Consider the following 130640-nt stretch of genomic DNA (forward strand, 5'->3'; position numbering starts at 1 on the left):
AAAGTTCTGTGTAGACCATGATAAGTTTAAATCCTCACAAATTCTTTCTCCTGAAAACTTTTTGCTGCCTAGCCAGTATACATTAGACTTCGTAGTATTTATTTTCAGACCTGATGTGGTAGAGAAAAGTTTTAATGTTTCAACTGTGGCATATAAAGATTGACTAGATCCATCTAACAGCATATAGGCATCATCTGCATATTGACCTAAAAGGAAGGTTTTTCCTAAGATTTTAAGTGGTTTTACATCTGGATTGGCTTTTAGAGCTAATGATAGAATTTCCACACCTATGATAAAAATGTAGGGAGATAATGGGTCACCTTGACGACAACCACGGTGAAGACTGAAAAAATCTGACATATGTCCATTATTAATAATACAACTTTTTGAATTTTTATATAAAGTTTGAAACCATCTTCTTATTGATTCTCCAAAATTAAAACTTTCCAACGATTTATCTATGAAATCCCACTCTATGGAGTCAAAAGCTTTCTCAAAATCAATCATGTATAATAATCCTGGTATGTTTTGTTCTTCTAAAAGTTGCATAATATCATAAAGTTGTCGTGTGTTTTCCCCTATAAACCTACCCTTGATAAACCCTGTTTGTGTATTACTAATTATGTGAGGTAATAATGGCTTTATTCTATTAGCAATGGCTGCTGCTGCTATTTTGTAATCTACATTTAATAGGGATATTGGTCTCCAATTTTTTATATATCTTCTATCCCTTCCCTCTTTTGGCAAACATGTAATAATACCTTGACATTGAAAATCTGAAAGTTTACCATATTCATATGCATAATTAACTGATCTACAAAGAAGAGTTCCTAAATCTTTCCAAAAGAATTTATAGAATTCTGCCCCAAAACCATCAGACCCTGGACTTTTCCCATTTTTCATATTTTTTAAAGCTAAGAATAGTTCACCTACTTTCAAAAAACCCTCACAACTCGCTTTTTGTTCTGCACTTAGCTTTACCATATGATTAAAAAACTCTGAGCTCTCCGTGTCCTGCAGCTCCCTATCACTAGACTTATACAATTTGTTAAAAAAATTTGCTTCTTCCTTTAAAATTTCATCCATATCCTCAAGCACATTACCGGAATCTGTTACTAATTCACAAATTGTTTTATTTACATAGTTTCTTTTTTCTAAGTTACAGAAATAATTTGAATTTCTTTCACCATCCTCATACCAAGTGGCTTTGGATCTAAACATAACTCCGTTTATTTTTTCTTTTCGTATGTTTTCTAGAAGTATTTTCTTATTTTCTATTTCAGCTAAATTTTGTCTAGAAGGGTTTTCATTAACTAATAATTCTAACTTTGCAATATCTGTTTCTAAAATGTTCTCCTGTTTAATTATATTTCGTGCTTTATTTCCAGAGTAAGAAATAGTCAGAGTACGTATTTTCATTTTCAAAATTTCAAAAAGTAGTTGATAATTTACACGAAAAGTTGCATTCTCCAGATCCTGCAAGTCACCACTAGTAATGTATTCTCCTAAAGTTTCACTAATACAATTTTTAACTAACCTAACATACTCTATATCACCCAACAATTTAGTGTTATGTTTCCAATAGCCCCTTCCTCTCTGTGTATTGTCCAAGTTTATTTCTAAGGAAATACAAGAATGGTCTGTTCTATATCCTGGAAGAATAAGTGCAGCTTTAGTCTTAGTGAATAAGTCATTTGTTATCAAGAAATAATCTAACCTGCTTTGCTTGAAAGGTGTTTTTTGTCGCCAAGTAAAAGTTTTTTGCTCTGGGTTGAAATTTCGCCATGGGTCTACAAGATCAAAATTTTCAATAATATGTTTTATAACTTCTTGACACTTCGGATTATTATTTCTGATTATATTATAAGTGTCAATATTCTTATCTTGAACTGTATTCCAGTCTCCACATATAATCATAGGTAAACCTTCCCAACCCCCTAAAGTTGTGTTTATATTTTCAAAGAATTCAGGTGTATCAAGATTTGGCCCATATATGCAAGTCAGTATTAGTCTACTCTTGTTAATGGTCATATCTAGAATAATGAACCGGCCAGCTGTATCTAATCTACTTCCGTGAATAGTGTACTCAAAAGTGTTTTTAAATAAAATGGCAACTCCTGCAGACCGTGAATTTAAATTATTAAATACACAACGATATCCCCATTCTCTTTCCCAATATTTTTCTACGTTACTGGTACAATGTGTTTCTTGAAGACAAACAATATCTGCCTGTTTCTGTTTAAACCACTGAAACACATCCCGTCTCTTGTGCTTGTCAGAGTACAGTCCCCTTACATTCATGGAGAGAATTTTGATATTACCCATACTCGAAGTTAATACTATCAGTGTAGTCGTGCCAGAGAGAACCATCCAAACCACTCACAATCCAGTCACATCCTATATTTTCATGTTTCACAACAGCAAACATAGTTAAAATCGATATTCAGGTAACAGGCCTACCCTGCTTACAGTCTTAAGTGATACCGGAAACAGGAAGTAGATTAAAAATCCAGAAGCCTATATGAACATTAGTTCCGGATTGTGAAAAAAAAAAAAAAAATATGTATATATATTTTTTAGAAAAAAAAAAGAAGAAAAAAGTAGAATCTAGCACATAGTGTACATATCGATCTAGACCTATAACAACAACACAAAATTATTAGTTTTGAGAGTAACCCCAATTACTATATACAATATAAAAGAAGCATCCGTAGCAGACTACATATATAAATATATATAGATCCATATATAGGTAGTTTAGATCTAGACAATGTTATTGCCTTCGTTTTATTATCTATAGTCAAACAAAAGCTATCTGTATTATCCTTTCATCAAAATTGAGTATGAATCACACCTAGCTTATCGTAACATCCGGTACCGTTGTTGGAAGTGGTATAAAAACATTACGGATTGTTTACCCAAAAAAAGTATTTTCTACATGTACATGTACAGCTTTGTAAAATAACAAAAGATGTAAATTAACTTTTTAAGTGCATATTGATATATAATCGATAATTCTAAAGATCCTTCAATGCGTCCAGCATCTATAGTATATATACATGTACTACCAATTAAAGTATTTAACAGACTGCTACAGACTAGTTATTGCATTCACATCAAACATTGGGGAAATTGATCAGAAAAAAACCCAAAAAAACCTTACCTTCTATTTTCCATAGATAATGAATAATAAATCCATAGCACTAATAATCCTTAATTGAGAATTTCACTCTTTGACATATATACACACAAAACCACCTCACTGATCGCATACCACAATAAACAATTCATTTTCGGAAAATTTCGGACACATCTTCAAACAGATCAACCTGCTTTCTTTGTCCACCAATCTCTGCAAACACTTTTCCATTAAAGTACCAAGCATTTTCCGTTTTAGAGTTCTCCTTCAAGCTTTTGATAAGGAGTACATTGTCTCTGGTCACATCGTCCACTACTCTGACGGTGTCAGTAAGGGTTTTCTTCTTCCTCATAACCGAGTTTCTCACTTCCTTCTTCCAAAACTTGGCGACAATCGGCTTTGGTTTGTGTGGGTCTCTCCCTGGTACTCTGTGAATAGCCGCAATGTCCCCAGGGGTAATTAACTGTGTTTTGAGTTTCTGGTTCACCAAGTTACAAAAGTCTTCAGCCAAATTCCTTTTATTTTCTTCTTCTGGAGAGTTCAGTTCTTTCATTTCCATGATTTTGATGTTGTTCCTCCGGCTGTACTGTTCATTGTAATTACCCTTCCTAACTCCTTCCATCGCTAATGTCTTAACATGTCCGAGCTCTTTCCTCAGCTCATTGATAGTATCCAAATTCTGTTCTTGGTTCTTTCGAAGTTGTTTGATTTCATTGTCTTTCTCTCTGATATTTTCTTGTAGTCTATAGTTATGATTGTTGGTCTTGTCCAAATCATCCCTCAACTTTTCTGTTTTTTTTCTGTATTTGTAATTCAACAGTCTTTCTTAAATCATCCTTCATTTCCTCAAGAAAACTTTTCACAATATCTGTAACAAGCTCTTTGAAGTCTGATTTCTTTACAATGTTACTGGATAGTACTTTCAAGTCCTCTTTCTTTACAACATTTTTAAGAGTACTCTTGATGTTACTCAGTTCCTCTTTTAACCCTTCCTCCGTTCTCCAAACATTCCCTGTTGAAGCCCTAGTAGCCATACTGCTGTATTCACACTACTTAACACAGGTAAATCCAGGTACATGTACTATATCCACAGGTAAAAGTTCGGTGAACACTGTTCACTTTCAAATGTTTTAGGAAACTTTCCTCAAAATATATGTTTTGGTTTTTCGATATCACCAAATAATTCCACTCATCACTAGGTAGAAATCTAATGTCAGTGCCTGCCAAACATTTCAGGTAACATATGTCTAGAAATGGCACTTTCAATGACAAAAAAGCAGGAGCAGCACAACACAGGTGTTCACTACTCGGCAGCCATGTTAATCCTCAGCTTGTTCATCGTTTGTTCAGATTCTTAAGTGGCAATAGTTCTTCACTATCAACGCTTTGCTATGCTCAGATTATTGAGATTTTTTTCATTTTTAGAATTAAAAGACCCGCCGTGCTTGACTTCTTCGTTAGTTTTACGGAACATTGATCTAACTGTCAGCAAGGTAAGATTTTTACGACTGGAGATGTAACACAGATGATTTCAGTTCAATTATTTTAATTTGTAGACTTTGTTATTCCAATTTTTACACATTCAACAGCATCAGCGGTGATTAATTGTCAACTGATTGGGTAGCTGATATGCTATAATTGATCACGTGACTTCTCGATATTGTTAACGTAGAATAAGGCTCTAACTGTGCAAACGTTCCTCTTTAGTTCGACGCTTGGTAGAAGGCAGTGTTTTATGGCATATTAGATTAATAATTTGTCTTTTCAGAAAAACGTTCCAAAACCTTCAGTATATCAATCATTGATGTTAAACATTATAATTATGCAAACTGATGTTTTGTTTTTGTTTTTTGTTTTGTTTAAATAACATGTATATATATTATACACTAACTAATTAAGCACGTAGGCAAAATATGTTTCAAAATATCTTAACAGTGACTTTATATGTTTTTAACATAGTAAATCAGGGTACTTATGTTTTATGACAATTTTTTGTGCAATACAGATATATCATCATAGGTCAGTAATAATACAGCAACTACGTTAAATCAGTCAAGCACTTTTGTGTGTCCTTGTTAAGATTATATATAATTATACAAGAACGTTAGGAAGAAATCAAAGAATATCGCCCTATTATAGTGTAGATATAGGTGATATATCATGTTCTACTCTAAAAGATCGCCAATTTATCTAATGCTTATTTTTAAAATATGAAATTACGGCAACTACATGCTTTGGTAGCAGTGTACAGTAGAAATGCCCAATTCTGAAAAACATGGCACATGTTTTAGAAATGTAAACATTGCCAGTTAACCCTACATATTACCTCTAATAAAGAATGTATATTTAATACAGCTCTGAAGGATAAGTAAACTTATATTTTCTGTGATTTTTAGAGCTGTGAATACCACGGTAACAGCTTAAACATGCTCAAACATTGCAAAATATTATGATATTTGACCCAAAATGACACAATTCTCTGCACAATTTTTTTTCTGAAACCTATTTGAAATTAAATATCTCTATCCCAAAGACAGAATTAATCTTGTTTTGACATTTGTTGTAAATTAACTTTTTCTGCTATCTTACCTTTTCTGTGGGCTTTCATTTTTCGCTGTAAACACACTTTCGGAAAATCCGGAAATTTATAAAATCCGGAACCAAATTATTAATTTTTGTTTTAACAAATGTGAAGCCTGTATGTACTACTTCATACTGAATATACCAATTATAGTGTACATTTATTTTTTTCCATTTTGTATGCATATCATGATATAGTGTGCTACCTTTGAAATCGGGCATGTGATGACGAAATATCACCCCGAAAGGTTGTTTACATAATCGATTAGAAGTTAACAAGTAGTCATTGTGTGTCAACTGTTGCTTTTTTTCTTGCTTGAGGAAGTCGATGATCAGTTTAACCTACGTCTAGAATACGTTTACACCGTGTCCAGCATAAAATCACAATATGACAACCAGGTTGTTTTTAACTAGCAAGAAAGATAAACGTTATGATTAAAATTTCACAGTTAAACAGCAGCGTTGTATACAATGATTAATTAATTAGCATATGAAAATAATGTCTTGAGTTTACAGGCAGCCGGTAAAGCGGAATCTCTATATGGATAAAAAAAAAATGTATCGGAAAGACATTAGATTAAAGATACGGAAACTTTCATTTTATTTCCGCTTTATTTTACCATAACTGCACTAAATTGCATGCGACGGCTCACTCGTATTTTGTGCAATTAGGTTGCCACCAACTATGTCAAGGAGAACACGCCTTAAAATTACCATGACTGTTCAAGGGGCGATAAAACCTGCAAACCAATAGACTTTTGTGTAAACTTTAAAATATTTTACCATACGAATGAGGATCATCTTGTTACTTAGAAAGCTGTTTTAAATGGTGCTTAAACTACTAAATAGTTTGTATATGTTATTGACATCGCACTTGGAGGCATAAATGTACACCTATTGAATACTTCTTGCAGCTAGCAAATGCTATTTTATACACAAATAAAAAAAACTGAAAGTCCACTATTTTTTAATTCTATCATCTCTACCTAATAGTAATTTTTCTTTTCGACAGGGTAAACATATTGGTATATGTGGTGCTGTCGGTTGTGGAAAATCATCATTGTTACAAGCACTGATTGGAAGGGTATGTTACAACTACTTTTGTACACGGTAAAGTTTAGTAAAACAGCATGTGACTGCTACATATAACATATACGAACACGTACAAGATTTTAAAAACATCGGACTAATTTTGTTGCAAATAGTTTAAGTGAGGACCAACTTTTTATTCGCATGCATATCACATATTAATACATTTTAAAAAAAAACTTACGATTTTAAATATTTCGATTACCGATAATGTAAAGTTTGTTATGTTGAGAGAAAAAAAATTGAAATTATGGTAGTTTTATAATATCCAAGAAAATATGCTTAAATTTTCCGTAAAATCTTTAGGTGACACCATTTGAATTCCCTTTGTTATCAAATTTAGATGCCGCTGCTTTCTGGCCATCTTGCTGTTGCTGGTTCTGTGGCATATGCAGCACAACAGGCGTGGATTTTTAATGGGACGTTGAGGGAAAATATTCTATTCGGATGTCCGTACCAATCAGATTGGTAGGAAATATCATACCTCCGTTATTCATTATGTTTAGAAAAAAAATACAACTTTTTGATGACATTATGACTTTAGAGAGTTCAACCAAACGTGAATGTTTTGAGAATCGAGTTTACTTATTTTATGTGTTAGATTCAGACATTTCGTTTTGTGATTGATACTTTTCTGGAAAGTTACGAGGTTAATGATAATGTCCATTTCATCGCATTTTTTTAAAACACATATAGAGTTTACATAGATGAAGTGTTAAATTCAAACATTTTAGAATTTAGGTGAATACTCTTCTGGGAAGTGGCGATGTTAATTACAATGTCCATTTTATTGTTATTTTCTAAGAACACATATACAGCAACGATGATAAGAGATAAAAAGACGGAAAAATAATTCCTCATATTATATATGGGGTCCTGAGATGGTGTTCCTGTTGGGGGGGTAATGATGATCCATCATCTAATCTCATCCATTGTGATTGATTACTCTTGAATATTAACCGAATCGCTAATGGCCTTAGGAGAGCAGGTGACAAAACACTCTGAAATATACCAATTAACTATCCATCTTTACACAGGTACACCAGGGTACTTCATGCCTGTAGTCTGGACCCAGATCTCCGAATATTGGCCAATGGGGATATGACTGAGGTAACAGCTCATTCAACCCAATTTATACTACATATTGTATATATGTCATTGAAACTTCATATTTGTCTCTTTGAAATGCACTTTTCATACCTCTTTATATTGCGACATGGCAGAATTCAGTGGGGTAAAGAATGAAAATGAAAGGTTTTGATGTATTTGAAGATTGTAACATAGACGCATATATAATCTATTTTTGTTTTTTGTTTTTGTTTTGTTGTTGTTTGATCGGCTATTAAAAATTAATATATTACTCTATAATTAGTTTGAAAATTACAAATGCCAGAACATATTATTACGAAAAAAACGATATAATCAAAAAGTATGCATTCGGCAAACAACATGTCTAAAATATTAGTATCGGTATGGTTCTGTATTAGTCGGACATTTTTTTATTGATATTTTAAATATTTTTTTTTTTTTGCAAAAGAAAAATAACGGTGTTTTTCAGATTGGCGATAGAGGAACAAACTTAAGTGGTGGTCAAAAACAACGCGTGAGCCTCGCGCGTGCTGTCTACAGTAAAAGAGACATTTATCTCCTTGATGACCCACTGTCCGCTGTCGACGTCCAAGTCGGGAAACATTTGTTTAACAAATGTATTGATACACTTTTGAAGGATAAAACTGTTGTTTTGGTGACTCATCAACTGCAGGTTAGTCAAACGTCTATATTTGCATATCTGAAAGAAGGACCAGGATTATATCAAACAATAATATAAGACTAAAATGGAAAAAAATATGTGAAATTTAAAGTAAGAAACACAAGAATATGATAAAAAAAACCACAAAACGATTACTATTTAATGCTCTTTCAGTAAATACATTTTATCTATTCAGAATCGAATTCGGACTGATGACTATACATCTATGTGGAAACATAAACCTATAATAAATACATATAATTGTGTACTCAAGGTTTTGGCCGGCAAATATTTTTATACTTGTGCAATATTAAGTACAACGTGTAGGGCTGCGGTGGCCGTTTGGTTTGTTTTTGTTTAACGTCCTATTAACAGCCAGGGTCATTTAAGGAAGCGCCAGGTTTTGGAGGTGGAGGAAAGCCGGAGTACCCGGAGAAAAACCACCGGCCCCACGTAGGTTTCGAACTCGCAACCCAGAGGTGGAGGGCTAGTGATAAAGTGTCGGTACACCTTAACCACTCGGCAATCGCGGCCCTTCTGCGGTGGCCGAGTGGTTAAGGTGTACCAACACTTTATCGCTAGCCCTCAACCTCTGGGTTGTTAAACCCACATGGGGCAGTTGCCTGGTACTGACCGTAGGTCGGTGGTTTTTCTCCGGGTATTCTGGCCTTCTCTATTCGACACGTCCTAAAATAACCCTGGCTCTTAATAGGACGCTAAAAATATAAACCAAACAAATAAACCATGAGTACAGCGTCTTTCTACCGGTTGATATGCCTTGTGGCCCCGCTGTCCCTGGTTCTCACGTAGAAACATAATAAATTATAGTATTTGACCAAGATTTTTTTTGTCATTGTCACCAATGAAGCAGAAAAGGATTACCGCTCTGCAACACGTGGTCCATTCACTAATTGTTAAGGATCACAATATAAATCGCTTTTCATACCCCCGCAACGAAGTTAGGGGGTTATACTGGAATCAGGTTGTCTGTCCGTCCGTCCGTCCGTCTGTAGACGCATTTTGTCCGGACAACTCCTCATAAACCGATGGGCCGATTTCAATGAAACTTCACACACATATTAATGATCATGTGTAGATGTGCATGCTACTTTCTTTTTCTCAAAATTATGGTTGCTATGACAACTGGTCACTATAAAAAAAAATTCTGATAAGAACCATAACTTTAAGTTTGTCCGGACAACTCCTCATAAACCGAAGGGCCGATTTCAATGAAACTTCACACAAATATAGAGGACCATGTGTAGATGTGCATGCCACTTTCTTTTTCTCAAAATTATGATTGCTATGGCAACTGGTCACTATAAACAGGTTTTCTGATAAGAACCATAACTTTAAGTTTGTCCAGACAACTCCTCCTAAACCGAAGGGCCGATTTCAATGAAACTTCACACAAATATAGAGGACCATGTGCAGATGTGCATCTCACTTCTTTTTCTCAAAATTATAGTTGCTATGGCAACTGGTCACTATATTACTGGGTTATCTTAGTTAGCCTCTAATTAACAGTTCCAATTCACCATTGACTCGTGTAGATTGCGGGGGTATTAGTCAGCCATCCTGGCGACAGTTCTAGTTAAATGATAGGATGTCTTCGATTTTAGTAAGAATAGAATAAATATTTCATAACATGTATGTATGCCCTGTTTGTGATTTTATTTGTGCAGTATTTAGAACGTTGCGATGAAATATATGTCTTGGATGAGGGTGAAATAGCCGAACATGGAAGCCATGAATCGCTGATGGCCAAGAATGGCCATTACACAAAATTGATGGAACAGTTCAATTCTAACATGGACCGTATTAATAGTTCAGGTAATGATATCCATAGGCTCTGTGTGCATCAGTACCAGTGTCATTAGAACAGAGGTTTTACAAATAGTAGCAACATCTTGATTAGTAATATATTTGATACTTGTAACATTTGTTAGTGGTATATTTTAGATTTATTGCATTAATTGGTGGTATATTTTATAGTAGTAACATGTATTGGTGGTATATTTTATATTGATAACTTTTATTTGTGGTATATTTTATATTGATAACCTTTATTTGTGGTATATTGTATAACAAGTACGCTTATTTTGGTATATTTTATAGTAGTAACATTTATTGGTGGTATATTTTATATTTATTACATTTATTGGGGGTATATTTTATATTTAAAGCATGTATTAGTGGTATATTTTATATTTATTACATTTATTGGGGGTATATTTTATATTTATAGCATGTATTAGTGGTATATTTTATATTTATTACATTTATTGGGGGTATATTTTATATTTATAGCATGTATTAGTGGTATATTTTATATTTATTACATTTATTGGGGGTATATTTTATATTTATAGCCTGTATTAGTGGTATATTTTATATTTATTACATTTATTGGTTGTATGTTTTATAGTAGTAATATTTATTGGTGGTATATTTGATAATTAGTAGTGTCATTAAAACAGCGGTCGAAGAAGCCGCAGATTCTTTATTAGTGGAATATTTGATAGTTGTAGCATACAAAAGTAGTGAAAGCTATACAACCGAATAATTTCGTGGAACTACCTTGGTTCTGCATTTTGAGAGTGTCATATTACAGTTTTCCATATAACGAGAACTATCCTTGGTAGAAAGAAGAAATTGTGCTTTTATCGTCTTTAAATGCCTTTTAGTCGTGTTCAATGGTCCTAAATATAACATTTATAATACATTTCCCTTGATTTATCGATATTTAGTTAAACTCATTCTTTTCGATCATACTTTGGTGACCTGTTGATGATTTTCATATACATTAAGTAAAAGTGCATGATAAATTGGTAATTGATATACATACATTACTACATAAAGTATGCCAAATATAAAACATATACAATCAATAATCTGTTATCTAGTAATATAAATATATATAGCATTAAATCGCATTACAGATGAGGAAAAATCAGAAGATGACGATGCAGATTTTCACAAAAGCAACGATGTCCCGACAAAACAGCAGTTTAACGGTTCTACTGTAACGGTTAACAACTATGAGAAAGGTTAGTGGAGAGAAACCCTGGTTAACTAGCCTCTGATTTCGATAATGGATTTTTATTGTGTCAATATTTTTTTAATACAGTTATATTCATGACCTTTTGACAGGTTGTTTTCTCCTATATTAAATGTAACATTGCTGTTTCCGCTCACATTCACCTTGATACTAAACATTTGTTTTATCTGTGGGGTTTCTTTTCAATTTTTTCAATGTCATTGTTTATAACGTTGTTCATTTCACACTGTACTAAATTGGAATTGTTTTCGATTTCGATAACTTTGCAATCAAATTCCATTTGCTGCAATGAATGGTTACGATTTCCATATTTTAACAAAAAGGCGTATGAAAGGAACATACTTTTTTAAAATAACAATTCAAAGAAACATGTATAATTTTCACCTTTTTCCACAAAATGTTTTTTGATGTCTCTAAATAGGCAAAATCGTTACAATATGAATTTGTATAACTTCGACGTTTCTTATTAAGTACAGACGCCAAGTATATTTCATATGTACTATAATTAATAGCACAATGTTTACTTTACAGGAATTCTGACGGAGAGGGAGAAATCACAAACCGGCTCGATCAGCACTGACTCATACGGCAGCTACATTAGACGGGCAGGGGGCAAAATAGTAACAGTTTTTGTATTATTGCTGTACGTCTTGGCGATTTCGTCGACCGCGTTCAGTGAATGGTGGCTTGGGATTTGGATTCAACAGAGAGTATGTGGCATACGAATAAGATTATTTGATAATGCAGCTATTAAACTACTTAAAGTATTACAAACAGCATTAAACACACGTTTATCAACCATGATATAGATTTAAATCTTGAAAATAGACAATGCCGCGAAACCTAATATCGAAAATTAAGTAACGGTAATTTAAAGGGAAAAGACATTATATTGTATATTTTTGAGAGCCTTAACTCTTGTTTGAAAATATGAAATACACATGTATATCAAGCTCTGATAAGATGTTCGTCACGTGGAATGTATACTATGAAATGACGGTTGATAAATAATTATACTTACGAACTTACATCCATCGTTACGTACTTACATAGCAACTTAATTCATTTTTATGTGACTTAGGGTAGTTGTTTATTGAAATAAATGTCTCGAAAAAAATGAAATCCTTATAAAAGCCTTTTATAGGAAATAAATTCGCGGGTTGAATTTTCTTTGCCTCCTGCTATTGCTATTAGTGTTGTTGTTTTCATATTTGTTTTATCAATATTCGCAGACTGTCGAGGAGCCGGAATCAATTTCTATCGACTTCAATTTATCTAGCTCAAATTTCGCAATTAGCGCAGATGTGACAACATCCGCCGTAAATACACTGAACACGACCTCTTTTCGGAGCATGGATGAGACAGAGGAGCAAACAGACTGGTATTTAATGGTTTATATCTATACCACAATAGGCATAACTGGACTAGGTGTACTGAAAGGAATAGTCGCAGGGGTGGTAAGTATGATTGTATATATTTCAAACGGTATAAAATCCACCAGAGTCCATACCGAATATATTCACCGCCTTTTAACATCATAAACGAATGCTGCTGAGAAATAGAATACATATTTGTCGAAAAAGACAACAATGATGTACAATATATTGTATACTGGAAAAGAAGTGAGAAAGGCTACCACTTTCCTCGTTGTCAGTAAAATGTGACCGGGTGGGGTGTGCAATTATTTATTCAAAAGGTAAAAAGCAACTAGCTTCTGCCAATTTCAGGACGTTTGCTCTGCCTTGAAATACTTCAATCGAAATTCGTTAGTATTGTTGGAGAAAAAGTTTGACGGATTACCTTCTATATTTTGTCCGTAAACAAGTCATAAAATATATTATATTATTGAACATGTATAATTCAATAGTGCATTAACACTGAGGTAAAGGTCCTCTGTTTAAGAAATACTTTTTGTTTGCGGTAGGTGATGACCACTGCATCAGTTAACTTACATAACAGGGCAGTCGAGAGGGTATTGGGAGCTCCTATGCAGTACTTTGACGCCAATCCGCCTGGTAGAATCCTTAATCGGTTCTCGAGAGACGTAGAAGAGGGTCAGTGACATTTGATTTTTTTTTTTTTTTGCATTGAAGAAGCAGAAGACGCTCTCACTGATGGAGCATCTGGTGCTCATCTGTTCATATTTGTGTGTTGACATAATTTCCATTGATATCTTACATTTAATGTATAGTTATAACGTCAATGAGGTATAAAACACTAACCCTTTCTGAGCAGATGAAAAGAATTTTTTTCAATACATGATATTAACCAATCTAACTAAAATCTAGATGGTCATTCTCACTACGTTACATGAACATCTAACAACATCTCATAAGGGGTCACGTAGGGATGACCTTTTGGATTAGCCAATCAAATGACTACTTCCAGAATCTTGGAAGTGAATTTGATATGTCCGAATTAGCATGACTAGAGTGCATAGCTTGCATAATCTGTCAATTTGTTTCAAGTCATTTCGTCACATAAAGCATATATATATATAAACATGCTGTGCCGAAATGGTTTGCTTCGAGGACATCGACAAATTTACAATTCGCCCTGAAAGTAAAATTCACACATCTCAAAGGTTATGAGAAAGTGACCCCGTATGGGATGTTGTTAGATGTTCATGTAATGTAGTGAGAGTGACCATCTAGATTTTAATTGGATTGGGATATTAACCTGCCTATACAAGAGACATCTGAAAAAGCATGTATTCTTTTCTTTTCTGTTTCAGTCGATGTATTCATCCCAAATATGACGGATAATCTGCTCCAAGCGATGATCATGATAACTGCATCCATTATCAGTACGGCAATAAATTTCCCTGTCTACCTCGTCGCGGTCGTCGCAGTTATAGTTTACGTTTATATAATCAAAACCATAGCAACAGTGCCATTACGAAACTTCAAACGTTTGGAAAATGTCGTGCGGTCGCCGCTTATCAGTCATGTGACCACATCCTGCAGTGGACTAAATACGATTGTTTCTTATTCCCAGGAAAACAACTTTATGACTGGGTGAGTTTGTTAAACGTTAGCCTTGTACAGTAGATATTATATTCCAAGTTGATGCCATTTTTATTCAATTTTTGACATTTTGTAAAACTTCTCAGTCTTCAGACACTTTTACAACTGATAGTTACTTTTTTATCGGTTGACAAATCTGGAATGACTTTCCTAAATGTACGCTGACAGATGATGGATAAAATGATATCAGGGGTCATAGCTAGAGAGTACAATAACAAATACCAATGTTAAACCGTGTTCAAAAGGAATGTGTAGTATTGAGTACACTACAGACAAACGATTGATTATTTCCTTTTAATGTGATTTATAAATATCATTTTTTCAATCTGATAAATGCAATTTGTGTTATTTCTAGAGCACTTTTCGTATCGGTAAATAGCCATAGGAGAAAGGGCAGTACTTAATAAACTACCGCGCAGTGTGGATTGATGCACGGCCCCACTTTCCTTTTGATGGAAAGGAAACTCAATGCAAAGCGTCTAATGATAATCAAGCAAAATCTACCTCAAAGGGTCGATGTTAATAAAGAAAATATGCTGTAACACTTTTAAAAAAACCTCAGACAAGAGACTTTGACTGAATTTCTGGGGCTCAAAGATCCATTCATCATAGTATCGTTCTGTTGTTGAGCGCCTTGTCAAAGTCTAGATATCGTTCAATCAAATCTGTGATGGACGGTGAATCGGACTGACAAAGAACTACTCTTTTTGTTTTCAATTTCCCCCATAGTGAAAAAAATCGTTTCTAATGATTTGAATGAAGTTCAATTTAATACCAATAATCAAAACAACATTGATAAGAAAAATGTCGTAGATTTTTTTTATAAACGAAATGGTTAAGTAGCCAAGACAACTTTCTAACCGCCTGTTTCAGATATAAACGAGAGAATGAAGAAACCATCGTAAATATGACATAACTCTCTATTTCAGATATAAACGAGATGGTGGAGTAATCATGACAACTTTGATATTCTTACCCTCTTTCTTCAGATATAAACCAGATGGTGAATTGACAATGACAAATTTGACATTCTAACCCTCTATTTCCGATATAAACGATAGAGTGGAGTTACTATGACAAATATGACATTCTAACTGTCTATTTCAGATATAAACCAGATGGTGAATTGACCATGACATTGAAATTCTAACCGTCTATTCAAGACATAAATTAAAGGAGATGTTGAATTGACCATGGCAATTTTGACATCCTAACCCTCTATTTCAGATATAAACGGACAAATAAAGTAACTATGACAATTATGGCATGCTAACCTTTTTTTTTTCAGATATAAACTAGATAGTGAAATAACAAGCCATATCTGACAAGTAAGACGTTCTGACTATCTTTTACAGATGCAAACATTATTCGAACACTACTTCGATGGCGCTGTTACTGTATGAAGCCTGTATCCGGTGGATGGGCCTGAGAGTGGACTTCGGGGGCTCTGTCCTAACGATTGTAACCAGTATAGTCGTGTTGGCCACGAAAGGTTCTCTTCCTCCAACGTTGGCGGCTCTGTCCTTGACCATGTCCGTCAATGTAGGTGTACATACATTTTAATAACATCGCATAATGATGTCTTATAACTTATTAACTAATTTATCATCAAGCTATCGAGTTAAGATTTTTGAGCAGTTTGGTTTATTCTCTGAGTGATGCTACGTCATAGTTATAAAATTGTTAGAAGGGGTGATTTTGTTAAAACTGGAAAAACGACCCAGTTTTCATCAACTTTAACTCCAGATTTTGACCATTTTTATCGGCACTTTACGTCCTTAATCATTACTGGCTGGCGAGTCCTTGAAGGTCGGGATCAGCTCTATGTTTCAATTTATTCCATAGTATCAACTCTTAAGGCAATAAATATCGCTCCCGAGTCCAAGAAGTGTGGAAAATCTGTATGGTGCAGTTGAAATAATCTATTTCTGCCTTTCCTCTATCAAATTCTCAATATTTATTGAAAGGTAAAATTATGTTCTTTTTATAATAATTTCAGGTGACGTCACTTGCCCAGTTCTGCACCCGTATGTTAAACGAAGTAGAGGCCAGGTTTACTTCCGTTGAGCGGATACACGAGTATGAGGTTTGCAGGAATATTGTTCATTCTGACCTCATTGATTTAATTCGATCATATTATCATAATCAATAAATTTGAATGATAGACATATGACATGCGTATATGAAACAATCACGAACCAGAATTTTCATTTTTTGCCAAGCCACAAATTTTTTTGGGTATTAATTGTAAATGTGTTAACAATGTTTTCTACCAGTGGAGCTTTAGTCTACGATATGATTTTAATGACGTGCATATAGATACGCATTTAAACTTTATATGTTATTACAAATTTACATTTTTTTCGTTTTCAATACTGTCATTATAATTTGTGTTAAAGGTTTTGTCTATACGCATTACTCACAGTAAAAATCAATTATTGCTTTAGAATCTCGAAGTAGAGAAGGAAACAGGAAATCTTCACGTGGACAAAAAATGGCCAAGTCAAGGGAGGATAGTATTTTCAAATGTAGTGATGAGATATCGATTCGACATGGATCCAGTACTCCAGAACATCAATTTCGATATATTACCGAAACAAAAAGTCGGCATTGTGGGTCGTACTGGAGCAGGTTAGGATATTTCAAATTCTACTTCCCTTGGTCTTTTCAGGATAAGAATGGTTTGTCTTGTACAATCCTTAGAAATTGCAGCTGTAGACATGAAACTAGGCACAGACTTTTGGTTGTTTTCCTTTCTGCCTTTTTGTATCAACACCCTTGCTGAGTCCTAGAAGAACTAGGCAGCTATGTGTTTTCGGCTTAACTGCATCTAATTTACAATTTGTATTAAAAGTTGATAATGTCTGATATGTCTTTTGTACATTTAACAATCATTCAGATACATTTTTCTCTTCCAATATTCAACATATTGATTTATTATGAGAAAATATTGAGAGTCTTTATTTATTTTTATTTCTTTATTGATCATTACTATTTAAAAGCGTGTATACATATATATTTTTTGTCAATAGGGAAATCATCATTGGCTGCCGCGTTATTCAGATTAACTGATATATCGGAAGGTCACGTGTCCATTGATGACGTAGACATTGGAAGCATATCTCGGAAACTCCTACGTTCGAGATTGTCGTCTATTCCACAAGACCCTGTATTATTTGCTGGTACACTTAGGTAATTGTATAGAACAAAAATGTTTCATTTCCGATATAATTGACATCAACATCAGTCTGAAATAAATTATACCTTATAAAAGAATGAGTTTTACATAAAGATAAAGCCTATGTGGAATGTAACCTCGATACTGGGGCAAGACGGAGATATATAGTAAATTCGCAATATATTGATGAATCTGGGGCAATAAGTATATATTTCAGCAAATATATAAGTATACAGTATATTGTTGTTTTCGAAAATTTCATGAAAATGACAAAAATAATACCGTTAAGTTTTTTGTTTTTTTTACAAATTTTACATTATTTCAAATCATTATCCTACAACACCAACATTACAAGACCTTTACCTTTTTTCTTAACAATAATAATTTTGTAGTAGTAATCTACAGTATTTTATATTAATAGGTATAATCTGGACCCCTTTGATGAGTATACGGATGCACAGATATGGGATGCACTTCAACAAGTCCATATGAAAGAAAAAGTATGTTCCAGTTAAAATAAGTAATATCGACAACATGAAAACTGTCTAATTGTCTTAACGTAGTTACTTTCACCAAATTTAATAAGATTATAGCCATTTTAATAGCGCTACCAAAATGCCTGCCATAGAAACAACAAAAACGTTAAGAGGTTGCTGGAAGCAGGAAATCGCCTAAATAAGTATACCATTTAAAAAAGATTTCTAACAGTATGTAATTTATACGTAAATATTCCTTGAAAGAGTCCTTCGTTGATTACAGCAACGAATCTATCTAAATATTCCAAACGATTCAGTAATATTTTTACTGATAAAAATAATCTCTATTTTAAATTCGCTGTTAACACAAGATATGTATTTGCATTGCTTCATTACTACTTTTTATATTTCAATATTTTATTTAGATGAAAATTCTTGACCAGACGCTTGACCTAATTATTCAAGAAAATGGAGAAAATTTCTCCGTTGGGGAAAGGCAATTGATATGTTTGGCCCGTGCTATCCTTCGTCAAAACAAGGTAGGAAGACATCCGAAGAATCAAAAGCTGAATAATTAATATGGATATTGACTTCACTTAATCATATGAATTATGTTATAAGAAGTTTTCATTAATCATAATCACTAAGAGCAAGTGATTTAACAGTTATTGATGAAAAGGCACTAAATTGGATTTAAAATGGGCAAAACGTACCACATGGTCAACGCTCTAAGACTGATACGGCAGTAGAAAATGTGACATGTGAGAATTATATTAATATATTAATAATTAATGATATGATTATATAATGATAATTAATAATAATACATATAATAAAGTATCATTATAAGCCGTTGAGACGTAAATAAAGGCTTCATGATTAAAATGAATTATCATGCCGTTATCGATATTCCCTGTTGAATCGGCATGTTCATTCATTCTTAGCCTCATATAAAATAACGTCAACTTCTCCCTGATATCAAACAAGAGATTATCGACATACACACAATTAAGTTATTTCCAACGCAAAGCCAAAGTAACGAAGAAACATACCGACACAAATATTTCACAATACAAAACAAAATCAACTTGATATAAGTTACTTCCCTTGCATCATATGGCTTGGTTAGCCTGTTGTCGGTGCTTTTCTAATACCAATAAGATAATTTTAAATGTACAAATATATGCACTTAAACCTCTGATATGGATATGGATGCTCCGTCAAGGATCCACTAAGATGATAAATGCAAATATTATTATAGCTAAGCACTCTTCTGATTTCTGGATAAAAAGGAAATGGTACATTCTGACATGACAACCTGCAAGTACATGTAATAACATTTTGCTACCGGCATAATCCTGTCGCTATTATTAAGTTTTATCAAGTTTGTTTGTTTAAGATATCAAATTATCTCGTTTTTCAGGTCATTTCGGAGGGCACTATGCATCGAGCCTTCTGATCAGACCCTCTTTATGCTTTAATTCAAGATTTATACTAAGATTACAGCAATGAAATCCGAAAGAAGCAACTGAAACATTTAGTTTATCTTTCAATACAAACTATTTTTTGTAAATAGGTGTGATAGACTATTTTCTATTAGGCGTTCCAATTCGCATACTTCGGCTGTATATGTTATTATGATACACTTCAGATTCTAGTCCTGGACGAAGCCACGGCGTCCATAGATACTTCCACAGACGCAATGATACAGGAGACGATTCGGGACAGCTTCTCCGACTGCACCGTCCTGACGATCGCCCATAGACTCAACACCGTCTTACACTGTGACGTCATACTCGTTATGGAGGCTGGGAAGGTGATAGAAATGGGCAATCCTCAGGCGCTGCTACAAAATCCATCTTCTCATTTTAACAGTATGATCCGCGCTCAAACCTTGGCAACAGACGAATGAAAAATTAAGGTTTCTTCAACTATAAATATGTTTCAATGTATTATCTGTTATGCAGTTTTGATTGAATATATTTCGTCTGAATTATTCGTCTGTCACGTTGGCGCTAGTAAAGTCCATACTGGATTTTCGACACCGTTTCTTGGTTTACATCACACATTGTATACGTATTCTTACTATGATTTTGCATCAAACCACGAGATGGACGTTTATGTGAACAATACGGATTGCCTTATATTGAAACGAAATATACATCAAATTCAGTTTCAATGTATATATCAAGGGAACTCCTTTCACATGTCCGAAATTTCAGTAAACTTAATGAAAAATATCGTTGTGAGTTTGTTTTGTTGGTGTGCTGATTATTCAATCCGACTCTCTTGTTACCTCTGAGAAAAGTTTAATAGATGACGATGACGTATTTTCGGTTCCAGTATATTTCTGCTCCTATCATTACGTACAGTAATATCTACTCGCACGGGCAGGTAGCCCCCATAGAACCAAGCTGCCAGCAACATAAATTGATTCAATGTATCAATAATCTAAAAACCTGTTTAAGAGAAATCCCATTACGGCAACAAACTTTTCCAAAAAAAATTATTAACGGCTCTTTCGACATTTAATTGCCATATATTTGATAATTGATCAGATGCCTTGATCGATAATATTTTTTATGTAGTGAAAGCCACGTTAATAAACACTGTATATATGTTCCCGATATCAAATTATCATTTAACGTAGTAAATGATCCTTATCGTTTTTATTTATGTATTATATACATATATTATCATTTGTTGTGGTTAATAGGGTTTGACAAATGTGAACAACGGCACGTGGAGGTAATTTTACATATCAGTTGATAATTAAGACATTATAGATTCTGGTATATCACAACCAGTATAGTATTTTAGAAGCATCACGTTTTTGATGGCTACACTTTGTCGACCTCATCAGGCAAGTGACCATTGAAGCGTAAACACATGGGTCGTCAAGTGCACGAGATTGTAATCAAATAGACAGGTAGTTGCGTCTAAGCTATGATATCAAGTACTCAGATGGTCGATCCGGCTATTCTGTTGATGTCGATTCGACTGCACTTTTTTTTTTTTTTTTTATAAATGATCACTGATGTCCTAACATCCCATACTGGTTACAATATATTTAGGTCTTTTCACATTGATACACGCCAACTAGAAGAAAGCGCCTCGTGATGATAATCTAGAGGATGATGTGTTCATAAAATGTTTACTCGAACCCAAAGTCTATTAAGCTAGGACGAAATACATGTATGAACCAGGAAATATCGTCACGGGAAATCTGTAATATTTTAGAGGTTCTAACCTTTCACGTGGTTTTTTGCTTGACTGCTATCTTGAATGTGGTATGTCACGTGTCATAGTTCTATACCAATGCTTATATAAATGAACAGAGTAAAATCAATAAAATCATTAATTTATACATCATGTTGTGATTAAGGACTACAGTCCCCATAGATCTTGCTAATGTGAGTATCTAATGAAGGATGTCTGAAAAACACGATAACATAACATGAAGGCAAGTTATTTGCTTCAACCGCCAATTGACCCCTAACCCTGTCATTGACCCTGCGCACCTTAGCTTAGATTTCCCATTTGGCGCATTAGCGATCTGCTTAACAGGAATATGCACGACTAGAAGGCGACCACACCTATTCGCAATTTTAAATATGCTCCCATCAGAATACTATCTCAACAAGAAATTGATAGCGTGCTAAAGCCAGGAATCGAACTAACATCCTTGTCTTCTGAGCCCGCTAATCGTTTCGATGGATCTAAAATGAGAAACCCATGTACCTGTACTTCCGAAGCACAGATTGCTGGTATAACTACCCTCTTTTTCACCCGTATCAATCCCAACCTCTTAATAATTATAAAACAAGTAAAATGAATAATGTTACTTACTCTATTTACAACTTTGATTATGATACTTCTTTGTATGATCAATTTTTTCTTATATTATAATTGATTACCGTATGCTATGTGGGGCGATATCCATAGCGCGGTCATCTCATCCCTTCCAAAAATTCCAAAACGTGTACATCAATATGAAATAGGCACAAAGTGTTTTTTATGCATGTCACTCGATATATGATTGTAGGTTTTTTATTGACATTTTTGATGATACTGTTTCACTATTTCAGTGTAGGAAACATAATAAGTTAATCAGAACTATAACTGAACATTTTACTACAACTTATTCTTTGAAGATACAAAACAATATACAACATGCCTTATTTCTGTTTTATTTTACATAATACTGTTTGGTAACAATTACCTCATCATAAACACAACTAAACAGCAAAACGAAAAAACAACAAAAACAAAAATATACAAAAATCAGTATACTTATAAATTACATAAACAGCCAATGATCAACTGTTGAACCGAGAAAAAAGTATACATTTAAAGGAAGGAAGACATTGTATGAAAAGAAATATCTTTCGCTGATTTCAAATGACTAAATGCCCGTGCATTTTACCAATATGGGACCGTTATGATATTACTTAAATATTCTCTTGGAAAGAAATCAGATTTCCTATTTGATATTACTAAGGACAATTTTGCTTTCTGAATAAGTAAAAACATCTTTATTGATAAGTATATTTTTCTATAAAAACTATAACATAAATAAGCATAGTTGTTCATGTTAATGAACACCAGAACACGCAAATGATGACATTTTACTTAGCTGTTTCATACTTTCGAAATATATCGCCAAATTAAAGCACCGCAAAAATTACATAATTCAAGTTATTACAAAAAGCAAGTCAATCAGAATATCTAACCTGTAACATAAACAACACATACAAACAGTTTTAATCTTAACACAATATATATCGAAAACAAGATCCAACAGTTATTTTTATTTGTGTCCTTTTCGTAAGTTATGTGAGGTATTCGATTATTAGTTAATAGCGATTGTCGTTCTAACCGACTGATGTTGGATAGGTCAAATGAGGCTGAAATATTATCGTGACTGATACTGAAATTCGGTTGGAAATCATATCTGGAATCTTCGACATTTACTAAACACATTATTTCGCGCTGTAATCGCGGTTTCATTTGAATTCTCTGGTGTTCTCAATAATAAACAATATTAAATTATTTCAGTGAAATTTATGTGATAGCATAAAAGTGACGTCATTTCCGTGATATACATATACATTGTATTACCGTGGGGTGCTAGAGATGTCGAATCCGTATTACACTTACTAAACAATACTGCAACCGTACCTACTTTAGCACATACAAATCATCGCGGATTACTGAATTCAAGACCATCTTCACAATGATGAATAAGCACAATCAAAGTGTTTACCCTAAAAATCAATATAAAGAAAGTGTATTAAGTGCAATCGAAATTTAGCGGAATGCTTTCCGCGCGAAAACCGCTAAAATAAGACTACCGCTAAAATATGTATGTTTGCAGTATACAGTTTTAGGATAGCAAAACGTACTGAACATACTCGCTTAATCCTGACATGTTACATAGTTCAACGTTGTTTGATCCAACAATACAAAGTAGCATATCAAATATTTAAAAACTATTACATTTCCTGTAGGAGGCTGAAAATAGAAATTTAAAATGTTCACCATAGTCTAGAGGGAATCAAAGCCTTTGCGATTTTTTGCGAAATCAATAAAACTAATTAACTAAGCAAACATTTGGATTAACTGTCTGAAGTGTTCAATCCATAGTTTTTGTGTAGCACGATCAATTATTGAATCTACCGACCAACAAAGTGCGTGTATATTTAGACGACTTGATGTCAGCACTACAAGCACATTGAACAGTTAAATATACATTGTATGGAATATGTGGGTATTTTCCAAAGATGTATACATGCCAGCAATACACAGCAAAGAGAAACATGTCACAAACATTTACAAAACCATTAGGTACGATCGATATGTCAACTTAATCCGCAGGATTGCAAGCATATTGCCTGGTGTTCCACAAAGCTCTGAACAATTAAACTCTTTAACATCACACATAATATCGATCCTTCATTGATCAAAATTTTGCCTTAATCTTAAATATCAATTGTTCAACAACTACGTTTCACCCCGATTTAGCAGTCAAATTGAATACCTCGGTTTTCAGTGATTTCTATAATTTTAATTGGAACTTCATGGGTAAAGTCACAACTTGTGGCTACGTCATAATTCTGTCTTTCAATTTTGCTTAAATGCGGATCATATTCTATTTCATATCTTGGGTGGCTTTGTTGATAATGCAATCGTCTTTCGTCTAGACGACCGGGGTTCGATTCCCCAACCGGACGTTATAAAGTATCGGGCCATCTTTTCAACCACATCACTTTTATCCCCTACATTCCGGTTACTCAACATACTCAGATTTCGCAGAGATATCATAATGTTTTTGAAGTTGCTGTTAAAGAAAAAAAAGTAATAAAATAAATCACTTTCAGAAACTTAAAATAGAGTTTACAGAGGGAACCTTTTACCATGTATTGATCATGCAACGAGGATTCAATTTTAATAGAATATTTGAATAAAATAATATTTGTTCTTGTATGTTTACTTCCGGTTTCCTTGCGAAAAATCTTGCTGGACACAAAACAGCAATATTTAAACCGAAGCCAATACTCAACCAATGAAATCGCTTCTGGCTTTTATACCACGTATACGGTATTTATAGTGTCATACCACACACATCTGTAAATATCTTGCTGTTAAAAGAAATACATCTTGCAAACATAGTCAGCACAATTATCACCTTTCTTTGATCTTCTTTCTCCCCAAACGGGAAGAAAACTATCACACACACACAGTAATATATAACTCGCATCATGTATCCTGTCCTAATTAGAGGTAATCCGGGCAAGAGCACGTGCCACTGATGTGACCGGCTTTTTTCAGGAAGAACATGCCATGGAAATCCAGAGAAATTATCCTAATTCCTTTCAATGCAAAACATAGTGTATAGTTATTTTTCACATTACTTTTTACCGGTTTTACAAGCAAAAAGAAACACAAAGGATCCACTTTTCGCAAAAATGATGAAATGAACCATAATCTGTTCAATTGGTTCCCTTGTGGTGTCAGTAGCTAAATACAGCGTTGTGATTCATGTATCCTCGATAAAAAGCGAAAAATATCACCCATTTCAAACATCAACCCGTACGATACGTAATAATCACTCTGAATGACACCAGGTACAGTGCAATGATATTCCGTTTCAAAGTTTTCACTCTCCTGCTTCGCATTATCTTTTTTCTGATCTGGATATTTTGAAGTTGATAAATTCCTTGACGGTATCCTTTTTGAATTCATCCCAACGCATTGTGATATCAAGTCTATCAATGAGTTCCTGCTGTGTAGGAAAGGGTTTTGCCTGTAAGGAAATTAGAGGTAAATTAATTGAAAATGACAATTATGATATATATGTATATAAGAATGACAATTTATGAAATGTAATATTACCGTCGGGTGTCATTTCATAGTTATAAAACTAAATATTAAAGCTTGGTAGGAATGTTAAGCAGGACAGCTCTTCGACAATAATTACATAAATTGATACTGTAAAACCTATATCCGGTCGGGCATAAATTTCTTGTTTTCCATGTATCAATAATACCGGAACATCCAGTTCAAAAGAAAATATGATGCCAAATTTCAGCTATTTGACATGTTGTTATACTATGTTGTTTGTACAAAGTGCCAAAAGGAAAATGAAATCACAACGAAAATTTAGGGTTTAACGGTAATTCCAATATATCCATCTGTGAACTCACCTTTAAGCGGATGAGACTGAACATAGCGTCATCACAATGCTTGAGGAAGAACTTCTTGTTGATAGCAAGGACTTCGCAGTCACCACTCACCTACGGAAGGAAAATACATGTTAAAAACAAATTCTTTCATGAAATAAGAGACCATCCTCTTCTATGTAATAACATACATTTAGGTCTGAGTTGAGCCTCTCTGTCTTCTCTTTGCGTTTAACAACTCTTTGCCCCAAAAATGTAATAAAGAAAACATAACTTCTATATTTTTTTCCTTTATATATCCGACATTCCCCGTGTTTTTGCTTGCATGACGGTTGTCTTCAATAATACAGAGGACGCCTAACCCCCTGAAACCCCTGGTCTCGTTACCCTTTTTCTTTGAAGGGTATACTTCCCGTTGGTATTTTGCCCTTAGGTTTTTTATTTCCATTTAGGGTTTTATATTGGTAAGTTGGTGTATTTAGTCTTTTATATAACCGGCATTCCCCGTGTATTTGTTTGCATGACGGGTATCTTCAATTATGAAGAAGACGCCTAATCCCCTGAAACCCCTGGTCACGGTATCCTTTTACTTAAAGGGATACTTTCCGTTGGTATTTCGCCTTTTTTTTCGATTTAGGGTTTTATATTGGTATGTTGTTTATATGTATTTACATAAGATTGTTTCTGTATGTTGTAGATAAATTATCCCATTAATATGGCATCGTTACTGTAGGAACTTAAAACAATAAAACAACAGGAATTATTTGTTATTTTACATATGAATGACACTTCCTAAATCATTTATTTGAAATTTCTTATTTCGGAATAAATATCAATGCGTGTGTTTTACCATATTTTTTCTTATCTATATCTGTTGAAATAATTCTTGATTTTCAATATTGTATTTTTTATTACTTACCAGGCTCACCGACGGCCCCCTGTCATGCATGTCTAAACACGATCTCAGGCCCTGGGGATTATATAAATAATAATGTTTAAAGTTATTTCTTCCAAGAAAAAAAATAATTTGCAAAATATTTTAAATATGTAATATCATTTTATCATTGATGATTGTACAAGCTAAAACTGTAATAATGACAAATAGTTCAATTCAGAGTTATTTTACTTATTGGATAAACTTTGGCAATATGAATAACTGGGGCACTTAAAATAAGTATCTCAAAATCTCGAGTAACATTTTACCGGAATCAATTCCATGAACCGTCAATTTACTATGATGGGGAAAAATCAAAAGTTTTTCACTATGGCACTATCGCTATAATATGGTATGTAAATATATGTTTATAGCAAATTATGGTTAATACATACAAATGTCTGTCCCTGATGAAGAGTTTCCACTTGAACAAACGGGGGGAGTTCTGTAGTCCTCTCGTGGGCAGAATCTACCCGGGTCCGTCGAGGTTTTATGAAGGGTGCGTTTCCGAACTGCTTCCTTGCTAACCTATACCTATTTTCCTTGTTGCTGCCCTCGGACTTCGGTCGAATCACAAGTCCGTCTTTTCCCGTTTTCTGATAAAAGTTGGACTTTCCACTAATGTCTTTGATCTCCTCTAACACAACAGGAGTTTCACTATTGTCCATTCTAGAAGAACTTTCCCCATCATCTTTTATACTTCCTTCCTCTTCCTCTAGTACTTCGTCTATTTCTTTCCGGTTACTCTCAATGGGACCTTCGGAGTTTCCGGGTGTTTTGAGCGTTATCCGCGGCAGTTTCGTCGATGCATTGTCTGCAAGTTTTGTCTGCATGGCGTCATGTGATTTGGCGTTTAGAAAAGCGGCCATAGTCGGAAAGTTGTTTGCACGAGGTGTGGCGGGAAAGTTTTTGTAGGCAAGCTCCTTCATGCAATCTCTATGGCCATAGATAGGTGGGGCAGACATCAGGGTTCTCCGAGGACCAGGCGTGTACAAGGCTGGGTCATAGGAGGATTTCACTGTGAAAAAGTAAAATCAGTTACTTGATTAGTTTGTTTGTTTACTAAATTTGTTTACACGTCACAGGGGAGAAGTTCAAAGTTCAAAACTTCAAACTTAGCGGATTGACAATTGGGCACTTGAGAAAATGTAAATAAAAATCATATACATGTATGCATAAAATAGATCGAAAAAAAACTGAAAGTTGAAAAAATCTTTGAAAAACCACTAGTTTGCTGATATTCCTAGTAAATTCACAGAAAAAAAAAGTTTCAAAAATTGAACTATTGTCTATAAATCAATAGATAGATAGGATAGATTGTTCAATGATTTAAAAACATCACCTTTATTAATGTTGAAATAACCTGTGACTATTTTTAGATGTATATTGATATTTCGTATATGAACAATTACAGCTGATGTTTGTTCAATTACAATGATTTAGTACACTCACGATGGTCCTTCTGGGCGATAAAATTCAAAATCTTTGTTTTGCGGTGGTAAGGTGATTCCTCTTCCATTGCTGCCTGGATCTCCTTGCGTCGTTTCCGGACATTTATCACGCCAGGTTTGAGATGACTGAGAACCCGAGCCTCGCCCTGAAAATCAATTATGGATAAAGAGAATTTGATCATTTACGAGTAACTAAGTAGAAATTATTTCTCAATCATCACCTGGTTATTTACAAGTAACTTAGTAGGGTTATTTTTTCAATCATCATTTGGTTCTGTATGAACGTCAAAAATACCGTATCTAGCAATATTTACAACTTAATTAGCATAACGAAATCGGTTACGTTTTCAAAAGAATATATTCACGTGTCCTATATGTTGTTAATATCCCTGTATATGTATATTTGATAATGGAGTTAGTATAAATACGAGAACATATTTTCCACAATTTTCTACTCAACTAAGCAAAGTGAATGTAAACTTGTGACGGGCTAATTTTACTATATAAAGGATCCGGACACATCAGGGCCTCTTGTGTTTAAGATACATATATTTTAAAGTACATAAGCAAGTAGTCGAAACATTAAGTTGAATTTGTATGATCACATCTCAAAATTCTTCATAAACATTTACAATTGGAAGGAGATAATTCTGAATAACTATTCATACATATACACTGATAGAAACTCGGGGTTTTGTGGCGTTTAATAATCAAAACCCCTGCATGCTGCATCGTTTAAACAGCTAATCACACAAATGAAGATAAGAAAAAATTATATTATATTATATTAATTTTATCAATATTTTTTCTTATATATATTAACATATGAATAATTTGCGCATTAATGTTTCATTTTTTGTCGGATGATATTTCGTCTACTTGTTATATCATTTAAAATCTAAAATTAATTGTATACTAAAGAGGATCAAAGTACTAGCCCAAGTTTTACACTTTCTCGTTATCTTGTTTTCATTATTAATCTATCACATATTCATAAATCAAACAATATTTTATTGAAAAAAAAAATGTTTTTCTTACAATTTACATAAACATATATTAAAGTGCATTAGATGAATAAATAGTTATCATTGTAAGGCCAGATATATGCATGTTCGCTGTTGTTATTCAAACACCCGACAGTGTACATTTAACACTCTCCGTGCGACATCAACGTGACTGTATTTGTATTGTAAGATTTACATAGATATGCCTTTTAATGCGGCTCAAAGCAAACATATACTTACCGCTTTGATAACGAAAATCCACTCGATCTCGTTGCTATCTTTGACCATGAGGCGACCATACCTAGCAATGCAGATATGTTGATTTCATTTCTATGTTTGACAAGCTACATCAGATTTATTAGCCTCGTACAATAAAACCCCAATATATCTCATAATAGTATCTTCCTGTCATAAATGCATGTGTTCCCTGACAAATATAAAAGGATGGTCGCGTGGTGACCTTCACCTAGACGACCAGGGTTCGACTCACCAATCATATATGGAAAGGTATTTGGTCACCTGTCCGACCACATGGGCAATAATAACTTGATACAACTGGTTAAGCAAAAGTAATATAAATGTTATTTATTTTTCAGAGTGTGAAACATGTTCAATATGAATTTCATATCCACAAACAACTATATGTATCTCATATCATTAATATATTTTTTTATTAATTAATGTAAAACGTCTTAATTAACTCGTCACTAGGAAAGAGAACATTCGTATTGCGATCTTTCTACAAAGATAGGGGAGAAGACATAACTACCCCCGTATGATGTGTACCAAATACATTTCACTTGTCCTAAAAATCCTAATAAAATTCTAAATCTACTTATCACTAGGAAAGAGAACATTCGTGTTCAAATCATTACGATCCTTCTACAAAGTTAGGGGAGTAGGCATAACTGTCCCCGTATGATGTTAGGGGGATTTGGTTTGGTTTGGTTTATTTTGTCTAAATTCCTATTAACAGCTAGGGTCATTTAAGGTCGGCCTCCCGTACGTGCTGCCCCCGTTTGATGTCTACATAATATATTCAACTTGTTCAGCATGTAAATAGCTGTGTGTTTTGCATGTATAATGAAATTTAACGAAATAAAGGCCTCCAAAATCATAACGAGTTGAGATTAATATTTAAACAAGAAATATGTTTAAGTAGCCTTAAAGTAAATCTTTCATATCGCTAAAGTATGTATGATACATATAAATTCAATATATACTTCTTCGCCGAATACCAGTTTGGTTTTTTTGTTTCATTTGGGTTTCTAACAGAACAGAACGTATATGTATTGATACAATCAGTTATATTCATGTAAATAGTCAAACCGTAACTCAAAGCAAATCATGCAAATGGTTCAGATCGTGAAAATCCTATAAATGATTGAATCAGTTGCTGCTCTTAAAAAATCAGTTATGTCAGCAATCCTGATCATTCAACATTTGGCAATATACTACAGGAAGAACACTTTATTTCCACAAAGAATCGTGCCAGGTTCCCACAAGTCTCCAACTGACATTCATTTTATTGCGCCTTACATACAAACGTATAACAAAATTTAAGGCTGACATTTAATACTTTATCTAAATTCAGTTTTTAACAAAACTTGTTCTATTATCTTAAAATGTTCTTAATCCGTTCAGCACAAAAGGAACCATCACTGGCAGCAGAAGCTTAAATATTGCCTACAAACGTACAATGGTTTCCTATCAAGTGCAGTCAACCATGCACATAAAATAGCTACTCCATCTCTATCGTTACGGTCACTGAATCTCATGTTGAAAGTATAAAACATGTGTCTTTTTTTCTCTTTTCTTTAAGATATTAATCATCTGGGTCCAGTTGTTCAAAGGGTGATTAGCTTTATCACTTGATTAGTGAAAATCTCATTTTCTCTTTACTTCAAATCATATGTGTGTATATTCTTCAAAATCGGCCGGTATGAAGAGACTGGTAGGTGTTATAGTTTCAGAAAATATTGTCAAATAAGTTTTACCAGAAATCACTTTATCCGGATTTTAATATTGTTAAACTGTGTTTAGCCTAATCACCTTTTGAACAACTGGTCCCTGGTACAATAAGGATGAAAAACACACAAAAATCCATCATAATCAGGGAAAAACTGTAATTGTCTACACTTACTTGTATCGCCTAACACTCCACGTCCCGGGATTTTCCTCTAATTTCTGCATAGGGAAATGGCTCAGCACTACACTTTTCCTGAAATCGAAACAAAACAGACAATTTTTTTTTTTTTTTTTTTGTTAATAAATTTCTAGAACAATCAACATCTCATAGTCACTTATTTGCCTTTAAACAACCCCAATTCTTTACTCAGATTTATGGGATCAACCGAGCATGTGCTTTGGTCACCAAATATAATCTTGAAAACAGTCGACGTTCAAAAAACTTACTTGCATATTTCCAGGTTCTTTGGGTCATTGGAATCGGCAGACATGTTGAATATGTCCATGTAATCCTGTAATGTGAGAGGTTTCAACAAGTTTGAAAAGAAATCCATCATGGAATGTTTTTCGTCTACAACCGAGATCATTCACGGATGGTTGTAACAGAGCGTTACGGTGTTGTCATCTGTACATGGTGTGGGGATATATCCTTCGACATACACTCTCTCATCCTTAAACATTGAACCAACCTTCGCGGGCACACAGTACATCAATTATGAATCCCGATTTTGTCGATATTTCTGCCGAAGCAGTACACAATACAGTGTTAAGATTCTACTGTATGGGTTGTATTGGGAAAACCCCTTGCAGCTTCAATCAGAGAAATTACTCTGTTGCTTTACATAGCCGTTAATCCAGGTAAATCAATCGTCATAACTACAGCGTACGTCTTTGTTAAGATAATATTACTCTCACGGAACACTGCCCAGACTGATATGAAATATCGATAGGTTTGCCGTACAAAAATACAGGTCAGACTGGTATAAAATCTAGTGGGATGGAGTATTCAGGACATAATGCTCTTTGACTAACCTTTCTCAGTACAGAGTAAGTATTCGTGTGAATAGGTGAAACATGGAGTGTTGGGTTGAGAGTTATCGGCAGCTTAACACAGCTATAGCACGCTACATGAACACGTATATTATTTATATAAGCCTCGGTATATTGTTATTTTAAAACTATTTTGTTTATATTTAAATATTTCTGAATAGCATCAGTAGTACATTAACAATAGCACATTGTTTAAATAAACAGACCGGCGTATTTACCGTAAAATTGTATATTTATCAAAGTACAAGGTACACTATAAATATATAAATCTATCATCACGTAGATTTAATCAATAGCACTGAGTAGTTGAATGCTTCAATTTGCAGTATCAGTCAAATGAAATTTAATAGCTGGCCAAAGTATCTGTACAAGTACATATGTGAAACTTCATCTGGATAAGCGACATTTTGAAATTGATCCCTAGCATCATTGATTTCTCTTCTAAACCGTCCAAATCAGATTTCCTTTAAAACGATCTGCGTAGGAAGCGTTTAACATCAGGAACATGGTACGGCGTTCTATGATTACTCAATCAATTATATAATTATTTTAATTAGCATGTAGCGGAGAATTTCCTGATAGTTTATGCTTCCTGTCTGGTAAAAGATGATTGTTGTGTAGGGTATAAAATGTTAAACCTGATGTGATAGTATCTCGGTCAATAAATGATGAAAACAGTCATTTTCAAATCAATAAACCAATCAACTCAAGAATGTTGATTTAAAGGCTCTCGTCTATGTTCAAAACGTGTATGTATATGACATATACAGTAAAAATGGTTTCGGGCCAACAAATATTTATCTCAATTGTTTTTTGGGTTACAAAGCTTTTATACTACAGCTTCCAAATACATTTTTCACATATTTAGATAAATACGTCAATTATTGATAATCCTAAATAAATTTAAATAAAATGTTTACGTTTGTTCATATTAACATTATATGCTTATGCAAATAAAACAATTTATTATCTTTAAATAATGGATTTTGTTGTTATTGATGTTGTTGTCGTCGTCGTTGTTATCGTCGTCGTCGATGTTACAACGTGATCGCGTGACGTTTGCACTGCGTGATATACCAACTTTGTACTAGAATGCCTCATTCTCCTTTCAACTATGATTCCGGAATAAACTTATAAAACGTTACAAATCTTTTATTGTCCAGTTTTACTTTTTTGGTTTCACATTGTTTACCATCCTATTACCAGCTATGGTCATTTAGGGACGGCCTCCCCTGTGTGTGTGATGCGAGTGTGCGGTGGATGTGTGTATTTTAGGAGGCTGCGATATGTTTGTCTCCTTGGGATATCGTGGAACTGAGGCCGACTTGAAAGTGCTACCTCACTGAAGCCTACTGCAGAATACATACAGCAGGATACACCACCCAGTCACATTATATACTGACAACAGGCGAACCCCCGAACTCCCTAAGTAATGAGCAGGAGTAGTAATAGCCATAGAAACCCGAAGATACAACCCAAAACCTAACTACTAGGAGGAAATGCTTAACTTGAGGACAATTGCAACCATGTTCAGTTACAAGTAATATTATCTAATTTACAAATATTGACAAAAACCAGCCCATACGGTTTAAAAAGTTTTCACTTGAATTTTCCAAGATACGGCCACCTTGTTGCTACTAAGGCTTTTCACTATGTTTTATCTTAGATCCCTAGCCGTGTCGGTTTGTGTTTATCAGAAAGCGGAGAAACTTGCCGGTCTGTGCTGTCGTGATTTTGTCACTGTGCAAGAATCTTTACCCTAATTGCTCTGGATTGCATGCGACGGGCCTCCCGTATGTTGTTCATTGAGGTAGTCACCAACTACTACAAGGAGACCCCGCCTCAAAATGACCCTGGCTGCTCACGGAGCGATAAACCCAGCGAGCAAAATGGAGACATGCTTCATTGCGTTTTGCTATCACACGATTTATATATACTGTCCCGAATATCTATCAACATATTAATTGACAATAAATATATAGTGAAATAGGTATTATGTATATTTAATACACAGTGTTGCTTTCCTTTAAACCCAAATGGATTTACAGTGTAATCCTGTCCTGAGATAACGCTAATCGCGTTTCTTTCATACATGCATTTCAAATATCTTCAATGCCCACACAATTAATCTTGAATCGCGATTTCAATTTAAAGACTGTCCGCTTAATGTAATTTATCTTTCGCTTTTGCACGAACACACATATTGAACATAAAAAAGAGAGATAAGTATTATTTAATAAACTGAAGAGAAATTCCTAAACCCGGCACTTGACACCCGGGTTTTACAATTTGACGACTCACAACCACCCCCTGCATTTAGTTTGGAGAAAGGACTTTAATAAAATCAATATAAATGTGTGTCATGATGCTAATTGGCGAGACAAATCTTACTTACTTATTGATAACATTTCATTTCTATGTACATTTCGTGTCTATGTACATTTCATGTCTGTGTACATTTCATGTCTGTGTACATTTCATATCTATGTACATTTCATGTCTGTGTACATTTCATGTCTATGTACATTTCATGTCTGTGTACATTTCATATCTATGTACATTTCATGTCTGTGTACATTTCATGTCTATGTACATTTCATGTCTGTGTACATTTCATATCTATGTACATTTCATGTCTATGTACATTTCATATCTATGTACATTTCATGTCTGTGTACATTTCATGTCTATGTACATTTCATTTCTATGTACATTTCATGTCTATGTACATTTCATATCTATTTTCATTTCATGTCTATGTACATTTCATGTCTGTGTACATTTCATGTCTGTGTACATGTCATTTCTATGTACATTTCATATCTATGTTAATTTCATTTCTTTGTACATTTCATGTCCATGTACATTTCATTCTATTTTGTAATTAGGAATTAATAAGGAATTCGTGAGAGGCAAAATAATCGTATACTTGTTGGTAAATACACCCGTCAATTGACGACTTTTATAATCTGTAGTTTACGTTTCTGATGCAATGCTTCCAGACTTTAACAAGCGACCAATGAATATCAGCACTAGACCATCTCAAATAAAAATAGGGAAATTAAAATTGATTGATTGATTTAATGACATCAGAACATAATTATCACTGTATATACACCTTGAAGTGACAAGATACGGCCAAAGCACGGATATTAAATTAATCAGAGAAAAAAATATGTCTGTGAATGTAAATAATCATGGTTAGATGCAAGCCTCCCTGTAAAATAAGGATTTGACGTCATGATGTTCCTGTCGGAAATCTGTTTCAGCTCTAATATGTCAACATAGAATTAGTAACGATGTTTGGGCATGCATGCATGCATGGATCAATGAATGCTATGTGTTTTTACAATATTCAATTGCTTTCAACAAGAAGCAATTACATGCCATTGATGTACATGTATAATACCAAACAGGAAACTAGGGATTAAAGTAATCATGCTGTAAAATATACTTACAAAGCGATGTAGAAATATGATTTCAGCCTCGTGACGAGTAATCACTGTGCCCCGCCGGGCGCAGCCACAAACTAGATCCTCCTCCTACAAAATTCAATAATGGAAATATTGAATCTCCTCATTTCGTATCGTGCCCGTGAGTTGACGCTCACTACACGGTGTATATACATCAATACCCGACATATTCTTTACCAGACCGAATATATACGTACAACGTCGACAAACCAGCTTTTTAGGATTAAGCAATGTTGCACAACGCGTTAGGACTTTTATTGGTTTTTACCTGCCCCGTCTGTTTTATTGGACTACCTGTGTATTGTACTCAACACGCACGGAATTCAATTTAGATCTGATTGATCAACAGGTGTGAACAATAGCCTGTATTCATGCGCACTGAGCTGGTTTCGTATGTTAAATTTTGTTTTTATTTTACAAAAAAAAAAAAAAAAAAATAAAAATAAAAAATAATAAAATGAAATAGGTTATATTAAGTATGTCATTCAACCCAACTTATTGCTTATTTTGCATATTAAAAATCATTTTTAAGACAAAATTTGTACTGTATTGGAAATAATGTTCGCGAGGCTTAATTTTGCAAAGTTGCCAAATGTATGCATTATACATTTGCGAATTATGCGCATGTTTAACAATCTTGAACCTCATGAATATGTTTGGAATATGCTTTATTTCTCAATATCGTAAAAAAACACATACACACAATGATTTAAAGCCGACCTGGAATTCGTTGTTTACTTAACTCCAACAGAAGAAAAAAATATATTCGTATATTTCTCTTTAACGAAAACTATTAAAGGTATACTATATATATAAGACTGACATAATAGTGTAAACAATGACTGGACTCTAAATATATATTTATATATCACTAAATCTTAGATCGTGTTAATTGCACCAATCGTGTGACCCTACAAACTGACCCTCGAGTCCATTATTTAATTTTCGAAATATCTAACATTTAAAAGCAATCCCAAAGAAGGTTTTCATTTACGTTATGCTAGTTTGATATGGCTTGCGTATTTTAATCAGCCTGATCAAATAATTCGTTGTAACTTCCTCAAAATCGTAACTCACAGGGACCTGGAACATATTGGTATTACCGCAGGCGTCTACAACTTGTTAGTATTTATGGAAACAAATATTTAGGGCCTTATATATTTTCTATAAATGCTGACCAGATGCAGACGACTGTAAAATTATTTTTTGGCGATGGGACAATCTACCTTAAATGATTTTTTCCTGTTTCGTTTTATCAATTGATTATTTATGTGTGTTTTTGTAACGATACACTGACATTTCTATATTAATCTCAATGACATTGCATTCATAGTTATATGAACACATATCCTTCATTTGAAAAAAAAAAATTATGAAATAAAACTTACCCCAAACTTCTCTCCGGTACGTATTTCGCTTGGAGCCTTTCGTCCTTCGGGTTTTTCAATTACTACGAATAAAAATACCCTGATCAGTGATTTAAAGTCCAGCCTAGAACATCAACATATCTGGTTTGAGAGAAATGACCAATTGGGTACAAAACGACACATAACTGTATATTTCCAATACGCATTTAGTTAACCACAGTGGACCGGCATTGATTTTGACTGCGTTTACCTCCCAACCAACCAATTCGACATGACTCTCTATTTGTCGTGCTTTTCACACGATAGTCTTACATTGCGTAAACTGGGTCACGGTTTCCCGTGTCTAATTAAACATGCTACATTATTGTGTCTAGAACCAGCCATCACATGTCATTCGATGAGTGGTTTAACAATGAATGCCCCGGTAGAAACCATATGCTAAAACTGGTGGCGGCATGGGGCCGTTCAACGTATTCACAACACGGGCGATTTGAATGTAAAATTTTAGTAAATTATCCTTCGTATTGATGTAAAATGACAGGGATTGAATATGTTATCATCCACACGGCCAGACAAATTCTATATCAATTTAATGTTTGATAAAGGAAGCTTTTAAATAGTTATCAATTCGTGTTATTTTAGATAGTAATCCGCTTTTAGATAGAAGGGCATTGTTAGCTGTCTTTTGATCAAAACAATCTGGTTTCTTTAAAACCTTTTCGTACGTAGATACACGGCTTATATTTTCATCAAATGTGATATCAATATTTAATTTTAGAGGCCGATAATTTCTCCTTTGAGTTGGTATCTATGAGACATAAATCCTGTATTGTAATAGAGAAGAATTGTGACAGAGATTTTCAAATCAGCACGCAATTTCTCTGAATTTGGATTTGTGTATTATTTGGACATAGATAGAAACTACATATGGCTTGTTTAGGTAATAATTTTAAAGACAGCCATGGTTCTTGATTTTAGGCGACAATAAAATTCACTAATCCCTTCCATTCATATATTGCGTTTAAAGAAAACTTATAAATACATAAAAGTCCACACAGGGTGATCATGATCTTGTCAACATAATGAAGGGCCAGAGTGAGAATGAAATATATCGCGATCTCCAAAAACAAACAAAAAAGCAAACAAACAAACACCCCAGACAATGTTTTCATTAGCATAAGAATATTGTAAACATTGAAATATAAAGCTGTTTTGTTTGTTTTTGTGTTTTGTTTTTTAGTTTTTAGTTTTTTTTTAAATTTTTGTTGTTGTTGGTTTGTTTGTTTGGGTTTGTGTGTTTGTGTGTGTGTGATTTCTTTTTTTATCATTATTTCATTTATTCATTTATTTAAAAGATTCGTATCTCTATGATAGCACCAGTTTATCGTCTATTCAATATGCCTATATAAAAAGGTAAAAACAATAACAGACCTAGTCGTACAATAAAACCGGTATAAGAACTGTTTATTTGTATGTATAAGTTAAAAATGTATTTGCATGTTTTGATTTTTAAAATCTATAAAATTGAATGATCGGTATTGTTGTATGTCGTTGAACCTTGACTGGTATATCAGTTTTCGAGTTATTCAAGCTACCAGCAGGGACAATGGCGACAATTTATTGTAGAATGGAGGGAAAACGGAGCAAAACTAGAAAATGTCTACAAGACATAAATGCAGGCAGCCCCCCCCCCCCCCCCCCCCCCCCCCCCCCCAAGCCCTCATACAAACACACAGCCCCCCACCCCCACCCTCACCCCTAAAATCAAACGAATTGCATTCATTTAACACAGCAACATAAACTAAATTGTTTATAGTTAGGGAAAAGAAAGTCATTTGGAATTCGAACCTGTCACATCGTCACATGTACCTGTATCTCAGTGACGTAACTACTTAAATCTGTCTTGTACATCATTTCAAATTGTTGCATGAACACAAATTAAATTTACCTATTTTCTCGAGATCTATGTCATGCTAATCAAAGCTCAACACGACAGGTCGTTTTGGTCTGCATATACATAAATGATAAGTTTAACCCCGAAGACATGTGTAAATGTTCACGTGTAATCGGCAAAGTCCCACTTCTCGCCATTAAAGACCTGTACAATACTACAGGTAGATCTCGCGATACAAAGACGTTTACATACGCATAAAAACTAACAAAAGAGAAGCAGATTTAATTTACCAGCGATACAATAGGGGGTGGGACTGGGCGGGTCGGCCCCCGTACTTCATCAATACAGGGTTTTATATTGAAATATAATACCAGACGTTTTTATCCACCTTTGAAGCTTTCAACACTATGAATTGTGTATTAAGGTATACATGTATACCGTACGAATAGGTTATTGAGTGTATACCTACCTTTGTAGGGTATACCTATGTAGGGGATAAATCAAGCCTTACCTGTTGCATATACAGTTATTTACCTGTAAATTTGTCATTGTTTATTTTGTCTTGTATATATGTGTGTGTGTACACGTATATAATCAAGTTCAGTATACTTCAAAATGTACATGTTCAGCATATACACAAGGACATTGTCGAACTTCATTAACTCAAACTGTTATAACTCGAAGCCTCTTATTAACTCTAAGTATTTTGTATTTTATTTATTTAACTATTTAACGGGTTTTACGTCCGCTGTTATGGTCTTACGGCTTTACACCCTCCGCTTCCAATAGTAATTTGTAGCAAAATTCTTCTTTAAGTCTTAATAATATGCCAGGGGCAAACGCTATCGGACCCCGATCCTAGAAACACTGACAGATCTCCAAACGTTTTTTTTTTTTTTTTTTTTTTAATTTTCTGGGTTTTTTTTAAAGAAAGTTCCATGACACTGATTATTTATCAATAAAATGATCTGTTAAGTCAACGGGAACGTCCACTAACAACAGCATTTTAATGGAATGATAATCCCTGAAAACGAACCATTTATATTCAGTACAAAGAAAACAATTAAGTGGTATGAAATACCAAGGATATACGTTACTTGTAATATTAGATATGGTTTAATTATTCTTAATTATTTTTGGCTAAAACATGTTCACGTGGAGGTAGATAATTTGAAACATTAACCCGATGTTTCTATTGTTTAGACACACCCAGTAAATATTGCGATTATGACGTCATAATCAATGTGACGTCATAATGCAGAATCGGAATTCCATCCTTTTGCAAACAAGTTTGTTTTATATCCGATATGAAAAATTAAAACTAGGTAAATCAATAATAAATCGCTTTAAAATTCGTATTAATTACATTGTAATTGTCTCTTAATTACCGACGGTATGTGAAATTAGACTGACACTTCGAATGGGGTAAATATTTATCATGCTTGAAATGCGTTTTTTTGCTGCTTTTTAACGTACAATGTAGGACTTTTAAGGTACGAATGTACGGAAATATACACGTGTGGATTTGAATAATTTACTTAGGTTTTAAAGATCCCGGAATAAATTACATCCGACATAAATCAGATAAGAACATTGATACTTACATGTTCCCCTTAACACGAAGTAGATACCATCGGAGGGAAGGCCTTTCTTTAGGATCACTCTGTTGTGTTTGTAACTGTAAAATTAGTAGACAATTGTTTAATGATACCACATATCTTATAGCCGTGAATGAGTTCTGGGGCATTCTTAGCCCTAATTACCTTTAAAAGTGTTAGTGGATCATTAGGAATGTATAACTAATTAACCAACACAATAAAAATGTAACTTTGCATATCTACAATGGAGCTAATATTTTGTCCGACCTTCAAGCAAAACAATAAACCACGGGAGACAACTCTTTAGGTTGAAGAAACTTTGAAATAAACAAATATGTACACAAATTACTACATATCATATTTCAGGTTTATTTTTAAAACCAAGAGTATACATTTCATGCAAAAAAAAAAAAAAAAAAAATGCCAAAAGCGACCCAGAAAGTAAATTTGAAACATTTTTATTATGAATGATAAATCCAAGAAAAAATCCAGACATTGCTTGTTTTTTAACGATTTAAAACTGGGGCAATATATTAAAATCACGCATTTAAGTGTGTTTTTGTTTTTGTTTGTTTGGTTTTTTTTTTGTTTGTTTTTGTTTTTTTTTAATGTTAAAAGTTTTAAAGACAGTTTTCGTATATGTCTAAATTGAAGAAATTACTATATGCAAGTTGTTCCCCACACTCTTTAAGAGATCAATGCCTTAGCCATGATTTTGTGCGAGTTGTCTCCCCTTGCACATTTTCAGTTTATTTTTCATTTTTCACATTTGGTGACACTACACCGATATACTTTCTCTTATTTACTGATTTATTTATCCTTATATTTATTTTTTTTTTTTTTCATCTTTTTATTTATTGATTGATTGATTGATTTCTTTATCACCAGTATGTAAATTAGATTTCACTTACGTGTCAAGGAAAGATTTTTGAACTATTTCCTTCTGAATGGAGAGAGGATATTCCCGAAAAGACTTACATATGCCCTTCATACATCGTATCACCTGGGAAACAGAGTGTACATTTCAATCAAAACATATACATGTTTAATGTCATATTTAGAAAGAAACGAATTTAATGACAACTGTCATCGTAAGTGGCTGACGATGGACAGCCCTGCTTCATCGTATTTTTGTTCTAAATTTTCCGCTGATAAGATGACGCGATAGTTGTCACAGATTTTAGTGCACTCGTCATGCCTAACAAACATATTCTCAATATTTTCAAGATGTTTTATGCCCGTCCTTTCTAGACAGAAAAAAATAATAAGGAAAAAAAAAACATCTGCCCGACTGAATCTTTAATCATATACATACATGTGCTTTCATAAAACGGTAATGCTATTCAGAATAAGACATTCATGTAATTATCTTAAAACTGTCAACAATATATCAACATGCGTTACCAAATTACACAAGGAATGGCAAATCTGAATTACTGGCGGCATGTACAGATTAATATTAATTACTGTACAACGTTGAAGGCCAAACTGTATTCCAGTTTAACTAGACATAGACAAATGCTTAATTCGAATAAGACCCTGATTCTAAACAAGCTGTAAAACCACAGATGAGGCGACTAATGTGAAAGCAACTCTCACATTAGTCGCCTCAAAAGTCTGCAGCAGCGTATGCGTATATAATGTTGAACGTAAAATTACGGCTTCAGTTGCATAACATACATTGTAGCAATACCCACTTTTTCTACGTCATGTTGAGATCGAGTCCCTGGTTTTTGTTTCATCACCTCTTTGACGTCCTCGGTCAGCAGCTCCTAAGAGATCAAACAGCATATAAGTTATACAGAAGTCCTGAATACGCTACACTATTTTTAAGGAATATGTTTTAATGTGACTAAACATACGTTATGAAACGTACAATTAATACATAGTATATTTAAAAAAAAAATTTTTTTAGTGAATATCATTTTGATACATATGAGCTATCATTTTAAGAAATGTAACTTGCGATTTATGACCGAAATTTCGAATACTCGAACGCGCAATTGAAATTGCCAGCATAACAAACAGATGATACAAAATATGGTATTAGAGTATTCAAAAACGCGGTCTGCTCTAATTTCAGTCACATGGCTTTCTATTTATACTCTATTTTATATACAGTATTTCAGATCTGTTATCGTAATTAAGAAGTGAAGAAAATTTTAAATGGCGATAGTTTAAATGATAATATGCAATTTCTTTACTATTGACTTTAGTAAAGAATTGTTTTCGTTTGATCTCAGCATATACAATTAATACAAAAACGTGAAAAAAAAAATAGAAGAGGAAAAGATATAAACGATTTTTTTTTGTATATACTGTACATAGAAATATCTATATTACATATAATAATATTTATATTTCCACTTAATTTAGACTCAATGAACCTACCACAGTTAACTCAAGTCATTTTTCAATGAACTATATCAAAGCAGTTCATAATAAATTTGTCTCAAGACCTATTGAGGTTTATACCCCCATACACCTCAACATAACTTTATTCAATTCTTAATTGAACATGTCACCATTTAAGTCACATACATCTGATTGCACGTTGCTTTTGTAGTCGTTGGCATCAAAGGTCAAGGTCACGAGTTGTCTGTTCTCGTCTGGGACGAGAGTTACGAACGCTTTCCGTTTTTTCTGTGACTGCTGCATGGCGGCTGCGTTTAGATTATCCAATAGAGCGAACCAGTTTTCCTGGGATACGTTGTTTCTCAACAAGCTGCAACATAAATGACAGATCTTTTAACTGCGTCTGATCATTTTTATTTATATATGACAAAGGTCGGTCGGTTGTTTGTTTGCCCATTTTGGTTTATAAAAGTCCTCGAGAGAGTTAGATTGATAAAATGGCGGGTGGCCAGGATGAAACAAACACATGGAAACAAAGCACAGAAGAGAGAAAAATGGACAGACAGAACGCAACCACGGGTGAAGATCTGTGCACGTGACGGTTCGACGCTCCCTACCCGTGTCGGTTTGTGGTTCTTCGGAAGCTGAAAAACGGGATGGTCTGTGCTCTCCTTGTTGTGTCCATGTGCAAGACACTTTACCCTAACTGTTCTGGATGGCATTCCATTGCCCCCCCCCCCCCCCCCCCCCTTTGTATGTGCTCTATGAGGTAGTCACAAGCTACTACAAGAAGACCCCGCCTTAAAATGAGTATGACAGTTTACGGGACGATAAACACAACAAACAAACAAAGCAATGGACCAATGTTTGCCTCCTCAATGTCTCCAAACCAAAAAACATTGAAGAAAACCCGCGAATTTGCAATTAGGACGATTTTAAATCACTTCATGCAATCACCAGACTGTTTTGGTACAACTAGCTTTATGGTGTATTTTTCAAGCGTCTCCTGGACAAAAAACATCATGAAATCACTCTCGATCATGCAGTGCCCCAAAATAAGTCACCTCGATCGCTAGTATGCTTAAGAGAAACGCCATATTCATCTTTTAACCTTCACATCTTAACTTGCAATACACTGTCTTTTCCTAGCATAGTAAAACAAATGTCAAAGTAATCCGGTATTGTTCGTAATTGTTTTAAAGGTACAACTTTGAGTCTCACCTTTGGCATACTTGACATACACTGATCAACATCTTCACAGCACGTGCAAATCGTCTGAACTTGATATACGGCTGAAAGATATAAACAACAAAATTATGTATACAGTTATACAGTTTTAAATAATGGTCATGGTAACAAATACGGAAAATATTAACTGACCAATATGGTGTAAGGGTTGTCTTTCCAAATTTTCATTGTTTTTAACGCAATTGTTATGGCATGTTATTTTGAGATAAGTATAAAATACTTATAATTTCATGCAAACTTTATTCTGAAAAGTACTCATCATAAACACAGAACCTTAACACAGTTAATTAGTCTCAATTGCCAAAAACTTTCTTTCTTATACATATATACATAAAATTGGGCGTTTCCAAATTGATTTTTTTTTTTTTTTCTGTGAAATATATACTCTGTTTTAATGTGACGTCATACAGTTCACGAGATTATATTATAATCGGCTGGCGTCATCAATTTATTAAATTAGTAAGTAATTTTGAAATACTTTATGATAAATTTATAGATTGTTTTAATTAAATTATGTCTACGCATTTCTCACAGAGAAATCATTAACATTGCTTAAATGTAAGATTCAAATTCTTAAGTGGTAATTATAAACACTTATGCACAGAATAGCATTAACACAATGAACGCTTTACAGAAATTTATTCAAATTGCCTAACTGATGCCTGTGGAAGTTATCAAATAGTTACCATAAATTATATTGACTTTGTATTTTAATCTTGCGCGACGAAAGAGACTTCAAATTATGCTACTCTGTACACTTCAATAATAATTAGCCCTCCTTCAACTAGCACAGAACGAATCGCATGTTTAAAGTTTATTTATTTCTCTGTTTACATTAAAACTCATTGTGATTACATACTCAATACAGTGGGACATTCAGAAATATTTACAGGTAAACGAGTCTCATTTTTAATAAAAGCAAATCAAAATAACAGAAGTAGTTTACACCCATTCTGATTCTAAATTTCTATTAACCTAAGATCCGTTCGAAATTACTGTTCCAATATTTGTATTTACCAAGTTCTGTAGAGGAAATCATAAACGCGAACATATAGTAATTGTGTATCATAAGTTATTGCATTTTTGTAGCATTACCAAAATATTCTGAAAATTTAAACAGAACTGGTTTCGCTGTAGATCAGTAAAAATTCACGATGAATTTCTACATCAATTTTGCCTATACATTATTAAAAGGCAAGTAAAGTTAACATTGATTGAACAAGGGAGATAACTCATAATTTGAAAGAACGTTTTTGTATATATCGATCAATTTTGAAAGATTGTGAATTTTCTTCATTATTTAAGAAATATTACATTAACGATTCTATTTCAACGTAATACAATAAAAGTGTTTAATTTTACTGTTTGAATTACTTCTCGAACTTTGGATCAATAACGTTTCGACTTGAGGCATCGAAATACATGTTAATGTGGCTTGACATAGTCAATGAGCTTTTTACCGGACGCACCTGGTGCAGACGGCAGTTCAGTATTTATTTGTTTGTTTGTTTTTTACAGTGCCACGGCTTTCTGAATTTGATGAAGATTATCTAAAAAAAAAAACGACTGGAGTACACAAAGCAGTGGGGAGATTTGTTGCCGTTCGTTTAATACGATCAATCGATAAGATATTCAGAATGAAGGTGGGAATGCACTACAAAAACAAAACAAAAAGATAATAATAATAATAAAAACAAAAAACAAAAAACAAAAAAAAACAAAACAACAACAACAACAACAACAACAACAACAACAAAAAAAGTCCAAACCCTGTCCGTACAATTGTTTTGTGAAATTAAACAAAAAAATCTCTATCACAATAGCCTGTATATTTTATTTTGATCAGGCTGCATTAGGCTCAATTGCCATCCAAATGACAGGACATAGCTATACGATATGTGATCTAGAATATCTTCTAACAAAAAAATATATCTATTGTCAGTATCGGTATAATAGAAGTATGGGTTCGAGGGATATATAGCAAACTGGTTCCCCGGACCAATTATCCCTAGACCTGGTCGAGGGAAACCAGAAACGTCTATTTTATCCCCAACCCGACACTTTAATTGTATAATAATATCTTTGTACAAACATGCTTTGACGATGACAATCTGTTTTATTATTTGAATGACTAAACCATAAGATAGTGATATTGTATGTAGGGTTGGGGTTTATGTGATGGTTTCTAATAACATATCTTAAAGTTATTTGTAAAATGTTTAAACACATTGTTAGGAGTGACCGTCACAAACACAAACTCAATTTATCAGTATGATTTATAATGATCAATCTATCACAACATTAATTTGAGCCATTATATCGTAATAAGACTAGTGAATATTTAAATTAGACCTTACTGTCTCTCCAAGAGATCATACTGCCACTCGAGTAAAAATCACATTTAAATACGAATTATTGATGAACAGACCATTCACCGAATAATAGATAAAGAATGGCATCATATAGCTGTTTTCTCCTTCTACTACTCGTCAGTGATGCTAGGGACACCATACAGCTGTTTCGTCCTTCTAAGACTCGTCAGTGATGTTAGGGACATCATACAGCTGTTTCTTCCTTCTAGGATTCGTCAGTGATGTTAGGGACATCATACGTCTGTTCCGTCCATTTAGGACTCGTCAGTGATGTTAGGGACATCATACATCTGTTCTGTCCTTCCAGGACTCGTCAGTGATTTCAGGGACAGCAATCAGCTGTTTCGTCCTTCTAGGACTCGTCGGTGATGTGAGGGACATCATACAGCTGTTCCATGTTATTCTAGGTTTCATCAAGGATGTTTGAGAAATCATATAGTTATTCCGTCATTCTAGACCTCAGTGTTACTGGGGACATTACACAACTTTGTTGCCCTCTAGACCTCGTCAGTGATGCTAAGGACACCATGAAACTGCTCCGTTTACCTCGTCGGTTATGTCAGATATCAAGAGATATAGAGATCCAGAGAGGAAATCAGAACGGGCCTCCCTTATGGGATGTTGTTAGATGTTAATGTAACTTAGTGAGAATGACCAACTAAATTTCAATTAGATTGCATGATTTACCCTCTCTTATATTTATTTGAATATTGGTAAATTTTAAAGTACGGGGGATTCTGAACCGCGGTAACTATTCATAAAAACGTGACCCATTCACTTATTTTCAAACAGACTCGTCATTTTCAACTGTTTATGTTCCCCACGTTCTTCATATCAGAATATATTTTACTGCTCAGATCTTAATTACAAATTGAATTTAGCAACAGTCATCCATAGTTTATTCAAACCCTCTTGTTCAGTCCTAGATCCAAAGCGTTCTAAAACTGTGGGTGTGTTTTTTACTTGACCTAGTTGCGTGTTAGAAGGTACTTTGACATATAATGTCTGGTTTACGGGAAGATTGATTCTGATCAGGAATTTGCGATGAAGCAGCCGTACATCAGTGAAAGCTACATCGTCATCACATAAATTGCTGAAAGCAAGGATTCCCTTAGAACTGTAACTAGGGCGGACATTAAATCTCCGAATGTGTTGAAGTTGTAGTATTTTATGTGATTAGGCTACATAAATTGTTGTACTTGTTTTCAGGTGTTAAAGAAAGAAAAGTACATGTAAACGAAACCGCAATTCCTACTCAAAAAATATAAAATAAATAACAAGCTGGCAAAAACATGTCAACTTCTACATTAAAACTATAGGAAAACTAGGACCAGGCGTTCCAGATGTGCAAGAGTCTCTCGTTTTAATAGATAACATTCTCGTCGGTGTTCGAGTATTTGTTTTTAAGTATCACCTATTTACAGGGTATTTAACATAACAATCACCACTCTTACAAGGTTTGTTTATTTGTTTTTGTCTAACGTACAGTCAGGGTCATTTAAGGACGTGCAAGGTTTTGGAGGTGGAGGAAAGCCGAAGTACCCGGAGAAAAACAACCGACCTACGCAAATATGTCAAAGTACTTGTAATATGTACTGTAAGTTTTTTTCAGGGGGTTTATGAATTGGTATTTTGGTGGATAGATTGAAACCCCTGAAAAATAACCCCAAAACTTCATAAAATAAAGATATAGTATAACCTGAGTCATTTATTCTGTAAAAAATAATATATCCTAAATAAATTAACCATGTGACAAAATCGCGCAACTTTGAAGATATGTCAATCATTGTCAAATTAAAACATATCAGATCAAACAGGATAACTACGTATTCAGAGTCCCTACACGTATAATTAAAAATTGTATTTTAATTACTCGATAATTAAAACTGACAATACCATTTACTAATATTCGATTTCTCTTATCAATATTTGATTACAGTTTAAATATAACCTCCGCAGAGTAGGAAAAGATACAATATGACCGATCAAATATCCTTATTAATTATTCCTAAATTAACAAAGACTGACCTCGAGATATCTAATTACCCGGTACACAGGACACCCGGGATGTGTAATTAATTATAACCGTTTATTAATTAATTGATAATTACCTTTAATGTAATGATACGCAAACAGAATCAATAAAAATTACTACCCTGTAAAACAAATATTAGTACTTCTCAACATATGATCGTGGAACCACTACAGTTTTCGTTTGAAGACTTTAAATGATTCACAGTTAAGGTACTTCAAAGTTTTGTTTTTCTCGTTTAAAAACATTTTAGAAACGGTCGACATTTTTTTATCGCATCCGATGTCCTTTTACTTATCAAGGCAAATAACATGTTTTTAACCTTTTGCTATCATATAATACATTTTTTTTTATTCTGATAAATTATTTTACAATCCCTTAACAGGTCTCTCGGTCATAAAACATAGTTATTTAAGAATTAAAAGTTTGATTTCTCTTCAAGCGTTTCCACTATGACGTCATAAGTGTTACCATTTGACAGCTATAGTTCACTGTAAAATGGCTGTTCAATTTAAATTCTTACCCTTTTAGTAAGGAATAACATGTTGTAATTAAAATGACATAGAATCTCCAAAAGACAGAGAAAATTATAAGAAATGTATATTTAGATATATGTATTGACCTGTCCATATGATATACATACATGTAGTGATCGTTAATGGTATACTAATTAAGCTGGGCGGTTCATTGCTTAAATGATATGATTACTAAGCTTTGTCTTACAGATATTGTTTCTCAAGCTTCACGTGGGTACATTTACGATGCACGCGCACACGAAGAATACATACGTGAATATTTCATAGTAAATTGATTATACTATTATGACTATAATTCCAAAAATATCGTCATCAATGCCCTCAATCGGCTGTTTATCGTCATAACAAAACAGAAATATATTCAAAGGTATTGCTCTAAATACTTTCAAATACGTACATATTTTTACCGTGCGAGGTATGATAACATGCATAGGTGTCTAAAAGCAACATAAAAAAACAGTATCAACTACATTCTCAAAATCTGCATATTATATAAATAATAACAATGATATACATATATATATTATTGAAATAAGATATTGCTTTAGATCTCGTGTGGCCATTCAAAAATAGCCCATTATGTTCTAGATACACATAAACGTGAATCAAGATAGGCGACTTCTAGACTTTGTGTATGCTCAATGGCTTGCGTAATATTACGTCTCAGGATATATATTGAACGACTACACGCGTCATCAAACATCAATTGTGAATTCCTGTCATTGTGATCGGTCGATTAACTGCATGACGGAATCAATACTCTATACTTGTAATGGGGAGGAGTTATGAAAAATACCCTGCCCGCACGTGCTGGGGCTTAAATTAGCGACCTCTCGTTCTCCGAGCGGACAAGCCTGAATAAGAGAGGTCATCTTTCCAATTTTACATGCTGAACTCAGTATAATCTAGAAGTGGCACATCTTATCTTGTACAGTACATCACAGAAGTCTCAGATAACCGAAAGTTCATTTAAATTGAATATTCGGATAATCGAAATTCCGGATAATTGAAAGTTCGGATTATCGAAAGATCGGCTAATTGAGGGCGGCGTCTACTGTATAGTCATTGCAGTATGAAGTTTATGTAAAATTCACAGAAAAACTCAGATCCATCGACAGTATAAACTTGCCAAACAAAGCAAAAAACAAAACAAAACAACATCAACTAAATTAACGATGATGCATTGATAGGTAAACTTTTCAAACAGACGATAATAAGATGGCACATAAAAAGACTGGGTGGCCTATTGATGTAAAGTTAGTATTTTTTGCCAGATTTGTCGGGTATAACGTACAAGTTGATACAAAGATCAGTAATAATACGTAACAAAGATAGAGTGGTAACACACAGATAAATTACACCTGTATATATGAGTCTAGTGTATATTTATCTATATACATTTTACGACGAACGGTTAATATAGAATTAAAGCATATAACTGTTTTGTCCTTCTATACCTCGTCAGTGATTATCGTTTAATATGAATAATCAATAAAGAAATTATTGTCAGCTACCATGGATACCCACTAAATCAAGAATTGTCAGTTATCATAAATACAAAATAGATAAAATATTGTCAGTTACCATGAATACCAAGAACATATAGTATTGTCAGTTATTATGAATATCAGGTAAATTACCATGAATACCTAGTAAATAATGTATACTCAGTCACTATGAAGATCAAGCAAATAAAGGATAATCATTTATTATGAATATAAAACAAATATTGGAATGCTAATTACCATGCATACCAAGCAAATACAATTTATACTATTGTGATTTACCACAAATACCAATCAAATATAACATTGTCAGTTACCACGAATACCAAGCAAATATAACATTGTCAGTTACCACGAATACCAAGCAAATGTAATATTGTCAGTTACCATGAATACCAAGCAAATATTGGCAGTTATCACGAATACCAAGCAAATATAATATTGTGAGTTACCACAAAAACCAAGCAAATATGATATTGTCAGTTGCCACGAATACCAAGCAAATATAATATTGTCAGTAACCATGATTATCAAGCAAATACAATATTGTCAGTTACCACGAATGCCAAGAAAATATAATATTGTCAGTTACCACGAATACCAAGCAAATATAATATTGTCAGTTGCCACGAATACCAAGCAAATATAATATTGTCAGTTGCCACGAATACCAAGCAAATATAATATTGTCAGTTACCACGAATGCCAAGAAAATATAATATTGTCAGTTACCACGAATACCAAGCAAATATTATATTATTAGTTGTAATGAATACCAAGCAAATAAGATATTGTGAGTTTCCACGAATACCAAGCAAATATAATATTGTCAGTTGCCATGAATACCAAGAAAATATAATATTGTCAGTTACCACGAATACCAAGCAAATATTATATTGTCAGTTGTAATGAATACCAAGCAAATATGATATTGTGAGTTTCCACGAATACCAAGCAAATATAATATTGTCAGTTGCCATGAATACAAAGCAAATATTATATTGTCATTTGTAATGAATACCCAGTAAATATGTCATTTTCAGTTGCCATGAATACAAACCAAATATAGCATTGTCAGTTACCCCGAATACCAAGCAAATATAGTATTGTCAGTAACCAGAAACACCAAGCAAATATAGTTTTGTCGATTACCTTGAATACCCAGTAAATATGGCATTTTCAGTTGCCAAAAGAACCAACCAAATATAGTATTGTCAATTACAATGAATACCCAGTAAATTTAATACTGTCAGTTACCATGATTACGAAGTAAATATAATATATATAAACAAAAACCCTACATAAAAAAGAAAAAGAGGCATAGTCAGTTAATGTTGATAATGTTAGCTCCCCTAATATTCTTTAGATTTATATTTAAATTACAAACAAGTTAAAACTCCCCCAATATCCTATTAACTTGTTTGTAATTTATATAGAAACCTTATCATGCGTATTCTGGATTGCAATTAAACTCCAATACCAATACCTCTTCATTTTCATCGTCATTTCCTTCGTCATCTTCCTCCTCCTCGTCGTTTTCCTCTTCGTCTGTTCTTGGTAATGGCCATTTCCATTCCTCGTTCATAAAATCCATTTGAGTATCATCGAACATTATAGGACTGGCCACTGGTTCTGGTGTTTTCTTCACTGACGTCTTTGTGGACTCATCGTCGTGCATGAATTCATCGTCACTTTCATTCTCCTTCAAATTCTCATCATCTTCAGGTTTATCCACACTGTTTTCTGTTGTGTCTTCGTTTTCTGGAGCTGTATTGCTTTCTGTCGATTGTTTGTTGGACTTTTCATTTTCATTTGTAGAATCCTCGTTATCCATATCCGCAGTTTTGAAATAAATACCTTATTTCCGATCAATCAAAACCAATTACGTCGAACCCAACGGAAGTCCCTCTGAACGGCCTCCTTGGTGAATAATTGTTGACCGCTAAAAATTGTAGTCAATCCCAAATCGCTGCCGCTTCTATTCCGGAATTTCACTTCAATAGCCCGTGTAAAGTAGCATTAATCTAAATCATTATATCGACCCTGACTGATACGTGAAACTATTACATGTTCAAGAACTTAGAAATCTTCCGGTAATTTACCAAACAACATCTACAAAAAATATGTTCTCACAGTCCTACACTAGGGTCGATTAGTAATGACTGGTTAAGCCGAAGTTAACACAATACCAGAGCAGAGACAATAGGTAGAGGAGATATATCGCTATTGACGCCCAATACACACGTAAGATACCCAGGGTGGATATATGTGCAAATGAATCGACTCAGGTGGACATAACGCCTCACAGCGTTATAATAGATGCAACGCTATCGCCCTATCAAAATCTACAATAGGGCAGGCACGACGCTATTGTTTGCCAGCCGGCCTGATTTAATAAAGCCCCCGAACGCTTTATTTGTTTATATGAGTCGATTTAAAGTTCAAGCACTTCTTCATGTAACTATGTATAATGTTCTGTGTCGAAGACTTAACCTTATATGCACTTAAATGTAGACTATATTTTTGGTATCAATTGTGGTTTAAAGAAATAGTTTATAGTATGTTTGATCAGACAACAAATCTCGTAAATTGACTAAGGGTCTGAAATACGGTAACGTCTACTCAAGTATCATTTATTGGAGTTTTATGTAAACATATGGGTAAATATAGAGTACTAAAGATGAATGCTGATTATTAAGTATCAAACAATGTATCTGTTTCGTATATAACAAACAAAAACCTATGAAAATTCAAAGCAGAATCAACAGTATGCTTTACTAATACACGTTCATATAGTGGTATTTGCCATGCGCAAACAATACTTCCTTCCGTTTAAACTATTTTGAGTGAGATATATTCAGAATAGCAGGAGTAAATTAAAAAGAAAAATGTCGACTTTGGTAGAGCTATCTGGAAAAGAAAAAAAGATAACAAAAAAACAACAACAACAAAAACAAAACAAAACAAAAACAAAACAAAAAAACTAACAAAAAACAACAACAACAACAAAACAAAAACATCATTATAAATGTCTGTCCGTTCGCTTCCTTTGTTTTCATGTGAGATTCAGAATTTTCGTTTACGTCTGAATATCTCATTGATGTTATCGCCAGGAAGTCTCTAAGATAATGTTTAGTGATAAGATTTCAACGACTATGATACGACAGCATTGAAAACAGATAATGTCACATCGCTCCTATATTTACACAATAAATATTGGCTATTTAAGGACATTCGATAATATATGTGTACACTGGGGTCACTTGAGTGTCACTAAAGCACTTTGACATGTTGGAATCATATTTAGTTTAATGCTATCTGGTCGAAAAAGTGACGCGTTTAAGATTATCTTCAGCGGCGCCCAAGAAAACGCAAAGCTGTACCAGGGGTTATAAATATACAGTAACTTACAATAATAACTTGGGAATCGAGCTTGATTATGTTTGATAAAGACAAACTGTTTAAGTTGTTGGACTTGTCGTTACTAGTTCTTACTGGTGCATGTTTTTTTCTGGTTGCTGTTTGTATATTACCTCCAAAAATTAGCTTAAAGCATTTAACCTATTCAACACCGGATACATTTTGTTATCCGTTGTCAATAATAAAGAATAGAAATCGATGGAAGACATAAGCAGAAGGGAAAGCAGGGAAATCTCTCAATAATCTAGGTGCAATTCATCTGATTTGAACACCCACAAAGCGTACATAATAAATGATTCCAACGAATTATTTGAAAATCTTTCAAAAATGTAATTAAACTTAATATCTTAAAACTTTCGAAAACAATTTTTTTTTATTAAAAAGAATACCCCATATATTTCATATCACCGTAAGTAAAACACACATCGTAGATTTCTAAGTTATATTATGTACAATTTACGGTATTGACCTTTCACCTGAAAGATATATTATATCACACCTGGATTTGAATTACATAATGATAATCGGCTTTATCTAGTTGATTTTCATGTCATTTAAAATGTTTCATCTAAAATGAATCGAAGGTCGTGTTATAGTAAACAGCATTAACTGCTTAGTATTGTATTAAGCAATACTGATATATTTGTCAAATAAACATTTTGTTAATGATATGCTTCGTCAAATGAGACGTTGTATTATCTATGGAATGTTGGTCAGATTGTTGCTTGACATAGGGAAGTGATAGAAACTAAGATGACAATGCTTTAGATTGCAGTATGATTTTTATTACGTTGTAAAATCTAACATATTAACACACACGAGGTTTGTGGTTTGGGTAGGAGTGGGGGGTGTTCCTTAAATGCATAATATTAAGATATTGAAATCATTGTTTAATTGACACACGAAAGGTACAATTATTAATGTCCTTCCTAGATATTGATTTTCTTCATATTTTTTTTCATATGGACACGTTGATATTGAAAATTATAGAACAAACTGTCAATACTTGTTAATATAACTAAACCTGTTATACAGTCCAGGGTGACAATTAAAATGTATATATGAAATGACATCTTTGAACTGTAGGTATAATCATTTATGATGTTACATATGTGAAAAAATGTATGTAGGAAATAACATCTTAGAAATTTGAGCATGAGCATTCATGATATTACAATTGTAAAATGTTTGTATGAGATGCCATTTAGAACTTTGAGCAAGAGCATTCAGGATAATACATTTGTGAAATGTTTGTATGAGATGCCATTTAGAACTTTGAGCAAGAGCATTCAGGATAATACATTTGTGAAATGTTTGTATGAGATGCCATTTAGAACTTTGAGCAAGAGCATTCAGGATAATACATTTGTGAAATGTTTGTATGAGAGGAAATCTCAGAACTTTCAGCATGAGCATAGATGATGTGGTATAAAATGCCATCTCAGAACATTGAACATGAACATTTATAAAGCTACATTTATATTGTATTTTAAAAAGTTGGCGAGAGCTAATTGTATGTATGGTATATGTTCATGGCTTTAAATATCCAACTACTTCGGTTATGATAACTTCATATTGAATCAGTTATGATCGGTCACGAGCATTACATTGTATGTAAACTGTTATATATTCCAATGGGTGTGTGATGTAAATAAACATATTGTTATTATAGTATTATAACAGCTATATAAAGGTAATAATTATGTATTTGATGTGTTAAAATGACAATACAATTCCCATTTGTTTAGGAGTGAAATACGTATAAACGTCAACACCTCTCTTCGTAATTTAGTGTTCAAGAGTTATGCCCCTTTAATTTCCCGTATGATAACTAACATCAGACATTTAAATGAAGTCCATTATATGTTAAATCACACATGATTGCCGAAAGGTGAGTGTATGCTGTATCAGACAGGCTGTGTTGTGAAACGACGATGACGATGTCACGTGATATTATATATCTTCGATATTGACGTAAAAGATAATTATTTTGTGTCACTACACCTATACTTATTCATTCGTTTTAAACATTGAGACGGTTTTGATGAGAAAATTATGTTTTAACCTAAACGCTACTATAGAAAATATTTTTGGATCTGCACGAAAGAAATTTAACACATGTTTATCATTTATTATCACAATTTAGCTTTTTATATCCTTTGATGTGAAAACAGTAATTGATAAATTGTTATTTAAAAGGATGGCATTTTTATTTGTTTACTCAAATCTGTCTTATAAAGAATTTTAAGTGGGGGTATAACACCATGCACTTATATTTGTCAAAACAAATAATTTTATGAAATAGAACACATGTCATAATGCAAATGTCCCCTATATCTTAACACACACGTTTATCATATCTCTCTTGACCCATTTTCTATAAAACTTTGAAAATTCAAGTCTAAACCTATTGTTCTGTAATGTATAGACAGTAGAGATATCAAATTATAATGTGTTATGAATGGTATCAACAAACATTTTCCTGGTTGTATGCCAAAAACTACAAAGTCAAAGAGATTCAAATTCAATGACGTATTTAGGTCAAAACTTAGAAATCACCAGCATTTCGCAAAAATATTCGTTACAAACAAGTCATTAAACACAAAACCCTGAAAATTTAACGTAGTGAAAGTAAATTGGTTTACAGAAGCTCTATTCGTGATCAGAATTACTTCTGTAGAATGAGAGGAGCGGCTTGAACTGAAATAAAACACATGTTAAATTATTGGGTTGGAAGTTGATTGGTAACCGGGCATTAAAGTGGAGTGTGAATTGTTTTAACCTTGATCTTATTTAATCAGTCGCAATCGAGATTAAACTACCAACACTACCTAGAGGTCATCAGATACGAACGGTGTGAATCTTTCAGATGCTAACATAAGAAATATGGCTGTAGTTTACAATAAAAAGATACGAAGTCATTTTGATACATAATTAATTTGATTGGTCGAAGCTATTGACGGGATCACGTGCGGTATTACGCAGTCTTTGTATATACGTCTACCCCACGTGGACAGGTGATGCACTATCTAACACCTGAGAAATCCAGGTAAGTAATCTATCTTCATAGGAGCACGGCTACGTGTCTATATGAAGTTATGAAAATCCATATATAGATTAATATTCTTATGAAATATGAAACAAACGCTATCAATTCTTTCTTGAATAGATATCGGCTGTGATATGCGACAGTTAAGACTGATGTGTTTATGCCAGACGAGTCTGGAACATGCAATAAGATGCAGCGACTTCCTCAGATAAATACAAGCAATCTGAGAATCTTTCTCAAAAACTCATTACCAGAGGTAAATCAGGTAAGAGTATTATTTTTTTTAATATTAGATGTTTACCTGTCGCTTAATTATTTATACAAACATCTTTCTAATTAATCGTTATGTGTCATAGAACTTTGATATGAATCATTTTAGATCAGTAAGTTTAGATGGAATAACAGTATCACTATATCAGATATGATTATAATCTATTCTTTCATTACGTAAATTGCTATAGAAATATACTAGGTATTAATTTGATGATGCACTTTTGACATCACAACACAACATCAACATATGATTGCTGTATAATAAGTTATTTCGTCGGACTAAAATTTCGTGGTGATATATTTTATGAAATAACAGTCCCTACGGGCAGTGCTAAAATCCTCATATTGAAATGAAGATATTTGAAAGCAATTTTGATGGCTAATACAATTCTGAGTCTTTATAGAGGAATTCTTACATTCTTACAGCACTTTGTATGCAGGTTGAACAACCTCTGACGGTAACATATATTGTATACTTAATTAGACTTCCGGAATGATTGAAATTTATTCGAATGTTTGTATCACTTGTCATAACAACGTTTCCCTAACTAATCGACATGTACGAATCACTACTTAATAGACCTTTTCCAACATACAGTGTCGGAAGCAATATTCGGACGTCTACGCAATCATAAATACTTACTTTCATGGAAATTTCAACACTTTTGTTTTCCTTAATCATAGATTAAGAGTTAAACTTGAGAATCAAAATAAAACTTGAAAATCAAAATTCATGATTTGACAACATGTACCGAGAATATTATGATATATGGCCCAATAATAGGATTTCAAGATACAACATAATAGAAGCGTAAAAAACAACTTTATATATGATTGATATAAAAGAAACAAAGAATACCGACAACAAACAAGAAGTCAAACTCACAATTGATTAAACAAGGGTAACATACATGTATGAACAACAATGAAAATACGTTGTTCCCGAAGAGTAAGCATCTTCTGGTTCATTGACGACACCTGTCATACAGATCTATGTCAATTCGGGTTAAGTCAAAATCACAAATGGGAGTTAGTGTGATGACAACGGAACCACTAGGCATATCACAAACAGGTATCAAAAACTTTTGACTTCAAATCGCACATAAAAATAGATTATTTCCAAACGTGTACATGATTTCTACGATAAAAATTTCCCATGACCTTCATCAACCTGCATCTCTAGAAACCTTAATATTTTATTCTTTCATTAATCGACATCTGTCACGGAAAATTGAATATTAAATCAAATGGCACTTATAAATACCGTAAATAGCGGATGCTGGTATATAAAGAACACGACGAACGATCTACACCTCGTAAAAAGAGGAGGAATTACACTGATGTGATGTGATGTGATAATGAACGGATTCAGAGATGCAAGCATCTGCAAAGTTCTTGGTTTGTAACAAGTGCCAAAAGTGCAGTAGGCCCTGTGTCCATTTATGTGTACATTGAAGCGCGTGCGGCCGCGATACACACAGTATATTGTACGATGTATATTGTATACTGCGTGTTGTATACATTTGGAATTGTCAAAACATATCATTGCTTAGGATTTTTTTTTTTATTTGTGTTGAATATGAAACTTACTAGCTGTTTAAACGCTAAAAATGAAACACGCTAAAAATAAAACATGATGATTTGTATAGAAAACGCGAAATTTAGCATACGCTAAAAAAAACCGATGTACGGTATGTCATATAATAAAACAAAATAAATGTTCACGTATATCAACTTAGGTCTTTTTTGTTAAACATTCTAATCAATGAAAATTACATTTTACTCTTTTGTACCACTTTGTAATGTACACCCTGAAAGCTTAAAGTCTTTATTTGAAGAACTTGGAGGAAACCAAAATATCTGAAGTCTACGTGTTGAAGATGATTTTTTCACGAAATATTAAATATTACACTGAGCCGGTCCTGTATTGCATATCAGTGTTCACTTTCAATGCGCATATGATGCAAATACTTTGTTACCAAGGCATGAGAATCATGACTTTGTTTCAATGATACGAAATTTATATTTTAGAAGAAACACTATCAGGAAGTTTTATATGTATGTAAGCTTAAGTTAAGTTACGACCATGTGAAAGTTGGGTGCCCTTAGAAGAAAGTAAAAGTAAAATAAGTAGTATATAGAAGCTAGGGAAATAAGAACAATTTGGATTTCTACCATTTCGTCAAATCAGGATTGTACGACAGAACTGTGATGCTATGAATGGACATGTGTATTCAGTGTGTTACTGTATCATCACTGTTATACTCAACGCGGTGGCCGAGTGGTTAAGCTGTACCGACACTATATCACTAGCCCTCCACATCTGGGTTGCGAGTTCGAAACCTACGTGGGGCAGTTGCCAGATACTGACCGTAGGCTGGTGGTTTTTCTCCGGGTACTCCGGCTGTCCTTCACCTCACAAACCTGGCACGTCCTTAAATGACCCTAGCTGTTAATAGGACGTTAAACAAAAACAAACCAAATATACTCACCGGTACCGGAACACGCAGATATCTCATAAGATCAGGTTTCATAAGGATCTCTCTTTTTACTTTTGCCTTGATCACGGCGTTGTTTTTTCGCTTCTGCATCAGTCTATCCTTAATAACTGTCTGATTGGTATTAGCAAGATGCATTGCATCCTTCCACATTATCTGAAACGTACCACGTCGTGTATGTTGCATAGCGTTGCTCACCAATTGCTGGGTGTCCTTACCCACTGCGGTCGCCATGCTGCTGTGTGTTATGTTGAATACACTACTGTATATTAATCTAACCACGTAATTGACTGACTTTTAAGTTAAGTTCCAAAATCCTGATTTTCGTCTTGGTAGGAAATCCAGGGAATCTGAAAATGATCCCATGAAAACATCATTAAAATATATAGTAGCGGCATCATTGACCAATTGACTGTGTATTACTATCCAGTTACCTAAATAAAGTGGGCATTATGTAGTTTGACAGCATTAATAAGATTAATTAATAAAAGCACAATATAATCTTTGAATAAGAATGCAGTTGCATACTTCATAAAGCTGCTATAATTTAGTCATATCATAGTTAATTTAAAACGACAATTGACTGCTTTAAAAAAAGTGTAAAAGTTTTAAAATTATGATGAGAAATCATAATATTAGCATTGACAAGCTTATAACCCTTTGTGTTAATTCAACCGTCACATATGAGTAAATGCCTATTAAATAGGTATATGTAATATGTATATATGTAAAAGACTTGCTCGAGCACACACAATGAATAACGAGTGCTGGGTCATCAGGTCAATAAACATTTAACATGTTAATATCCTTTTATTTGTTTATATCCCATTCATATCCGAGGACAAAATCACCGATTAGTCATCAGTCTTTTGTAATAATGGATTAGAACATATAATTTGTATTATGCAGTATGTATAATGTCTCTGCTCTACAAACAAGAGGCAGTCGAGGCTTTCCTATACTCAATTTATGTTATTGAAAATAATGTATAGCCTTACCCTAACCTATACGCCCACTTGATAAATTGGTTGAATTTATGGTACCTATCTAGAGAAGTAGTATTGTTTCCCTCTGTCTGTGTTATTTCATGTCTGAGTAGGGTGAAAAGAACAACGCTCCTTGACATCTGTCTTAAACAATGACGTTTCTGTTTCAGTCGAAAAAGTACAAATATCAAGGAGAAATTATTTTCAAATTATATGTCAAAACATCGATTATTGGGCCAGAAAAGACGATCATTGTCAATTGGAAATTATTTTTAATACACAAACTATACCGAAAATTATTAGTCACTATACGTAGTCAAATTTTCTGGCATAATTGGTGTGTCAGAAAATTTGCTTTCTAAAGAAATTCCAGTTAGATGTTGTGCTTTAAATATTTGGGAGGATCAACTTGATATCTAATATTGTATGTAAATAATAAATCATATTGAATTGTGTGACTTGTGCATCTCCTCATCTAGATCTTTGCATTTGTTTCGCATTTATGTACGCTTCTCTTAGCTTCAATGACGAATCCTAGAAGGACTATCAGCTGTATGACGTATCTTATATCACTGATAAGTCCTAGATGGACGAAACAGCCGTATGATGACCCTAACATCACTGACGAGTACTAGAGGGACGAAACAGCTGTATGATGTCCATTACATCAGTGACGAGACCTAGAGGGACGAAACAGATTAATGATGTCCCTAGCATCTGTGACAAGACCAATAAGGACGAAACATATGTATGATGTCCCTAACATCACTGACGAGTCCTAGAAGGACGAAACAGCTGTATGATGCAGTTTTATTCATTTTAGCTCCTATATATCTTTCTCTCTAATTGTTTTGAAATATATTTATATTATGACTTTTAGACAATCCATTGATCAAGTCGCCCCTACAACCTTATGCGTTTATGAACTTCGAACACACACACACACACACACATATATAAGTTTAAAATCCAGATGCATATTTTATATAAAAAATATATACTAATTAATGAAGATTATTAGTTTAGAAAGTTCATTCATGTTTTAATTTATTTGCCAAGAATATGATTTTTGTGATTAATACCATCCTACACTTTTGTTCATAATACATATGTATATTGAACTTGTTATATAAATTCTGTGTTAATATACGTCCATGTAGATTGCCCAAAATCTATTGGTAATTAAATGTCTGTAGTAACATTCTCATAAATTAATCATTGAACCGTTACCATAAACAGTATGCTACACTTACTAGTGAAACACATACTTACTTTCTTTGTTAAATGTTTGGAACAGCTCGAATATTTTCATACAGTTACGTGTACAGCATTAAGTCCTGTCACAGAGCCCAAGAGACACACTGCTAACATGTTAGATATTCCTGTAACTTTGTCCAAAGCCTTACTGTCTTAAAGTCATTGATTTCATTTACATATGATCGTGTGTCAGTTCTCTAGTAGCTTATGTTATACGAGTTATCAGGATTTATTATTTTTTCAATTCGAAAGGAATTTAAATACCCCCACTGCCATATCATTTTTAATTGTATGATCCACACGGATCGCTAACACTTGTTAATGTACTCTGCGACTACATATACATTAAAAGGTTATTAAAATTATACAATTCACCGTTATTTGTATCCAACAGTATACAGATCGTATCACTTAGTCACAGCATAGTATTTGCTATTTTTATATTAACTTTAATTTATTTTAGCTTCTGTTCTTTATTGGTAGATATTGCCATACATTTAAACATGACCTAAATTAAATGTAAAACGTCGGCTGGTTATACTAGATAATACTAAATACATTCTCGTTTGTGATGCAGGAGTACTTTTAATTCAAATAATGTGGTAAAGTTTCTATTAATGATGAATTTCCACAATTGTGGCCCCTAGCAAAACTGGCGAGTCCACGAAGGATGGAATAGGTGTTTTTAAATATAACATATACAAACATTTATACGAGTATTCTTTCATACTTTTTTTTATATATATATGTATGCTTTTTTATTTATGCTTTTTATATGTTTTTTTTTTAAATATATTCGCTTTATATATGTTTTTTATATTTACTTGTTATATATGCCTTTTTCATCTTTATTGATTTTTTTATTGATGCTTTTTATATATACTTTTTATATATGCTTTTTAATATCTATGATTCAGTGTACACAGTATATATGTATGTTGCAAAATATATAAAGGTAATATGGACTTGTGTATTTGTTAGAAAACCTTTTGTCCGTGTAATACACTTAACGAGCCTTTTCTTATTTAATACTTTAACGAGTCATGTATTAAAATACGCATTGATATTTTATAGACTGTGGTGAATTTTTATGATAAAATTATAAATAGAGATATAATCGACACTTCTCATCACGAATAATGTAACTTCCCGTCATTATTTGTCCGACATCAGTCGGTGGATTTTAACTATGTCATACTCAATACATATATCAAGCTGACAATGTCGACCTAGTTTCAGTCGGTGTTTAATGGACCTTTCACTATAGAGAGAGCATTGCATGTGGAGGTACGAGGTCTGGGTGTGATTACAGGTTAATAAATTTAATGAATTACTATCTATATATCTTATATAGGTAAAATGTTCTCAAAAGCAGATCAATTAAGAAGTTTGTGAGTGTTTCCTTTTTTCATTACTAAAGATAGGATTCTTACAAAGGTAGTTCTCGACTGATTTGCACAAAAAATTGCTTTGCAAGGAGGAAACTTACCTGAACAGGAATTTAGTATCTCTTGATAGCGCTGATAATAATGTCATTCTATTTGATTGGCATACGGAGTATATATAACATGACCTATATCAGAATTATCACATTTTCATATTGTTATATTAGCAATAAAAGTAATATGAAGATCATCCGTTTTAGAATATAAGACATATACAACAGTAACTCGAACTGCGTAAGGGTAAATGCGTTCCAAAAGAGTAAGCGTCTTTCTATCATCACTGGATTCATCTTGGTCAAAACATCAAATGGTATTGAAGATATGCGGTTAATTATAGCATAATACAGCAGTCATTTAAGAAAAGACAACAAGTATGCGAACATATCAAGTACAAAATATATATAACTATTTTTTTTTGAATATATCAAAGTAAAAGAAAAATATGTGTTTGTATGTATATATATATTTGAATAAAAAGAACCAACACGGATAAAAACAGTTGAATTATATAAGTCTGTAAAATAAACATTAAGATCAATGACAAATTGGGGTGTCGACATCAATGGTAGTTATATGATTAAAACTTTAAGTGTATAGAGTGCACATATTGTAGAGGTCAAACAAAAGATATCACTTATGATACTTGAAATACATCTGGTGGTAAAGGCAAATGATTGAAGTTAGTTGAAGAAATAATATTGCTGTAGATCATAATTAAAACAAATTACTTACGTTTTAGTTATAATATATCCATACTGTTTTGGTTGACGACAACAACCCTTCCTGTATGAATTCTAGGGGAGCGACAGAGGGTTAGTGTATTCACCCTATATGCAGGTGTAATCCCACTAATCCATTGTTAATAACGCTCAGAAGATTAATAGGGATTTATCTCGGATTAACCGACCGAATTAAAGTCATGTTTTTATTTCATTTAAATCTAGTGACCGTCCTTTGAATAGGTGCGTTTGAATACCTGAATACGGTTTCATTTTTGAAGAGCACTTCCAAACGATTTATTTTTTATCCCAACATTATTAGTAATTGGTCGAACTTTGATTCGGTCGTAACGATTCATAACATCAACCTTTAACCGGAATCATCGAACGTGTATATATACAGAAAAACATCAATAATATTCTGTTATTTCTGAAAAAATCTTTTTTTTAATTCTACTTTTCGGTTTTTTTTTAATGTTTTTTTATTGTTTTGTTTGTTTGTTTGTTGTGTTTTTTTTTCTTATTTTTTTTCTTATTTTTTTTTTTTTTTTGTATTTTTCATTCATCTTTTTTTTTATTTCAATATATCTATTCGTTTAGTATAACATTATATTTAATCGTTTGCCTACTTATCCGGTTACTTTTCCATGTTAAACCCTTATTTTGTGACTTCAATCACGTGATCATCGTACCCTGCTCTATATATACACACAGTCCATCAATAACGATAACCCTGAACCTTGTAATAGGACATACATGTATTGTGAACTGGGATGTTTTCAACTAATCATACAATTATAATGAGTTTACAATTAAGATATGCATGTCGTATGAAATGTATTTATAAACACTTTATATATGTATGATGACGTCATATTGGGGATCATTAGGTGTAATGCCAGTAAATAATAAGACAAGAATGAGAAAATACTAATGCGAACAGAAGCTATAAAGATGAACTCATTTATAGATTAATTTATTCCGAATAAAGCATATAAAACTGCATCATATAATACAGGTGTTTCATCCTGCTAGATATTCTTGGTGGTCATAGTGACCAAAATCGTGGAAATGCGGACGTAATGGAAATCACAACAGGCCGAAACAAATCTTAAAGTATATATAGACAAGGAGATCATTAAAGCCATTTTGTAATCAAGTTCTCATTTATTGTTGTTTTGTTTTTATTGTTGTTGATTTTTTTTATTTGATATTTTTTTATTGCAATTTAAGCAAAGATACAGAAGTAGTATTCACAAAATATTTGTTTATTTCTTTTAATCATAATATAAATACATGTTTATTAGATCTTGTGTCATGAAGTGCGTCTGCGTGACGTCACATGTAAGTTGCTGTAAGAACACCTTACTTTTACAGCAGTCACGTCTCCGGAGATGATGTCAACGTCCGCGCTACACAGTAGCGGGTCGGATACCCGACCTAGCGTGATGGAATTTTAAAACTCAACACAAACCCATTATAAATAATAGCTCCTTTGATAATATAATGATCGATATGCTTCATAAAAACGTCATGTGGTGTTTTTGTTTTTTTTATTATTAAAATCTACTTTGTGTACAACGTGCCCTTATGAAGAAATGAAAGCGATTGTGCATGATAAATAAAACAGACGTTCGCATTGTGTGTTTCAATACATATAAGGAAAAGGTCGAGTGTTTTACAGTTTAACAATACTTTCATTCAAAATTAATCATTAACGTTTTAAGTCTTAACATGATATGAATTTAGAAATGTTATTTGATTCAGTATAAAAAGTAACTTTCAAAGCAATAGCAATGTTACAAGTACGGTCTAAATTTCCAACAGAGACAGATACCTTTGTGGGAGATAGAAATATATTACTTCCCATGAGGAGACAGAGTCTTCAGCCATTTTTTGATTCCGACTTTTGTTTACAGCTAAGTTTATATGATGGATTCCGGAACACGGAGGACCGGAGCCGCACCGAGTTTTGTATTCTTCCTAAGATCAAGATCAGAAGATCGAAGACAACTGGGTTTATCTCGCTTCGTCCGACGTAAGTACAATATATAGTCAGAAGTATTGTTTTAATATTTCTGCGTGCTTTATATTAACACGTATATTACATTATCTATAATATCATTTTATCTGTAACTAGAAGGTACATAATCATTACTAGCTGAATAGTACGTTTTAAAGGTAAGCTTAAGAATTGCATGAGGTCAATTAAAATCTCATACCTTAGAGTCGACAATGCATTGGTTTTACTATAGTGTATATTTTCTCTATCGGTGTAATATTGTATACAGATGAAAATTTTGCGTGACATTGTGTTATATAGCTAAAACAAATCAGTAAAAATTCTGAGCAGTTGTACTATACTCGTATAATAGTGTATAGATAGATTATTATATATTTAAGTGTCGGAATAGAGTATTAAAATATACACTTGTATATCAATGCTAATGTAGTATATTGTAAAGAATACTATAGTGTATACATACTAATGTTAGTATATTGTAATGAATAGTTACACTACAGTGTATATATAATAATGTGTTGATCCTATAGTAACAGTATAACTATAGACGTAAACTATATATTGTAGTAATACACTATATATCATACAGAATAGGTACAGTGCAGTGTATATGATTTTCCTTTTGTGATATTATACTCTACAGGTACAATATAACTGCAGTGTAAAAATATCGTATATGTTTTAGGAATATACTATATATCATACAGAATAGTTACACTATAGTGTTTATATAACGAGCTGTTGTTCCTATAGTTACAGTATAACTATAGACGTAAACTATGTATTGAAACAATATACTATATATCATACAAAGAGTTACAATATAGTGTATATACTTTTACTGGAGTAATATTATAGTCTACGGTTACATTACTGCTGGGTTAAACTATATATTGTAGTAATATACTATATTTCATACAGAATATGTGAAGCATAGTTTCTATATATTACTGAGGTGATATTGTACCTTAAGATGCATTGTATATGTATAGGTAAACTATATATTTCTGTGTACAATACCATATATATCATTATACTTATAATAAACATTATATATTAATCAATGCCTTTAGGTCTACATTGTGCATATATAGTAAATAGCACCTTATTAATATATGCTTATATTGTAGTATTGTACATTATATTTATTTGATACAATTATGATATGTCTACAACTACATCTGAGATAAAAAGATATTATAAAGTTGGAAAGAGAAAATTGAAAAGATTCCAACACTTTTTGATAATCCAGTATTGTTCATTTTCTACCGGTGATTCTGGAACGAGCTAACAAGTAGCCTTGACACACTTAAACATACCTCCTGCTTAATATATGGTCTGATATATGGCTTAACTAAAGCTGAACGTGCGACTAATCATATATACTTTGCCAGGTCGCATGCGACTGATGTTTTGCACATGACAAGACCTTAGGGAATCTAGTTATTGGATATTGTCTTGATTTGATATATTGAAATTGTTTTATATTCAGGTATCATGACAGGTGTGATATCAGTGTATTACGGCAGATATAACAAAATTTGCTCAACGTGTGTTAAAATTATACATTCAACAGGTATTCTAGCCCGTTCTACGATGTAATTTGTTTATGGTCTACACTCATAACAAGAGAACTAGGACAACAGATTTGAATGAAAATGGCCACCAAAATGATGACATTTAAAATTTATTACATAAAACTGGGATCATAGTCATGACACAGAAAACATAAAAATTATACATTTAATATGTAATCTACCCTGTTCTACGATGTAGATTTTTACATATCAGTATAATATACCGATTAAACGTTGCATGACACACACATGTATAAACAACACAATTATGACGTCAGAAGTGCGTGACGTCCATTGATGGTTTTGTGATCAAGATCTCACGTCAGAAATTCTAAAACTGTCTGTTTTCTGTGACATTTTATTGAAATTTACGCGAGGGGGAAATTTACGCTCATTACACAGATTCCTTTTGATCGCGAAAATTTCCCCCGCGCGTATTATTTTGATATCAATTTGCATAATCTCGAACTACAAACGAATGTGGATCGATTGCGAAAATTACCTCAACGCATACAAGTTTACATATCGAAACCGCGAAATTAACCCCCCCCGCGAAAATAACCACGTTTACAGTAGTTTCTTGGCCTATGATCCTCAGATTGTAAGATGAAAAATAAAGTTGTGTCATACGTTTATGACGATATACAGTAAAACACAATGAGCATTGTCATCTTCCTCAGTACAACTTTCACATATTCACCCATATATTTTGAAACAAAAACAAAAAATACATTTCGCATATTTTTTCAGTGTTGGCTCACAAAATATTTCCTCTTAGATATATGCTGTATTACTTTTGTGATCTTGATGGTGTTGCTGATATTCTTGTGTGTATTTGTACACTTAATATTTTCTGTTCCTTTTTATATTCCTAGTGTATACGTATTCTCTCATTAAATCACCAGTCAGATCAATTTCACAATCCGAAAATGACTATCAACGGGTGTTTAACAATCACCTGGTTAAAATAAAAATCCATGCTATTATATAGTATTACCTTTACAGACTCTGATGTCAGATAAATAAATCATAATAGTTACCCTGTAAACTAAATTATAAATCATAATTTTATCATTTGCGGTAATACCACTCTCCTTTGAAGATAAACAGTTAATGGCCAGAAAAAAATACTACAGATTTTCCTTTCAGGAAAACATAACACAGTTATTTAAGATATTTTGTTTGTACTCTGTTGCTATGGTGATATGATTGTTTGTTTTGATTTCATTTCATAGACGATTATGGTAAGGCTTTACCTCACCAGATAAAGGAATTATAAACCTGATGGAAATATTCAATTAAAACTCCCACAATGAAGTGGAAAGTAAGATTTAAATCTCCTAAATCTACCGGCGCTTCTGACGGGCATAGATAAAACGAACATAGATCATTTCTGTTTACTTTCACATTGTAAACGAACGCGTAATAAATTTCATCCTTGTGATATTTAATTATGCCCTATAAACTTGTATCGTCCTATCAACTGCCTGCTTACGGCGGCATCATTTACTATGTTTAAGCTAAGCCACTTTCCACTTTAACATAGACAAACATATTGCCGTAACATCAATGTTATGATATATATTCTAAAATAACAGCGCAGTTTTTTAATATGAGAGACTGGGGTCTAGCGGGCAGGCCATATTGTATAGATTCAGTTGTTTTTAGAAATAACATGGATTAATTTGATGGCATTTTAAACAAGTTTGTTTTGTGCGATATGCTTTTGGCAATGATGTGCACAATTTTATAAGCTGTAATTTACATACTTAATTGAATGCCACAAAAGACTGGATAGCGGGGATGTGTTACATTCGCCAAGATGTATGACCTGGCTTTGTCATAACCTATATTAAGGGATTGTAGAAGTCAGCATGTGTTCGCTATGGAGTAACGTGGAGGGATATTCTAATGAAACTAAAAATGTTTTTATTTTGCGTCTGGACACAGATGATAATGAGATTCCGTATCTGCAGAAAAGGTCTGTATATCAGATTTTATGTAATCAATGTATATATATAAGCACCATTTCCTGCAATCCATGCTGTTTCGAGCTTTGAATTGTCCTAATCCATCCTTGATGTTGTATACATATCAAACACATACATGTACTTATAACAGCATTTTTATACTTACATACGTATTCAGTCATCAGATTTTGAATGGCCTTAACAATGCAGCCATTGATAAGTAGAACAGTAATGCATTGTTCTTCAATTATATTTTTTCATTCTTTTTTTAATCTTTCTGCATACTATCTGTTTGGTATAGATTCTGCACTTCTGAAATATTATCATTGGTAACTGTTATTAAATAAAAAAAAAAAAAAAAAAAGAAGGGAAAAAACCCCTTAATAATGCATTTGGTAAATACGAATTTTATTTCATGATCGTAAAATTACATCTAATTAGTCATAAACATGTTTATTGTGCTGTGAATGACACAATGTTTTTTTCAACCTCAGGGTATCTTAAATACCAAACGAGTATTATTCTAGATTCTTTGTTCAGTGACAAATCCTCACTTACTACATCACCATGACTTGCAGTTGACCATGAACATATTATTTTTACTCATAAAAATGATAATTTATTGACTCCTGGGGATGTTTCGTTGCCAAAAGAATTGATAATTTGTGTGTTTTCGTACTATTATTTGACACGTCATATTTCGGAGAAAGCATCATTGGAAAGTGTTGAAAGGGAAAGGCCGACCGGGCGCGCTAATGATGACCTGTTTTCCCATGTTTTTCGATGTTTGCTTTACCTCTCAATTTGACGGCTGATATGTAAATAGTTGTTTAACTTTATGACATATGTATGAATAACTGAAATTCCTTGTGCTTAATGAATACTGCCTTGCTGGTCTTACCGCTAAGATACCATACTTATAAAGTAACTTAAGCATATATCGTTCTAAAATTAAAAAACAAAAACAAAACTCCATAATGTACAATTTCTTAATAACATACTTCCAGCTCGCCTTGGATACTGACCTATACTTATATCTTACACAGTATTCATGTTTTAGCTTCGATTGCACATTTCAGTAGGAAAGATCATTATTAGGCCTTATCCATCCCGCTGACGAATCTTAAATGATAGAAATAGATACGTAAGCTATATTGAATTTATTAATATCAAATATCCTCATTTTAGACTGTCTGTGTATTAGAGCGTTGTGACTTGTTTGACATTTGTTTTCGCTATACTCTTTTCAAACAACGCCTACACAATTTTATATAAGGTGTAGTGTCTTGTGTTTGGATGTATGGTGTGATGTGTGGAGTTTGTTGGTGTGTTGGTGTTGGTGTTGGGAGTGGGTGTGGTGTGGGTGTGGGTGTGGATGTGGGTGTGGTGTGGGTGTGGATGTGGGTGTGGGTGTGGGTGTGGTGTGGGTGTGGATGTGGGTGTGGGTGTGGGTGTTGGGTTTGTGGGGCTGTGGTGTGGGAGTTGGATGTTGCTGGGATGTGTGGCTGTGGGTTGTTGGGTGCGGGGTTCGTGAGAATGGGGTTTGTGTAGGTATCGGGTGTGGGAGTGTTATGCTGGTGTGTAGTGTGGGTGCAGGGTCTGTGAGTGTGTTGATGTTGGTGTAGGTGTGGGCGTGGGGTGTGGATTTTTTGGTATTGGTTGTGTGGTGTGGGTATGTGGTGTGGATATGTGGTGAAGGTTTGTGGTGTGGGTATGGGCTGTGGCTTGGATATGTGGGTTGTGGGGTTTTTGGGTGTGTGGTGTATATGTGGGTGTCGGGAGTGTGTGTGGTGTGTGGGTGTGTGGTGTCGGTACGGGGTTTGTTGATGTGTGGTGTTGGGTTTGTGGGTGTGTGGTGTGTGAGTATGGGTGATTGATGTGATCTTGGGGTGTGGGGTTTGTTAGTGCGGGGTCGTTGATATTCTGTGTGGTGTGTGGTTGTGGGTGTGATGTGGGTTTGGGAGGTGTGGGTGTTGGACGTGTGGTTGTGGGTGTTGGTTGTTCGTGTCCTTAACACAGCGGCATAGTATATAATACACATCTCTGCTTGCGTTTTTTTCAATTATTTTCATTTTTAAACGGGCCCTATGCATATTTCATAACATGTTTAAAATGTACATTTTGTATATTTCACTGAATTCTGTTATTGTGGTTAAGTTTGGAAATCGAGATAAATTTGATCTCGTGTGTTAACCTTTTCTTCATTGTTGTCCTACTTTAAGTACATGCGTACATTTTGCATGGCATTTGTTACATTATCTTAATTAGAACAATATTTTTTTGTATACAGATTACGTATCGGAACACGAGAACAATTGCCCATTGTATACGCTGACTCTCCCATGTTTTATATGTCCGAGATGTGTGTCCCTTGCTAAACTCCTCACGGAAGATGTCTTTTCAATTTTTTTTACAGTTACATCTTTATCTCTATCTTTAGCATGAAGAATATTACTTTTTAATCTACATTACGAAAGATTTCTTTTCAAACTTTTTACCATTGTATTCATATTTATAGCATGAATAATATTACTGTTTGATCTACCAAGGACGAGTAATAATTTTATAAGTTAATCATGAGGCTTTTAAGAAAAAAATCATCTTTGGATTGATGTTAATATAATCTCTCGCGTCTGAGCGAGAGAGAGGATCTCTAACCGAATGGTAAGACTCTAAGTTGACAAACACGAGGGTTGCAGAGTGTTTAATATTACCCTGGACACGGAAAACCCCTTCCCTACCCCCTCACTACCCCTTCCCCACACTACCTCTCCCCTACCGCCACACTAGCCCTCCTCTACCCCACACTACCCCTACCCCCACACTACCCTAACCTACCCTCCCCTACCACTCACTTACCCACACTAACCCTCCTCTACCCCTCACTACCCCTCACTACCCCTACCCCACACTAACTCTTCCCTACCGCCACACTACCCCTACCCCCTACCCGCCACATAAACCCCACCCCCAACTACCCCTCCCCCACACAACCTCCCCTCCCCCCATATCCCCACCCCCCCCCCCTCCCTCCCCACCTACCCCTCATTCCCACCTACCACTACCCCCACACTTCCCCTACCGCCACACTACCCCTACCGCCACACTACCCCTACCGCCACACTACCCCTACCCCCCCCACTACCCCAACCCCCCCCACTACCCCCCCCACCCCCCCCCCCCACCCCCCCCCCCTACCCCCCCACCCCCCCACCCCCCCACCCCACCCACCCCCCCCACCCCCCCGCCACAAACCCCAACCCCCCGCCGACCCCCCCACGCCCCCCTCCCCAAACCCCCACCCCAACCCCACACACCCCTTCCCCAAACCCCATAAACCCCTACCCCCCACACCCCCCACCCACACTACCCCCCTACCCCACAAACCACCCCATCCCCCTACCCCCCACCCACACCCCCCTACCAAAAACCCCCCCTTTACTTTAACCCCCAATCCCCCCCCCCCAAACTACCCCCACCCCCAAACCCCTTCCCCCCACCCCCCCCACACTAACCCCCAAACCCCCATAAACCCCCCCCCACCCCAAAATACCCCCCTACCCACCCCCACCCCCTTTCCCCCTCCCCCCCTACCAAACAACCCCCCCACCCCACAACCCCCCCTTTCCCCCTCCCCCCACCCCCACACTACCTCAAACCCCCCACACTACCCCTACCCCCCACGGGTACCCCCTACCCCCACATACCCCCCCCCCCCACACCCCCACCCCCCGACCCCGGCCACACACCCCCCCCTAAACCCCACACACCCCTACCGCCCACTACCCCCCCTTACCCCACCCCCCACCACCCCTACCCCCACAAACCCCCCCTACCCCCCCACACCCCCCTCCCACACTACCCCCCTACCCCCCACTACCCCCCCTTAAACCCCCAAATACCCCTACCCCCAACCCAAACCCCCAAACCCCCAAACTCCCCTACCCCCACCTACCCCACCCCCCCACTTAAACCCCCACCCCAAAACCCCACCCCCCAAACCCCCCACTACCCCCCCCTACCCCCACCTACCCCCTTTTAAACCCCCACACTACCCTAACCCCCAACCCCCCGCCACACACCCCTACCCCCCACATTTCCCCCCACCCCCACACACCCCCCCCACCGCCACCTAACCCCCCAAAAACCCCACCCCAACCCCCCCCCCCACACACCCCCCCCCCCCCCACTACCCCTCCCCCCACACTACCCCTACCCCCACACTACCCCTACCCCCACACTACCCCTACCGCCACACTACCCCCTCCCACCCCTACCCCCACACACCCCCCCCCCCAAAACCCCCCGCCCCCCCAATACCCCTTCCCCACAAGACCCCCTCCCCCACACTACCCCTACCGCCACACTACCCCCACACTACCCCTACCCCACACTTCCTTCCCACCCCCCACACTACCATACCCCAAACCCCCCATACCCCCCTACCCCCGGGCCCACACTACCCCTCCCCACCTACCCCCACGCCTCCCCTACCCCCACTACCCCCCGCCCCCCTACCCCCACACTACCCCCCCCTACCCCCCCTCCCCCACTTCCCCCCACCCAAACTACCCCTACCCCCCCACTACCCCTACCCCCCACACTACCCCTACCCCCCCACACTACCCCCCCCCGCCACATACCCCCACCCCCCCACCCCTACCCCTACCAAACCCCACCACCCCCACACTACCCCTACCCCCCCGCCCCACCCACCCCTACCCCTACCCCCAAAACTACCCCCACCGCCCCCCTACCCCTTCCCCACACTACCCCCCCCCTACCCCACCCCACACTTTCCCCACCAACCCCCCCTACCCCCTCCCCCCACACTACCCCTACCCCCCCAAAAACCAACCCCCCACCCCCAAACTACCCCCACCTCCCAAACTTTCCCTAAACCCCCCCCCCCCCACCGGCCCCTTCCCCACCCCCCAAACACCCCTACCCCCACTACCCCTTACCGGCCCCCACTACCCCACCCCCCCCTACCCCCCACTACCCCTACCCCCACACTACCCCCCCCCCAACCCCTCCCCCCCACCCCCCCCACTAAACCCCCACCCCCCCCCCAACCCCCCCCTCCACCCACACACCCTCCCCTCCAGAAATACCCTTTACTTTCCCCTACACCCCCTACCCCCCCCAAATACCCCCCCCCAAATACCCCACCCCCAAAAACCCCTCCCCCCACTACCCCTACCCCACACTACCCCTAACCCCCACCCACTACCCCCTTTCCCCAAAAAACCCTCCCCTACCCCCCCACAATACCCCTACCCCCACCCCACCCCTCCCCCCTAAAAACCCGAAAAAAACCCTAAAAGAAAAAAAAAAACCCCCCCTCAAAAAATAAAATAAACCAAACCCCTCCGCACCTAAAACCCAAAAAAACACAATACCCTCCCCTACCCCAACTAAACCCCACTTACCTAACCCCCCACTAAACCCCCCCCCCCCCCCCCCTACCCCCACACCACCCCCCCCAACCCCCCCACTACCCCCCCCCACACTAAACCCCCCCGCCACACACCCCTACCCCACCTACCCTACCCGCCACACTACCCACCTACCCACACACCCACCCACACTACCCCAACCCCACACTACCCCTACCCGAACACCCACCGCCCACACGACCCACCCCCACTACCCTACCCCAACTACCACAACCCTACCCCCACACACCCTACCGCCAACACCCTACCGCCCCAAACCCTACCCTACCCCACATACCTACCCCACACTACCCCTACCCCACACTACCCTACCCCACACTACCCCTACCCCCACACTACCCCTACCGCCCACACTACCCCTACCCCACACTACCCTCCCACACACTACCCCTACCCCACACTACCCCTACCCCACACTACCCCTACCCCACACTACCCCTACCCCACACCACCCTACCACTCCCCTACCCCACACTACCCCTACCCCCCACTACCCCACACCGCCACACTACCCTACCCACACTCCCCACCCCTACTCCCCTACCCCCACACACCCCTACCCCACAATACCCCTCCCCACACACCCCTACCGCCACCACCTACCCTACCCCACACCTCCCCTACCCCACAACTACCCCTACCCTCCAACTACCGCTACCCCACACTACCCGCTACCCCACACTCCCCTCACCCCACCCCACTACCACCCCACGCCTCACCCATCCCCTTACCCCCAGCCTTTCCCCAACCCTTCTACTGCCTACAGCACAATACCCCTACCCCTACCCCACACTACCACTACCCCTATCCCATCTCCTCAAACCCTGTCTTTGGCTATGACCATTTTTCTCCTACCCTATGTACCCAGTGACGATCTCTTATGCAAGATAATGTTGAGGTGATTGAATTGTCAGACGACTTGACGTCAGCGTATTAATGCCGTGACGTCATACAATTGTTGAAATTATGCAAAAAGCTACTCTTACTACTTTTAAGTAAAGAGTAAGCTGTTAAATTAAAACACCAGTAAATTTGTGGATATCCTTCAAGTGTAAGAGAAACCCACGTTTTGGTTTGTTTTTGTTTAACGTCCTATTAACAGCCAGAAATCCCCGTCTTCATCACACCGGGACAAATTATTATGTTGACCCTACATGAGTGCACTCTATAATATCTACTATCGCGACGTCACAATCCTATTGATCACAAGATTATACAATAATGTTAGGTGGACAGCTGTTAGTGACTACCATTCTCAAAATAAATTCACCCATTCACATCGTCGAAAGCATTAATAGTCGTGGGCCCTGAAAGGGGACAATTCACATAAGTTAGCCAATCATTGCTTAATAAAGGAAAAGCAAAGACAACACATTCATTAGCATGCTTGTCGAGTAACATAATGATAAATATTTAAACCATCTTGCTCTCGTATTCAAGTACTAAGAGTCTATTTAACTAATTCATCAATTCCGTAATATTGAGCTCGTTTCTAAGAAAATTAATTATTTCGCTTAATGGAATAGATATGTCATCATATGTGTCAGATCGCATAAATTTAAGAAAATTCATTATACATTATAATAAATGAATAATTTACTTTAATGTGGCTGTATTTTTAAAGAAAAAATTCCGACGAGCAGCTGTCCTCTCGAGATCGGCGCGGCCGTAGCAGACAGGGACAGAAAGGCAGACGGAAAAGTGAGGTCCGGAAACGGACGGAATCCTTCCAGGTTTGTTTTTATATGTTATGTTATCAATGTTATATGCAAATCCTAATTAGACACAATATTTATGTTGGATATTTTCCTGGTGAGAAACAAAAGAAAATTGTAATTCCCAGTCTACGGCTAGAATATTAGACGTATAAAGCAATATGCAAAAAAAAACAAAAAAACTGAACATAATGCAAGCATAACCTAGTGACTGTCTCAACGTGAAAAGTGCTAAAATGCAACATGTCACATTACCGGTGTTATAATTGTATTGTTGTTTTGTTTTTGTTTTTGTTTTGTTTTTGTTTTTGTTTTTGTTTTTTGCGTGTTTTGTTTTTGTTTGTTTTTTGTTTTGTTTTTTTCTGTTTTTTGTTTATTTGTTTTTTTGTTTTTTGTTTTTTTGTTGTTTTTATTACCGTTTTTTTCCCACAGAAACTATGCGATTACGCGATTTAACTGCCTTTATTAATTCAATATTCTTTGCCACATGTTTTGCGATTTTAATCTATCATCGAAAAATAGCGAAATTTAATCTAAACATTCAGTTTTTATTAAGAACATATTTAATCATTTATATACGTATGGACTTTATACCTAGCCTACGTAAGTGAACAGTATCCAGTGTTTATATATCATCAAATAGATTCAATATCGTTTTGTATTTAAAATGTTGTCAGTACACTGGTGTGCTCTTTACAACGGGAGACCACTCTGTCCTCCCTGACAAATGTTTAGTAGCGTGACGTATTAGTGTATAAAGAAAACTCGGTCACAAAGGCCATACCGGATATCGATTATTTAAAAATTTGAACAAATAGGGAAGTAGCTTTGAAGCATTTTTATGATTAAAACACTAGCATTACTTCCTGCTTTGTACATATACGTCATCAAATTAAAATGCATGAGCCTCCCCTGTGTTATGGATGTATGTAAACTTGTGAGTGGTCATACGTGTATTAATGTATTGAATGTCCCAGTAAAAGGGAAGAGATATGTCTGTTTGGAGGTTAAATCATATTTCACTGGGCTTCACAAGACAGCAGCACATCTCACAACAACCCATAAGGGGTCACGTCGGGGTGACTTTTTGGATTACCCAATCAAATAACTACTTCCAGAATCTTGGAAGTGAATTATATATGTCCGAATTAGCATGACTAGAGTGCATACCTTGCATAATCTGTCAATTTGTTTCAAGTAATTTCGTCCAACATAGTATATTGCTATACTGTGACAAAATGTTTGCCTGTATGCATAATTGGATGCGTAATCTAGTCGTTGCCTTCGCTCATTTCAAAAATAAAAAGCTAAGAATTAAATGTAGCTTCTTTATGATATTTCGAAGTGTGATTGTCACTTCCTTGTTTCTCATTAAGAGGACACGATACCTGGTCTAGATGATAACGGGAGAAATGTTTAAACTTCCTAAACATCAGGGCCAAGTTCAAACGGTGACTAGGCTAATCACAATTTAACAACAATTCTAAAATCCTGATTAAATCGTTTCTTGTAAAACTAATTTGACAAAAGATTATGAAAATATAGCACTCAACAGTCCCTTCCTACTAGCCTATTTAAGGAATATACATACACAGTTATTGAAGTAAAGGAGAAATGAAATTTTCACTAATCAATTGATTAAGCTTATCTCTTTTAGAACAACTGGGCCCTGGTCTTATACTTAATGCAAATTACGTTTCCAGTAGTCTTCCTTTATATCTATATATTGTGTTGGTATATTCCAATCGTTCATATATTTTGATTAAGAATTAAGCTTTTGTAAGGATGCCAAATTTCTGTTTTTAATTAATATGTTTTTCTTATCATCTGACCCACGTTTGTGCCAGATGAAGAATGAGCGAGTTTTTGGATTATTTCTAATTAAATCCATAGCAGTGTTAATCATATTTATTAAGAGACAAAGATTACATTGTCGAATAATTGGACATCTGTAATTTCAATTATAACATTTTATATTTCACACGTGTCGACTCTATGTATTTATAATTATAATAGTTACGTACGGTAAATTCAAACAAGGCTACACATGCCATAAATATAAACTATCACTGTAAAAAGGAAATCGATAAATTAAAAGGATGGCAATATATTTATACATGTAAGCATGACATTAACAAAAGAGTAATTATCATCAGTACACTATTGTTATATGTTGATAAGTAAGAAAGGTATATTCCTTGTAATTGGGAAATGATAACAGTTATTGACAAGGTTGTGTTTTGAGTTTGACGTCATCAGGACAGGGACACCAACAGCTTACATCATATGAATGTGGGTTTCTAGGGGAAACGAACATATAGAATCATATGAAGGTAGGTTTCTAGGGGAAACCAACAGATAGGATCATATGAAGGTAGGTTTCTAGGGAAAACCAACAGATAGGATTATATGAAGGTAGGTTTCTAGGGAAAACCAACAGATAGGATTATATGAATGTGGGTTTCTAGGGAAAACCAACATATAGAATCATATGAATGTGGGTTTCTAGGGGAAACCAACATATAGAATCATATGAAGGTGGGTTTATAGGGGAAACCAACAGCTAGGGTCATATGAAGGTGGGTTTCTAGGGGAAACCACCATATATGACCATATGAAGGTATGTTTCTAGGGAAAACCAACAGATAGGATTATATGAATGTGGGTTTCTAGGGGAAACCAACATATAGAATCATATGAAGGTGGGTTTATAGGGGAAACCAACAGCTAGGGTCATATGAAGGTGGGTTTCTAGGGGAAAGCAACATATATGATCATATGAAGGTAGGTTTCTAGGGAAAACCAACAGCTAGGGTTATACTATGACGGGTTTCTAGGAGAAACCAACAACAAAAGTCATAGAAGGACGGATATCAACAGGAAGGGTCTTATGAGGGCGGTTCTAGGAGACACCAACAGCCAGGATATTATGAGGCTATAAGGCCATTTGAGACGGATTTCTAGGAAACATTAACAACAAGGGTCATTTGAGGACTGGTAGAATTCTAGGTTTTGTCACAAACAGCCAAAGTCATAATATTTATGTGGACAGGTTTCTAGGAGAATCAACAACCAGGGTAATATGAGGACGGGTTTCTAAGAGACCTCAGCAACATTGGTCATACAAAGATTGGTGTCAAGGACATCATCGCTCAGAAAGAAAGATAAGACAGGGAAAAAAGAAAAATATGATCATCTATAAAGTCTTACGATTTGGCAGCATATCAAATCTGGTATCATCTATGACCCAAAACACGAACCATCAACCCCGTGCTCCACCGAATGTTTAAGCATTGCAATCAATTTTGGTCGCTTCGAGCATGGCTGTGTTAATAGTTCCGTACGATTAGTTTAGATGGCGATAAACAGATATAACGACAAAAAAGGAAAACTTAAGATGAAACGGTTGATATTGATTAATAGATACCGAGTTTTATTACACTAATATAAAAATCCAATTCTCGATTTGTATTGCATTTTATTTGCTCTGTAATTGCGTTTATCGCTGACGTTAACCGCCACAGTGACTACATAACCTATACTTAGTGTTAAAAACGAACGATAAAAAAGCAAATAGCAATCCTGTGTTCAAAGGAAATATATATATTCTTATTTTAAAATAAGCTCAATAAGAAGGCTTTAATTATGCTGATGTTAACATCGCAGTGTTTATATTTATCAAACAGAAAAAGTATCAGTTGATTAAATTCTTTTAAATACAAGGTAAAGTTGACGTGTTAGATGTTGGTGGTTTGCAGTCCTTTGAAGGCGACATTTTAATGCTGATAGGTCGTTAGATATTATGAGGTCTCTAGGTGATTATTAGGTAGCGAAATCACCCAGTCGTTCAAGCAGTGACGATTTGTATTGAACTGTGTGATTATTGAACGAGAGAGCAAGTATTAGTGAATTGAGGTTGTATTTTGTATTGAAATCCTGCTGGTTCTCTATAGAGTACCTGTTGACATTGTATGAATTGATCTCATTTTGATGGATTTGGGCAAGATGAAAGCGTCAAGGAGAAAATCTCTATTTTGTATGAGTGAATGACAGCATACATATCAATGGATATGTTTCATGATTGTGTTCAGACAAAATATAATAACTTACCGCCATTTGAAGACTTAATAATAACTATCTTTTTGGAAAAAGAATTTCTGAAGTGTACTTGACAAATATGTTAAGTGTGGAAGGAAGATAATGTGTTTTTCTTCAAAAGACGCTCGAAAATTGAGAGGGGGAAAACAATAAAAACAAAATGTCAACGTTGGAATAACTTGTATCACGGCTCCACATGGCGGAATCTCACACTTCCGAGACCAAATGGTTGTCAAACCAAAGTAAAACATTCAATATGAAAGTACAACAGTGTCATTCGCAAGATCAGTTCTGAGAGCAAACCCCGGTCAAAGTTTATCAGGAATACATCATTTTGTAAAAGTGGAAATGTCAAGGGACGTCATTCGGTTATTGAGAAGAATGACAAGAAACATCGGATGTTCCGATTACATGGCGTTTCGTCAAAGATCAAAATCTCCAGTAAAGACAATGAGGAACACGTGAGTAAAACAATAGGTAGAATTCATTTTCTAAAATGATAATTTCATTACATATCTTTATCACGATAACCTGTAGGATTATATACTCATTACGTGGGGCCCGTGATTGCTTCCCTTTGTCTTCTATAAGGTGACATTGGAGAGATCCAAAATAGATCTACTGTCCTTTTTGCATCACTTGGAATCTTAAATCTTTACTTTCTTTCCTCACTACTTTGTCTTCTATTGCTTTGGGTTTTTTAATCTAGGTGTCTTTTTGACACTTCATAACATATGACCCGGGCTATTGCAAAAAACGGCAAACACCTGAAACAAAACAAAACATATCCTCATTAGAGACAGACTATTAAATTATTTATTTATTCATTATTTGTTTCTTGATAAATTCAGCTCCTTAACCAACAGTTCAGTGTGATGGTAATAGACGTCGCTTTCTTTAATGATAAATGTTACATTATTTATTTATTGGAAGCAAACACTTTGGAGGAAAGGCAACAGACACGTACGGTATATATATTTATATTAAATTCGTGGTAATGACAGACATGGCAGTATCTCGGTTGACCTGTGATTGATGTTCTCGGTATATCGCTCAAGTACTGAATATATTCACACCCTATTCATACAATCTCGATTGACATTTGACCTGAAATGTAATTTGCAGTTATAGAAACATATACCGAAGCATAAAGCTATCATCAGCTACTATCAGTGCACGAGTACCTGCTGTTTGTTTATTTATTTCATTATCATTTTTTTGCTTTGATTTTCTGGGTTTTTTTTTTTAATTTGTTTTTAGTTCTTTGGGGTTTTTTTTTCCTTTTTTACAATTGTCAGTGGATTTTACAAAATATATATAATATAAGGATATTAATCCCTTTAACTACAAATAGAAATTTGCATACAATAAAAACAAAAATGAATTATGTTGCTTTATACAGCTGTGAATCACCGCTGATACATATGAGACGATGGCGGAATCTCAAAAAAGGAATACAATTTATGACAAATGTCGAAAGAATGTCAGTAAGAATGTTATATTTCCTTCTGTTTTCAGTATTGTTGTATCTTTATCATAGTAATAATCCTGACTTCGTATTTAAAGAATTTGAAATAGAAACAACCAATGGAAATGCGTATCCAAACAGGACGTTATTAGAATAGAGTTGCCATCACTTTCTAAACATGTCATTCGCATGATCCAGTTTGTCCTAAATCATGTCCCGACTCACAAGACGATACTTCGGATCAAATAATTATTCAATTATTGAATAAACGCATAAACCCGCATCATAGCACTGTCTCGTTAGATCTAGTTAGCTATGTCAGGAGCCAAACGTGTCGGAATCAATTAATTTATTTTACATGAAGTTATATTTCATATTAATGGCTCTTGTTGGCCTGAACAGAAGCGCGTGAAGGGTCTTATTGCGTGAGGCGAATGGAGTACCCAGAGAAAGCCGACGTGGTCGGGCCTTTGATCTCAATATATGTTCACGATAGAAAAATTAAAACCCGGCCCTATGTAAAAGGCGAATTTGTTAACGCTGCGCCACCCAACTAACCTCACTGCGTCAAACGATTTTGAGTTTAGGGAAATAAATATTGGCCTTATCCAGTTCTGAGACAGCGAAGGGGTTGGGGGTTTGGGGTGGAGGTGGGGGTGGAGGGTTACCATCCTCACAATATGTATGTCAGTTTTTCTTTCTCATTTACTGCCAATAGTCACATGTAGCACATTTCTGCTGTTAAATACAACTATCTGTATCTACACCCTCTAAAGGGATGGTGTCTGTATTCATTGATTTTATTTACCTGCCTTGTGTAATCGCGTATTAATAAGGATATATTAAAAAAGATGTAATATATCTCAAACGTGTGATATAAGATTCTTTATATACATTTTTTTTCCATGTATCATCACCTAAAATAATGACCTACTGAAAATGTCTATAAATAGTCGAATAAATCAATATATACTGTCACAAATCAGACTTGACGTGGGAAAATTAATATATACTGTCACAAATCAGACTTGACGTGTGAAAATTAATATATACTGTCACAAATCAGACTTGACGTGTGAAAATTAATATATACTGTCACAAATCAGACTTGACGTGGGAAAATCAATATATACTGTCACAAATCAGACTTGACGTGGGAATTAATATACACTGTCACAAATCAGACTTGACGTGGGAAAATTAATATATACTGTCACAAATCAGACTTGACGTGGGAAAATTAGACTTGATATGGGACGACTGTTATTCAAAATGATGTGGGAAAATTATTGTATATTGTGACTGTTTTACAATGTACATGTATACTGTAACTATTCATATTGATTTGAAACAGTTGTGATATACTGTTATAACTGCAGTTATGGTTTAATCTGAGACTTTCGCTTGCTATGTTGAAGCCCATCATTGGGTAATATAACACTTTAACTATCATCATAAATAATTAACAGTGGTTCACGGTAACAGTATTTAATCGTTGACAATTAACCGTTAATGCTGTATGTGGCGTTGAGATATGATGGGATGGACATGTTGTAAAACATCACAACAACAGACAATATCTCTATGTGTCTATTGGTGTCAGTAGGGTATTCGGGGGTGACCTTTATCTGACATATGGGGCTAATTTGCAGAGTTGTACCCAAGAGATACCAACGTTATCTACCCCAAATCTAAGGTCCCTTCGAATCAATATAGAAAAGCCTTAAATTAACGGGTGGATTTTCCAATCGGCCTTACTTGATAAGCTTTGTCGTTACTCTGTATCGTAAATCAATAGACGTCGAATGGTCCCGAGGTTGCGCTAGGACTGTGTCACTGACAACAGGTTTGATGACGATTCTCAGGTGGGACATTATTACAGGTAATATGTGTTTACCTGTCAAGGTAATTGGAAAACCTGACAAGTACCCGCGCGGGAATTGCGTGTACATTTAGCACATTAGCATGTAAAGGGGATGGGTTCCTGCACGCTTGTTTAGTCTATAAAACTGGTGTACAGCAAGATGCATATTGAGGTGCGCGTTCTCATCTCGTGTCTGTGAACGTGAAATGTGGGATTGCCTCACAACTGTATAAAATTTCTGTAGCAAAGAGGTACATATGTATGTAATATACAGTGCTTATTGCTAGCTTATCTGACGGGTGAAAAACAAGGATATTGCTTATTAGTATCATTCCTCATTGCTGCTATACCACGAGATACTTATATAACGGACTTAATCCAAATAGTGAACTATTAATTGGGTTCTATCATTTGTTAGTGTTTATTCGGATATCAAATTAGTTTGACTTTTTTTCATTTGTGTTCGGATTAACTGATATGGATGATTTACTGTCCGGATTTACCAACAGCCAGTGGAAGTGTTCATATTAACAATAATCCACGATCTCACGAGAGAGTGCATTAGCCGACAACATTGTGAATATATCCAATCATTTGATAAATCGTTGCAAACATTTTTAATCATCTGAATTGATTGAATATCTTTAATAGTTGTGTATTTTGATTAAATATATTCGATCATCTCATTCATTTAATCTATTTATGAAAGGGCGATATTGATTTGCACTCGACTTCTACCAGATAGCAGCACTTCATTGCAATATCTGTATCAAATAGTGATCCCAGTTTCGGTGCCGGTGTTTGTAGTGACTTTTGATGATTGAATTGCCGATAGGATGTTATGAAGTTGATAACTACCAATGCTTAGAGATAATAAGGAGATTGATGTTTGCGAAATGGCCTCTTCCCAAAGGAAATTGAGTGATTATACAGACCTATTGTCCACTAAACGAATCCAGAAACGGACTTTGTCGGACACAGATTGTACCAGGCGTTTCAGTACATACAGCAATGGATTCCAACCCAGATTTCGTAGCAGGCATTTCAGTATAGACGAGGAAAACATCAATCCGTTAGCATCTTACAGAAAAACCAAGAAGTCTAATTCAATACCTGGATTAACAATGACTGAAGATCTTTTAAACAAATCCAGGTCAAATATAGCCATGCCTCAAATTTCCAAAAAGAAACTTTTAAAGACGCGTTCTACTCAGAACTTTGGAGTTTTTCCAACAAGGAAGGTTTCTCGACAGCAGATGCTTGGGAAGCCATTTCTTCGACAAGGGAGACTTCTTCGTCGTGTTCGGTCGGAGAATAATGTTATTCCTGCTCCGCCATTTATAAATAGAATCCTGGTAAGTATGATAAAGTTAAAATTTACTGACGAAATGGATACTTCGAATTTAATGACGATTATAATTAATACAGAAAACAAGCCTGTATTGTCTGGTATAGTTTACAGTTAAAATTTACTGACGATTTTAATTAATGCAGAAATCAAATCTGTATTATCTCATATAATTTACAGTTAAAAACTAATGACGATTATTGTTGATACAGAAAACAAGCCTGTATTGTGTGGTATAGTTTACAGTTAAAATTTACTGACGATTTTAATTAATGCAGAAATCAAATCTGTATTATCTCATATAATTTACAGTTAAAAACTAATGACGATTATTGTTGATACAGAAAACAAGCCTGTATTGTCTGGTATAGTTTACAGTTAAAATTTACTGACGATTTTAATTAATGCAGAAATCAAATCTGTATTATCTCATATAATTTACAGTTAAAAACTAATGACGATTATTGTTGATACAGAAAACAAGCCTGTATTGTCTGGTATTGTTTATAGTTAAAATTTACTGACGATTTTAATTAATGCAGAAATCAAATCTGTATTATCTCATATAATTTACAGTTAAAAACTAATGACGATTATTGTTGATACAGAAAACAAGCCTGTATTGTCTGGTATTGTTTATAGTTAAAATTTACTGACGATTTTAATTAATGCAGAAATCAAATCTGTATTATCTCATATAATTTACAGTTAAAAACTAATGACGATTATTGTTGATACAGAAAACAAGCCTGTATTGTCTGGTATTGTTTATAGTTAAAATTTAATGACGATTATAGCTAATACAGAAAACAAGCCTATATTGTCTCGTATAGTTTACAGTTAAAATTTAATGATGATAGTTAATAAAGAAAACAAGCCTGTATTGTTTGGCAAAGTTTACAGTTAGAATTTAAAGACGGTTATAGCTTAGCTACATGTATAAAGAAAACAAACCTGTATTGTCTCCAATTGTTTACAGTTAAAACTTAATGATGATAGATAATAGGGAAAACAATGTTGTTTGGAGTATTTTCACACCAGATTAAATACATTCGTTGACAACAATACAAAGTTGTAGCGCCTCATTGGTTTCACTTAATGCCATGCTATTGAGCCCCGATCGATATTTCATTAACACTATGTACATACTTATTCAAATTCGTAACATTAGTTTTCTCTGTGGTAAACGTTGTGTCACATTCAGACTAATTAGTGGTAGAGCGACTATAGATTTTATGTCTGCATGCATAAATGTGACAGGATGGTGTAACATTTCACACGTGCTTGTCTATTGATCCGTTAAAAAACATGATATTTGTATAGTGCATACACATAGGTAGGAAATGTATTTGGCAAACTATGCTATATACACCTTGGTTTTTCTATAGTTTGTACAATTTGCATAACTATTGATGACGCATGCGCGTGATTATATTCATGATGCATCAAATGACCATTAGTGACACCTGAACACCTGAAGACGCTTACTCTTCCAAAAAACCTGGTCTGATACTTATTTCCTTTCTAGCGTTATCGTGATATTGTCTTCCTGGAGATTTTAGGTCGTTTTACGATAAAACGACTTGTCGAGATAATCCTCGATAAGTCGTGTTATAACTCGGCTTGTCATCATGAGTATCTCGATAAGTCGTGTAACAGTATAGCGACCTAAAATAACACGATGGCAGAAATATGCCACCAAAGTAAATGTGAATGAAGGTTTTTATTGATTTTATAACCATTGCAACACCAAGTTATATCAACTTGTATTAATCACGTTTGTTGGCCCGGATGGAAGCACACGGTGGGTCTTACTAAGGGTCCGGGCCAAAAGCGCGATTAATATCAGCTGGTATCAATTGTTATTGTTTGATTTTGAATTATTTTTCAATTATGAACTAATTAAACTCACATAATTGACAAAAATCCTCGTATCCATATACGTACATTTTTTTTGTATATAGATCATACAGTATCTGGGGAGGGGTGAAATGTGCATTGTATATATAGAGATAATACAGCATCTGGGGAGGGGTGAAATGTATATATATAGATAATACAGTATCTGGGGAGGGGTGGAATGTATACATATAGATAATACAGCATCTGGGGAGGGGTGAAATGTATATATAGATAATACAGTATCTGGGGAGGGGTGAAATGTATATATCTAGATAATACAGCATCTGGGGAGGGGTGAAATGTATATATATGGTATAGATAATACAGTATCTGGGGAGGAGTGGAATATATATATATAGATAATACAGTATCTGGGGAGGGGTGAAATGTATATATAGAGATAATACAGCATCTGGGGAGGGGTGAAATGTATATATATAGATAATACTGCATCTGGGGAGGGGTAAAATGTATATATATAGATAATACAGTATCTGGGGAGGGGTGAAATGTATATATAGATAATACAGTATCTGGGGAGGGGTGAAATGTATATATATAGATAATACAGCATCTGGGGAGGGGTGAAATGTATATATATATATAGATGATACAGCATCTGGGGAGGGGTGAAATGTATATATATAGATAATACAGCATCTGGGGAGGGGTGAATGTATATATATAGATAATACAGCATCTGGGGAGGGGTGAAATGTATATATATGGTATAGATAATACAGTATCTGGGGAGGGGTGAAATGTATATATATAGATGATACAGCATCTGGGGAGGGGTGAAATGTATATATATAGATAATACAGCATCTGGGGAGGGGTGAAATGTATATATATAGATAATACAGTATCTGGGGAGGGGTGAAATATGTATATATAGATAATACAGCATCTGGGGAGGGGTGAAATGTATATATATAGATAATACAGCATATGGGGAGGGGTGAAATGTATATATATAGATAATACAGTATCTGGGGAGGGGTGAAATGTACATGTATATATATAGATGATACAGCATCTGGGGAGGGGTGAAATGTATATATATATAGATAATACAGCATCTGGGGAGGGGTGAAATGTATATATATAGATAATACAGGTTTGCTGGGTAAGGGATGAATGATAGCGCACATATTGAAGCACCAAAGTAATTATTTACGAAAATAAAAATTATACATATAATCGCTGTAGTTGTCCGTCTAAAACAGGGGTGAAATGTATATATATGGTATAGATAATACAGCATCTGGGGAGGGGTGAAATGTATATATATAGATGATACAGCATCTGGGGACAAGTGAAATGTAAATATATATTTAATACAGCATCTTTGGAAGGGGTGAAATGTATATATATAGATAATACAGCATCTTGGGAGGGGTGAAATGTATATATATAGATAATACAGCGTCTGGGGAGGGGTGAAATGTATATATATAGATAATACAGTGTCTGGGGAGGGGTGAAATGTATATATATAGATAATACAGCATCTGGGGAGGGGTGAATGTATATATATAGATAATACAGCGTCTGGGGAGGGGTGAAATGTATATATATAGATAATACAGCATCTGGGGGGAGGGTGAATTAATTGATAAATTGTATATATATAGATAATACAGCATCTGGGAGGGGTGAATGATAATGAATATATAGATAATACAGCATCTGGGGAGGGTGAATGTATGATATATGATATACGATGGGGAGGTGAAAAGTATAATATAGATATACAGCATCTGGGAGGGGTGTAAATGTATATATATAGATGATACAGTATCTGGGGAGGGTAAAATGTAATATATAGATAATACACATCTGGGGAGGGGTGAAATGTATATATATAGATATACAGATTGGGGGGTAAAATGTATATATATAGATAATACAACATCTGGGGAGGGGTGAAATGTATATATATAGATAATACAGTATCTGGGAAGGGGTGAAATGTACATGTATATATATAGATGATACAGCATCTGGGGAGGGGTGTAATGTATATATATAGATAATACAGCATCTGGGGAGGGGTGAAATGTATATATATAGATAATACAGGTTTGCTGGGTAAGGGATGAATGATAGCGCACATATTGAAGCACCAAAGTAATTATTTACGAAAATAAAAATTATACATATAATCGCTGTAGTTGTCCGTCTAAAACAGGGGTGAAATGTATATATATGGTATAGATAATACAGCATCTGGGGAGGGGTGAAATGTATATATATAGATAATACAGCATCTGGGGAGGGGTGAAATGTAAATATATATTTAATACAGCATCTTGGGAGGGGTGAAATGTATATATATAGATAATACAGCATCTTGGGAGGGGTGAAATGTATATATATAGATAATACAGTATCTGGGGAGGGGTGAAATGTATAAATATAGATAATACAGTATCTGGGGAGGGGTGAAATATATATATATATAGATAATACAGTGTCTGGGGAGGGGTGAAATGTATATATATAGATAATACAGTATCTGGGGAGGGGTGAAATGTATATATAGATAATACAGTATCTGGGGAGGGGTGAAATGTATATATATAGATAATACAGCATCTGGGGACGAGTGAAATGTAAATATATATTTAATACAGCATCTTGGGAGGGGTGAAATGTATATATATAGATAATACAGTATCTGGGGAGGGGTGAAATGTATATATATAGATAATACAGCATCTTGGGAGGGGTGAAATGTATATATATAGATAATACAGTATCTGGGGAGGGGTGAAAATATATATATATATAGATAATACAGTGTCTGGGGAGGGGTGAAATGTATATATATAGATAATACAGTATCTGGGGAGGGGTGAAATGTATATATAGATAATACAGTATCTGGGGAGGGGTGAAATGTATTATATAGATAATTACAGCATCTGGGGAGGGGTGAAATGTATATAATATAGATGATACAGCATTCTGGGGAGGGGTGAATGGAATTTAATGTATATATATAGATAAACAGCATCTGGGAGGGGTGAAATGTATATATATAGATAATACAGCATCTGGGGAGGGGGTGAAATGTATATATATAGATAATACAGCTTTTGGGGAGGGTGAAATGTATATATATAGATAATAGAAGCTCTGGGGAGGGGTGTGAAATGAAATAAGAATTGATTGAAATGTATAAAATAATACAGATCTGGGGAGGGGTGAAAGTTATATATAGAATACAGATCTGGGGAGGGTGAAATGTATATATAATGATACAGCATCTGGGAGGGGTGAAGTATAATATAGTAATACAGATCTGGGGAGGGTGAAATGTAAATATATATTAGATATAGGTACTGGGTAGGGTGAAATTACATATGGGAAAGTAAAAATGTTTAGAAAATAATATTGGGAGTAAATGGGGATGTAAATTAATAAATAGGGAAGTGAAATTTTTAATAGATATACAGGGTCGGGGGGGTGAAATGTTATTATAGATAATACAGATCTGGGGAGGGGTGAAATGTAATATAGATAATACAGATCTTGGGAGGGGTGAAATGTATATATATAGATAATACAGATCTGGGGAGGGGTGATGAAATGTAATATATATATATAGATATACAGATTTGGGGAGGGGTGAAATGTATATATATAGATAAATACAGATTGGGGAGGGGTATGAATGTATATAAGATAATACAGTCTGGGGGGGGGTGAAATATATTGTGATAAAGTATCTGGGGAGGGAATAGAATTATATGATAAGATATTGGGAGGGGAATGTAATATATAGATATAGATCTGGGGGATAAATCTATGGGGGGGTGATAATAGTATATGGAGTGTAAATCTAGGGAAAGCATTGGAGGGTATAAAGTATATAATATGATTGGAGGGGTGAATGTATATATATGATAACACATCTGGGGAGGTAGAATGAATGAATAATAGTATATTAGGATAACAGTATTGGGAGGATGAATGTAAAGTAACATATGGGGAAGGGAATAAAGATTGGGGAGGGTGATATTATAATATACAGATCTGGGACGGTGAAATGTAAATTAATAATACAGCATCTTGGGGGGGATTGAATATATGTGAATTTGGGGGGGGTTATATATAATAGTATATATAGGAAGACTGGGAGGTTATATAAGATAATACAGATTGCGGAGGGGTAATGTATTATATAGATAATACAGTATCTGGGAGGGATGAGGATGAAATGTATATAATAGATGATACAGCATCTGGGGACGGTGAGTAATGTATATAATAATACAGCCTTGGGGAGGGGTGAAATGATATATATAGATAATACAGGTTCTGGGAAGGTGAAATTATACAATAATACAGCATCTAAGTAAGTGAAAAATATATTATAATAATACATCTGGAGGTGTGCTAAAAGGGTGAATTAACATCTATTGGGGAGGGGTATAAGATTGATATGGATGAATAAGATCGGGGATAGGATGAAAGTAATATATAGAGAATAAGTTTGAGTAAGGGATAATTATAAGGCATATTGGGAGCGAAAGTAATTATTGAAATATAAATAATACATACATGGGAGGGTGATGTAAAAGGTGAAATGATATATATGAAATACAGATATGAGTGGGAGGGGTGAAAATGTATTATATATAGATAATACAGCATCTGGGGAGGGTGAAATGTAATATATATTAATAACAGTATTGGGGGAAGGGTGAAATTATATTAGATAATACGTAGTCTTGGGAGGGGTGTGAAATGAAATATATAGATAATACAGATCTGGGGAGGGGTGAAATATATATATTTTAGATATACAGATCGGGGGAGGGGTGAAATGTATATATATAGATAATACAGTCTGGGGAGGGTGAAAGTTTATATAGTAATACAGCATCTGGGGGGGGTGAAATGTAATATATAAAAACATCGGGGGGTGAAATGTTATATAATATGATGATAAGATTGGAGGGTAAAAGCATTGGGGAGGAGATGAAATGATGGGTGAATGTAATTATAGATAATACAGCATCTGGGGAGGGGTGAAATGTATAATTATATAGATAATCAAGTCTGGGGAGGGTGTGAAGTATATTATATAGATAATACGCATCTGGGAGGGGTGGTGAAATGTATATTAGTTATACAACAGTATTGGGAGGGTGAAATAATGAAATAATATTAGTGAATAAATTATGGAGGGGTTGAAAGGTAATATATAGATGAAAGCATTGGGAGGGGTGAAATGTATATAATATAAGACGGGATGGGAGGGGTTGAATGTAATATATGTATAATATCGAGTGAGGATTAGGTGATGAAAGTTATTGAGGTAAGCATTGAGTGAAATTAATAATTAACAGAATGGGGAGGATTATTTAAAGCATCTGGAGGGTTGAAATATATATATGGAATACGTATCTGGGAAGGGATAGATATAATAATAAAGCATCTGGAGGGGAAAGTGATATATATTAGTAATACAGGTTGGGAAGAAGTGAATTGGGGAGGATGAAAATGTAATGTAATAATAAATATATATGGGGAGGGGTGTTGTTATATATATAATATAGTTGGGGAGGGTAAATGTATCTGGGGAGGGTATGAAATGTTTTAGGTATAGAAGTTGCTGGGAGGGAGATATAGCCAAATAATTGAGACGAAATAATATTTAATAAATTGTATCTAAAAGGGGTGAAATTATAATATGTATACGCATTTAAACAGGGGGAAAGGGTATATAATAGATATACAGATTGGAGGTAAGATGGGATGGGTGAATGATAAATTGGAGTATAATTAAGAACTTGGGAGGGAATTTAATATCACATATGGGAGGGGTGAAAGATTGTAAAGATATACAAATAAAAGATGGGTGAAATGTTAAAATGATAAACATTGGGAGGGAATGAAATGTAATACTTGGGAGGGAGATGATATATAGATAAACTATTTGGGAGGGGTGAAAGTATTGGGAAGTATGAAGATGTGAATATGAAAATATAATACAATTTGGGGACGGGTGATGAAATGTAATATATTTAATACAGCATCTGGGGAGGGGTGAAAGTATATATTAGATAATACAGTATTGGGGAGGGGGATGAAATTATATATATAGATAATACAGTTCTGGGGAGGGGTGAAATATATGATTATATAGATAATACAGTTCTGGGGAGGGGTGATGAAATGTATATATAAGATAATACAGTATCTGGGGAGGGGTGAAATGTATATATAGATAATACAATATGGGGGGGTGAGGGAAGGTAAATGTATATAATACACTCTGGGGAGGGTGAATGAAATAATTAGGATGACAGATCTGGGAGGGGTTGAAATAATATATAGCATACAGGATCTGGGGAGATGGTAATGTATAATATAAATAACAGGGAGGGGTGAAATGATAAATGATATATAAGGATCAGGGAGTCTGGGGAAGGGTGAATGAAATGTATATATAGATAATACAGATCTGGGGGGGTGAAATGTATTATGGTATAGATAATACAGATCTGGGGAGGGGTGAATGTATATATAATATAGATAATAAAGCATCTGGGGAGGGAAAGATATATTAGAGGTCAAGATTAGGGTGTGAAATGTAAATATAATGATACCGACTGGGGAGGGTGAATTATATATATAGATAAACAGATCTGGGAGGGTGAATGATATATTAATAAAGGTATATTGTAAGATTGGGGAGGGGTGAAATGTATAAGCACAAAGAATTTGTAGGTAAGATTTAATGATAACCATTATCCTCAAAAGGGGGATTGAAAATATTAGTATAATAACGTCTGGTGGAGGTGTCTAAAAATGATATGTAAGCATTGGGAGGTAAATGGGAGGATTAATATTTATATAAGATATCTGGATGGGGAGGTGATTATAATGAAATTAAATTGGGGTAGAATGATAAGCATCATGGGACGGGAAGTGAAGTATAAATATAGATTGGATGGGTGAAGTATTAAGATAATACTGATTGTAGTAATGATATAAGTGATGGGGAGGGTAAGTATTGAGGTAGGGATAAATAAGATTAGAAATACAGTGTTGAAGGTGAAATTATATAAGATCTAGGATTGGGGAATGTATATATAATATTATATATGGAGGATGAGGTGAATGAATTATATAAGAGTCTGGGAGGGTGAAATAAAATATTATATATAGATATACAGTTGGGGAGGGGATTTATATAGATATAATATCTGGAGTATAAGATCTGGAGGTAAGATAATAAGTATGGGGAGGGTAAATGTAATATTATATAGATAATAACAGTCTGGGGGGGGTGAAATTATATTATATATTAGATAATACAGCATCTGGGGAGGGGTTGAAAATGATATATAGATATAGCATCTGGATGGGGAATATATATATAGAGCAATGGGAGTATATATAGAAATACAGCATCTGGGAGAGGTGGGTGAATGGTAAATGTATAAATATAGAAATAAAACAGTATCTGGAGGGGGGGGGGTGAATGAAATGTAGGTATAGATAATACAGCATCTGGGGAGGGGTGAAATGTATATTTTAGATAATACAGATCTGGAGGGAAATGTAGAGGAACAGATTGGAGAGGTAATTATATATATTGATAATCAGTATCTGGAGGGGGGAAATGTAAATGTTAGATTAAGTATGGAGGTGACTGATATATAGGAATGAAATGTTAATGTATAATGAATAGCAGCATATGGGAGGGCCCAAAAAAATATTATAAAATTACATTATCATGGGAGGGGTGTAGTTTTATCAGATAAACGGGTATTGAAATTTGGGATAGAAATAAATGGGAGGTGAAATGTATATAAGCATCAGGGGGGTGTGAAATAAATATATATTTAATACGCTTTGGGGGGGTGAAATGTATTATAATATACAGCATCTGGGGAGGGGTGAAATGTATATATATGGTATAGATAATACAGCATCTGGGGAGGGGTGAAATGTATATATATAGATAATACAGCATCTGGGGAGGGGTGAAATGTATATATATAGATAATACAGCATCTGGGGAGGGGTGAATGTATATATATAGATAATACAGCATCTGGGGAGGGGTGAAATGTATATATATAGATAATACAGCATCTGGGGAGGGGTGAAATGTATATATATAGATAATACAGCATCTGGGGAGGGGTGAAATGTATATATATGGTATAGATAATACAGCATCTGGGGAGGGGTGAAATGTATATATATAGATAATACAGCACCTGGGGACGAGTGAAATGTATATATATGGTATAGATAATACAGCATCTGGGGAGGGGTGAAATGTATATATATAGATGATACAGCATCTGGGGACGAGTGAAATGTAAATATATATTTAATACAGCATCTTGGGAGGGGTGAAATGTATATATATAGATAATACAGTATCTGGGGAGGGGTGAAATGTATATATAGATAATACAGCATCTGGGGAGGGGTGAAATGTATATATATATAGATAATACAGCATCTGGGGAGGGGTGAAATGTATATATATGGTATAGATAATACAGCATCTGGGGAGGGGTGAAATGTATATATATAGATAATACAGCATCTGGGGAGGGGTGAAATGTATATACAATTAATGTAGCTAATTAATAGCATTGTATTTGTAATATCAAAGCATATGACTATTATTCAGTTATGAAGTTTAAATTTACTATATTACATATTTTCTATCGAATATCTGAAATCCCGGATTTGTGAAAATATGATTTTCTCTTTTGAGATTGTGACTTAAACCAGATTTGACCTAGATTTATATGGCAGGTGTCGTCAATAAAGCATAAGGGGCCCACTCTTCCGGGACACCTGTCCAATTCTCATAAACCCACATTTTTCAATATTATGCTGCCTTCATTTTATCGATACTTAGCTTCAATTATAGTTTCATTATTATATTGGTATGCTATGTTGATATTCATCACTTTTTTTGCTATATTATATCTTAAGGAATTAATCCTCTCATCATAAACCCTCTCATCATAAATTCTCTCATCATTAACCATCTCATGCTAGGCTCTCTCATAATTAACCATCTCATTATAAACCCTCTCTCCATAAACTCTCATCCTAAACCCCTCACCCTAAAACCTCTCACCATACACCCTCTAATTTTTAACCCTGTCATAATAAAAACTCTCATCATTAACCATCTCATAACTACCGCTCTCATTATAAGCCCTCTCATCATTTACCCTCTCATTATAAGCCATCTCACTATAAACTCTCGACATCAACTTGTCCCATCATAAACCTTCACCATAAACCATCTCACTATAATCCCTCTCATCTTAAGCTCTGTCGTCATCAACCATCTCATCATAAACTATTTCATCATAAACCGTCTCATCCTAAGCTATTTCATCATACACTATTTCTTTATAAAACATCTCATCATTAACCCTCTCGTCATAAACCCTCTCATCATTAACCCTCTCATCATTAACCCTCTCGTCATAAACCCTCTCATCATTAACCCTCTCGTCATAAACCCTCTCATCATTAACCCTCTCATCATTAACCCTCTCGTCATAAACCCTCTCATCATTAACACTCTCGTCATAAACCCTCTCATCATTAACACTCTCGTCATAAACCCTCTCATCATTAACACTCTCGTCATAAACCCTCTCATCATTAACACTCTCGTCATAAACCCTCTCATCATTAACCCTCTCGTTATAAACCATCTCGTCATAAACCCTCTAATCTTATCATAAACCCTTTCATCATAAACCCTTTCATTATAAACCCTTTCATCATAAACCCTTTCATCACAAACCTTTTCACTGCAAACTACCTCATCTTAAACCTTCGAATATTAACCCTCTTATCATAAGCTGCGGTTGATGTGGAGTACACTTTGTATTTTGTGTTATATCTTCATAACTTGAAACCTATATTCAAGTTAATCCTTAATACTATTCGATATTATTATGACACTCGTCTACAATCCTCCCTTTATATGTATATACAATATGATATATATTAACGGGGATTATCCTATACGGTATGGATATTTGCTGGCTATAAAATTTTACAAGATGTTAAATGAACTCGAATTCAACTAAATCAACCCCCTCAAATATTGCTGACTACACCGTTTATACTCCCAATACTCATATTACATTGAGTAGTTGAATGGGGTATAATTAAAGGTGTTATCCAGGATTAAAGAGCCGTGTTAACATAAATATCGCCTTCTTATCCCTTGAGTATCCAGTGATAGGTTATAGCGGACCACACAATGCCGTTTATAGTACTTACCTGAGTTTACGATGTAGGTAAAAGTGTCAGACTGACAAAGGTGTTGGTAAAGTTATGAAAGGTTAAAATATGTATCATTACACCTCGCCCTGTGTCAAAAATATTGGCAAAGAGTGCATCTAAATTAAGGACTCTAGCTTCTCTCATTATTTTCATATTTATTTGTATTTTGAATTTCTGACAGAACTACAAAATGTATATCCCTTTCATGGAGATAGGATGTTCTGTTGAGCTCTTGATCTCATCCTCATCCTCTAGACAAATGAAAAATACTCCTTCATTGATTTATTTTTTGTTTCTTACCACTCATGTTCTGCAAATTTTGATATTTATATATCTCACCATATAGTAGCAGTAAGGGGCCGCGATGGCCGAGTGGTTAAGATGTCTCGACATTTCATAACTAGACCTCCACCTCTGGGTTGCGAGTTGGAAACCAACTTGGGGGCAGTTGTCAGGTACTGACCGTAGGCCGGTGTTTTTTCTCCGGGTACTCCGGCTTTCCTCCACATTCAAAACCTGGCACCTCCTTAAATGACCCTTGCTGTTAATAGGACGTTAAACAAAATGAACCAAATAGTAGCAGTATCAAAAATATCTTGGTCACTGAAGTTTAAACTAGATATCTCGCGGTTTCTATGTTGGTAGCTGTAGTATTAAACTTAATACTAGTCCTCCTCCAAAAGGACCCCCCCCCCCCCCCCCCCCCCAAACACACACACACCATAATAATGTAAACCATAATGGAGGCTGAAATGTACATCATAGGTTGAACTCATTGAACACCAAGACAGATGTTAGCTCGCCGTTCTTGATTTATTTACGCAATGAATAAATCTGGCTGTTTGGAACATGAGCCAGATAGTTAATATTTCATATAGATGTAGATTGGTTTTAATTTACTATACCATAGTACCTCTACACCAGGAAAGGAGATTCAATAGAGTTCCAGTAATATTTCATAATAAATCAGGATTAGGTTTTATAATCGTAAATTATTTACGGAACAATTGCTGAAATCATTGTTAGCCTATAACAAGATACCTCCTACCCTGTTGTGATGAATGCGTATATGATGGAATGAAGCTACCAATCTATAAAAAATAATCGATAAAGTTCTTCATTTTTATAACTCTCTGATTTCAGTATTTTTGCCGCAAGCCTGCTTTATAGATTTGAAGTCATATAAATATTCCCAGCGATTCAGAATTTACGTGTACATATTTTTATTTTTTTCATTGTTATTGAAAATTAATAAATAACTACAGTAAACCAAACTAATATCAATTGGTGAGCTGAGAGTTGCCGCACACTACTTTAGCATTTGTTAGGCTACTTTGTTGGGCTATATATTACCATAGGTGTTGCTGGACCGGCAAACTTTTTATTAGTCTAGTATTTATTTAATTAGTAACTTGTATAAAAAGGTGTTTGTTCGATAAAGACAAACACAGACAAGGAATGGATTTCACAGGGAAGAAAGACTTGAGATTGAAGTGACTTATACACTTGTATCAGATCACATCATGAACACAGTTAAATATATGACATCAACTTGAACTATAACAATGACCCTTTTTTTTAAATTTTTTTGAAGTTCTTTCCTTCCCAATTTTCACACTGTTGAAACCATGCATTACTGAATAGAAGGAGGAATCAGCGGTATGATGTTGCTTAATGTTAAACATATACTTCATTTACAACTCAATTTTTGTCCAAAGGCACTAGACTTGTGAGTGTGTGTGTGTGTGTGTATTTTTGTTTTGTTTTGTATTTTTATTCATTTATTTATTGTTTGTTTGTTTGTTTTTGTTTTTGCGATTTTACTTTGGACTATCAATAATTTCAATAACATATTTACCAAACACTTAAAATCTTTCCTTTTTCTGATCCCTAATAAGGTGTAAATGGTAAGATTTGATGCACAGACAGTTGTTTAGGCATGCATATGGGAAATATTCTTTTTCCGATAAGCTAAAGTCTAGACAACTTTATACGGAAAGAAGTCAGCTGATAGCGTGTATAATGTCATATTGCAGTCTCGTTAGAGTTCTGAAGAGATTTGTACTTAAACATGAACATAAAATACCTTTTCAACATCGCTGTATTTACTCTACCTCTTGAAGGAGACAAAAGTCAAGCTTTTTCAACAACCCACAAAGAACTTAAAAGTCTGTTTGTCAACAGCGAGTCCAGTGGCAATATATTCAGACGATTAATGAAACTGTCATAGGACAACTCGTTACAAATCGCCACCCTGTGATCTCGGCCATATTAAATATTTAATAGTCCAGAATTATATGGACCATCGAATATAAAATGTTTCTCCGTTTCTCGTTCATCAAATAGCCATGTCATTTGGCTGATAAGGTGTCCGTTTTATTTGTTATTGAATGTCCACAATCCCTGCACACCAGAAGAGATTGCGTGCTATTCTTTGTTAACGAGATTCCTAGATTTCGCTCAAAGAATCAATTCTCTTGGATTTCCCGTTATGGTATAATTGCATTCATTGTAACATGCAATGCTATATGGTTGTGTGATGTAGGCAAGATAGTTCGGAAATATTTAACTTTAAATAGCGATGTATATGAACGTAGCAACAGATATGCCGTGTTTATAATTCGGATTCCAAACATTCGGGAAATGACATTTTAACAAATTTTATGACATTTTTTTTTTGTGATTTTGAATTTTATTTAATGATGATGAAAGGATCTTAATTCCGAAGCTTGCAGGCTTCCGTGATATGTCAACACATCGTTAATTAAAAGTCATGCTTTAACATGGTCTTTTGAGATAGGTTAATTGAATTTCGTTAAACATCAAAGTGAAAAACAAACGAAGCGCAATTAACATATGGTATGTAAATACCTGAGTTCCAAGCTTATTCATTCTACCAAAAAGAAGAGGAAATGGATGTATCACCAATATACAGTGATCTTAACCATGCATAGCCACAAAGACGATTTCCTTGTCATATAGCATCATCACTGTTTATGAAGATTAACATATCCCGCTCGTGAGCTTATGGTTATGAATGGTCTTCCGGATTTCCTGAAGTCATCTGTTCTGCGGAGTTACCAGTCCCCACGGGAGAGGGGGTTATTGGATGGAGAGTTACTCGTTGAAGTTCGAAATCCTGCGGATTGTGGAAATGACAGTACTAGAAAAACTAAGTGGGGTACTGCACGCCGTAAAATACGGACGTATAACACGTTCATACGGTTTGGAAATTCAGTTAAAACTCGGCCAAGAGAAAAAGTAAGTACAATCCTTATGATTTCTGAAATCAGTTGTTTTAGATATATCTGGGACTAATAAATCAATATCCTTACGTATACATCTTTTAATGATAACTTCAATAGCAGTATTTGGCACGATAAATGTGAGGAATTGGGGGGTGGGGGAATTTTGGTATGAGTTCTTTATTTTAACAAATACATTCTCATTCCAAGCCATTATATTCCTTTTTGACAAAAATACCAGCTGATTAAAGGGGGGTGACAGAGAAATCTCACTCTGGTAGGTGACAGAGAAATCACATTCTTGGACATGACAGAAAAATCTTACTCTAAGGGTGACAGAGAAATCACACTCTAGGGGTGACAGAGAAATCTCACTCTAGGGGGTGACAGAGAAATCATACCCTAGGGGGTGACAGAGAAATCTCACTCCAAGGGGTGACAGAGAAATCTCACTCTAGGGGGTGACAGAGAAATCTCACTCTAGGGGGTGACAGAGAAATCTCACTCTAGGGGGTGACAGAGAAATCTCACTCTAGGGGGTGACAGAGAAATCTCACTCCAAGGGGTGACAGAGAAATCTCACTCTAAGGGTGACAGAGAAATCTTACTCCTAGGGGGTGACAGAGAAATCTCACTCTAAGGGTGACAGAGAAATCTTACTCCTAGGGGGTGACAGAGAAATCTCACTCTATAGGGGGTGACAGAGAAATCTCACTCTAGGGGGTAACAGAGAAATCTTACTCCAGGGGTGACAGAGAAATCTCACTCTAGCGGGTGACAGAGGTATCACACTGTAGGGGTTGACAGAGATATCACACTGTAGGGGGTGACAGAGGTATCACACTTTAGGGGGTGACAGAGATATCACACTGTAGGGGTTGACAGAGATATCACACTGTAGGGGGTGACAGAGATATCACACTGTAGGGGTGACAGAGATATCACACTGTAGGGGTGACAGAGATATCACACTGTAGGGGTGACAGAGATATCACACTGTAGGGGGTGACAGAGATATCACACTGTAGGAGGTGACAGAGAAATCACACTGTAGGGGTGACAGAGATATCATACTGTAGGGGTGACAGGATATCACACTGTAGGAGGTGACAGAGAAATCACACTGTAGGGGGTGACAGAGATATCACACTGTAGGGGGTGACAGAGACATCACACTGTAGGGGTGACAGAGATATCACACTGTAGGGGTGACAGAGATATCACACTGTAGGGGATGATAGAGATGTCACACTGTAGGGGGTGACAGGATATCACACTGTAGGGGGTGACAGAGATATCACACTGTAGGAGGTGACAGAGAAATCACACTGTAGGGGGTGACAGAGATATCACACTGTAGGGGATGACAGAGATATCACACTGTAGGGGGTGACAGAGATATCATACTGTAGGGGTGACAGTGAAATCTCACTCTAGGAGTGACAGAAAAATCTCACTCTTGGGGTTGACAGAGAAATCTCACTCTAGGGGATGACAGAGAAATCTTACTCTAGGGGGTGACAGAGAAATCTCACTCTATGGGGTGACAGAGAAATCACACTCTAGGAGGTGACAGAGAAATCTCACTCTAGGGGGTGACAGAGAAATCACACTCTAGGGCGTGACAGAGAAATCTCACTCTATGGGGTGACAGAGATATCACACTCCAGGGGGTGACAGAGAAATCACACTCTAGGGGGTGACAGAGAAATCTTACTCCAGGGGGTGACAGAGAAATCACACTCTAGGGGTGACAGAGATATCTCACTCTAGGGGTGACAGAGATATCTCACTCTAGGGATGACAGATAAATCTCACTCTAGGGGGTGACAGAGAAATCTCACTCTAGGGGGTGACAGAGAAATCTTACTCCAGGGGGTGACAGAGAAATCACACTCTAGGGGTGACAGAGATATCTCACTCTAGGGGATGACAGAGATACCACACTGTAGGGGGTGACAGAGATATAACACTGTAGGGGTGACATAGATATCACACTGTAGGAGGTGACAGAGATATCACACTGTAGGGGATGACAGAGATATCACATTGTAGGGGGTGACAGAGATATCACACTGTATGGGTGACAGAGATATCTCACTGTAGGGGTGACAGAGATATCACACTGTAGGGGGTGACAGAGACATCAAACTCTAGGGGGTGACAGAGAAATCTCACTCTTGGGGGTGACAGAGAAATCTCACTCTAGGGGATGACAGAGAAATCTTACTCTAGGTGGTGACAGAGAAATCACACTCTAGGAGGTGACAGAGAAATCTCACTCTAGGGGGTGACAGAGAAATCACACTCTAGGGGGTGACAGAAAAATCTCACTCTATGGGGTGACAGAGATATCACACTATAGGGGGTGACAGATAAATCACACTCTAGGGGGTGACAGAGAAATCTCACTCTAGGAGGTGACAGAGAAATCACACTCTAGGGGGTGACAGAGAAATCTCACTATAGGGGGTGACAGAGAAATCTAACTCCAGGGGGTGACAGAGAAATCTAACTCTAGGGGGTGACAGAGAAATCTAACTCCAGGGGGTGACAGAGAAATCTAACTCTAGTGGGTGACAGAGAAATCTTACTCCAGAGGTGAGAAGTTCATTGTATTTCACGACCTAGAAGATGACACAGAAATCAGAACATGCTAAAGGGGAGACAAACCTGTGAGCGATGAGAGAAAAACATTGCCATAGTCATGGTTAATAAGTAATAAAAATAGTGTGATATTGTTTCACCTTCCATCATTCAGTATTTAGATACGTTTGTATTTCAAGGCATAACTAAGGAAATAATCTAAGAGGAGAGTGGATAATAACCCCTCGTTTTTTGGCGTTTTCAGGTTTCACCCTTAGTTTCAGTTGTTTGCGCTTGGTATTGCTGTCCTTTAGCTCTGTTGATCCCGGAAGCGACAATGCGAAAAGGGAAATCGTGTCTGATGAAGTACATTATCAAAAATGTATTTCCGTCTCGTCTATTGTCAAATAATTACATTGGAAAAAATGACTTAATGGTACAAATAAATCGTTCCTCGTTATATTGTTTAACGATGAAATGACAGCGCATTGTATATTGCGATACCTGATATATAATTATGGTAATCGATACCCAATCCCTCTGGCTGCACGCACATCCTATCTTTTTTTTATTAACAATGGTAAATATTTGAACACCTGAGAAATCTGAGGTCAGATTGATATTTTGGGATTGTTTGAAGTTATGATTTGAATTTTTATATCATGCTTTTAACGGTCAAGACTGGGAGGTATTTAAACCTTCCTTCGGGAACTACTGACGAAACAAGCAGTATGAAGTAGTGGAATTGATAACGCATTCCCCTGGAAGTTTTTATCTGAGAGTTTTTTTTGTGAGTTTTTTTTGTGGGTTTTGTTTTTCATTTTTGGTGGGGTTTTTTTGGTGTGTGTGTGTGTTTGTTTTGTTTTTTCTTGTTTCTATTTTTTTAATAATTTTTTTTTTTTTTTTTTTTCTTTAGTTTAAATTTTTTTTTTTATGATATCTGATAAACATCAATTCAAGTCAGTATTCCTCAAAATGACCTGACAGTCATAACGAGGGGTGTACATGTATATACACATAGGCCGCAGTCAGGAGAGCTGGATTTATTATGTGATTTTCATCATACTTCATACAAACGAAACAAGGGGAAAAATTCAACACCTTTGGGTTTTTGGATGGGCTGTTGGAAATGATCTCCCTTCTGCTTTTGTTCGAATCGAGAACCTTAAAAGCTATAAATGAGGACTACAGAAAGGGTTTATTTCAATATGTTTGGTTTAAACGATTATAAGCGTTTAGGTATATGCGCTGAAGATGTATGTTATTGATATTAGACGATTTTAAAATTATACAGGATGCCTTGGGAATGAAGAGTCAAGTTTGTTCAAATCAGCACAATAAGGAGTCACAATTAAAGCCGAACCAAAAGGTCAAAGAAAAATAGTAACTTAAACTGAAATGTATGTGAAGACATCTTTTGAAAACAATGTCGCTTGCAATGTGTTTTTGTTCTATTTCCTGGGGCCGTCAGAGTAAGTTTTGTGAAACAATGTATCGATGACCATAATGAGTGGTTTTATAATATAGAATTTATTAGAAATATTCAATAATTTGATGTTATTGAACGAGTTTAATTAATTCCATGTAACGTACCCACGAGTGTAAGATTCTGCTTATCACATAACTTCGTAATAAAGGATTTGTGACGTCACAATAGTGTGAATACTCATATAACTTACGATATTTACGGCATAGCTGTATTACAAATGTACATGGTAGAACCCACACGTTATGGGATAAATATAATTTTTTGTAATTGATGTACAGTGTTACAAGGCAAAGGTTGAATGGGCGTGGGTAGATTTGAAAGCTGATATTTACATGTATATGTATCACAATTTAATTCATGCGTTGATTATAGATACATAAATCGTGTGGTATCAGGCAAGGCGTCTAACTGGGCCCTATAAAATGTGTATCTATAGAGCCTGTCAGTCCTAACTGTGCCCTATATATATGTTAAAGCGACAAGAAGTATTAAAACCGCCCAGTCTCCATTTAACAAACAAATCAAATTTTGAATTTGAATTAAATACACGAATAAAGAATCCTAACTCGGTAATTTTAAATATCATTCAGTAAAATTATATTACACAAATTGAATGGATTACGTTTATTGAATTTCTGACATTTAAACTGCTTTATAAAGAGTTGGGTTTATTTTTATAATTTTTATTATTATTTTATTTTATTTTATTTATTTATTTATTTTCATGAAACGCATTAATATCAACAAAAACTGATGTAAAGATTTAGTCCAATACATCTATCATCATTTTATGATGTCGTACGCTGGATATGGAATTTAAAGATATTTACTAGAAGACATTAGTACAGAAATAATGATCTATAAAAAGAAAAATAGATATGACTTATGAAATCACACGTTTCGTATCCATAAAACTGTCCATATATATGTTTTCTGGCGCGTGGTTATGTATATGTCTGACATGTTAACGGCACAAGGTCTACGTTTTTTTCTCAAACGGGATGGGAAGAGTTTCGTTAAATATGATCAGACATTTTATACACGTAAATAATGTATTAATCCATAGTAATATATTTTGAATCCCATTATATATTGTACTTTCATTCCATTTTAAGATTTTGTTCTGAGCTACATTTTGTGTCCCTCTAAACCCCCGTCCTCCTATGAACTAAATTGTTGCTGCGACGCGCGGCGTTCAAACTCCTATCAAACAATCAGAGTTCTGTGGTAGACAATTTATAGCGCGCTATATATTCCCTGTGAGGAATATACCTCTTGCCCGTGTTCTGTGACAGATAATTTACAGTCAAAGTTTTGAAAACCAGATACATCGATATATGACGAGTATTAACCCCGTGAGGGGAGCTTCGATCGCCGTCCGCTTTAGTCCCATACTGTTTGTCATATCAGTGACACCGACGGCTTATCTGATGTACAAAGGCAGAAAAACATCCACGCTTAAGTGGACTGAACGATCTTCCAATATGCTGTAGAATATCAATATATTTTGTTACCTATCCAGGTATGCTATCCATTTATCGCCCTCACGTGAACAACAAAAGTAGAAAAAATAAATAAATAAATAAATCACCCAACGCCAGTAAGTAATTTTACATTGTATAGGTACAAGGGTTACATTTTTAGTGTTTTTAATTCAACAGAAAATGGCGTTACTCGGCTGACCTGTATATGAGGAATTGATAGAAGTTTTCTCACATCAATATAACAAATTAAATACGTTTGAATAATTTATTGTCACCGTAATCACTTTTCACAATGTATTTATGTATCAACGTGCTTTCCTTTTCCATTTGTGTGTGTCGACCAGCTTGGAAAATTAATTCTTTTCAAAGCGGAGCAGATCCGTATTTAAACGATTTAAAGTCTGAGCCCGTGCAGATCGACCTGACACCATAAGAGAAGAAACAGATAGCCATTCCCCCGGGATCAGCACAGCATGTTGTTGAGTTAATATCCATTGGATTTGGAGTTTTTGTGCGGTTTCTTCACTCTCTACCTGCAAGAGTCACCTACGTGAAAGTTTACTTTGGGATATATCCGTGATATAAGCGGGGATTTATTACATAATGCCTATCTGATAGTAGCAGTATGAGAGAGGATTATAAAAGAGAAAGCTCACATCTAAATCCTCCATAGCTCACATCTAAATCCTTCAAAAATGACGTGTCATAACGAAAAAAATGCGGTCATTGTCATTTAGAAGTAAAGGCAACTGGACGTGCGAAAAAACGGCGAGATGTGTTAATACTATTATCCCCGGCAAATGGACATTGTGCTAAAGTGGATCCACTTGACAGGACATTGGGATAATATGCGGATTGGCAGGAAAGTTTTGTATATCTGTATGGACAATTCAGATATGTTTTTTGTAAAACATAGTGTATGAAGATGGCACTGTGACAAATTTTCAATTGGAACTTGAGGAACACAAATTACAGTCCAATTAGTGATACACATCGTTTATACAACGGAGTACCATATAGGATATTCAAACACTGCTGTTTTTCAGTGAAGAAGAAAAGGATGTCATATTAACGTTGAAAATTCTCATAAAACCGGGAGGTTCTTATGGTGATCGAATTCAGAAATCATTTACTAAACTAAAAATCAGCAATAGCTTTCAGCCATTGCTACTGATGCTGAAAATACTTGCAGAAGGAAAAAATATATTCTATTATTCAGCATGAAAAAAAAGATTGTGAACTTTCTAAATCAGTTTGTATAGAATTTATCCATTTATATACCAACTAAAAGGATTTAATAATCTATCATAAAATTAACTCCACTGTTGAGTTCTGAGTTATCTAAAACAAGATGACCACGCCCAATTGAATAATTCGTATTAACTGTTTTGTGTGGTTTTCAAATGCATACATAAAACATCTTCCTGCTCTGTGTGTGACAAATAGGGTTAAAAGTTATGTAATTAACATAAATATCGATAATTTTCTTCTGAAAATTTGTTATGTAGCGAGAGCTGAGTGTATTTTAGCATGCGATGATATGCCATAATTTATAGATATCAAGACTTTTTATCGTGTAATATACCTCTTTACTTCAAAATTGAATATTTAACGGATTCTGGTCATGCAATTAAAAGGGTTGTATTGTCGGTAATGGTTCTCGCTAACGTCATAGTATTTACGAGCATATTTGAGGTAGGATAACGTTCCTGGTAGAAAAAACAGGTGAATAAAGTCTTATTACAGCAGTGTGTGACAGGTCAAACCTGTTATCTAATGCAAACGAAACCAACAAAATGTCTGATCAAGACGGCTTTGGAAATGAATATTTATTACCCTCCATCGTCATTAAAGATGTTCGAAAGAGTTATTACCCAAACCTTACACAACCAGTCCATAGTCTGACTTCGGGCCGCATGCTTGCATATCTTTACCCTAACGGGTATGCTAGAAACAAAATGAGCTCATTCCGAAATGGACACCCGGTTCTTCCTAGTATTAAAGCAAATTATGGATTGATGGACAAGAAAAATAAAGGAAAGAAAACAAGAACGGCTAAGTTGACTTTGTCCCTTGGATTAACGTCACCTTATTATATCGCGGACTTGAGAAAGTCTACGCCGAGACACCGGGACCGCACTAGAGCCTATCTATCTCGACATCGGCCACCTCGACCCAGGACTGTCAAGGTTTGAATATATTCCATATAAACATCAGTAGTTCGAGAAATCTAGTGAATAATTCCACACTTGGTGATCACGAAATACATATTATATATATCATCAATTATTCTGTGAATGTTTCGTGATAATAGATTTGTTGGTATTCGAATACGGGTTATATCGTTGATATTTTCATTTTATTACGTCATCAAGTCTATTATGACATCATGATGAAAGTAATAGACATACAGGGAAAATGAATGTTTGGAAAATTATGGAAGATTTATGTAACTCACTAGAAATGAAGATAGTTTACAGAAACTCCTACACGATCCTATATACATGTGTATACATGTATATAGATGTTATATAGATATTAGCTCTATTTGTTTACACATTTAACTCCTTATAACTTTAGTTTTTCTTCAGAATTCTCTATCAGCGGACGTTTCTCAGTCCATAACATTTGGAAGTAACAAAAACGAATATTTTGACTCTAATCCAACTTAAAAATAGACCATTACGTTCGTTCGCCATAATGTACCTGTGTTAAAGAACGTGTCTCTATTTTGTTAATGTATCTACTTGTCTAACAATCACCCATTGTAATACGTCATCGTTACGTCATCGTTCAACGTGCCTGCAGAATTACCCACAACAATGACGTAACATTGAAGTAATTCCCTTTACATGTGTTGTTTGTCGCTACCTATGTAAAGGATATCTGTCACAATCTATTTATAGTATCCTATCTTTCGTAATGTTACTTATGAAATGTATTATGTTTGTCTTAATCTTTTTTGTATTAACAGGAGTGTGTGTCATAAGTCATAAATACGTGGTAGTACATTTGTATCAACTACTTAGTGTGTCGAAATCTATTATTTATTGTAACAGATGTGTCTGTCGTACCCAATCTGTTACAGAAATTTTACCTGTCGCAACCTAGAGTAAAAGTTGTGTTTGTCGTAATCTATTTATAGTTAAAGTTGTGTTGGTCGTAATATATTTATAGTAAAGGTTGTGTTGGTCGTAATCTATTTATAGTAAAAGTTGTGTTTGTCGTAATCTATTTATAGTAAAAGTTGTGTTGGTCGTAATATATTTATAGTAAAAGTTGTGTTGGTCGTAATATATTTATAGTAAAAGTTGTGTTGGTCGTAATATATTTAAAGTAAAAGTTGTATTTGTCGTAATCTATTTATAGTAAAAGTTGTGTTTGTCGTAATCTATTTATAGTAAAAGTTGTGTTTGTCGTAATCTATTTATAGTAAAAGTTGTGTTGGTCGTAATATATTTATAGTAAAGGTTGTGTTGGTCGTAATGTATTTATAGTAAAAGTTGTGTTGGTCGTAATATATTTAAAGTAAAAGTTGTATTTGTCGTAATCTATTTATAGTAAAAGTTGTGTTGGTCGTAATCTATGTATAGTAAAAGTTGTGTTGGTCGTAATATATTTATAGTAAAAGTTGTGTTGGTCGTAATATATTTATAGTAAAGGTTGTGTTGGTCGTAATATATTTATAGTAAAAGTTGTGTTTGTCGTAATCTATTTATAGTTAAAGTTGTGTTTGTCGTAATCTATTTATAGTAAAAGTTGTATTTGTCGTAATCTATTTATAGTAAAAGTTGTGTTTGTCGTAATCTATTTATAGTTAAAGTTGTGTTTGTCGTAATCGATTTATAGCAAAGGTTGTGTTTGTCGTAATCTATTTATAGTAAAAGTTGTGTTTGTCGTAATCTATTTATAGTTAAAGTTGTGTTTGTCGCAATCTATTTATAGCAAAGATTGTGTTTGTCGTAATCTATTAATAGTAAAAGATGTGTTTGTCGTAATCTATTTATATCAAAAGTTGGGTTTGTCGTAATCTATTTATATCAAAAGTTGGGTTTGTCGTAATATATTGATATTAAAAGTTTTTGTTTGTCGTAATCTATTCATAGTCTCTTGTGATTTATGGTAGCAACGTGTTTATGTGTAATACTTGATAAATGGTTCATCAAAGATAAAATATTTCGTGTGGTGCCCCTGATAGAGAATTGAGCTTTGTAGATTACGTTTATAAATGCAAGTAAAACTTTTGAATGTATTTAACTTCCTAGATTTTAACAATGTCACGGTATATCTTTTTGAGTCAGTGTCTGTTTGTAATCGAACATAATTTACACAATCCTAATACTATTACTTGTGCTACACCACGCATTAAGTACACTTACTTTGAGGAGACAAGGATATTTTTTCACCTGATTCGTGACATACAGGAGAGGCTCCTTATTATGACGACATGAGCGACATGATCTCGAGCAGACGAAACAATATTTTGTCGGCACGGCACGTAATGAACTTAAATGAAGTACACTTAAAGATTATAAACTTGAATTGTGAAGTATTTCTCTCAATAAACTTTAATTTGATATTTTAGTGACGTTTAGTTGTTTTATCAATAAAACATCACATACATAGAAAAGAGTTAAACTAAGATCGTCAAATGTTCAAAATCTGTATAATAATATAAATAAAAATGTAAGTTTTCCAGAATACAACCAAACGTAATGGATTTAGAACTAGTACTGCATGCAACTGAAATACAAAAGACGTTGTCATATAAGGAAATGAGAGACCAAGAAAAGAACTGACTATAAAAGACTAGAGAATTTTTTTAAAAAAGATTAATTACAAATTTTTTTTTTTTTTTTTCCAAAACTGTTATCAGAAACACAGATAACCACAAACTACTGGATTTAATTGTCAAAACTCACGTGAAAGTATATAAAATATGTATTGTACTTCAAAACTATCACATGCTGTTTGTAATGAACGGTATAATTGGAAATGAATTATCTAATCAGCTTCTAAGTAAGACCAATCTATTGAGATTAAAAGTAAATAGATCTTCACGAATGACTGCCTCTGGAAAAAGGAGGAATTCGGAATACAAAATAGCAATTGATATGACCGAGAACATTTAATTCTCCGCTTTTGTATTCCTTTAAAATCAATTTCGCTAAACATTTAAAAGTACATTTAAACACTAGCACAAAGGCTTCCTATTACTGCCATTGTCCATCTACGCCAAATCGATAAACATTTTAGACCTAACCAATCAATAGCACTAATTTCCTGCTTCTTGTTTTTGTGTTTTTGTTGTTGTTGTTGTGTTGTTGCTATTGTTGTTGTTTTCAAAATACGTTAAAAGGACTATATTAGAATTGATTAAACAGACTGAAGTTTGTTCAGTATCGAATATGATAAACATCTCTAATGTCGTTCCATCTCCACATTTTTTATGATGCACTCTTTTGTAATTATCATATCTTGTGAGTTTCCCGTAGAAACATCGCGATACTAACCTGACTGTCAACCCTTACGTTTTTTGTAAATAATTATCTACTATCTGAACGCCTGTACCAGCTCAATTACCTCCCTTTATATTGACGAAATATCATAGAGACTGAAATTATAATATTAAAATATCCTGGAGATATGTATCAGTTCAAGGCACGAGAGTGTAATTCTTTCTTGCATCATTAAAGCCCCTTGTGAGCTTTCGCCGAGTAGACAAAATAGCGTCACTACTTTTTTGTAGAGACACTTGTGAACTTCCGCCGCCGAATAGACGCTTTAGCGTCACTTATTTTTTTTTTTTATTACAGCCTCTTTTGAGATTCCGCCGCCGAGTGGACACTGTAGTCTCGCTCTTTTTTTATTTACAGCCACTTGTGAGATTCCGCCGGGTAGTGAAAACGGTCCAGGTGTTGCTACGGGCGACTCTGACGAACAGACAGACACATCGAACAGATGCCAAGTACCTATCTTGGGCTCACGATGACTTCTCGTCCTCCAAGAGAACTTACGAGATGTTCGGCCTTAGTTTCGATCCAAGTGACTACAGGGCCAAGAAAGAGGTATTTCTGATTTGTTAATGTATAAATCATAAAGCTGACACCTCGAACGCTTTTATCGACAAAGGAAATCAGCATTGGAAACACAGCAATTCGCATACAGCTGCATTTGTAAACACACATACACACACAAAAAAACTATCTATTTATGAAAATATGATTTCAAACAAAAAATCAGGCAAATATGACAAAGAAATCTTGTTGAGTTACGAGTTAAGAAATCGTAAAAATCGTTATGCAAACATCAAACAATATATAACACTCATATTCATGGAATTACGCTTCTGAAATAAAATTTTGACATAAGTTCATTGAAAGCGTCTAAGATATTCAAACATTTCTCGTATCAAACTTTGCTTAACCTGTAATACAAATCATGGTCATGTTATGGTCGACGTGGTTCAGATTACATCGGGTCGTACACAAGGCATTTGATGAATGGGTAAGAATGATGTTCATTTCAACAGAACGTAAATCAAGTGAAAGTTGTGTACACGATGATATATAATGGTGGAATTGTGCGTCAGTGAAATCTGGCATAAAGTTCAACAACAAGATGGCGGCACACAAAATTGTATTACGTAGCATCTATAAAGCTATCGTCCAAAAACCCCTTTTATGTAGAAATTTGAATTGCCGAAATATTTCATTTGTATTTTAAGATTTAAATTTGCAAGGTTTTAACAAATTTTTTCCTCTATATTGTTCTAAATTCTAAATATAGCCAAAATATCATTTTGACAGTATCTGACAAAATTAATGCCTATATGTATGTATGTACATTGTAAATGTATGTATGTATGTAATGTAATGTATGTATGTATGTATGTATGTATGTATGTATGTATGTATGCATAGCATGCATGAATGAATGAATGAATGAATGAATGACATTGTTTTAGGTCTAGACTTTACTTTTTCAGGTTTACCTTAGCAATGAGGCTAAAGTCATTCTGTCTATGGATCCAAGGGACAGAACCGACGACCACCTGAAGGTGGCGCTGCTCGCGCTGAATAACGCTGTAGAGGCTTTTGGGGAATTCCCCATTACTATGCAACGATCTCTAGTCAGAGTCGGCTGGTATGAATGGTACGTTTTGCGGGATTTTAAACATTGTCATTTTACCTGAAATTTGTTTATCAAATTATGTTAAAGATGATCGATGATATCTTAAGTGCTTCCCTGTATAAATCTATCTGAAGTCATGATGTAATCTTTCTTAAACATGTTGATTATTTCTACATGTATTTGTGTTTGTTGGCTAACATTTTACATTCCCAAAACCTTCACAGTTAGCTTTTGTTCTTTATATAAAAAATATATCTTTTTTCTGTTTTTTTGTTGTTGTTGTTCGTTTGTTTGTTTTTTTTATTTGTTTTTGTTGTTGTGTTTTGTTGTTCTTTTTTTTTTTTTTTTTTGTTTGTTATTGTTTTTTGTTTTTTGTATCGCTGCTTCTCATTGGCTAGAAGGCTAGAATAACTGGTTAGTGATTGTTTGATAGAAGGTTTAAATAAAAATCGCAAATCACATTAATGCAATGTTACTCAAGTTATTCGAATTAACGTGAATGGTTGTATGTTGACTCTGTTCAGCCATAAAACAGAAATAGAATACGCTTAAATTCGCAGATTAAATTAAGTCCACTCCGGTTTGTTGTGAAATGGTTTTATAACGTAAAAAAGCAAACAAGCTAAGTCTTCAATAAAGTCAAAGATCAAAATACAATGAGAACTGCAATAAATGATTATTATATATTTGATAATGCTGTTAAATGCGGCGCATCATTTTATAAACAAAAATATTGACATCCAATATATGTTCCCATAATGGTATTTTTTTGTCTTTACAGTTTTGAAGACAAACGAGTTATCATTCGTCAAGGTCACATGGCGGACAATTTCTATTTTATCTTATCTGGCACAGGTAATTTACCAACGAACCGAGCAATCAATCAATATATTGATTAATCAAAACAAATCGATTTATGAACTGGTAGATTGATTATGCAGTCAATTCATCAAGTAAAGAATCGATTGTGTAAGCGATTGATGACAGCGCTTTACAAAAATGTGTTAAAATACACTTATTTCAAAATCTGTTAACTTATCATTCATATCAGAAATATTCTTCTGTGATAGCTACGTAAAGGTATCTGTTGTATATTTAATTTATAGCGGTTGTAACGATATTGGAAACAGACCCGGAGACAAAAGAACAGCTTGTACGAACGGCAGCGCTTCTCGGGAAGGGTAACAGTTTTGGGGTAAGTGTATATCCTTAAAAATTCTTAAGTACTAACTTCAGTAGTTTTCAAAAATTCTAGAGTTATCAAATAATAATGTTCTATGGCGACTTCCTTGATTAAGATATGATGTTGTGCTGGTGTCGTCGACAAGACAAAAGACGCTTTCCTTCCAAAACACGTGGTCCTATAAACTTCGTACTTGTTCAAGAGTGTCCGTGTAACTGTTTTGATTTTGAGATAGAATTGCGATTTCGCTTATTCGTCGACATTCTGTCTTTTTTAGAAAAAAAACCCTATACTGTTAACATCAGAGACTAGACACTATTATGTTGTTGTTATTAATGTTTATTTGACAATTTAAATGTTGGTTTTTCAAGAGATCTCTTCTTTTCGCTATTTTTGATGATATTGTAAGACTACATAGAATGAATACATTGAAAATGAATTGATATAGAAAATTACTTGGTGCCGAAAAAAAAAAAAAAAAAATGAAAAAAAAAAAAAAAAAAATTATATCTCGTATCCTGTCTGCTTCATTTTTTTTCTTTTTTTGAAAAAACTGCAAAAATTGCAATCATCGTCAAAAACTTACCCTAACAGTATATTCATTATGGACTTTCTATTTCTAACAGGAGCTAGCTTTGATGCACGGCGCCAAGAGGAGCGCGACAGTGACGTGTAAAAACAGCGTGGAACTGCTGGCGGTGGGGAGGGACGACTTTATCGACATATTTATGCCAGTCGAGAAGGACCAAGAGCCAGAACACATCCGGTTCCTCCGTTCAGTCATCCTTCTGAAGGGCTGGCCAATCATTAGGCTCCCCTATCACGACCCCAAAATATGCTGCTTCACGTACTTCCGGTATAGTTGTTTATATTGTGTGGCAGATATTTGTGTCAATCAATTATACACCTTATGGTTTTACTCCGCCAACTTCGTTCGATTTACATATGTGAAAATTATCCTTTAGTTAATAAGTGAATTACACTGCTTTAATATGACCTTGTATGACCTTGACTGGTTCGAAAGAGGTCAAAGTTCAAATAATCTGGCCACCATAAAGTGTTCTTTCACTATAAATCTTGTAGTTCTGTAAACGTGCATAATTCAACGGTTAAAATTATTTTGTCACTTTTCGCGCCGACAGCTTTTTGCTAATTAATATGTGTGGTAGCTGCATTTATTATATAAAGCTTTATACCAAATTTGTATATATTTTTATACTTCATGTATTGATTGTGCGCCTATCATCATTGGTGTTAATTTGTTTGAATTCGGGTATGCGCTAAAATTTGGATGCGCCAAACTACAAAGGTTTACAGTATATAAATTATACAGCACGTGCAGCTATACATTATTTTATACTGAAGTCTAATTATTTTGTGCAGGCGTGGTCTCCTCCTTTGCAAAGACAGCAATACGTCAGAGTGGGTTTACGTAATTAAAACAGGCACGTGTCGGGTCCTGAAGGCGCTTCAAACAACACGACCAAATATTCCAGGACTGGAACCCAATCAAAAGAAACACGAGAAACCATTAAGTGAGTTTTAATATGAGTCAGTATTTTACAATTATAGTCTTTTGATAAGGTTGATACATAGTTTTATTAGCCCGAAAATAAATATTAACCTTGTTCGAAGCATCAAAATTACATTTAGTACACTTATTCATTGATAACAGAATTCTTTCAAGAGTTATTACTTTTCTTTGTTACCATTGCATTTACAACATTTTACATTGATTAACAATGCCCAGATGAATTATTTCATAATCTATTTTTAGAAACACTTAGTCAACCGTTTTTAACCAATTTACAGTTATTGTCTGTCACTTTAGAGTATTTTAGGAAATCAGGAATTATAAAAATATTTGAATTTTAAGATTATGAGTATTTTACTGATATTAAGCGAAAATAGGATTAAACTGGAAAATATTTGATGACTTTATGAGTTGAGTGACTAGACAGACGTGCTATTGTTTTTGTACAGAGTTGCCTCCCATCTCACTCTCACAATCTGTGTCGTCATCATCAACAACTCCTAGTTCATCAATAGACTGGTGTTCGCCGCGTTCCCCTCGGAACTCCTCTAGTGAGTGTCATATACCAAAGAAGTTTCGGAAAGTGTACGTCAGAAACGATGGCGAATCTCTTCTCTAAGAAATCAAAAGAAGGTGAGCAGCCAAACGTGTGAAGTGTACAGTTTGAATATAGACACAATTCGTTATCCTGAACGCTTATTACTCGACGACATTGCTTAACTCGAAGTAACCTTCCGCTCCAACACTTTAATATATGTTTATATTACATAATATTCTTGAATTTCCTGTCATAGTTGTACTTTATGAATATTTTTATAAGTACATTTTGCATCAGTGTATGTATATAAATTGCGATCGTATAGACGACTTGTCACTATGATCATGTCAGGGTATCAGCACGAACATCACTTCGCCATTGAAACGTTCTTTTTAAAAACGCCGATGTGGCGCAGGGGTATAAGCTGCGGGTATTTCTGGATAGGCGATTGGGTGCCGTAGATCGCGAGTTCGAGGCCCGGTCAGGGTATGAGTCATGAAGTTGTCTTCCTTTCGTCATTTGTGTTACTATGTTATATACATATATATATATATCATATACTCATTTAACTCGAATTCTCGGTATGTCTTGATGGTTTCATCCATTCCAAGTTTTATTTTATAATATATACACTTTATGCCAAATGCTGAATAAAACTGCATCGTGCAGTTGATTCGTTCTAATAAGATACTTCTAAGATACAAGAGACCAAAACTTTTCAAAAAAGGTTGTTTGGGTTAATAGAATCAGATTTAACAAGCGTTTCGATATTTATTTAAGAGAAAGTAAAAGGTAGTATGAGCCCCAACATTTCATTAAATAGATAAATCTAAGTATTTGACCAAAGGAATAAAATTGTTTATTAAGTGACAAATCAACACATTACACAGACATATACAATGCTTTTTTCCTATTTTTCATTACTTTAGAACGACTTTCAACTGCAGATCATAAGCGTCGAATCGATCAAGTCTACGAGAAAACACATGCAAATAATTTCAGGAGAGGAAAAGTGGGTATACTATGTTATTAACAGCTTATATACTTATATATCGGATGACATCATAATGTGTAATGACGTCATAATGGATAACAACTACATATATCTTAAATATAGATACTTATCATGGTAATCCATATTTCATAATATATATGGGAACATTCTGACGCTTGCAGGTTATGAATTGTATTCACGGATTTTTGATATCTGTAGAAAATGTTTGTTATGATTTCTTACACCACTCTGAAAACACTTCCTGGTGTTGTTTGACTTATGAAACATATTCCATAACTCTTTCATTAAGGAACGTCTTCCTAGCCAGAAGGATCTTGAAAGTATTCCTAGCAGTTCCGAGCTAAACAAACAACACGACACTGTTTTTGTTCAGATACAAAAACTTGGCCCGAAGGAGACGTATGTGAGTATGAACTCAAACATGCCATCTTGTCTCTTTTTTTGTTGACATTTGAAGACGCAAAATCGATCTATTGTCCCCATTACACCACTTAAGGTCTCTGAAATTTCCTATCTGCCCCGTCTACTATATTTTTCTGTGTTATTTTTCTCTTTGTACCTCTAAACACTTTATCATGATTTTGCGGGGCTGCTAACCCCAATCAAACAACCGTTTAATGATTCCATTTCAGAGACTTGCAGGCTTAATGTGAGATACAAAATTTACAATTGTTTTACATAACACAGAATTGTATCAACACAAATAAAACGCATTCATGGAAAATGAATAACAAAATTGCTATTAGTTTTCTTCTTATATTGGAATGTTCCATGTAGTCATTGGAATGTTCCGTGTAGTCATTGGAATGTTCCGTGTAGTCATTGGAATATTCCGTGTAGTCATTGGAATGTTCCGTGTAGTCATTGGAATGTTCCATGTAGTCATTGGAATGTTCCATGTAATCGTTGGAATGTTCCGTGTAGTCATGGTAAGTGAGGATACTTTAATTATAAAAAAACTGGTCAGATATATACATTGTGCTCATTGTTCTTTCTTTACCTTTTCAAGGAATTCAAAATTTGCATTTTATATCTTTCTATATTATTTTCCATCCATATCGTTAAGGGGTTGGAGCAGGTCGCCTTTGGGATGATTGGTAAAACCACCAGTACGATATTGGTGTCAGAAGGAGCGGAATGTATCCTCATCAACAGAAAATTCTTCAAACAATACCTTACAGACGAAGAAGCCAAACGGATACGACACACGGTATGTACTGTAACCAGGATATCAATTTTTTTTGTATAATTCTTTTATTATTTTTTTGACGATTTTTCACATATTAAACAATATAGTAGACATATAAAACAAAGGCAAAAACATAAACACACATACTCTCACACTTACATGCTGTGTTTTCATCACCATCACCACCACCACCACCACCACCATCATCGTCGTCGTCGTCGTCGTAATCGTCGTCATGCATGATATATCAGAGATTTATAGAAATATTCTCAAAAACCTTGATATCAAACATTTATAGAAATATTCTCAAAAACTTACATTCAAAATCATAATAATAGCACTGAATTGGGTACTTTTTGTCCATGATAATATTCATTCATTCATTCATTCATTCTTTTTTATTTATTTATTTTGTTTTCTTTTTTAGAAAAATAAATATAAACATTATCAATACCATTGTCTCTGCCTTGCCAGTTTTCCTGCGGTAAATAATTTGTATGCATCAAATATAAAGCTGAAGCGCTGTATGTTGCATATTACATTTGTAACGTTGTTGTAGCTGTTGGCAAAGGGAGATAACTCGAGTTGGCTTATTGGCACATATATAGGTTTTATGTATAAAATGTGCTTCATAACATAGCGACAGGTATTCACTCTTAGATACAAATTTTGAAGTCAATGTTACAGTATATATGTGTATAAAGCCCTCCGTACACGATCACATTTCCGTATACTTGAATACAAAAGAAAAATCAGATCGGATAGTAAAGGATTTCCTAGCAAAGCTTTGACAGATAATATATGCATGCCTTCAAAACTTTTATGAAATGTAAAATATTTACTTTTTAAGATTGTATTTATATATCTTAAGACTGTATGTTTTAATTATTATTTTGGATTTGACTTCCTCATTCCAATTATTTTGTTCGATAACTACCGTGTCTCGAAGTATTGAGAAATAAATCGACTTTCACGAACGGATTCCTTCGTCGTTCACTGAAGACTGCATATATCATAAAGAAAGTGTTTTTTTGAAATGTTCGATTGGTAAGATTTTAATTTATTTATTAGTGATGTTGAAATACTATTATTGATATCCCAGCTTCAGCCAATTCCATCCGAGGAAAGTTTACAGCAAAAATTACAGGACAAAACCAACTGGGAAGCCTACAAGGCATTAACAGTGGTTACACACCTACTGTATAAACGGCAAGAAGAGAACAACACCGGTCTCAACTACTAAATCGGCAGAAAAGCACGCCCATATGTCGTAAACCACGCCCACTTATCAACAACCACGCCCACCTGTCTACAAATAACACATTAACAGTGGTTACACACCTACTGTATAAACGGCAAGAAGAGAACAACACCGGTCTCAACTACTAAACCGGCAGCCAACCACGCCCACTTGTCGAAAACCACGCCCACTTGTCGTCAACAACGCCCAATGGTTGACAACCACGCCCTCTTGTCGTTAACCACGCCCACCCGTCGCTAACCACGCCCACCCGTCGACAACCACGCCCACCTGTCTACCAATAGTACATTGGTAGGATACCGAAATTCTATTCATACTTCCGGGGCACCATACCATGTCAAACTTGACTAGTTTCCCTGTTTGACCAAGGTGAATACGCGAAACCTCTGGCCTGCAATTGAGCAGAATACTAGTATACTGTACATGTACACCAGATTTGGATGAAGATACAACCAGAACTGCAAATATGAAATCAGTTTCACCTTATTAAAAGATATGTCATTTCAGAATGAAAAATGGGTGGAATTCGTCATTGGATAATCGACGAATGTTTTTACAGGTGATAGAAGATTTAGTTCAAATTACAAAATGGCAGTTTTAACACATAATGAAAGGGTCATCAGAGATGCCGTCATTTTTAGGATGTTAGAATGTATATATGTGACTGAATTTATGCAAATAGCATACGCCCCATTTGGACGAAAAGCACAGACAGTACAAATGACGTTCAAATGGAAACAATTCTTAAGATAATTGAATGGGTATGTGAACAAAATGTGTGATTGATTTGAAAGAATGTTGTTGGATGACCTATACGTTGAATTATATTATTTATTATTTTTTAAGATATGTAAATTAAATCGACTTTTATTTGTGTCATGCTTTATGTTGTTAATTAAGCTACCTTCAAGGGTTACACAATAGGTTATTATACTTACAAATATATATATATATATAATACGGCCATTTCACATACAAAATATACATTGTATGTGCGTGTAGGGGTCGCGGTGGCCGAGTGGTTAAGCACAGGGACTTGAGAATTAGTTACAGTCTACGTGTATTTGGACCTCCCGTAGTGTGTATAGCACATTTTCAGACGTTTTGGGTTGGCTAGATTAAATTCGGTAAAAATGGTAAGACCGGGATTTAGATTTTATCCCTTAAACGTCCTGAAAAAGAAGGATACGACACACGGTATGTACTGTAACCAGAATATCAAAGATTTATAGAAATATTCTCAAAATCCTTGATATCAAAGATTTATAGAAATATTCTCAAAATCCTTGATATCAAACATTTATATAAATATTCTCAAAAACCTTGATATCAAACATTTATATGCATATTCTCAAAAACCTTGATATCAAACATTTATATAAATATTCTCAAAAACCTTGATATCAAACATTTATATAAATATTCTCAAAAACCTTGATATCAAACATTTATATAAATATTCTCAAAAACCTTGATATCAAACATTTATATACATATTCTCAAAAACCTTGATATCAAACATTTATATACATATTCTCAATAACCTTGATATCAAACATTTATATAAATATTCTCAAAAACCTTGATATCAAACATTTATATACATATTCTCAATAACCTTGATATCAAACATTTATATAAATATTCTCAAAAACTTACTTTCAATCATAATAATGGCACTGAATTGGGTACTTTTTGTCCATGATAATATTCATTCATTCATTCATTCATTCTTTTTTATTTGTTTATTATGTTTTCTTCTTTAAAATATATATATATATATAAATATTATCAATACCATTACCTCTGCCTTTACAGTTTTTCTGCGGTAAATAATTGTCATGCATCAAATAAAGATGAATTGCTGTATGTTGCATATTACATGGTTACTTTGTTGTAGCTGTCGGCAAAGGGAGATAACTCGAGTTAGCTTATTGGCACATACAATGTACATAGATTTTATGTATAAAATGTGCATTATAACATAGAGGCAGTTGCATAAAAGTTGAACCTACTGATTTATTCACTATAAGATACAAATTTTGAAGTGAATGTTACATCATATATATGTATAAAGCCCTCAGTTCATGGTCACATTTCTGTATCCTTGAATACAAAAGAAAATCAGTTCCGATACTTAAGGATTTCCTAGCAAAGCTTTGACAGATAATATATGCATGCCTTCAAAACTTTTATGAAATGTAAAATATTTATTTTTAAGATTTTATTTTTATATTTTGAGACTGTATTTTTTCATTATTATTTTGGATTTGACTTCCTCATTCCAATTATTTTGTTCGATAACTACCGTGTCTCGAAGTATTGAGAAATAAATAGACATTCAAGAACGGATTCCTACGTCGTTCACTGAAGACTGCATATATCATAAAGAAAGTGTTTTTTTGAAATGTTCGATTGGTAAGATTTTAATTTATTTATTAGTGATGTTGAAATACTATTATTGATTTTCCAGCTTCAGCCAATTCCATCCGAGGAAAGTTTACAGCAAAAATTACAGGACAAAACCAACTGGGAAGCCTACAAGGCATTAACAGTGGTTACACATCTACTGTATAAACGGCAAGAAGAGAACAACACCGGTCTCAACTACTAAATCGGCAGAAAAGCACGCCCATATGTCGTTAACCACGCCCACCTGTCGACAACCTCGCCCACCTGTCTACAAATAACACATTAACAGTTGTTACACACCTACTGTATAAACGACAAGAAGAGAATAACACCGGTCTCAACTACTAAACCGGCAGCCAACCACGCCCACTTTTCGAAAACCACGCCCACTTGTCGTCAACAACGCCCAACGGTTGACAACCACGCCCTCTTGTCGTTAACCACGCCCGCCCGTCGTTAACCACGCCCACCCGTCGACAACCACGCCCACCTGTCTACCAATAGTACATTGGTAGGATACCGAAATTCTATTCATACTTCCGGGGCACCATACCATGTCAAACTTGACTAGTTTCCCTGTTTGACCAAGGTGAATACGCGAAACCTCTGGCCTGCAATTGAGCAGAATACTAGTATACTGTACATGTACACCAGATTTGGATGAAGATACAACCAGAACTGCAAATATGAAATCAGTTTCACCTTATTAAAATTTATCATTTCAAAATGAAAAATGGGTGGAATTCGTCAATTGATAATCGACGAATGAGTTTACATGTGATACAGAATTTAGTTCAAATTACCAAATAATGAAAGGGTCATCAGAGATGCCATCATTTTTAGGATGTTAGAATGTATATATGTGACTGAATTTATGCAAATAGCATACGCCCAATTTGGACGAAAAGCACAGACAGTACAAATGACGTTCAAATGGAAACAATTCTTAAGATAATTGAATGGGTATGTGAACAAAATGTGTGATTGATTTGAAAGAATGTTGTTGGATGACCTATACGTTGAATTACATTATTTATTATTTTTTAAGATATGTAAATTAAATCGACTTTTATTTGTGTCATGCGTTATGTTGTTAATTAACCTACCTTCAAGGGTTACACAATAGGTTATTATACTTACAAATATATATATATATAATACGGCCATTTCACATACAAAATATATGTGCGTGTAGGGGTCGCGGTGGCCGAGTGGTTAAGCACAGGGACTTGAGAATTAGTTACAGTCTACGTGTATTTGGACCTCCCGTAGTGTGTATAGCACATTTTCAGACGTTTTGGGGTGGCTAGATTAAAATTCGGTAAAAATGACATACCGGCTCTGTATATAATGAACACCGGGGATGTTATTTTAACCGATTTTTTATCTAGCCACTTAAAACGTCTGAAAATGTGCTATACACACTAGGGGAGGTCAAAATACACGTAGACTGTAACTAATTCTCATGTCCCTTTGTGGTTAAGGTGTCCCGACACGTTTTTACTAGCCCTCGACCTCTGGGTTGCGGGTTCGAAACCCACGTAGGGCAGTTGCCTGGTACTGACCGCAGGCCGGTGTGTTTTTCTGGTACTCCGGCTTTCCTCCACCTCCAAAACCAGACACGTCCTTAAATGACCCTGGCAGTAAATAGGTCGTTAAACAAAATAAACCAAATGTGCGTGTAGGTTCATAGGTAAAAGTATACGAACCTGTTATACAATGTACTTAGAAATGTCACAGACATCTGCGTCTATATTTTATAACACCTGGTTTTGATTTAGAGACAATTTTAACCGATTTATTTACAATATGTTTTAAACGGTTTATCAGTGCTGTTAGATTATTTAAAAGAATCATAAGATGTTATCAGAAAATGTTGGAAGAATGCTGGAATGGACAACCCTCGTATTCAAGTTGACAAGGAAGAAAACTCTTAGCAATATCTGTTGAACTTTGACGAAATGAAAAATGAATTCCCTTAAAGCATCTTCGCTAGCCAAGGCTTCTGATTACGTTACACTACACGAACCCTTGGCGGATATAGGCGTCAGTTCTGGCCCTCTAGCGGTGATTCGAAATTACCACCCTTTACACATGAAATTTTCGACCAATCAAAACAAGCGTTACCGATTTACTTCATCGGTGATGTTTACAAACACACATCGAGGTTTGGTGTCATTTCGATGAGATATGTAATCAATGACTTATATGAATTGATCAAACACTGCGAATGTTCCCCCAAAGATTGTGATTTTTGTATTTAGGTAGAATGCCATGATTTATTCGGTAATGTAGCTCTGTACTGGGTGCCGCATTTTTTGTTTACTGCGAAACCAAGCCTGAACGTACAACGCGATTTGATTGGATGCCCTGGGATTCCAGGGCGCGACGGTTTGAACACGACTATATCCGCCAAGGGTTCGTGTAGTGTAACGTAATCAGAAGCCTTGGCTAGCGAAGATGCCTTAAAGGGACATCACGGTAAACCAATTTTTATTTTGTATTTTTTCATATTATTGGGTATATCTTTAAAAAAATATCCTTATGAACAATAACCATTCGAATTTGATGATATATGTATATAAAAAACATCAATTATTAATTATAAAAAGGTTATCACAATTCGTTGATAAATAGTCTGAATATGCAAATTTTGTGACATATACGTTATTATACGATAACACGCATGCGCACAACACACTAAAACACCTGAAAACAAAAATGGCTTCCAATGTGAATCGACTGCGGTTGAAAACGATAACAGCTTCCGCAATGAAGAGAATAGTTGGAAAATGGGTCAAACACAATCCTAGAATTAAACTGGGGAAGCAGTACAATACAGGTCAAACATGAAAACAGCAGTAATACGGACGCTGCTCGTATTCTGCTTGATTGCTGGATAGTAGGTCATGACAATCTCGGTAATATTTACACCAACTCGGTAATATTTATACAGCCTGTACCAGTACATCGCTACTGTCACTATACTATATGTACAGTGTTTACACTTATTTACACATAAATATATGTGCCGGAATATATACAGAACGTGTTATTTAACATTTAAACCACTGTATAATATCGTTGTCCAACTAATCCAATTCGCCTTGTAAACTATCGTGTGTTTGTGTTGCCTCGATTTCAAAACAGTTACGTAATGATTTAAAAATAATTTCCGCGCTAAATTTAGAGGGGGATTCCCAACTAAATCAAGTGGTCAAGCTGGACATGCGGATCGACTGTGAACATTGGGACAGCACAGAAACATAACTGGAAAGGAACAAAACACGTACATTCATTGAAAATTACAACGTTTTTACCGTGATGTCCCGTGTATAGCACATTTTCAGACGTTTTGGGTTGGCTAGATTAAAATTCGGTAAAAATGACACACCGGCTCTGTATATAATGAACACCGGGGATGTCATTTTAACCGATTTTTTATCTAGCTACTTAAAACGTCTAAAAATGTGCTATACACGCTACGGGAGGTCAAAATACACGTAGACTGTAACTAATTCTCATGTCCCTTTGTGGTTAAAGTGTCCCGACACGTTTTTACTAGCCCTCGACCTCTGGGTTGCGGGTTCGAAACCCACGTAGGGCAGTTGCCTGGTACTGACCGCAGGCCGGTGTGTTTTTCTGGTACTCCGGCTTTCCTCCACCTCCAAAACCAGACACGTCCTTAAATGACCCTGGCTGTTAATAGGATGTTAAACAAAATAAACCAAATCAAAAGTACATGTAGGTTCATAGGTAAAAGCATACGAACCTGTTATACAATGTATATCCAACGTAAAGCGAAAGTTGTACTTAGAAATGTCAATTGTTCCAGTTTCACAGACATCTGCGTCTATGTTTTAGAACCCCAGGTTTTGATTTAGAGACAATTTTAACCGATTTATTTTCAATATGTTTTAAACGGTATATCAGTGTTGTTAGATTATTTAAAGGAATCATAAGATGCTGTCAGAAAATGTTGGAAGAATGCTGGAATAGACAACCCTCGTATTCAAGTTGACAAGGGAGAAAACTCTTAGCAATATCTGTTGAACTTTGAAAAAAAAAGAAAAAAGATGAATAATCTCCAATAATACCAAGAAAATAAAAAGGCTTTGATGCAAATAAATATTTAGACAACCATGGTTTTTGATCCGGTACTCATGTGATAAAATTAAAAAAACAGCAAAATTTAAAAACTAACATCTTAAATGTTGATAAAAATGAATTTGAAATCATACATTATTATAATTAAATTATTTTCATTTCCCTCACCTAATTCTCGCATTATTAAGTCCCACGTCCTAATAAGAAAAGCATATCACAATGCTTTGGAACAAGCTACATGTTATGCATCGATACATCATTTATCATTGTAAATGTATATAAAAAAAAAAATTACAAAATCAATCTGTTCCTGAAATAGCCTTTTAATTAATCTCCAAAATACCAAATTGTACAAAACCTTTTTTTAAATGCAACAAATGTTATTGGACTTTTTCTGATGTCAATTATATTTGCTTAAAAAACATTGTGAAAAAATACATTATGATCGAGGATAATGCACAATATTGATTAAATATTTAAATTATTCAATAATTTGGCACATCACCGAAAATTAGTTTCAATATGTTGCACTGAATACTTCTACATAGTGCTTACATATCATTACACGCTTAAGTTCTCAAATAATCCTAGCAAAAATAATAAAACAAACCTTTTTGTTCATCCCGTTTTTAATCAATTCAATTTTGTACGAGATATTTTTATTTAATTCCAAGTAGACGAATAATCTTGCAACGTGAATGAGTGTAAAAATGAAAGAAGATAAGATTAAGAATAAGAATTTGTCGACTTAATCCAAACAAATGTAATTGCATGCTGCTATCTTGAAAACTACAACAATACGTGATGATATATGGATGGGGAGGGGGTATGATACTTGGGTTGTTGTTGTTGTTGTTGTTGTCTTGTCGTGTCACATATATGTCAAGGTATCAAAGAATACAAAATTTAAGTGTAAATGGTGCAAATTCAAGTATTTATTTTCAACAGATTGTTTTCAAAGGTTCAGTTATTCCGGAATTTTATGAGAATACTTTACGGAAATGAGTGGATTTTGTTTTTGATACATTTTATATGACTGATTTCATTTAATCCACAAAAACAAATCATTCCCATTTTAAAATATCAACACAAAGATATGATGAAAAATGAATAATGAAAATCGAGATGGTTTTAAAAGGTGCGACAGTTATATAAATATTTAGTAATAACAGTTTAAAACAATAGTGATGGCTCTATGATGCTAACTCAAAATGTGATTAGAGCCATGTTTAAATTTTCATATTAAAAACGAGCACAAGAAGTTTAAAACAAAAGCAACATCATCTTTTAGTTAAGGAAAAATCACCACTTACGAAAATTCCGAAAAAAATTGATATGATGAGACGAGATAGACTTTTTACCATCATCAACTTGAAAAGACAATATCACTAAGAATTTAGCTTTCGAAATGCATGATTGAAATGAACCGAAGAACGTTGAAATTATGAAAACTCATCTTGAGAAACATTTTCGCTTTCGAAATACATGTCAATAGTTATTACGAGATCATTGAAAACATGAATGTTTCAAAAATAATCTATTACATGGAGCAATATCGTGGAATAACATCATCATTTCTTGCATAATAATTTCTTCATTTCCGTCCTGAACGCACTGTCAAAATATCCATATATAAACGGGTTTACAACATGGTTCACAATGTAGACCTGGAAAAGATACAGGTAAAATTGTCGGAGGTTTGGGGATGTATAGTTCCAGAATTCCTCGGAATCCAGATTGACGGCTAGGTTCACAATTAGAGTTGGTGTGTAGGTTACAACACACGTCCCAGCGATTAAGAGGAACATCAGAGAATAGCGATGTTTTTGACGCCAGTTTCTCACCGACACCGACGATGATGACTTCCGTCTTCTTGATTTCCCGGACATGTTTGACGACGCCCCGACAGATTTATGACCGCTGTTTGCTTCTTTTGAGCTATAATTGTCATTCTCAGTTGTGGAAATAGCTTCAGATGCTGGGTCGGGTTCCGATGATTGCTTTGAGATCGACCGATTGCGGTTGCGTTGTATCCGTCTATAGATGCGACGACCAATCAAAACGTAAAGAAAAATTATCAATCCTAGTGTTCCAACAGCAAGTACAAATATTATTAGTAGATAAAAGTAACCGGTCTCACTCAGAGAATTATCTGTACTATGTATTCGCCCACACCTGCTTCCAGAAATGTTTCGCTGGATGTTGAGAACAGGTATTTGGTCATAGAACCAAAAAATAGGAGCATGGCCAACGAAGCAAATGATTACTGATAAAACTAGTACAAGAATCTTCGCTTTGTTGTTCATTTGCATTCCAAACGGCCGACATATCTTCAAATATCTCTCCACGCCGATGACAAGAACCAATTCCACCGAGACAGCATTCATGGCTTTTAGTGAAAAACCAGAGAATCTTGCACGTAATGTTTCCATAAAAGGCAACGGGAAGAATGTTTCTTGTGAGTGAGAACGCAGGTCCAGTTATGCAAACAACGATATCTACTGCAGCAAGAGCCAGAATGAATATTCGATCATCTATCTTGATGTTCAGGCGGACATTATATATGTATATAATCATTACATTACCCAAGACACCTATAACGATGTATATTCCAAGAAACACGTCAATGAGAATCAAAGACATCGCAAGTTCACTATTCCAGGTAAGAACGTCCTCTGTTCTATTAGCCGATTTAAACTCCTCCATTATGATAGACTTTCCAGATAATGATTAAATTGCTGTGTATTATCATTCGCTGTTGGAGCTCAAGGACACGGGCACATACTCTGCGTCATGATAACTAAGGATATCCTTTCCACATCACTTCCGCTTCCGTGTTTGGATCGGCTAATCATGAGTATACTGTCAAACGCATATGGGTCAACGACTATATATTACTTATGCACTTAATGGTATCGTATGAAAGCAAGTTTTGTGGTTTATATGAATTAAACCATATTCAAAATGATTGGCTAAATTATAAAACACATATGTCCACAGACCATATACTCAAACATATACATTTTATACATACATTATATAGTAAACTTCGCTCCCTTCCAAGGAGCAAACATAAGGTCCAGGGATATGAAATTGACAAGTTTAATGAAACACCTTAAGGTCATTCCATCAATAAATATTAATTATGTCCAGGGAAACTTGGCCATACGATTTTTAAAAGTCTATCTGACCTCTTTTGGCCCCGCCCATAAGTCTCAGGAGTGAACCAGGCTCAAAATCATCGTAGTATCAAACGGCCGTGGAGTTATATTCCAATTAAGTTTAAACTACTTCTATATAAAAATCTAAAATTAACAAA

General features: G+C 35.0%; 4 protein-coding genes across 4 annotated transcripts; 2 read left to right on the plus strand and 2 right to left on the minus strand.

The window, feature by feature from the left end:
* The first annotated feature begins 4392 nt into the window (after positions 1-4392).
* LOC117330195 (multidrug resistance-associated protein 5-like) lies at positions 4393-20508 on the plus strand. The gene is made up of 18 exons (XM_033888417.1): positions 4393-4479; positions 6732-6803; positions 7152-7276; positions 7846-7918; positions 8367-8570; positions 10244-10391; positions 11501-11608; positions 12151-12239; positions 12852-13076; positions 13544-13673; positions 14354-14636; positions 16001-16187; positions 16645-16731; positions 17093-17276; positions 17678-17837; positions 18245-18323; positions 18743-18838; positions 19951-20508. The coding sequence occupies exons 1-18, from the start codon at positions 4393-4395 to the stop codon at positions 20209-20211; spliced, it is 2598 nt and encodes an 865-aa protein (XP_033744308.1). The 3' UTR covers positions 20212-20508.
* A 1967-nt stretch (positions 20509-22475) lies between these two features.
* LOC117329835 lies at positions 22476-64513 on the minus strand. The gene is made up of 17 exons (XM_033888010.1): positions 64429-64513; positions 60003-60358; positions 44297-44367; positions 43262-43445; positions 42418-42492; positions 41632-41723; positions 40727-40800; positions 37250-37311; positions 35847-35930; positions 31786-31850; positions 31514-31591; positions 29611-29671; positions 28368-28512; positions 27311-27933; positions 26901-26951; positions 26006-26095; positions 22476-25605 (listed from the first exon to the last, which is right to left on the minus strand). Exons 2-17 carry the CDS (start codon positions 60240-60242, stop codon positions 25477-25479), a joined length of 2124 nt encoding a protein of 707 aa, XP_033743901.1. The 5' UTR covers positions 60243-60358; positions 64429-64513; the 3' UTR covers positions 22476-25476.
* A 20675-nt stretch (positions 64514-85188) lies between these two features.
* On the plus strand, positions 85189-121677 carry LOC117329836 (cyclic nucleotide-binding domain-containing protein 2-like). The gene is given in 14 exon segments (XM_033888011.1): positions 85189-85944; positions 112825-113016; positions 113937-114103; positions 114864-114937; positions 115189-115277; positions 115892-116121; positions 116649-116800; positions 117249-117369; positions 117371-117432; positions 118267-118349; positions 118642-118755; positions 119419-119562; positions 120644-120717; positions 120864-121677. Coding segments are annotated over 14 exon segments (2064 nt in total). The 5' UTR covers positions 85189-85449; the 3' UTR covers positions 120931-121677.
* A 6483-nt stretch (positions 121678-128160) lies between these two features.
* On the minus strand, positions 128161-130045 carry LOC117329837 (cholecystokinin receptor-like). Its single transcript, XM_033888012.1, is given in 2 exon segments — positions 128161-129714; positions 129716-130045. Coding segments are annotated over 2 exon segments (1134 nt in total). The 5' UTR covers positions 130028-130045; the 3' UTR covers positions 128161-128892.
* Between the last annotated feature and the right edge of the window lie 595 nt (positions 130046-130640).

The sequence above is a fragment of the Pecten maximus genome, chromosome 6 (genome assembly GCF_902652985.1).
Source record: "Pecten maximus chromosome 6, xPecMax1.1, whole genome shotgun sequence".
NCBI classification, from domain to species: Eukaryota; Metazoa; Mollusca; class Bivalvia; order Pectinida; family Pectinidae; genus Pecten; species Pecten maximus.

Coding starts and splice junctions, on each gene's coding strand:
- LOC117330195 (XM_033888417.1), top strand. CDS start 4,393: ATGGCACTTTCAATGACAAAAAAGCAGGAGCAGCACAACACAGGTGTT. Junction 6,804..7,151: donor TACAAGCACTGATTGGAAGG/GTATGTTACAAC, acceptor TATCAAATTTAG/ATGCCGCTGCTTTCTGGCCA. Junction 18,324..18,742: donor AAGTCCATATGAAAGAAAAA/GTATGTTCCAGT, acceptor ATTCTTGACCAG/ACGCTTGACCTAATTATTCA.
- LOC117329835 (XM_033888010.1), bottom strand. CDS start 60,242: ATGGCGACCGCAGTGGGTAAGGACACCCAGCAATTGGTGAGCAACGCT. Junction 31,851..35,846: donor TCATATTTCTACATCGCTTT/GTAAGTATATTT, acceptor CTCACATTACAG/GATTACATGGACATATTCAA. Junction 25,606..26,005: donor TCAGTCTCATCCGCTTAAAG/GTGAGTTCACAG, acceptor ATTTCCTTACAG/GCAAAACCCTTTCCTACACA.